Here is a 102180-nt window from a genome sequence, read left to right on the forward strand (position 1 = left end):
GTCCCGGACACTCTCTGGGGAGCTCATCAGAGCAGCTCCGGTGCCTTTGCAGCCCTCGTCTGCTGCTTTCCCCCAGGGAAAGACCAGAGGGAAGCCGAGGCTGGTGGTGGGGCTGCCCAGGTGACACCCCGGCCAGGAGCCCTCCGGGCAGATGTGCTGTGTCAACGTCCTATGAGCAGGGTGGCCCCGGTGCCTGTTTTTAAAGGGCACACGGCAGCAGAGCCTGGGCAACAGCCCAGCCTGCCCTGGTCAGACATCCACTTCAGCTGCACAACTGCACTGCTGGAAGCAAAACTGCCACTGAGTTAAAATGTTTAACATCCAATGGCTTTGGGACATGAAGTATCCTGAACAGCCATGTGGGGTGAACAGGTGAATTCTCCTTTCAAATGCAATTAGCTGTTGCTTTTAAAATAGTCACTTCTAGACAAGGAACTTCTCTCAGTGTTTTAAAAAAACTGTCAAAACTATCTGGGCCTTCTCAGGGAATGGAACAAAATAATATATTTCAAATCAATGTCTTTTCCCCTTTACTTATAGAGCAGCCTGAGTGGCACAAATCCCACTGCTTCTGCTGGGTGAGGGATAGGGCATTTCCGAAGGCACCTGTGAAAAGCAAAGCTCTGGGAAGGAGCATCCACCTGATCCTGGAGACTCATTCTGACTTTCCACTTCCCAGTCATCCCAGCACATGTGGTGTTGTTTGTATCTGCCCGTTCCCAGGCAGGCCGCCAGGGTTGGAAGCGGTGGCATGGCTAGGAAGGACAGGGCAGTCCTGCAGCCCGCTTTGATCCCTCGACTGTCACTCCGGCTTCCAGCAGTGCGGCATGCTTCTCCTTGCCACCAGCTGATGAAATGTGACACTTGCCCTGAATCCAAACCCAGCGCTAGGACAAGATGTTGCTTCTTATCCTACCTGGGAAAAGCAAAATCCACGCAACAAAAGGAAACTCGGAAGATTCAAACCGTACAAGAAGAATATCAGGGGACAAGCTGTGCAGGCTGCTGTGTTTGTCACCAGCTGCCCTCTGTGCTCATATGTTTTCACAAAGATATTCAAGGTTTTCCAGATAGTCCAGGGCAAGCAGTTCTCTGGGGGAGAGGAATGCTTCCTCCAGGAGGCTGAGTCTCCTGTCCAACTACTTCTTTTGCTCCTGCATCAGCTCTGCCTCCTCCTGATTTTACCTTGCCTGCCTGCCTTGGAGGAAGGCAGCTGCCTACCCCTCTGCAGCTGCACACCAGCAACCCTGCACCCTCTGGATGCAAAGTGGGAGCTGGGCCTTCTTCCCACTGCCCAAGAGGTGGAAGGCACAGAAAAGCCTGTGGAGCTGGACACAAGCATGAGTCCTCATAAAACTCCTCATTACTTGTCATTAGGAAAGAAGATTCTGCAAGGCCTGGACATGGGGATCAAGCACCCAAGCAACAAGCCTGTGGGTGGCTTTTTTGTCCATGGTTAACCAGAAAGAAAAAAAGAAGAAAAAAAAAAAGGAAAAGAGGGGGATGCTGAAGAATTCCAGTTTGGCCAAGCCCAACTTATCTGGCAGCTAAGCTCGAAGAAGCATGCTGAAATTTCAGTGTGGGCAGAAGGCAGCAGGCCTGGCATGGAGAGTGAGCTGTAAATCATCTGCAAGGAGACAGGCAAATGGAATTCTGCTTTTATCCAGAGGCAGGAGAACAGACAGGAAAAAAGAAGACCCGCAGGCCATGTAGGAGAGGTGAGAAGATGAGAACCCACCAAATGCAACCTGATAAAGCAAGGACATAATCAGGAGGGAGCCCAACAGTGGGCAGGAATAAACCAGGGAAGACTGGATAGCAGGGAGAGTTCAGCAGTGTCTGTGAAGCCTGATGGTCCAAGGGAGATAAGGCTGCCATATAATATGAGATAGAAGGCCTTTTTGTTTGCAAAAGTTTATCTTTAAAATAAATTTTAAAAAACAAACAAACAAACAGCTCTTCTAATTTTGAGCCACCCCTTCCAACTTCGATATCCTCAAATGATTGCCAAGGAATGCTGGCACATTCTCGCCCAGTTAGCTTTGGCATGCAGCGAGGCAGGCAGGAACTCCTCTGCATCTGGCCACTGTGGAACCGGTTTCTGACATGCAACTGGCAACTCTTTTCCAGAAATCCTAGCAATTCCTTCCTCCTGAGAAAATCTGGAGTTCCCATCCCCCCTCTCCTTCTTTCTGGGGTAAAATGGTACTTTTACAGGGAGAGCAGGCTGCTGGCCACGCCTCAGTTGAAACGTCAGGACTCGGTGCTTAACAGGACCTTCTTGAGAGTGAGGCTGGAAGTCAGCTGGGTCAAACACAACCCAGTGATGATGGCTGTGTCCTGCAGCCATGGGACAGTGGCTGAAGCTTTATGTCTCTTATAGAAGTGATCTTAACATGAACTTAGGCTTTTGCAAGCTTAAAGAAATGTTTATCTACATCAGGAGTGATAAAAGTAATATTTGTCAACATTTTTTTTCAAGATGGGTTGAGGCATCAAACCCTTGTTCATTTCTTATCTTCTGCAAAGGTGTTCTGGTTTGGTGGGGTTTTTAGTAGTGGGGGAAGGGCCCCAAGAGTGGCTCCGGCAAGAAGCTGAGAAGCTCCCCCTGCCCCAAAACCAGCCAAGGAACAACAGATGTGCCTCAGCGATTAACATAGGAAAGAACTGATCTAACACCTGAGCAGAGAAGCAGAGAGGGAGAAGAGCAGTGTTGGGGAAGGAGAGCAGTGCTGCTGGTTGGTGAGGAAGAAGGGGAAAAAGGTGCAGAAGTTTTCCTGCAACCCATGGTGAGATGGCAGCTGTCCCCCTGCACTCGTGGAGGAACGTGTTGGAACGTTCCCTGAAGGCTCCAGGAGGGGTGAACTTGGCCACTGGACTTGGATTTTGTGGCCAGAGGATTTGCTGCCTGTGGACTCTGATTATGCAGCTTTGGAAGACCCCGGTGCCAGGGGAGGTGACTGTTCCCAAAGCAGCCCGTGACTCTGTGGGAAGCCCAGGCTGGAGCAGCTCCGAACCTCGTGGGAAGGACTCATGAAAGAGAGGTTTGTGGAGGACTCTCTCCCATGGGAGGGACCCCGTGGGGAAGCAGGGCAGGACTGCAAGGAATCCTTCTTCCTGAGGAGGAAGGAGCAGCAGGAACCACCAGCCTGTGAACTGACTCTAAACCCCATCCCCTGTCCCCCTGTGCCGCTGGGGGGAAGGAGGGAGAGAAACCAGGAACAAAGTGATTTGGGTCTGAGAAGAAGAGGGGTGGGAGTAACATATGCAAGCCTTGCTCTGTGTGTTGTCTGTGTCCTGTGTGTGTTTGATTAGTGAGAAATTAAATTATTATTTTTTCCCCCAGTTGAGTCTGTTTTGCCCAGGACCTTAATCAGTGAAGAACTCTCCTTGTCCTTTGTCTCGACCCAGGAGCTTTGTCCTCCTCATCCCAGTGTGTGTGTGTGGGGGGGAGTTGAGTGAGCAGCCATGGGGCTGTTCCTTTGTTGTCGTGTTGGGCCCAAACCACGACAAAAGGTCTGAGCTTCAGACTTCTCTAACATTTGACCTCCAAGTTTCCCAGGCATCTCAGCACAAACCTCTCCATAGAGGAGCACCAACAAGACCCGTGTAGGTTCAGCCACTGCCCAAAGCAGCAATGCCCAAGTCCCAGAGGGACTCAGTTTGGAAAGTAAGAGACAGGCAATGGCAATCCACAAAGTGCAATAGTGGCCACTTGATTTTTTTCAAGAAAGACTTAGCAGGAAACTATGTTATCTCAAAGATTGTATGAGACCCTTGTGGTTAAGGTACTTCTCAGAAAAAAGGTCAGATGCTCTGCTGCCTCTCAGGGCTGAAATACACGTGATCTCCAAACAGAATACCTAAACCAGTTACTTAACATATTTTTCAAAGGGTCTCTGGAAAGGATGAAAATTCTCCATCCTGTTCACTGGACAGAGAACAAAACAGAAGAGACTTTTAAACCTCCATATAAATCTGGAGTGAAGTGACACCTTCATTTCTGTGCAGTGTTCTTCCTGCCGAATTTCAAAAAGCATAAAACAGAGTGAGAGATGGCCGAGGCCAAAGGAGATTCCCAGAAAAAATATAAGATCTTTCATAACAAGGGAGACAAAGTAATTAGAACTTGTTCTCTTGGAAAATAGGCATGTATGTGAGTGTGAGAGGGACAAAATAGGGTTACATAAAGTTAAATATTCTAAGTAAATTTTGGAACTGATCACTGCAAGATGTTATGGATGCCAAAATTAGGGTGGTTAGCCAAGTTAATGGAAAAGACGGAGCTATGGTAGTTAAGTAGTGGCATGAAGGTGCTGGGGTGTCTCATCTAAACTGTGTTCCTACTTAGAAAGGTTGGAACAGATAATCCTTGAGGTCTCTTCCAACCTGGCATTCTATGATTCTGTGGTTACTGTTATTGTTGTTACCTGGTTTAATATTCCATGTTCTGGTTGCCATGGACTCAGGGCTCACAGGGGTTCCCCTCTAACCACCTTGGCTAAGTGGGGCTGCAAGGAAAACCTCAGTGTTTCCTGTTGACTTTGCTATACAGCAGCATTTTCAACTGTTTTGCCCCTCAGTCATTCACACCCTTCTCCTTAACTGGTCAAGTAATGTATTAAACCACTCTGGTTGCTCTTTCTCATGCCCCAACTACCAGCTGACAGGAGACAAGCAGATCATCCTTTCTCTGAAGGCCTGAGATGGGCAGAATGGTGGAAAGGAGGAACAGAGAGAAAGGGAGGAGCACAGAAGGGAGGAGAAAGGGCAGAAGAGAAAGGAATTTTAATAGGAGTTCTCATAATTCCTCAAATTGGTACCAAGAAACCTGATTGTATCTATGAATGTTTTGCGGGGCCTTTACCCATGTCAGATGACAGATAGGTAGCCCCATCAACAATTGGGGTTTTGCTGATTCAGAACAGAGCATACAGATCTCTTTTATGCCTATTTTGCAATGAGTGATATCCTCATATCCTCAGTCCCTCCTCATGATTCCTTTCAACTTCCAGCTAGCTGCCCTTTTCCTAGGCCATTTGCTGTACTTGGAGAAAACCTCCTGATCTTCTAAGCACAAACACATGTCCTCTCTTCCTTCACATGTATCTCCAGTGCAAGGCATCTTTCCAATGCTACTGACTTCATGGTTCGCTCCTCAACTTCTACCCGTCATACCCATGGCATTTGTCTAAAAGAGATGGCACCTCAAAGCAGAGATGTATTACTGGTGCAGAGCCATGCAAACCTTGTCAGAGCATTTTATATTAAAATGAGGTAGGCAGCCAAATTTTGGCTCTCTCCTCCAAGCTGCTATAGCTGTGGAGTCACAGTGCTAAGGTTACCTCAGCCTTACACCGACAATAAGTGACAGCAGAAAGTCATCCAGCTGGAGGGTTTTGCCACTGGAATGGGTAAACAGATTCTCTTTTGTTGCTCTTATCTGCTTATCCATTCACTGGTAATGTTACATAACCCACACCTGCACTCAGGGTTTGTTTAAATGTATAAAGGCAACATCCTTGTAGTCCTTTGCAAATACACTAAACAGATGTGGGAAAACTCTTGTTTAATATTTTTACAAGAGGAAGGCAGACCAGGAGTACAGTGTGCTTGTCTGCTCAGTTCTTTCCACTGCAAAAGATATTAGCAACTAACAGGTAGAGAGAGAAAGCTCCTTCTGAGGAGCATTTTCCCCTTTTGAAAGTTGCATTTGAATCATACATTTTACAGGCACAGGGGAAGTAAAGCAATAGTCAGAATAAGCTTATTTTTTATAAAAGCTTCACCCTTTACAAAATCCAGAAGGTCCAGTAGGTGACTTTGCTGCATTTGGATCTTGTTCTTAAGTGTTCCTTTTGCAGAAGGTGTAAGACAATGGCATATAATTTCAAATTACTGCAACAGAAGACAGTGGTTATTGCACTACTGACACATGTACTTACTTACATCCTTCTGGCAAGGTAAAAGAGCCTGCAGAGTATCCACATTTTAAAGACTTTTCCCACTGCCAGAGGACACAAAAGTGTAATTAGGTTGCAAAGTATTTAAAGTGCTTTCTCTTTAATTACTCTCATATTCTGGCAGTTAAGATTAGCAAACAGTTTAAGATTTTGAGGTGAAAACTACCCACTTCTCTTGTTTTCATAGCAAAACCAAAATAATTGGTTGTTGCAAGCTAAATTTATTGTGGAACCTGGAAGAATGAGTAAGAAATCAAGTAAAGGAGTGTGCAGACATTAGAGCTCGTTCCTCTACTTTTAGTAAAGCCCTCCATGGGCCACCAAAATACATTTATAGCTATTATCATAAGTTTGGCTTCTGCAGTTGTGGCCTGGCAAGAAGTACTGTGCTACCATATGCTTGATAGAATTGTAAAAAAATAACAAAATCAGCTTGGGAATATTTCAGTGTTAATATCTTGTGTTTATCTGACAAGCTTATTCAGTGACCTTGGAGCAAACACTGATCTTGTCAGCTGAGAGGGGAGAGGAGGGGACACAGCTTTCGGGAGCAGTGAAGCACACCCAGGCCATGCAGTGGAGGGGCCCGGCTGTTTGCCAAGGCTGGGGAACGTTTCACTGACAAAGACAGGAAGTGCTGATGCCATTTTCCCCAGCAAGGCATTAAAACTGTTTCTCTCTGCTACTGATACCACCACTTTCAAATTAAACCAAAGGGTATTTATTCTTATGGGTTTAAAAACATACAGTTTGCTTTATAAACAGCAGAAATAAATCTGTTTTGTTTTTTTTTCTTCTTTGTCAGACATAGTTCTTTGGACCATTCATGTTCAAACCCTAATTGTTTTCTCTTGTGTTTCCAGAGGTGTGTTTTTTTTAAAGCTGTTGTTCCTCTAACTGAAACGTCAATCAGCTTCGACATGTTTAGAAACAAAGGAACAATAAAACATTAAGCTAAGCTTACCTCAACAGGTTGTTTTTTTCAGACTTCCAGGGCAATTTGCAACAGGAAAACTGCCCTAGAGCTCAGAGGATTTAGACGAGGAGCTTCAAGCAGCGACTGAGTCCCCTGGGAGATGAGGGGTCAGCTCCTCCCCTCCACATAAGCTCCTGAAGCTGTGCAACTGCCCGAACAGAACTAGGAGAAGAATACGATCCATTTTCTTGCAGCGGTGTGCTGAGGGTTAATTACCATGATTAATGAGTTACTGTTTGTCAGCTGAAGTGCGGCAGCTGGGCACGACAGCCAGCTCCAGGATCCTCTCAGCAGCCTCCGCAAAATGCAAGTGCACAGCCGCTCTGCGTATGGTCCTGGGAAGAGGTGGGAGAGTGAATGGGAGCAGGGTGGGCAGGTGCTGGGTTTTGGGAGCAAGTGCAGCTGCCACAAGCAGTCCACGGCTTCCCTAGCTTGCTCCCACTTGCAGCGTTGGCGAGTCCTGCCTTGTCTTCTCAGCCTGTGGCAGTTGCGAGAGAACACTTGTTATTCCAGGCCCTGCAGCTAACAGGTTTTAACAGCCCTGCAGGCTGGCAGCAAACAGGCAGGTAATGGAGGCCAGCTGTGGTCTGGGAAGCTGTCAAGGCACATATGTCCAATTGCCTGCACGCACACTTCCAGAAATCCTAAGCAGGGGTCGTATTTTGGACCTTGAGAGGCACTTCCAGTTATGTAACCTGAAACCGTTGCAAAATCAACTGCCTTGCTCTAAGATGTGAAAGAAATCACAAAGGCAGAGGGAGGATGGCATCTCCTACACCCTGTCAGTTGGGAGCTGAGGTCACAACCTGGCACAAACATGTCTCCCTGGAAGTTTAGGCCAGGATGTGCAGAAAGATACCGAATTTGGTTCAAACTGCTGAAGGTAATTATCTCAGCAGGCAGGATGCAATCATGTGGGGTGGAAAACACCCAAGCCACTGATTAGCACTCCACCAACGAGTTGCTGGAGATCAGTAATGATGAGGGTTATTTGAATAGTTGCTGTGGAGCTCTGACTGTGGGGTTTCGTGCTGCCTTCTGTGCTCAGTGTCTCTCTCACCATTAGCCCTTTGCACTGTGACCAGCCAGAGAGCTAAGCAGAAGTGGTGACAGGCTCCAGCATCTTTTCCTTCTGGCCTTTTGCCTTTCTTGAGGAGGAGGAGAATGTGGGTGCTTGGTGATGTTGGGGAGACAGTTTGCCTTCAGCTGGCTGGACTGCTGGTGCTAGCAAGTGTTTCCTGGAAAGCTAAGCTAACAGCTGCTGTTGCTGTTTTAAATAAGATATTTAAGCATCTGGGTTTTGCAACTGGTACTTCAAAAAGAGAAAGTTAAAACAGATTTTAAATGAATGGCTGTGTCCTTTATAGTTTTACAGTCTAGTAAGCCTCTTCAAGATATGATCTTCTTTTCCAGGCAGCACTTCTTTGTTGCCATCTCTTCAGACCTTACCTGATTTCTTTCTGCTTGTCACATTTGTCCTTCAGGTGAGTTCCCTTTTTTTTTGATTCTTCTTCTTTTTTTTTTTTTTCTTTCCAATGTCCTGCGTAATTTCCATCAGTTTTCAGTGTTAATTTCTGTACTTCTTTTTTAATCCTTTTTTGCAGCTAACTAAAATGAACAGCCAACACAATCAATATTTGTGATTTTAGTGGTACTATATAATGTAAAAAGGAGGAAGGAAGTGCATATTTTTAGAAGAAAAAGAGGATGTTCTGAAAGTACCTTCAGAGAGAGGCTAGCAATACTAGTAATCGTGTTGAAAAAATTGCCTATGCAATGGGTGAATGCTTTTATGACCTGGATTTATCTGAAGGATGAATCTAGGCCTGATGAAGGAACTTGGGCCCTGAGCACAGGGATCAGCTTGTTCTTAATTTAAGATGACAACACAACCACACAAATTTAGCATGAAGAAAAAGACTTCTGTGTTCTTTGGTGAGCAAGGCCCAAACACCCCTGTGCTGAGCTATAAGATTGCACTCAACAGCTGTGGTTAGGAAAACAGACTGACAACCTGGAAGAGATATTAGTCAGTGGGACAGTCAGTGGGGGCAGAAAATCCAGAATGGAAGTTCATGTTACTAACACAAAACTACTCTGCAAATGGTTGAGACCAACAGATTAGGTACTAGACAAGGATGGAGGCAATCTGTGTCCCACACTTCGGGGAGGGGTGGGCTCTAAATAATGTCAATTGAGTTTCTTCCTTAGTTCGCATTTGCAGCAGAAACCTCATAAGACATCTTTCCAGTCCTAATTTCCTTTCCAAAAGCCATGGTCTGGACCTTGCTCCTCCTGTTTATTCTGGAACCCTGTGCTTCCTCCCAGCATCCTGCCTCTGCTGTGCACCCCAGAGACATGTCTGGTACCTGGTACTGCTTGCCCTGAGGCAGGGCATGGCACATTTACACCCTAGATAAGGCTAAAGCTATGTAAAGAGGGCATGACACAAGTCATTAGTCCCTACAGATCTGCTGCAACCTCCACTTTGGATGTTTTCAGCAGCTTGAGCTGCCCCGCCCCCCCCGGGCACCTCCCCAGGTGCTCCCAAGAGAGCAGGGAGTTTGAACCACACCAAACCCAGCTTAGCCCCGGATCCAACTAATACCTCTTGGCCTCGATGGCAAAAAACGTGCCTTGAAGTACCTCAGGGAGTGGCCCACAACAGCACATCCTGAGGCAAGAGGCCAGGAGGCAGCGCTGACTAAGGCCGTGGAAAACAAAGCAGGAGGTTCCCGGCAAGGGCTGGGCCCAATGCCCACACCTGACACACCAACCTCCTTCCACGGGAGCAGCCCTCCCGGCGTTGGGATTTGGCTGGCAGGCACTGAGCCACAAAGCCAGGGCAACTCTGCTCTCCCGCTATCATTCCTGGTATCTGTAATTTCACTCCTCTACTTACGGTTTTCACAGAAAGCAGAAGTGTTGACTGGTAGATAAACTCCACCGACTGCAAAATTTGCTGTTTCTCCTTCACAGGAGATGTTTTTCAAATAAAACAGCATTTAAGGGGGGAACACGGTACATATAGAGCTTTTGATATTTTCCACCCAAAGTGATGCAATTAGTCATCAGTTTGCCACCTGAAACCCAGTTTTTAGTCTGAATCAATGTGAGGCTCATTCCTTCTGCTGTTAAAATCAATGGCAATTTGAGTTTAAGAAGAAGCTGGGCTGTGGTCCTGTGAATTGCAAACCAGATCCTTCCCCATTGTCTCTGCTCTTTTTTAAAAAGAAAATCAGCAAACCTACACCATAATAAGTTTCCCTGTCTTCTAAAGATACCTTTCTAAAGGGATTTTTAAAGATATTCCACTATTTTGACTGAAATTTTTCCTTTTTAGCATATTACCTGTGAAGCTGGATCTCTGGTGTTTCAGCAACTGTGTGTGAATGTCCCAAAGTACATAGGACTGGACAGGTTTTGTGTAGGTGATGGTTTTCCATAGCTGTGTGGCTTTGGGGGCTCTAACCTTGCACATCCTGACAAGCCTCAGGGATGTTCCTGAAACCCTGAGAAGCAGAGCCATCACTGCCACCACCTGTGGACATGCTGCAGTTTTCAGGGGCCAGTCATGGCACTAATTTTCTCTAAGGCTTCGGTGACAAATAAAAAAATTATTAAACTGAGAGAGGTCTAATTGATATCTGCTATTGTAGAGCTGCTTTCTTTCAGTTCTAGTTGTATGAGAACTGACTGTATGGTTTTCTTCCTCCCTGGAAATTCAGCCAATGGAAGAGGAGATAATGCAGGGAAATAAACCCTTGGAGGAAAAAATAATACAGAAGCACACATTAAGAAAAGGAATCAAGTGTCTGTTTTGGAGACATTGCCGGCAATTAAAGCAGAAAAAAAAGTCAATATTTTCAGAAGTCTGCTTGAAATGAAAGGAGCAAATGAGAGGTCTAATCCTAGGTATCTTCTAGACAAGGAGACCATCACCAAGACCTAAGCACAAAGCACCCATAACTGTGTCAGCAGACACAAGTGACACCATAGTTCCATAATCCCTTAATCCAACATAAGTGCTCAGTCAAGCAGAAAGGGGTGGCCCTACCTTCCCCCTGCTCCAGCCTCTCATTCCCATCCTGCCCCTTGCACCCACACCAATGCTCACACAATCTGTCTGAACAGATTCTTTCTGATATCCCATATGGGTAGGGTTTAATGTTTTAATATGAAATTACGTATTTGAAGATATTTGACACTACACAAGACTTAGATTTAGCAGAGTGATACAGCAATATACTGAAATAATAGCATAACCATGACACAGCAATTGGGATACACAGATTAATCCCAGTACAAGCACAATTCCCATTACCATTCTCTACACGCTCACCATCACAATGCTGACACCTCCAGCTGTCAGGAAAAAATAAGTGAATTTAAGCCAGCTGAAGGCCATTGTCCTCTTCACAGTAAATTTTGCTATTTCTTTGATTTTTATATTCCATGTTGTTCTGAAACATACATAGACATCCCCCAAATGGTCTGGCTAGCTCAGAAAAGTACTTTCTACTGATTATTCTAGGGCAGGCCACTTACTGGAAAAGTTAACCCACTTCACTGATACAGTGGTCTGTGTTCCACAAAGGTCGCCCTCTGGTCCCCTTGGTTCAGCTTCATTTAAGACAGCTGTGATCACTTCTTATGTTCTTCCCTGAGCTTCACAACCACACCATCTTTGCCTACCTCCTCTGACCTTTTTTCCACAGCAGGGGTTTGTTGATTGGTCACACAGCCATGTGGACCACACCTATTCATCTAGTTAAAGGTGACAATAAATGCATCCAGGGACTGGAGCTCAGGCATCCATGCTTAAATAAGAAGAGCAATGCCTCCTGGCCACCTCCCAGCTGAGTTCCCACACTCCCAGGCATGATCCAGAGGCTAGCACAAGGAAGCATCACTCTCAACCAAGAGACTGCGTGTGCACAGCCTACTGTGGGTGGTCACTCTGCAAGTGACTCAGGCAATGTGAGCACAGACACCTTCAGTGCTAGAGAACAGCCTGGGACAAGTTGGATTCCCTCATGTTGGCTTAGCTTTCTCAGATCTTCCTTGCTTGTGCTAGGTTAGATTCCAGCCAGGGTTCAACCCCAAGATCAGGTAAATGCCAACAAAGGAGACTTGGAACAAGCAGTGGCAAAAAATGATGGGTGAAGTAGCCAACCAGGCCTTTGATGGCATCCAGACTAAGCTGACTATGTCTTGAAAAAAGATTGTCACAGGCACTGTTGAGGGGAACAAGTGCCATCTGCAAGACTCTTCAAAGAAGACCCCATCTTCCTGGGGAGAAAGGGCCCATTAGGAAGTGAAAGAGAAATCAGATAGGCCAAGGTATTGCAGGGAGCCACTCCACAGCTCTTACCTTACAGTTGCTTATTCCAGCCCTTCCTTAGTCTTTCAATTACCAGGAGGTCTATGCAAGTCGTTACTTTTCAAGGGAAGGGACCCATCCTACTGACCTGTGGTCTGCTTGATGCATCCTGGGGTTTACCAGCAATGAAAACTGTACACATACAGCCCACTAGGCAAAAACTGAATTTAAATAGCCAAGCTTCATTTTCCTAGAAGCCTTTACCACCTTTTTAAGCTAAAATAGGATTTGGACAACAGAATAATGTCTTTACTGTGCTCTACCCAGTCAGGCTGCTCGGCACAGTCCTGCATGCATGCTATTAGGTGTGGGAAGTTGTGCTGTGATCATGAACTAGGGATGTACATTTTATACAGCTAACTTTATGCACATAGTTCACCCAGAAAGCATGAGCTTCCCTGCTGATTCATGGCAAAATAGACACTATGTATTGTAGAGTATAACAGTGCAGTACGAGATACTGACTAATGTACATATTAAACACAGGAACTAGTCCATGGTGCTAATATACACAGAATATTGGAATATACAAAGAGCTCAAAGCCTTTCAGTGCCTGTGTGGCCCATCCTGCCACCTCTGGGGACAGTCATCCTTTAAACTTCAGGCACTGGGAGCCATAGGTCTCCTTGTCAGAGCAATGTCCCAGATGAAATCCGACTATGGTGACTTTTGAGTTGGTCTGGCAGAGGATAAGTTTGAGAAAAAGGCAGGGGAAAGGCAAGGGATCCAAGTGTAACAAAGTTATCTATTTGAAGCAGGAGGAATGATTAATAATCCTGCCCAGGTGACGGCCCATGGGAGCTCCTTGCTGATGGAGCAGGACCTCACCGCAGCAGGCAAGGTGCAAACATGGCTGAGGAAGGGACATGCTGTGCCAGCCTGCCTTAGTGTCCAGACACTGGGAGGGCCAACACACATTGCTGCTTCAGTGCCAGAAACCAGCCAGCTAGCATTAACTGAAACCCACTTTCCCAGTTTCCTTTAAAGAAGGCAACTCTCCACTATCAAAAGGGTGAGTTAGGCTCAGAAAGTCTGCAGTTCTGATCTTAATGAGCTTCAAGCTGTTGCCATTATTAGACAAGACTTACCATGTGGGTGGAAGCAGAAAGCCTGCCAAGAACTAGGAGACAAATAAGAAACTATGTGAAGAATGGGGATTTCTGATGAAAGCCTCTGATGATGAATCCCCTGCTACTATGCTCATGAAAACGGGGCCAGAAGTCTCAGCTCAGAGCTGCCTTTCCTCTGCCGTCAGCGCTCGCGCTGCAGAGCTGGAGCAAAGAGGTGATGGTTATAAAAAGCGACACAACCAATGATCCATACAAGGGATGTAACAAGGCAACTACCTTGTCAAAATGATATGAGGAGGACCAGTTATAGAAAGAAGGAAATAGACCTTGGCAATGCTTTTTTTTTTTTTTTTTCTTTTTGTATCATAAAATTAGGTTGAAGAAACCAAGATACATCGAGGCTGACAGTTTATTGAAGTTGGCAGCAGTTCAAAGCTAGAACCTCTTGTCCATGCTGTGCAGAGCTTGCACCTGCTGTCTGCAAGAGGTGAGGGACATGGAACACAGATGCCTCACATGGAATAAAAGAGTGAACTTATTATCCTTCCCAAGTTTCAGAAGATGCTCTGTGCAGTCCCCAACATAGAAGATAAACACTGAGGAAAATAAATTAAAAAAAAAAAAAAGAAAAAAAAAAACAAACAAGTGAGAAACCCCTGTAATAAAATAATAAAACCTGAGACTTAAATCTGGCAGGCAGCAGCCTTTTGAATTATTTTCAAAAGTACACTCTATTGAGCCTCTAATGTTTCTCCTGGTATATAATAAAAAGACTAGAAGTGTTTACAAAGACCATCCGTGCATGTTAAGTCCTCACAAAAAGCTCCATTGAAGTGCAAGGTGAGGAGGGTATGAGGGTACCACCTATGCTGGAGCTAAAGCTTCAGAGTTCTTTCTCACCCACAACTGCATCCAGAATTTAGCACATTTCAGCAGTAAGCAGCAGCTCAGATAATTTTTAACTCATCTAACTACAGCATGTTGGTAGAGGTACTATAATTAGGAGAACAGAGGCACTGCCATGTATATGCCTAGAAGAGCTTCTGGTGCTAAGGAGGGATGTTAGCAACAATGTGTCCCAGGTATACACTGAGCTAATTTAATTCTTTTTAAAATATATGTAAGGGCTCAGACACCTAAGCAGGCCCAGCAGCTGAATAAGTCCCTTTTCAGCAGCAGTGGCTAAAAGCTCTCAGTTCACAGGAAAAGCTGATGTACTTCATTTCTCATTTCCCACAGGAAGCAAGAGCACAAACAACTTATTTCCGTGGTCAAAGTGATTTGGTAACTCGTTAAACAGCAGTAACTTGGTATTTCTGAGTTCCAGCGGTTTTGTCCAGCTGTTTTGACACAAAGAAGCCATCCTGGAGATGAAAGAGTCTGGGGACATCCCACAGCAGCCACACCCACACTGAGGCTGGAGGCAGCAGTGAATGAGTCACAGTGACTGCTCAGAAGTTTTTGGTCCTTACAGTTTTATAATGAAATATGTGATAACAAGAAGGCCTTAAGGCAGGAGTTTTACAAGGCTAACATGAGCTGAAGGTTCAGAAAGTCTGAGGTAACCCAGCTGAAGTGAAGTAGGCCTTTAAGATACCTAACATCCTTGTTACTTAATAGACAAACTTAAATGAGAGAGAGAGAAACTCCTGTGAGTCTTCAGCTTTGTCACATTGCAGGAGATCATGACACTAAATGCAAGATATTTGCCTTGCACTATGGTAAAATTAAAATAAACTGCCAATTTTGCTATATTTAGGGTTCTTCAGTCAATTTTTCAGAGTACAAAAAGCCCACTTCTGGTTTCTGTTTGAAAACACAAGAAGAATCTGAGGTTGGATATATGTTGCTACCTCTTTCAATTTTAGAAAAATTCAGAGCATAAAATGACTATGACAATAAAATAAAAACAGCTGATAGTCCAACCATACTAAATCTCTTCCTTTAAAATGAGAAAAAGACAATTACAAGAATGCATAATTTCTCTAAATTTGAATAGATAAAAACTTGGTATTTAAAGTTATCAAATAATAATAATGATACAGCTATTAGACATTGATCCGTCAAACCAGAAAATGACATCAAGTTCAGAAACAGATTTTTTTTATCACAGAAATCACTGAAAAAATTAACCTTAAATGCAAGAGTCAAAACTGTAAGAGAACTCAAAAAAATGAACTGACTTCATTCAAAATGGTGTTACATGAGAAAAATAAGGACAGGCAAAAATCCAAGGACTGGGTTTCATAATGTCAATATCTTCATCAAAGTGGCTGCTCACAGGTGCAGATATACTAGCCTTCCATTCAGAGAAGCAGTCAACACAACCCGCAAAATGTCATCAGTACACAGCAGCTAAGCAGGATGGATATGGATGTGAGAGGCTAGAACACAGTTTCTGGTAACAGTGTAATCGTGCCATCTTCCTACAGCCTTTGCTATAAACCAACAAATACAGAAACCCTAATAATTGTTAGTGAGAGTGTTCAAGTACTAAAGTGAAAATTTTTGTCAAAGACTGGAAATAAAGATTTCAGAAGGGAAATGAACAGGTTTTAGCAGCTTGGAAATGTTATAAATTAAAAAAAAAGTATGTAAGCAGGCAGTTGGAATTAAGATTATAGACCAAAGAAGAAATGGTAGGTGTCATCAAAATAAGCTTAAGGAAAAACCATAAAATTAAAAGACAGGACTGTAAACTCAAATGCATTTGTTCATAAAAGACTAGAGCCTTTGGAGAAAAGTCACCTCAGCAGCATGAGAAAAAACACTTTTGAAATAAGAAATTAGTATATTAAAATATTGCTTTTGTGCTGAAGTCATAAGCAATCGCTTGGAATTGTTTTATTCTTGTTATTATTGGTATTTCTTTAATTAAAAGAGTTCCAAGGGGGGCAGCGGTTTCAAGAAGAAGTTAATGAGACTGATTCAAGGTAGTGTTTTTAATGTAATTTCTTTTCAGAAGTGTGTATTATGCTTGTTTCTTTGAACAACAGCAGCACCATGCCCCCAGAGACAGCAGCCTCTGCTCAAAGCAAGAACTCTTCTTCTTTCCCAGGACCCCACCACGACCTCCTGTGGACTTTAACACAAGGCCTTGGTTTGCAGCCACAGTCTTAACCTATAAACTTGGGACACTGATCTGCATGGCTGGAGATGTTCACTTTGCCTGCTAACCTTGCACAGCAGGAACAGTTTAATGTCTTTGACTGTGCTCAGGAAAATCTCACTGTGTGTAAGGGTGAGGGAATGGATTCAATTACCTTTAAGACCTTTGCTTACATATGATCTCATGATGAGCCCAAGAGGACTCTGCCCAGTCTTCCCTTACATCTCCTTGGGTCATTATCAAAATACCTCCAGTGGGGTACATCTCTGTAACCTTCTCCTAGCTCCTAAATAATATTTGGGGTCCTTGCACATAGTAGGATGCACGCACATGGTAAGAAAGAGTCCTTGTTCTGAGAAGTTTACAGCAAAAGCAAAAAAGCACAGAGTAAGGAAGAAAGAGATGGATATTCACCTTTATTTATCTGAATGTCTACCTCTATCCAATATTGTACACAGCTGGGGGAAAAAAAAAAAAAAAGCTCATGTAAGTGAATAAAAGCCAAACCAGCCCTCCTCCCCAGGGAAAACCAAACTAATTTTCATCTAACTAGAAGCAAGCTTATGCTAAAATATCCCCTGCAAAAAAACTGACCTTGGTTGGTGGCTATATCCCTCACCAAAGATTATTCCCAAGAGCTGCCAGGGTACTGCTGTTAACTCACACCTGGGGAAGCCACCCAGGGTCCCCTCTCTCTTGTCTTGCGGCCAGCAGCAGGGCTGGAAACTCAACAGCAGCCACTGGTTTGGGTGGCTCACTCTTCAGCTGCACATCTTCAGAGGGCTCTCCAAAGATGGTTAGAGAGGACGTGAAAAACCCTAAAACACTGGAGCTTTTTAATGTTTAACCTTTAACTTGGCAATTTTTCCCCAACTGCCTGTAAACTGCTCCTGGTTTTCCCCCTTCCCAGGCTGTGCAAGCAGAGGTCCCAAGAAGGCTGCTGAGACCACAGAGCAAAGGCAGGTTCTGCCTTCCCAGGTAAAGAGCTGGAACAAACCTTAGAAGTGGGAAAGGTCACCTGAACACTTTGTATCAGTCAAAAAGGTTACTCTTGCTTTGGGATGTGGGCTGGGCAAGCAACAGAGACTGTCCACTGGATTCACGGTGAACTGACCTCCTGGGAAGACAGGCAGGAGAGGGCTCCGTGTTGTATAGATACTAAAGCCTCAGCTTTAGTATCCTGCAGCCAGGAAGGGAGACTTCGGGCTGGCCTGCACAGACACTGATGCCATAAGAAAACATACTATTAAAATCATACTCAATAGTTTTAACTCAGGACAAATGTCCAGGTATAATGGTTTTCTCAAAACGCAGAAGAGATCTTCTGTGAACACTTAAGACTGAAAGAGGAAAGGAGCTATAGCAGACCTGAGTGCTCTGCAGGGAAATCCTCCTTAAAAACATGACTGCAATAATGACTTAATAGCTATCCTGACTATTAGGTAAGAGTTGGTGCCATGAAGTTCGGCAAAAAGGCAATTTGAATTGATTTAATACTTGAAAAAACCCAACACAGAATTACAGCCATTTAGACTCTTGTACATGTTTTCAGATAAACCAGAGCATTTGCAAAAACACTTTCCCTCATGTCTTCTTTTGCATTAGGACAGCACAATTTAGGTCAGCTCTAAGCAGCAAGACAATGTTTTCTCTCAACAACAGGATTATCTCAAAGAGTTTACACCGGCTGTGATTAAAGAGAAAGGGATAGAGACCATGACACATGAAGAGGGATTGCAAATGCTGCCTTTAACTGCTCTTCCAAACCAGAACATCTAATAATCTTAATGGAACTACAGTGTTGTACTCCTATCAGCTCCATTATACTGAGTAACATGACAAGTCCGAATCCCAGTCCCTCCTGTTTTGAGATACAGCAGCAAATTGATGACAGGCTGCAGTGGACAATGATGGGTTCATGATGTTGTTGTGGAAGAATGAATGTTGTTCTGAAGGATTAGATGTTGTAGTTCGTTCAGTAAGTTAACAAAAAGGAACCATAATCAGAAAAGGAAAGGAGCTGGCATCCAATTATTAATGCAAAATAATGCAGTTTATTCACTCTACCGTGATTACCATTACACCTTGTAAAATCACTCTACAGCAGCAGAAGCTGCTTGCTGGACAAAGTGAAAATACACTTAGCCCCTTGTAGAGCTCAAACCAGGACAAGAGCTTCTACTCGTAACTGCAGATTTGCCCAAATTGTGAGGGGAATACCCAAAAGCAGGTAGGACATGAGAGAGCAAGGCTGAGCTCCCTGGGCTCTCTTGGGGTGACAGCAGAGCCAGCAGGACAGAGGAGTACCAGGGTGTGTTCCATCCAAGATCCTTGTCTCTGGGCTGAGACAATCCTTACATCCTGCTCTGTCCCTTGCACACTGCAACCATCAACAAAACCCCCGTATGGGCTAAGGTGGGTCATGCATTACCAGAGACTGGGTTCGCCCCAGAGACAGAGGTAAAGTTTGAGTACAGGGCTGTAAATGAGAAGCTCCTGAAGGAGACTCCTACTGTAGACAATAACCGAGAGAGATTGAGGAGGACACATGGGCACTCCCCACATGGCTTAGCTGACTATCATGCCTCTGGGTTAAAGTGACCACTTTCTTCATGCCCATTTTGAAACTAAGTGTTCCTTTATCACTTGCTCATCAGAAACACATTTTTTAATTCTCCGTGCGTTTCCTGTTAGCAGCTGCCAGTGGCAGCTGCCTGGCTGTGCCATAGGGGCAGACCAGCTTGTACACAGTGGCAAAATTCCTGGGGCTTGTTATTTTCTCAGCTCAGAGCAATCAAAGCTTTAGCAGCCAATTGATGACACCAAATAAAAAGGCACATATCCCAGGTAAATAAGGTAAGCATCATTGACAAGGGTGGATTTTAATCAAGTTTTCTCTCTGAGATGACATGCAGCATGGTGAGAGAGAAAAATGTGCAACACCAATGGCAGAGAAAACTTGCTAATTATTTGACCTGGATTCTATTTGGAAAGAAACTAAGCATTATGCTCTCATGGGACACCAATCTGTCCTGCCTCTGGGGTAAACCTGGCTCTTAAAATACATTGCAAGTTTGATGAATCATTGCAGGTCTGAAGTCTTAGAAGGTAATTCTTGCCTACAGCACTACACACAGCAGGGAGATGTAGGAAGAGGAAATGCAGAAAAGTAACTGTAAATGTAAAATGTGTGAAATTGGATTACATAGAGCCAAAAACCTGTCTCCACTCTAGCTTGTGAGAATGTTGCCATCAATGGCAGAGAGCAAAAGCACCCTCAAAAGTTAACAACAGTTTACAATGTGATCTTATCTCAGAACAGAGTGATTGTGTTCACACTAGTTGTGTGTTGGAATCTCAGAATAGCAGCTTCATCCAGTCACTTGCTTATGAGACCTGCCAAGTATGAATTTGGGAAGAAAACCTCAGATGGAAGCTACTTCTACAAAGATCAAGTAATTGAAGTTAGACAACAGCATGAAGCATTTGTGGTTCTCACAAGAGAAGAAAATGCCATATTCAGAAGAGATAGATGCTGAAATTTCAAGCCTGATACTTCAGTCCAGTGTTTGATTTAGAGAGACCAGTAATCACATCCCACTTATCTCACTGATAAAGAACATGGAGCTGCCTCAGTCAGCCTGGAAGAAAGCCAAGGCAAACCCAGTCAGAACTGAAAATTCCCATTAAGATGACAGAGTGGCAAATTATGGTTATTTATTCTAATCAATCTTTTAATTTATTCCTGGAAAAAAATGAATTAATTTGTTTCTAATCAAAACATGGACCTATTAATTACAGTGTGTATGATGAATCACTACCAAATACGCATAGCTAGAATTTTTAATAGATTTTTTAAAAAGAAGACAGAAAAAAATTGGTAGCTCAGTCCCCTCCCACTCCCCCTGGAAAAAAAAAAAATGCAGGCTTTCCCTGCGACACACACTTCTTTCACTTCATCTGGGCTGATTTCAAACACCACACTGATGGACCTTTTCCTCCAAACTGTCTCACCTCCCCAGTACTGAAGCCCCACTGACTTTTCACTCTATTTTCTCTTGTTCCAGCTGTTCTCCTCCTACCTGTACTCTCAAACACTAGCATGTATTTAACCTCTTCCCTTTGTTTACCATTGATTTAGTGAGGATAACAATACCTGCTGTGGCCTCTTGTGACCTATGCTGTTGCTACCTAGTCTGGGTCACTTAGAATTCATCTTTCTGTAATCCTCAGATCCTGCTTCTTCTCTCTTGACAATAAGACACAGGTAAAAATTAAATGCAAGATATAATTTATTTTAAATCTGTCCAAGCAACCTTTCTGTATAAATCCCTAAAAATATTTTATTGGCCCTTCTCTGAACTCCAGTATCCTTGATCCCACTCTGAAAATTAGGTTTCTGTGGCCTGTCCTGAGCAAATATACCAGCAGCAATTTCATCAGTGCTCACTGGAGAGGTCAATGGCAGCGTTTTCACTCAGGACAAACTTGCAGATACTCCAAGGGGAGTACACTGGCACTCTTTACATCTTCAGCCCAGAATGACACTGGCCAGCCTCTACCTCTTGTTAAATGCTAAAGGTTTAGCACCAAAACGTTTGGCATTGTTTGCTTAGTTCTCCAAAATGGGTAATTCTGAAATGACATTCCCCATGCTGTGACCTTGCTCTTGTTCTTTGACTGATAACAGCATGAACTCTTCAGAGAGGCCGGGAGAGGGAAGTTCCAGCAGGTCAGTGGGCAGTCAGGGAGTCACACACTGGAACCAGGCTGCCAAAGTCTCCCTCAGCTTCATCCTTTCCCACATCTGCAGCTGTGTGTCCCCTCTCCAGTGCCAGCTACTTGACATCCCGCACAGTGTCATTAAAACCCCACTGCCCACTGAGAAGAGCAAGCTCCTCGGTAGAGGCAGCAGAAGGGAGGGATGCCAGCCTGGCTGGGGACAGGCTCCCCTGCCTGCAGGCACTGTGTAGGGAGGTGGGACATGGCAGGGTACGAGGCGGCAGCACATCCAGCACATCTGCAGAGGCACACCTGCACAGGGTGCCACTGGCTTCCCAGCTACCACCCACCCCTCTGCCTACACCGCCTACGCTCCACTCCATCCCTTTTTGCATCTGAAGTTGCAAATGGCTCTTATTTTTTATTTTTAAACTGCCAGATTGAGTCTTAATTATTTAAGCACCTTCCAGATTTAGAAAGCTGTTTTGGCTGTGAAAGTAACACTTGGTGCAATCATCTCTCATCAATAAACCATGGAAACATATGTGTACACCCATTGGGAAGTAACAAAAAAGCTTCTTAAAAGTCAAGTTCAGATTTACAGATGTGGAAAGACCTGATGCTGGTCATGTTTACACGAGTACATGACATTTTAGCTCAAGTGAGAAAAAATGGGACTTCTGCGTTATTCCATTAATTTTACTAGGAGCAAGTTTGCTTTACTCCCCTTAAACAAGAAGGGATGCCTCAGAAATATCCAAAACACAAACCTGGGTGAAGGGCCTTCAGAAAGGCATGCTCTCATGACAGTTGTGCTGGCTTTCAGGTTTTTTTCCCCAAATCATTAAAAAAAAATTGCCAAGGACAGTTGTGAGTGCTCATAACTTACTGAAAACTGCTACAAAGCCTCAAAACACACAAATACAAATTACAAAGGTGTTTGCTCCTTCAAGAAGAAAGGGAAATGGAGACTTGGGCTTTAAAACAAACAACCCCCCCCCCCCCTTCAACCCAACCCAACAAGCATTCCTATTCACATCTTACTCTAACAAAGAAATAAGATTAGACAAAAGCTATGGCATAGCCTCAATGTCTACTTTGGAGAGAGTTGTTTCTTGTTGGTGGTGGTTGTTTTGTTGTTGTTGTTGTTGTTTTTTCCAGTAAGAGCTTACGGAAGACAGTTTCTGATCCCACTGGGCAAACACTGCCCTTTTACAACCCAGCATCACCTCTGGGGACTGCACGCTGAGCTTCAGCCAGGTGAGGTTGCAACAGACACTGCTTCAGCTAAATAACCATGGACTTGGGACCCGGAGAAGCTGCTGGACGTCAGGTTGGCATGGTTAGCCTTGACAGTTTCACCTCTACAGCCTTCTTCTAAAGCAACAGATGAAGCTCCAGAAAACGCTTTTCTTCCAACTTTCCAGAATTCCTAACTGCACAGGTACTGGTTTCCCACTGAGCATAGACACTTGATCTTGAATAAAACCCATGTAAATGGCTGCTCAAGCCCTCTCCTTTGCAAAGCAAAGCTGTTCTTTGTTTACATAACATTTTCATTTAAATAGCAAAGAGATGGAACAAAATCGTAGACCAAACATAAAGTTTAAAAATAAATAAATAAAATTAAAAGGCCATCTTCCAGCAAAAGGAAAAGAGGGAAAGAAGCTGCTTTCTTCATGTTGGCCATACTAACGCCAAGGCTCCCTCACTGTTGCCCCATGAGGACCTTGCAGAGGTAACGAAGCATCTGGAGGGCATAGAGGGGACTTTTCTTCCTCTGCTGAGTGTCCCAGCTACTGGAGAGGAGCCAAAGAAGGTGCTTGGAGATTTCTGCCTTGGACACCCGACACCGTGGGGATGGGCTCGGAATATGCATCTAAACCACACAACAAAACCAGGGGGTTATTATATGACTGAATTAAGTCCTGCATATCTGTTGCACCCAGAGCTTATGTTCAAAACTGTTACCACGTTGCAAAGTCCCATTATTCGAAAAACAGGAAAAAGAGCAACGATGTTGCCTCGTGACCTTTAATTTAGGCCTGCGGCTTATCTCATTATGATAGTCTTTGATTACATTATCACATATTGTTTTTCACAGGAGCCTCCTGCTTTCCACTGCTGGGGCTGGAAAACTCTCACGGCATGAAGAGCCGCTCGATGTTTCGTTTCGTTGTCACGCCGGGGCATGGGGGGCTCGACCTGCTGGGAGGCAGCTCAGACCCTCCGCCCCTGGCGCTCCCCCAGACCCGCCCTACCGAGCGCCCCCCACGCATCCCGCCCCGCTCCCCACGCCGCTCCCGAACCTTCCGCGGGCGGCGGATTGGCCGTGACGTCACAGCGCCCCCCGCCTCCCCGCCCGCGAGCCCCCCGCACCACTCTGACGTCACAGTCAGCCCACGGCCGCCCGGGGGGCGGGGTCCCCCGCCCGGGCCCGCCCCCGGGCCCGCCCCCCCCGCCGCAGCGTGACAGACCGGCCGGTGCCCCCACGCCAGCTGCCGGTGCCCTCCCGCCAGCTGCCGGTGCCCCCCGCGCCGCTGCCGCCCCCGCCAGGTAGGGCCGCGGCCCCTGGGCGGGAGGGTCGCGCCGGGGCTCCCCGCGGTGCGGGGCGGTGCGGGGCGGTGCGGGGCCCGGAGGAGGAGAGCGGCCAGTGCCGGGCAGGGCCCGCGGCGGGCGGGGGGCGCCGCTCCGCTGGGCGCGCAACAAGTGCGGGGCTAGAGGCGGGTTCGGCGCAGAGCGGCGGGGCTGGGGAGCGGCGGGGCCCGGGGCTGGGAGCGGCGGGGCCGGGCGGGCCGGGGAGGGAGGGGACGGGGCGGCGGAAGGGCCCGGGTTTTTGCCGGGAGATTCTTCCCCCGGTGCAGTTAGTCAAAAGCATGATGCAATCTCGCATTGCCATGGCTACTGCATCCCCGGGCGGCGGCGGCTCCTTCCGCCGTGGCGGGGCACGGTCGAGAGAAAGAATACGGGCAGGAAGGGGGGACCCCTCCCCCCATCCTCCCCTCCTCCCCCTTCCAGCCGGGCAGCGGCCGCGGCGAAGCAGCGGCCCTCGGCCGTGCTCGGGGAGCGGGGGGGGATGGGGGGGCTGAGCGCTTCCACGGCTCCAGACAAAAAGCCCCTGACCCGCTTTTCCCCCGCGCTGTGCGTGTGCGCGGCTGGAGCGCACCACGCCGGCTCCACGGGCGCCTGCTCCGCGCGCCGGGATGCGGGGCCGGGTGCCAGCGGGAGGTCGTGTCGGGCTGGGAAGGGAAGACGACTTCTTCCTCTTTTTCTTCCCCTCTGAGCCCATAATCTTGCTCGCCGCCCCGACCGCGTTCAGAAATGGAGCCGCCGGCACGGTAATTCCTGGGTTTGTCTGTGGGACGGGACGGGCGCCACATGAAACGAGCGCCATGGGGGTGGGCAGTGCTGTAAAACGTGCCCACCCGTTTGCAAAATCTAAATGTTTAAAGAGTACACGCACTTGGAAGTAAGTGGAAAAGGAAGGGCATGCGATAGAAATATGTCAGTATGTCAGCTGCGTATGCAGGGACTTTCTTAAAAGTTCATGAGTTTGCTTTTATCTCTGCCATCTTCTGGAAACCCTCAGGTATCAGCAGCATTAGAAGTTGGCAGCGCTCAGGGTTCTACGGAGTATCGCTCTGGGCAGTGTAAGTGTCGTCTCCTTCCTGCCTGCGCCGGCTGTCTCTGCCCTCCTCCCGCCCACACCTCCCAGGGTCGCAGCAGCGGAGGATGCGGCTCCGGAGAGCTTCCCGGCACCGATCAGTGCTCTGAATCCACAGACAAAAGGCCAGTTTTGCAGACCTGGGCGGGAACAGTAACACCTTGGCTTGCTGAGCGAGAAGGGCTCCTGGCAGATGACGAGAGGCGTTTCTCCCTCCGGCAGCTGGGCGTGCTGCCGGCTCGGTCCCAGCCGCAGCTGAGCGGCGGTGCCCCGACCGGCTCCGTGCTGTTCTCAGTGCCTCGGGTGATCTCTGCTGCTGTGGGATTTGGTACAGCAGCAGAACACTCCGGGTCATGGCGAAAAACGTGAGCGGAGAGCTCCGCCGGCTGCTAGCGATGGCGAGCGAAAACAAGGCAGGGAGGGAGGGACACAGCTGCAGTTGGGATGCTTCCGATCAGGAAGTCTCCGAAACCGCTCTGTGTAAATGGGAACACGCCCTGAGCTGAAACCAGAGGAAGGCAAGCGTGCAGGCGGCTCTGGCAGCGCAGCACAGCCTCTCGCGGGAGTTTTGGGCCAGGTTGCTTCCCGGGTGAGCTTATCTCTTCAAGAGCAGCCCTGTGCCAGGACCTGGCAGCAGCAGGAGGCCTGCCATAAGTGGTTGGCTTAAATTATCGTCCGTGACCCAGGCTGGATGGAGGCTTTGCAGCTGTGAAGTTTGTGTGGGTGCGGGCTAACGGTGTTGCTCCATCAGTGTGAAGCTGCTCTAGCACAGAAGAGGGGGGTTGTTTATTTTTAATATGTACTTGTGAGTAGCACTGAAGAGTTCTGTGACAGAACTCTGGAATTTCACTCTGAGCCTCCCTCGTTCTTTTGCTGCAGTTGCAGCCTGAGATTTTTGTCTGCTGCTAGAAAACTCCACAGCTAGAGATAAATACTGGTGTGTATCCTCATTGCTGCTAACAGAGGTGGAAGCTGGGTCAGGGTGAGTAAGCCTGTGGTATGCACGGTCATCTGATGCTGTTTAGCTGGGAAAGCTGGACTTTTTTATAAAAGTGTTAATGTATTTGGGGTGCACTAGACATAATCTGTTTTCAGAGCAGTGAGTAGCTAAGGCTTGTACTCTGCCTTGGGGGGAGCTGTACTTGTACAGAGCGAGGATTTCCCTTGAAAACTTGTGGTGCCTGGAGGTGGCAAGGGATCAGATGGGACGAGATCCCTTTCCAGCTTTGCACAAGCTGAGGAGCAGATGAGAGGGACTGCTGTGCTGGGTTTGCTGAAGTTAAGAGTGGATTTGCCCTCAAAGACAGTGTTGCCAGCTGACATGGGTCAAGGATGCTAAAAGATACACGAAAATCTTGCTGGATTTTACTCTATTTCTTACAAGGTACACGTTACATACATTAAGCATACTGGAAGCTGTAAGGACTTCTATGGGTTTGGTTTGTTTGTTTGTTTTAGTCCGTAAGTAGCTAAGTCCTCCAACTAAGTTTCCTGTATTTTAGCATTCAAATGCAAGCAGATAGAGTAGCAGTGAAATTAATATGCTGTGGAGCTTTGTGCTGCAAGCTGGGGAAGAGTCTGGCTCATGGTCTGTTTGCCTCAGTGTTGTTTTGAAAAGCAGTTGCACTTTGTGTCATTTAGTATCTTTTACATAACAGCAGCTGATCAAATGAAGTATCTTTGACTAAAACTCTTGCATATTTGGTACATAAATACAGCATAATTAAGGATACTTATTTCATATGCTGTCTGACTGGTCTCTGGGTATACTTATTGCAGTATTTTTAGTAAGTTGATGTTGTCTTTACATCTCTCAGCCAGAATTCCTTTTGCTGCATTCCGTGCCTTTAGTACAGCCACAGTTGAAATTAAATATTTTGAATTCTCTGCTCTAATCTCTTCTTTCCCTGCTGACCTTCACTTTGCATTTTTTGCAAGAGAAATTAACTTGGAGAAAGTACAATTAACAGAACAAAATGTAAATTTAAAATAATAGTGTAGATCTGTCAGGCTTTTTTTGATTGCTTGTTCTTTTGTGACTTGCTAGGAGCAGATTTTTGGAAATAAGTTTGAAGATTCAGATTTTTGGAATGATGGTGGAACTGACAATATTTTAGGATTTCAGGCTGCCCTTGGTGCTCAAGTCTGGCAGCTGCAGGTGGGAAGCTCAGCACTGAGAGAGATCAAGAGCTGCCTCTTGGGAAGCAAATTCCTTGGAAGTGACATGCAGTTGGTAATTGGTTAAACACTCTCAAGTACTGAGCTGCCCTCGCTCCTTCACCTTCCTCATTTTTTGGGGCAGCAAACATTGCAACATCAAACGCTTCTGTTTCTGCTGAGCTCAGAAAAAAACCCACGTGTGCAGGTTGAGGCGGTGGTGCTTGCAAGGTTAAAATGCTCATCTTCTGCCTGTCTTCTACTGGTCTCAGCAGTCCTTGTTCCGCCGTGGTTGAAGTGAGTCTCCCAGTCAACACCCTCGGTGTCCCACCTGAGGCAAATTTTGGGGAGAGAAACACCAATTGCGTACGATCCCATGTTAAAACAGTGTAGTGCCTCTGTGTCCTGTTGTCCCCTCAGTCCCTCTTGGACCCTTCATCCTTGCTCCTGCCTGCTGCTGCCAGGCTTGGTGGGAGCAGTGTGGTGGTTCAGGGCAGCAACTGGGCAGGAGAGTGGGCTCGGTGGCATTTTGGGTGTCACCTTGCCTCCAGCACAGGAGATGGCTGGGGCAGCACTCTGCCTGCTGCCTGGCCAGGGGTTCCTGCTGAAGCAGCAAGAAGCCAGAGCTGCCATGCCTGCACAGGGTCATTTCCTGGGACAAGTTGTGCTGGAGAGGTTTGTTTGGACTGGGAAAGCCTTTCAGAGAAAATTTACTCATGGTGGCAGTTTTTTTTTAATTCTGTACATTGAAAGTTTGTTCTCTGAGCAAACGGAGGCAGGGATGCTCTTTCACTGCTGAGGAGCAGAGCCACTGACACCTCTACCTATTATTTCCTGGCTGTGTTTTTAGTCCGGGAAGTGGCATGCTGCCTTGAGATGGGTCACAAGCAAGGTCTGTAGCCTGTTCAAAGCTACTAAAACTCTTCTTAATTTGGGAGCTCCTCACATAGGTCATGAAGTCATATATTAGGTAGGTGATACTGCTGTTTGTTCTAACCTTCCCTGCATAAGTGAACAACTTGCTTTTCTTGTCCTCTTAATCCTCTTTCGTTACCTGCCATGTCGGAAATTCGTTGTATAGGGATGAGTTCTATAAAACTGTTAAACAGAGGAATAGTTTTGGGGCAGTTGGCCTTCTCTCTGCAGTAATGCTTTTGTTTTCCTGTTTTTACAACATACAAACCAATCTTCCAGGATACAGCATATAGTTTTGAAAGCTGTATGAATTAAGAAATTGATGCTTACTACATGCCAATCGGAGCACACTTCTCTGTGCATCCAAACACAAAACTGACAATAAGCCTTGTAATCTGCAGCTGTTTTGTCATATGCAATATAATTGCTAATTTGTTTTGTGATTCTTAAATGTGTTACAAATGCAGAAGATTCCTGCAGTCAAACAGTTTATTTGAAACACTTTCCCTTAGATGTAAGTTCACACACAAGGACAAATGAAAAGAATGATCAATGAATTACATAGAAGTTAACCTGTTTAAAAATGTATTTCCAGTTCAAATTGCTTTGCTGTGACCTTTCCTAAGGCTGTTTAAATTTGGTATTGCAGCAATATGGTTAAGAGGGTGTCTCTTTGGCTGACATCCCTGGAGTTTCTAAGTGCTGATTGGTAAAAGTGGTTTATATCTGGGTTTCTGAGGGCACCAGAGCCCGTTCCCTGTGTCTGACAGAACAGCAGTTACATCTTTGTTTGATAAAGTTATTGCAAACAGTGCCCTGGATTGATTTTTTGATCGACAAATCAAATAACTGCTGTCTCCAATCTTACTGTGGAGATAACTCGTAGAGTTGCTGTGTACTGTGTATTCAGTGGCTTTCCCTAGATCTATTTAATGAAATTAATCTAAAATTTATTACCTTGGTTTCTCTGTTTGTGTTTTGGCATTTAGAACGTATTATCTTACAGGGTAAATAAGAGCACAAGAGCAAACTTGTCCAAAGTACGTGGTTGGTAAATGCTTTCCTGCTGTGTTCAACCTGTTGGAGAATTCTTTTATTTCCTTGATGAAATGGTTGACTCGTATGAAACACAAAGCATCAAGCACAATAGCAGCCTAATAAACTCCTTTACCAGGTGTAGAGATTTTACAGATGCATGCTGCTAAGAGCAAGTGTCTCTTTTCCAAGAATGAATCATGCTACTTCTGCTGAACTCGGGGCTGCAAATTAAGAGTTAGTCTCAGCACCCCATGGCATCTTGGTATTTTGCATGCACTTTTTAAAGCATTATTAGCTCTAGAGGTTGTGCTTCATTAATGATAGCTTTGTTGATGACCGATGGCATACTCAGCAGGTAGAAATATAAAAACCTTTCATGAACTAGCATTTATACTGAACTTGTCTTGATTTAATTGACCTCCACGTCAAAGCTTCATACCAAAACATTTGCTTGCCAAGTGAGATGCTTTGGGCGATGACTAAATACGCTGACTTGCACTAACATTTACAGAAGACAAAACTTGCTTGTGCAAAGCTACAATAAATGTGGAACAGACCTTTTTTTCCTGCGTTTTCAAATTCTGCTGTGCTCTTTGATCTCTACATGGCACTACCCTTTGAGGTGCTGGATCAGCGATTTGAACAAAGTGACTATTCCTCTCCTGTTATCGCTTGGAAGCGCTCCACTCCCTCTGTGACCTTGAGAAAACTGTTTCTCTTCTTGCTGACTGTCTTTGCTGTGACTGGAGGGTAGTTGCTTTTTTCCTATGCACAAGTTCAGGCTGTGCTGTAAAATGTAGACTTGATTTCAAAAAGGTTGTAGTCTTGATTTCAAGTAACACTTGAGCTTTTAAGGCATATGTGTGCTGATGGACACTTCTGTTGATAGATGTGCTCATGGATACTTACTTGGTGTCACTGTTCTTCAGGAAGTTACCTGTGTAACTAATTAAATTAATACTAACAAGTATTAATTTTCAGAATAATGTGGTTTAGCATATTAAACCAAATACACCTCAAAGTATCTTATGGTTTTAGGCCATCTGTTTAGCTAATTAATTCATAAGCATGCATGTTTGTATTGCTGTCTGGTTTGGGTATTTTTTAATCTTTTTTTAATTTTTTTTTTTCTTCCTCTGCCCTTACTCTGTGCTATTACAAACTTGGCTGGGAAGGTTTTTGGATTAAGGCAGTGTTTCCATTGTGCTCTTGTTGGCTAAGGAACCCCTATCAAGTTCTATTTGTGAGAAAATGCTTTCTTCCCTTAGGTGTCATACAGTTGTGGGTTTGGAGCAGACCTCAGCTTGGTGGAGGGACTTCTCTACCTCTGCTGAGTTAAAACCACAGCATCTGTTTTCAGATAGAAGCCTTGAAGATCAAGCCAGGTCTTGAAGCTTTTAGAAATGAGCAAAATAAATATACTTGTACATTTGCCTCCACACAGGGATCCAGACATAAAGATCTACCTCAGGTTTGTTTTCACTTGAAACTATAGGTCTTTATACTTTAATTTTTATAGACTCCTCCTTAGATGTGCTATTTCTATGCTTGTAACTCAATTAGAAGGCTTTTCTTAACATTTTCCTGAAGGATTATCTCCTTCTCCCTGGTGGCTTTTAAAACTGCTGATGTTTTGAGTCATCCTTTTGAGAATGAAATCCTAGCCAAACAGTAGGGAGAACCTTTGACTTAAATAACAATAATTAAACCTTTAACTGGTTAGGAGGATGACATTCTCTAATGTTTAACATCGTAGTGCCCTTTAGAAGAAGAAACCTGAGAAACCCTTTGACGTTCTGAAGTTCAAATGGCACCCTAGTTTGGGTGTATGGGACATGTGCTTGACAGGAAAGCATCTACATGTTCATGCCTGTGGCTGCTCGTGTGCTTTAGAGCAAGACCTCACGTGGTAGTTGCAGGACAGTGTTGGTAGAAGCACAGGAATCTAGATTTGGCTTTGAAAGACACAATGACATTTTGCATTTTTATGTATATGCTTATCGGGACTGCAGGGTGGCAGATGCTTATGGTGAGTGTGTGACTCCAGTTTGGTGGTTGACTTCTCTGCTGCAGTACTGGCATGGAGAGGTTCCTCTTAGCTGATCACAGACCCTGTGAACTGGTGCAAACTCTCAGCTGATTGTCCTAAATGAGGGTCATGCATTTAGCCCTTGCGTCATTTATTTGTCCCTCAGTTCACTAATGTTCATTGGCCTTTTGGCATGTTGTTAAGCTTTACATTAGTCTTGTGAGCTTGACTTACAGCATCCATGCAGCCTCAGTAATGGGAAAAATCCCTGCACTTGTAATATGGTTCAGAATTGTTTTTTTTCCTTGACATATGTGATATAGGGACAGAAAATAAGCTGCCAGTCCAGCAGGCCAGGTTACTTAATGGATTTTCTGTTCCACCTTAATAGGCTTAAGCAGAAAAAAAACTTTTGAGAAAGATTTGAGCCGTTTTTTTCATAGTTTATTGAGTTCTGATTTGTGGGCCACCCGGAAGGCACAGCTTACACCATGGTCACTTCTGCAGCCTCTTGTTTGCTCTGGCTACGGCAGAGGTATCTGGGCTTGCCTAGCCCTGGCTGCTGGACCAAACCATGGGCTTTGGAAATTTTGGGTGGGCATCCCCATCACCTTCTGTAGGAGGTCTAAATGTGGTGTTAGGCTAGGGAAAGAAAAGTCCAAGGGAACACCAGCAGTATATAGATAGAGTAGCACTTATAGGTAAAAATTGTGCATGGGCATAAGCCATTTTTAGAGCCAGTGATGGTTTGGCACCACTTGTCTTGAGAGTTTGAATGGCTGGAGCTCCATCCTCTGGTTTTGCAGCCTTCATCAGGTTCCTGAGTAATTCTCCAGAGGCCATACTCCCTTGACTACTTTTACTTTACAGGTTCCCAGAACCTCTAACTTCCCTACCCTTTTTTTCTGTCCTTTCAAAACCATATTCTTCTGCCTTTGAAGCCAGCAAAAGCAGGCTGTGAGTCTGGCCATGCATTGCAGAACAAAAATAACATCCTTTGGTACCTCTTTATATTGATTTCTTGTTCTATCACCACTGCTAAGTGGTTGCATTAAGGTAGAGGAAGAGACTGCTAATGTTGTTTTCAAAGGTTTTCTTTCATTTTTTGAAGTCCCTCTAATTGGCTTGTTCCTTCTACATTCAGTGGAGAGCTCATTTAGATAAGATACTCAAATCTAAAGTCTAGTTGAGCAATTGCAGTGCTGTCATGAATTTCCAGTTGTGCAGACTGAATACTTCTTGGTTTCACAAAACACGTCAGGCTCAAACAATGCACAAACATGGGTATCAGTTGCATATAGCACGGTTCAGTTTTCTACATGTTTGTGTAGATTTGAGTCTTTAAATACACACTTAAGAAGCTGTTAAAATACAGGTTTGAGTCCTGAAGGATGCACTTGATGAGAACGCAGGGGTGTCACCAGGTTTTGTCTACTGGTTACAGCATATGAAAAATTGTCTTGAAGTGAGTGCTTTACATCCTTTAGTGCTGTGTTGCCTCTGAAGGAGAGAGGTATGGCCATGGGAGGGGGTGACTGGCATTTTGCCTACAGTGACAGGGACTGTAAGTGAATTGCAAATTGCACACATGCAGGAACTTGGCAATTAAGAGGTTTTCTACCCTCCACTCCCCTTAAGTTTTCCTTGCTGCTCCTTCTCTCAGGTTCACATTTCACTCTGAAGCTGTTTTCTAAGCCGTTGCCTTTTAAAAGCTTATTCACCCTATGCTCTGGGAGGTTGTTTTGCAGAACAGAGGAGCAGGGCTGGGTTTTGAGCTGACTGTTTACCACATCCCTCCTTAAAGCAGCATCACTCCGCTGAGACCCCTACCAAATTCCCACCCAAACTGTCAGTCATTAACATGTCAGAATGTTGACCAAATTGGGTTTTTGGTTTGTTTGTTGTTTTTTGTCTTCCTCTGTTCCTCCACTACATAGTAGCTCCTGTGTGAGGCCATGAACATAAGTATTTAGCTTCGCTGGTCCAGATTAACAGGTCTATTTAAATGAAGAGTCCCTTTGCTGCTGTTTATTTTAGTGATGACACATCTGTGTGGAGGAGTTGTATTCCAGAGAGATGAAAACATTGTGGAAAAATAACCTCCAATCACTGGAATTGTCTTTTGATATTTGAAAAATTGGTTCATGAAAGAGTTTTTTGCACAAAAGCATGCTTTGCTTTTAGTGTGCATTAACAATAGAGCCATGGTGGTGGGAGAAACTCAGAGAGCTGCCAACATGAATAAGCAATTTCATTGCCTGAAGCATCATTCTGTATCCTACACAGCCTGTACAAAACATACACAAAAAAGATACGCACAGAATGTAAAGGTTTGGGTTTGTCTGCTAAGCAACTTTTAATATATTGCCATCTGTATAATAGATGTTACACTTGTTTAAAGTGCTGCTTTGCAAGTGTACCTGATGAAATGCAGCTTAATTCTTTCCTGTCTTTCATGTCTGGCAAAATATGACTGCTTATAAAAGACGCTGTAGGTTAGGTTTTCACTTTGCTGTCAGCAACATAGCAAAGGACTAAGGTGGTATTTTTCATGGGTAAATCACTTTCTGGTTATGTCGCAATGTGTTTTTTCTTCTATAATGAATTTAATTGTAATCTTTGGGCGTCAAGTAAAAAAAAATTTGGTATTATCAGAAAATCAAAGTTCCCATTGAAAATGTAGTCTTAGGCTACTGCACTCAAGGTGTGCCTCAAATCACTAGTAAGGCTGCATATGGATTATCGTTTCTTACAGTATGACGTGTAAAGGGGATACTTCCCTTTTTGTCTTCAAGGTCCTCAGCTGCAGGCTGACCAGTGTGTAGTGAAAGTTTCTGGTCATATTCACTGCCTGGTTTTTGTTTCAATATTTTTTTGTGTGTTTCTTTTCATTAGCTCTGTTTCTATCAATTATTTTGCTGTGTTTCGGTGGAACAAAACATTAAAGTTGCTTCTTTATTTTATTTTAATTTTTTTTTAAGAAATCTAGTCTATGTCTTATTTGGTCTCTCAGTGGTTAAATTTCTCATCCTTCCCCTTGAGCCCTGCCCCCTCACATCTGGCCTGCCTTGGTCCTGCAGTTTTCAAGACAGAAACATGATAATGCATCTTAAAATTTGTCATCTTCATATTATGAACATTGGGGGTAGGTAGCTTAATTTTTTTTAATTTTTTTTTTTTTACAGTGCAGTAATCTGTCAGTTCATGCCATTAGGAATATATTTAAAAGGAAAGAGTGAGTACGTTTTGTATAAAACAGATTTATTTTGCTGGAATTCCCTACATGACTTCTGCAAGTGCCTGAATATTTTTTTATTATGAGCTTGTAGAAAACAGCTTGGCAGTTGCCAGATGTGTGGACAGTGTGGTTTTTTTTCCTCCCGTAGTCTATTTAAAGTTCATAGAAGGAGCCAGTAATAAGATTGCACCAAGCTTTGCCACTACAATATTTTGTTTTAGTTGGTCTTTCTCCTCCTAAAACAAACAATAAATATAAGACACTGCAGTACTTACATCCTGGAGGAGGATATTCTGATGAAGTAGTAGTTACAAAAGTGCTGCCAACATCAAACCAAGGAAATGTACAGGTAGAAATGCTTTCTTTTCTAACTACTCTGGGAACCAGTCAGCTTTTTCAGTGGACTATGTTAACAGCAATGATTTGGTACCCTGAAGCTGTCTGATTCTCAGCAGTGGTTGGTTTGGCACAGGTCTGTTGCAGGTAAGGAAGTTCAGCTCCTCAGGACTTTCCTTCCAGGATTTTCAGCTCTGAGCTTTTGAAACAAGTGCCATCAGCTTGGCTGCATGGTTTTGACAGCACTTCATTTACAGATGTGCTAAGTGCCTGTGTTGAGAAAGGAGTGGAATGATCTGACTGCTGCATCTGTAAAGAATCTCCCATCTGCTCCTTTATGAGGACATGTAGTCTTCACTCCCAGTGCTGTTTGTCCCAGTGCTGCTTCCTAGGCAGGAAGAAAAGAAGGTCAAAATCTTGCCTTACATAGTGTTAACTCCTTTATCCTTTGGAAAGGAGATGAGGTCTTCAAAGGTGATTGCTTTTCTGAATGATGAGCCTATTATTTTTGCACTGTTTTGAAGGCAGGGCGTTTAACAGAGCAGCAGCAGAGTTTATCCCAGGCAGCATGATGTCATGTCATTACAGTTGTACTTGGGGTAATTTTTTTTCTTTTCTCTTAGTTCTCTCAGTGGTGGGAAAAGTAGTATTTTCTGGTACTTTCTTCTTTCTAAAGCTAGCAGTCATTCTTACTTGCCTTTTTTGACATTACAACTGTACACAGTGAACAGTACTGTCTGACATGATGTTTAGCATCTTAAAACGAAGGCACCAAGTCTTGGTGCAGCTGCAACCATACAGGATTAACTCATGCCTTACAGGGGTGCACTAGGAAAATAGAAAAGTTCTAAGGTTGACTTCTTGTAGGATGGCTGACCAGATGAAGAAACAGCAGCAAGGCAAGCTGTGGTGTGCATATACAGTGTCAGTATGTCTTTTTTTTTTCCTTTTGGTAGAAGTGCAGCAAATCACTTTTATTAGGAATGCAACTAATTCAGTGTATTATGTGGTTTTGTGAATTCTTGTGTGCATAGTATTTCAGGTACTACTCCATGCTCACTGGAAATAAAAGTAAGCACACATAAATAGTTAACATACTGTAACTTGCCTAAAGGTGGTTTGTGTGGGGGGCTTTTTCAGTGTGATCAGTTTCCCAAACTTGAATGGTGCTCCAAAAGGTATTGTTTACCCCTCTGAACACAGGGGTTGGAGCTACCTATCTTAGCAGGGCATCTCAGTCCAGGTTTTGTATACGCTGTTATCCCTGTACTAGTAGATCTGCATGGTGTAGCATTACCTTCATGACTGTCACCGTTAGCTTTCATAGTTTTCCTTAGATTTCTCAGCTTCTTTATTGGATTGCTGTATCTTGTTAGCATGTGAGCACCTGATAACCTTTTTATAGCTAAACTTTGTTTACTAGATAGCTTGCACAAAGCCGTTTCTTGCTTTGCATGGTGCTTCACTTGTGAAGGAGAACTGCAGATGCTTTTGTGTCAGAGAGCAAGCTTTCATATGTCAAGCTAATAAATGCAAAAGTTTAAAAAAAAAAAAAGTTTATGCTTACTGTCTTGAATCAATGGATTGTCAGAGTTGGAAGTGACCTCTAGAGATCATCTAGTCCAACTCCCCTGCCAAAGCAGGATCACCCAGAGCACATTACTCAGGACTGCATCCGGGCAGATCTTGAATATCTCCAGAGAAGGGGACTACACAACCTCCCTGGGAAGCCTGTTCCAGTGCTCTGCCACCCTCATATTTAAATGGAACTTCCTATGTTCCATCTTGTGCCTGTTGCCCCTCGTCCTGTTACTGGGAACTACTGCAAAGAGTCTGGCTCTATCCTCCTTGCACCCACTCTTTAGATACTTATAGGCATTAATAAGGTCTCCCCTCAGCCTTCTCTTCTCCACTCCAGGAAGCTACACAGTAGTCCTGAACTCTGCTGCTAGTAATGTTCATCAAGACTGGGCTTCTCTGTTCTTTGGACCTGTTGGCTGTGGTCTTACTGTCTCTGTAATCTGAGGAAAATCACAGGGAGAAAATAAATAAATCACAGAATCTGGGGAGATCTTAGAGCAGCCTTCCAGTACCTGAAGGGGCCTATGGGAAAGCTGGGGAGGGACTTTGTACAAGGGCATGTAGTGACAGGACAAGGGGGAATAGTTTCAAACTGGAAGAAGGTAGATTTACATTAGGAATTAGGAAGAAATTATTTTCTGTGAGGGTGTTGAGACACTGGAGCAAGTTGCCCAGGGTAGTTGTGGATGCCTCATCCATGGAAGTGTTCAAGGGCAAGTTAGATGAACAACCTGGTCTGGTGGGAGGTGTCATTGCCCCCACTGCATGGGGCTTGGAACTAGATCTTTAAGGTCCCTTCCAACCCAAACCATTCTATGATTCTATAAAATAAAAGCTGAAGTCATGACCCTCTGAATTTAGGTATTTACTCCTTCATCTTCTCAGCTCTATCTCTTTCGTCTCCCAGGATTCCTCTGGCTAATTTGCTGTTGTAAGCTACAGCTAGCAAAGATGTTTTTCCTATTAGAGTACCAGCATAGCTTTTTAAAAAGCTTCAGATTAGAACACTAGCTGTTCATAAGCACTCACATACTGTTTTGGGAGGAGGGTTTTGGAGCAAAGCTGTATAGCATGTGTTGTGCTTTCCTTCCAAAAAGGTCAACCTGTAGTTCTTGTGCCATGCACATAATTCTCCCTGTTTCCATCTAACCTAGTTTGCTACCAATCCTCTTTTTTGTTTCTTTCCCATTTAAAAAACAAACAAACAAAAAAAACCCAAACCAGTTCTTTACCCCCCAGCCAGGAATTGTCTGTGTAGTGTCCTTGCACATTTTATACTTGCATGCTATTACAAACACATCTGTGAAATAAACCTGCGGGCTTTTCCTTTTCTTTCTCAGTTTTATTTCTGTGAATAGTTCTGCAATCTGCACTTCATTACTCTACCAGCACCATGCTATAAGCTGGCAGCAGCAACAAAGTTTCTGGGCACAGTACACCCCTCCAACATTTTCTCCCAGGAAAATGCAGGTTAGCGCAAAAAGCATTTTACCAGTGTTGAGGGATGCCAAATCTGCTGCTGCTAATGGAAGCTTTGCAGCACAAGAGACCCTTATTTCTAGCTGGATGCATCCTTCTGGAATGGAAAGGCAGTGGCATAGCCGTTTCCACTGATTCTCGGCGCTTCTCAGGGTGCGTTTGTGTGATTGCTTCCAACTTGTTCTTCCCCTTTGGCTGTTTCCTATGTGTGCTCCCTCTGGCCAAAGTTAGCCCGTGGTGTGCAAGAGGATGTGCACGTGAGTCTCCTAATCCTGGGACGTTCAGATCTTAATTTCAGCTAGTTTAGATCTGCTGAAAATGCAAATAAAACTGCAAGGATTTAGGATTTGTCTTAAATCACCTATCTGAAGATTACTAGAGTCTGGATCAAGGAGGTGTTGGGTCTTAAGCACAATTAGTTATTCCGTTTTTCAGCATCCTTTCTTGTATTTGTTCTTTTAAATGCTTTAATTACCACAATTGTGTTTCTGTATGAAGGTAGCCATTACTGAAGGATTTGAGGGGGTTGAATGTTGGGAAAAACAATGGCATGAAATCACCCTTCTTGATAACTGACTGAAGTTGTCTTTAACCCCCTGTACTTTCAAATGTTTTTAAATACTGTTGAGGTTAAACTGTTTGAGACTAGCTTCTCTCCTTTGTCCTGCATTTTTTACTCTTCCCTGAGTTTTATGCAAGTAGTTTATTTCTAAACTTCCTTACACTGGTGCTGCTGGGGAGTAGGAAAGCTCAGCACTGTGGGTCCCCATGAGTCAGCAGCAGGCTGGAGGATTTGCCACTGATGCAAGGTGGGCCAAAAATCTGCATCGCTTTGCTAAAGATACAGTTGCAAAATAAGGTTTAAAAATAGTTTCTTGCATTTTAACAAAAGTGCAAAATCCACAGCAATTGTGCTTCTCTTGGTTTCCCATAAAATAAATGTGCTTCTAGATCAATATGTGCTATGACTTATTCTTAACTCCGTTTTATTTCTAACGTCAGGCGTGCTAGAGACCTAAGAGGGCATTGAAAATGGATGAAAGGGGAATCTGGGATTGGTGACAAGTTGAAAGGCAAAGGGAATGTATGCAAGAGGCAGCTAAGGCTTTGGGAACAGGAAGGAGAAACTGGGCAGCTTTGGAAAATGGACAGAAAATGCTTGACAGCTTTGATTATCAGCACTGTCAGAAAAGCAAACAGCAGCATGATTGTTGTGCTTTTGGAGGAGGGAAAAGAGTATTCACCTCTGCAGTGGCAGAGACTGGGAAACATCACTTCAATGAGAAAACACAATTCAAGATTTCCAAAATCAAGTGCCTAAAATTAGTCTTTGAAGCCCTAATTTAAGAACGGAGCAAGTGGCTTGTTTCCAAGAAGGCTGAGCAGCCAGGCCTGATGGCGCATTGCTCTCAGAAGCCAGTGCGATTATTTAGATGCCTATTTTGGGGATTTTTTTGGAACTCAAGTCTAGGCCTTTAAATGTGAAAACTGGGATCTGTTGTTTCAGGGAGTTCTTGGGCAGCAAGGTGAGAGCTGGAGGATCCTGCTGACAGAGAGCAGGCTCCCAGAGCTTTGGGTTTTTAGCCCAAAATGTTTTGTTGCTGCTACTTGGTTTACTTAAAAAGGGTGTAATGAGATGGGTGGGAAGCCTTTAGATTTTGATGCCTAGTCTTTGTATGTGGAAACTGAAGTTACTCCAAGAAGTAACTCAAGAAACAGCACTAAAAAGGGACTGAGAATTCTTAAAGCACTTTTTGGCATAAACCCCTCAGAATGTGTTTTTTGTGGAAAGTGTAGGAGAGAATTTCCTTTGAAGGGAAGGAGCTGGTAAAATACTTAAGGATTTAACAGCCCTTTCCTCAGATAGTAGTGATGTGTGTTGGAAGAGCAGGTTATCACTGCTGGTAACCTGTATGAAAAACTTTTAAAAAGTAAATTTAATAAACCAAAACAAACCCAAGAAATTACTGCAAGAAAAGTACATGTTTGTGTAGCCTTTGGTCTGTACTTTTGGTTGCCTCACTGGGGCCATCAATGCCTGGGTCAAATGTCAGGGCAGTGCTCACATCTCCTGAATGTGTAGTTGGGTGCTGGGGCATAGTACTTCCCAGCTCACAGCACCAGAAGTGGAACACCATGCAGAATGTTCTGTGGATGTCAAAAAACCTCTCCATTTATCTAAGTCCAGAGGATTTTTTTAAAAAGTAATATTTTAATGATGGGGCTTGATCTTGTTGGAGCAAGGTGAAGCTTTAGCCTTTGTTGTGTTTGTGTTGCAGAAATGGAAGTCCAGTAATTAAAAGGACTGTGAAATAGTTTTATGAAAATCAATGCTGCCCACAGATGCTTAATAGCTTTAAAATATGAAGAGAGCCAAGGATATGATCTATGTACTTCTTTGGAGTAGTATTTTATATTACATGAAGGCAAAGGTTATGCTTCAAATTTTCTGCTAATATCTTTAGGCCCAAAGAGGCAGCTTTGCATTCTTACCTCCTGTTCCAATTAAAAAATGAAGAAAGTTTTTTTTCCCTCTTGAGTTGTCATCCAAATAACCTGGATGTGTCCATGCTATCTACCACACAGGTGGCATTCATTTTCCTGCTTCTGCCTGATGGACTATCAGACCTCAGGAGGTCAATGTCACTGCAAGCAATCTCTGAAGAAGCTATATTTTAGTATCTTCTGTCCAAGCCCCCAGAGCCTCCAGCTTGGTTTGCTTTCCCCAGCACTGTTATCCCCATGGCAGAGGATGTTGTGCCAAGGCTGCAGCCCCTTGCCTCTTAGCCTGAGTCTTTAAACTTCATCCCACTTTGAGAAGTGAATGGTTGTCTGGGTTTTTGTTTGCTTTATGAAGTCTTTGTGTAACCTGTCATCCATAATGGGTATGTGCAGCCCAAAAGTACTGTATATCTGCCTATAGCATGGAAGTCGTAGATGATGAAGTTGGGTATAAACCCAAGGAAGCTGAGACAGCTGGTACTTTTAAAACATCAATCTGATAGAACAACACATCCCTGCCCAGTAAGAACAAATGAGCAATGACTATGGGTTTTTTCCTGCAGGCAGATGGTCTCTTGTTTCTTTCAACGGGAAGAAAGATTTTTCCTCCATCCTACAACCATGTAGCTTATTTCTCCAAGCTGATAAGACCTTTGCCCTTTCATCTCTTCCAGCTTGCAAGTAGCAGCTCCCTTCAGGGCTTCTCCTTGATATTTTGTGTCCTAACATGAACTGCTGTCTCACAGCCTTTTTTTGTGCCAGTGGCTTCCCAGCAATGCTGTCAGCTTCTGTTCAAGTTTTTGTGTCCCCCCTGAACTGTAGCTTTTGGTAGGTTGGCTCACTAAATTAAAATTTATGCATTTGGCTTTACTACAGCATGGCACTTGTTTTTCTGAGTGGGCACATCACAAACTTAATTTTGTTAGTACCCTTCATGCCTAATTTTTGTTGAATTTCCAAACTTTACTCACGATCTAAAAATGATAGGGGCAGAGAAAGCAGGAGCTGATTTCATGCTACTGAATGTAGTTGAAAAAGTCAGGCTTTTAAGATGGATCCTTTCTTACCTTCTTTTGATAAGAATGCAGTCCTTTTGACTTTCATGTGTCTTATTTGGGTGCACTACCATGATCTTTGTGCATACCTGGAGAGCATGAAAAGTATTTTTCAAAATGCTTTGGAGATCTAGTTTATGTGCATAAGTGCTACACATGCCTGTATGGAAGACTCTCCAGTATCTGTTTTCTCTCTTGAAAGCACCAGATATGCATTTTTCCTGGATTAAATATTTAGACTTGAAAGAGTAAAGTGTCTTTCAGGTTGTAAGCCTGAGCACTTCCAAACTCTGATCCAGCTTGTCCTGGTGTTCAGGGGCCTTACTGCATTGGTAGAACTTGGTAGCAGAGATGATAGTTTTGTTCCTGTCCGTTGTAGAAAGGCAGGTTAGGAAAAAAAATGCAGTATATAGAGAAGTACTTGTTTTAGAAAGCAATGTGTGATGTAGTTGGGTTGTTTTTTTTTCTGCCTGTAGATACTGGTTAGTGTGACTTGCTGTGGGATATCTTCTGGGTAAAAGAACATTGCTAGTGATCTGTTCCTGCATTGGCTGAGCTGCAAAATTTGCTGATTTTCAGTATTAGGAAAGATGCCTGTTACAGTTTTCTGGAAGATAATGTTCCTCTGAATTGGGAAACTATTCTATTTTAAAAAGAAGCCTTGTAGTTGCTGCTGTTGAAGCAGTGTTTAATGTTGTGTGGCTGTTGGCAGGAGACTTGATGCATTTTCACATGACCCCCTCTGAACAAAAGCAGATTGTTTCCCTCTGTTTTTCTGTTACACAAATGAGTTCCTTTTGAAACAATTTCTTTTTCTGCAAATTCTGGAAATCGACACCAGGAGTAGTTCTTTTCTCACTGTGCCTTTTACTATCTGCTCTCTGATAATGCTGCCAGATAAAACTGCTTTGGGGTAGCAGCCCAGAAAAGCTGAGATGTCTGCAGAAAGCCTCCCCCTCTTGGGGAATGTGTTCCATTTCTTGCTGATTTTGCAGTAGTTAGGCATAGTTTGTTTCTACTTTCTCAGTTGTTTCATATCTGTGTTTTCACAGTGCAAAAAAGAGTATATATCAAGTCAGTTCTGAATGAACAAACCTTTGGTTTTGAAACAAACTGTCCCCTGTGAAGCCTTCCCCTGCAAAGAGAAGAGGGGAGTAGAAGTCCAGTGCAGATGCTGGGTTATTGGACAATGCAATGCTGTGTAACTAAATCAGTCAGTACTGGATCAAAGGAGTGATGGACAAATTGAGTAAGTGGGGATTTCAAGCAACAAAATTAATTATCCACTGGGGAGTGCTTTTCCTGGTGATATTTAATAGCTGGCAGATTAAGAGGGGAAAAAAAAAAAAGAACCACCAGTTTACTCTGGATAATTTTATTTTTTTCTCTTCTAATTCTCTAGACTAATTTCTCACAGTCTTCCTGATGCTTCTGCTCTGGCAGCACAGCATATGCTTCTCAGTTAAGTTTCCTTATTCCTAGGACACCAGCATGCCAATGCCGGTGGCTGTGATCACACAATCACTCACAGTTTGTGTGTCATAGCTGGTGAGGTGATACAATTCCAAAAATGCTCCTTCTTGTGAAGTGTGTACTTATTTGGGCTGGGCTTCTTCAGTCAGAAAATAAAACTGGCATGAATCACAACTGCAAAAGACTCCTGGTTATTTTAATTAAGCTCTTTTGTTTGTGCCTGGTGACTGGATTCCAGGGAAGCTGCTCTGCCCTTATGGAGTCCAAGGTGGTAGAAAGACTTGATGCACATGAGGAAGTAGTCTTCTGCATATCCCTGAGAGCCCCATGGCAAACAATGGGCTGGTGGTGCAGCCAGAAACCCGCCTGCCTGGATCTGTAGGGTGGAAAGGCTGGGGATGAAAGGGTGGAAGGTGATGTGATATAAATGCCTGTATCCAAGCCCACTGTATTTTACTGTTCCCATGGGAAGTCAAAGCCCCTGCTTTGGACTGGGAAGTGAACGCTGTTTGCATCCTGCTTGGCTTTTCTTACTTGACTCAAAAGAAACAGAGGTGTCAGTCCCAGCTGATTAAAGCCAGAGGACCTACCATTCATTTTACTTGTGTAAATCAGAAATCCCATAGAGGCAGGGTTTTCACAGAAAAGAGGAAGAGAGGTGTTTCTTTAGCTAGAACTGAAAAAAACAGAGATGAACTTTTTTGTTGTTAGCAACTACATGTAAACTCATTTAAGTGTTTTGATTTGTGCTGTGGGTATATTGCCAGCTTATGTCTTGCTTAGCTTATTTCCCTGAAAGTAAAAACTGCTACTAATATTAGTACTTCAAGGAAGGGAAACATCAGGAAGCGAAATCTATCCTATTAAAAATAGATAAGCTTATTTTAGTGTAAGTTCAGTATGGTTCTGGATAGAAAAGAGGAATTTGGAAAGGGTGGGTTTGGATTATGTTTGTTTTTTCTTAATCAAGAACAAAATTACTTCCATTTTGCTTAAGAACAGCTTCAGGTATGATTGTGCTGGCTCATGGAAGGTGTTGCTACTTCTTTCCTGCTTTAACCTTAGGGGAGGTAGAGCAGTTCATGTGCCTCAGAATATATGCCAGGTGCTACTAGTAAGTACTGCCATGTAAGGAGCTGACAGAATACGTTTGAATCACTCTTCTGTATTCATGGACGAGTTTTGTCTGGCAATGTCTTACCAGAAAGCAGTTTCTGGAGCTGGAGATGCTCATGCCACGAACTGCAGCATTTTCCTCCCTTGCCTCTGCAGCCCTCTCTGTAATTCGGTAACTGTTGATCTGGTGGTTTCATGGGCTGTTAATCAGAGCTGTAATCAGTCACCTATCTGCAAAAACGATAACAGAGCCATTTTTCACTGTTTTCCTTCCCTTCCTCCTCCCCAGCTACTGTTGCCAGAAATTCATGACTTTCTGTTAAAAGAGCTTCATAGTATTTATTTGAGAATTTCACTGTTACTTGCTTTCTCAAGGTCCAGTCCTGCTTCTCCTCCTTCTCCTTGCAGCAGGATCTTGTAAGATGTCATCCTGCATTTGCTCTTAAGAATGCAGAATTTCAAAGAACTTCAGGTTAATCTGAACTCACTGTTTTAACCTTCTGTGTATCTAGATCCGTGATGATGTACTTCAGTGGAAATACTACTCTGACACCAGTGGGTCTCTGAGAATGGAATAAGCTTTATATGCTCTGTATATGCTGGTAACGTCCAGTATCTGTCTGCTGTGGTTTTTGTATATTAGTATTTCCTTTGTTAACTGTGGCAGTTCATATTCAGGTAATTAAACTGTTTCTGTGAGCTGCAGAGCTAACTTTCTCCTCCTTCTATTTCAACAGGTTGTAGAATGGAACTTCTGGATAAAACAATCAATAGCTACCTTGATGTTTGGCTTGGACCCAGAGGTAAGATTTTTCCAAAAATAAATACATAAATAAAACTGATATTAAAGTGCAGGTACTCAAGCACAAGCAATAGCTTCCCTTTAACATCCTGACTTTGACAGGTGACTGCATTCTTTAGTATCTGCAAAGCATCAAAATGTGTGATTCTGTAATAGATAGAAGAGTCTATTCAGCACTTCTGATCTTTTGACCTGAAGAGAAGAGCTGCTAATTTTTCAGCTATGACAATTGTAAGTGATAATTCTTCTTACTGTCAGTTAAGCTCTGGTGTTGTTAGTCTTAGTGACAAATTATTTCACTCAGATCTTTGCCAGATTTTTTCATAAGTTACTAATAACTTGTATATATTTTTAAATAAATCTTATTTTAATTTGCATTTCATGAAATGAAAGTACTCTTGCCTTCATAGCTAGAGCTGCTTGGGAATTTTTCACTGAAAAAAATCTGTAATTTTTGGAAAAGATTGCTTCTTTGAAACCATTGTTTTTAAAGAAAAAACTATTTTGGGAGGTGTTTCAGTGGGAAAAGGTTTGCAGGTGCAGAACAGCAATCCTGATCAGCACGTAAAAGGTGGAGACAGAGGGACTGGGACAGGTGGTAGCTTCATAGTGAGGGCTTCCACCTATGGTAGGGATGGCCCTGTTCCACCTGGTCCTGACCAGAGGGGATTAAATATCAGCATCCTATACAGAATGTGTGTAGTGATGCACATACTTTCTTTCTGATTGCTTCAGTAGTGTCTTTTTTGCCTCTTTCTTTGTCCCAGTGAGACTCCAGTGGTGGTGTCACTTCCTTACAAAGTCCCCAGGATGTGGAACAAGCCTCTGATCCTTCAAAGCATGCTTTGTGTTATCTTTCAGTAGCTCGGTGCCCTTGATGCCTTCTCTTCATACAAAGCCCGTTTAAAAAGTCTGGATGTTCTGTTGTAACTTACTGCATGTGCTGGCATATGGTCTATATTTGCTGTGTCTTAAAAATAATGAACCATAAAGGTGGCAAATCCAAACAATTCCTTGGCTTTCTTAACTACTTCTCATTTACATCTACATTTTAAGGCCTAATTTCTCGCATTCAGGAACCACGTATGACTCCTTTAAAATTAAGTCAAGGCTGTGAACACCAGCAATACTTGAATTGTTCATTTATGGTTTGGTAAACTTGGTTTCAATCCTTTGGGCAGGACTTCACCAAGAGGAGTGAAGTACTGTGCTGTTGCTGGGTACGGATAATGCAGTTGGGGTTCAAAAGGATCATGCACTTGTCCCAAGGATTCCCCTGAAATCCTCTCATTTGGGGTGGTTTATGTGCTCTTCCTGAGCAGTAGACATGTTGCCAGCTGGACTGGTTAGAGTGGACTGACTGCTTTGTGTTTCATTGCTCACACAAGGATTCCAAAATTTAATCCTCTTGAGTAGCACGTACGTAAGTCTGACTGGGTTAGTATTGATTAGAAAATAATTATCAGGATCATCCACTGATAACCACAGAGGTACCTGCTTCACTCTTGGCTTTGCAGGCTCTGCAAGGAAATAAGATGTGTACTACTGAGAGAGGTTGGTTTGAGACAATAAGGGAGAGAGGGTCGTTGGGGTTTTTCACTGTAATTTAAGCTCATCTGTGGTGTTCATGATGGAAGACTATTCTAAATGATAAAAATAATAGTAATAATTTAGGAATATCTTTGCTTTAGGAAGAGGATTAATTCTGTTTTCTTGACCACCTATGTAACTAAAACCTTATGGTTTGTGAAAGTTTTCTGTTTAAATGAGTAATGTGGTTTTTATTAAAAGAGCTTGCTGCTCTTTCTTCATCTGTCTCTGGATACCCCAGTGCTAGACACATTTTGGCTACAGCTTTTGCTGCATGCACTGAACTCTTCCCCTTACAAAATCTCAGTGTTTGTACGTTTTTGTTTGTTTCAGATCCCAGAGTAAAAGGATGGCTTCTTCTGGAGAACTATACACCTACCTTTATCTTCTCAGTATTGTACTTACTAATCGTATGGCTAGGACCAAAGTACATGCGGAATAAGCAACCATTCTCGTGCAGGGGTATTCTAGTGGTCTACAACCTTGGACTTACACTGCTTTCTCTGTATATGTTTTATGAGGTAGGAGAAAAGGGGTTGGGTTGGGGTTATTTTGCAGTATCTGCTTTAATTACATTGGCATATGTTGAAATGGATAAATTATGATAGTCCTCCTAAACCTGGGGAAGTGTCTGCAGAAATGTTGCAATGGTTCTTCAATGTCACTTCATGGAAAAGAAAACCCTAATTGTAAAGACTGTTACTTGTAAGGATGGTATAAAATAAACCTTCCCTTAAACAGCTATGCTGACCTTGATTAGCAGTGCTTCAAATGTACTTCTCTGGCTCAGTGCAAGTAAAAGCTTGGTCATTCAGCATGAGCTTGGCTACCACTTCAGTAATCTTCCTTGTCTAGAAATTAGGCTCAGGGTAATTGCCTTGGTGGATTGTACAAAGTACTCAGTAGCAAAATTGCAGCTTGTTTTGGCATGCAAAACTTGTTTTATTTAAATGTGTTTAATCATAGAATCATAGGGGTTGGAAGGGACCTCGAAAGATCATCTAGTCCAACCCCCCTACCAGAGCAGGGTCACCTAGAGCACATCACACAGGAAGGCGTCCAGGCAGGTTTTGAATGTCTCCAGAGAAGGAGACTCCACAACCTCCCTGGGCAGCCTGTTCCAGTGCTCTGTCACTCTCACAGTAAAAAAATTTTTTCTGATATTCACCTTAAACCTCCTATGCTCCAATTTGCATCCATTACCCCTTGTCCTATCACTGGTCATCACTGAGAAAAGCTTAACTCCATCTTCTTGACACTCACCCTTTATGTATTTGTAATCCTGCACACACTCTTAGCATCTACTTCTGTAAGCCTGCAGGAGGATCGTAGAATGATTTTGGTTGGAAAAGACCTTCAAGATCACCATGTCCAACCATTAACCTAGCATACTGCCAAGTCCATCACTAAACCATGTCCATAAACACCACATCTACACTTCTTTTAAGTACCTCCTGGGATGGTGACTCCACCACTTTGCTGGGCAGCCTGTTCCAAAGAGCTTGACAACCATTTTGGTGAAAATTTTTTCCTGACATCTAATCTAAACCTCCCCTGGCACAACTTGAGGCCATTTCCTCTTGTCCAATCGCTTGTTACTTGGGAGAAGAGACTAATATCCCTCTTGCTACAGCCTCCTTTCAGGTAGTTGTAGAGAGCAATAAGGTCTCCCCTCAGCCTCCTTTTCTCCAGGCTAAACAACCCCAGTTCCCTTAGCCACTCCTCATAAGACTTACACTCTTCACCAGCTTTGTTGCCCTTGTCTGGACACGCTCCAGCACCTCAGTGTCCCCCTTACAGTGAGGGCCCCAAAACTGAACACAGTACTCAAGGTGTGGCCTCATCAGGGCCAAGTACAGTGGGGACCATCAGTGCCCTAGTTCTACTGGCCACACTATTTCTGATACAAGCCAGGATACTGTTGGCCTTTTTGGCCACCTGGGCACACTGCTGGCGCACTGTTGTCCTTTTCTTGCCAGACAGCTTTCCAGCCACTCTTCCCCAAGTCTGTAGTGTTGCATGGAGTTTTTGTGACCCAAATGCAAGACCCAGCACTTGGTCTTTTTGAGTATGATACAATATATCTCAGCCCATCAGTCCAAGCTTTTCAGATCCCTCTGCAGAGCCTTCCTGTCCTCAAGCAGATCAACTCTTCTGCCTTACTTGGTGTTGTCTTCAAACTTTCCAAGGGTGCACTTGATCCCCTCATCCAGATCACTGATAAAGATATTAAAGAGAATTGGCCCCGGTACTGAGCCCTGGGGCCACTTGTGACCAGACACCAGCTGGATTTAACTCCATCCACCACAACTGTTTGGGTCTGGCCATCCAGCCAGATTTTTACCCAGTGGAAGAAAGTGTTAACTACCTCAGCCTTTTCCTCATAATTTGTCACTGTGTTTTCCCCTGCTTCCAATAAAGGATGGGCATTCTCCTTAGGCCTCCTTTTGTTGCTCAAGTATTTATAGAAACATTTTTTATTGTCTTTTACAGCAGTAGCCAAATTAATTTCTGGTTGGGCTTTGGCCCTTCTAGTTTTCTCCATGCATAGCCTAATGACACCTTTGTAGTCCTCCTGAGTTGCCTGTCCCTTCCTCCAAAGGCCATAAACTCCTTTTCTTCCTGAGTTCCAGCCAAAGCTCTCTGTTCAACCAGGCCATTGTTCTTCTCTACCAGCTTGTCTTTTGGCACAGGGGGATGTCCTGCTGCTGTGTCTTTAAGATTTATTTCTTGAGAGTGTCCAGCCTTCCTGGACTCGTTTGCCCTTCAGGACTGACTCGCAAGGGCCTCTCTCAACCAGCCTCCTAAACAGGCCAAACTCTACCTTCTGGAAGTCCAGTGTAGCAGTTCTGCTGACCCCCCCTCCTTACTTCTCTAAGAATCAAAAACTATCATTTCATCGTCACTAAGCCCAGGGCAGGCTCCAACCATCACATCACCCACAAGTTCTTCTCTGTTCTTAAGCAGCAGGTCCAGCAAGGTGCCTTCCCTAATCCGCTCCCTCACCAGCTGTGTCAGGAATTTATCTTCCTCACACTTCAGGAACCTCCAGGACTGTTTCTGCTGCACTGTATTGCCAGCAGACATCTGATAAGTTGAAGGCTCCCATGAGAACAAGGGCTAGTCATTGTGAAACTTCTCCCAGCTGCTTATAGAATATTTCATCTGCCTCTCCATCCTGGTTGGGTGGTCTAGTACAGAGTCCCACAACAATACCTGCCTTATTTGCCCTCACCCTGGTTATTACCTGTAAACACTCAACCCTGTCATCACCATCATTAAGCTCTAGGCAATCAAAACACTCCCTAACACACCGGGCTACTCTACTGCCCCTCCTTCCTTGCCTATCCGTTCTGAAGAGTTTGTAGCCATCCATTGCAGTGCTCTAGCTGTGTGAGTCATCCCACCTTGTTTCCATGATGGCACCTATACCATAGTTTTCCTGCTGCACAATGGCTTCCAACTTCTGTTTGTTGCCTATACTGTGTGCATTGGTGTAGATGCACTTCATTTGGGCTATTGATCCTGCCACCTTTTTTGGGGCAGAAGTCTTGATTCCTATATGACTTTTCTCAGGTGCTTTTGTGGTTTCTAGCCCATCAATAACCCTTGTGTCTGCTGTCTCATGGCTGGCTCTCCAAACACCACCTCCACTGACACAGCAGACTGGAGGACCTTACTAGCACACCCTCCCTCAAACACTGGTGTGCTTCCCCCAGGCCTAAAACCCCCAAATTTCTGCCAGTGACACCAGGCTTGGAGCCAGGTATTGATCTGTAGGCTCTTTCTGTTTCTTCCCTCGTCATTCCCTGCAACTGGGAGCATACAGGAGAAATAGCATCTTCTTTGTCCTCCTAGTTTTGCTGAAACAATTGTTTCAATGCTGTTGTGATTCATCAGTTTCATGAAAGTTAAAATCTCAACATATAAATATGTTTCAAACTGAATTGGACTTTCTGTGGGCTTACTTTCTTTCCTAACAAAACAAAAATTTAGTCTGTATAAAGTTTTCCCCTTCCCAGAGAGCACTTTAGCTCCTTTGACTCAGAATTTGTATGTTTGTGATTCAAATGAAAATTAAGAACTATGGCAGTGTAAATAGGAATGTGGTCAGAAACTGATTGAGTGTGTGGCTTTAATTTACACAATACTCAGGCTTGCTTTTAGCCAAAAGCCTTTCTTCTTTCTGTAAGGAGATGTTTCATTTTTAACATGTGATTACAAGCTAAAGTTAATATTACTGATCTGCAAATTTATTTATTTATTTATTTTTTTCATTTTCTCAGAAAGACATACAAGGTGTAATTCTCGTGTTTGTAGTTATAGCTATAGCGTTTTACAAGGTGAGTGTTTAGATAGGAAGTGATTTAAATTTAGAGTTACTTCTCTTGTGTAGTGAATTGTCAGGTAAAAAATTACTGTGTTGAGTTATTAAGAACTTTGATACTTAATTCGTCAAGGGGACCAAGTTTGGATCTAGCAGATACTTGGAACGATTTGTATTCTTGATGTGCTTACATTTTTTACCTCTCTGTCAGGATGTTATTATCCAGAAAAATTTGTGTTGATCTGTGTAATTTGTGTAACAGGAGTATCACTGAGACTTCAGGGACAATATCTGCATTATTTTATACAGATAGTACTTTAAATTATATAATCATATTTTGTTTTAACCTCCAGTTATGTCATCGGTGACTTACAAGTGCAGACTTTTCTTCAGTTGTACTAAGTATGGGTAAAACTCTCAGGATAGCAAATAATTTTTCCTTGAATACTTGAAATAATACTCCTAGTTTCCAAATGAAATTGCTGTAACATTCTGCCATGTTACAAAAACCTGCTGATAAACAATAGAAAATATCTGAAGTGTTGATGTTATGTCTTTTTCTTCCTAACAATTAACTGGTTACCAAGAAGGGACTATTTATCACATGTTGAAGAAGTCGTCATACTTGTAACCAGCTGAATAGCTTTTATATTGTGAAGGAATGAGAGAGCTAAACTGCAGTGAATATTAAGTCTTGTCCTTCTTATATAATGAAACACTTCACATCAAAGTGAATATTGCTTTTTATGTAAGGTTACCTATATGGAGGTGTTCATTGGTATTGGCAATGTACTTATCTTTATAAGTGGGAACACACGAAGCCACAGGGTTATGAGGGTGGTTAAATAAATAGTTGCAACAACGTGTTCTACAGCACTTATGAGCTAGATGCGAGGGCAAGAGATGTAATTCCCTGTTCTCTTCCTTGTCACTTTGCATCTCAGCTCAATTAAACTTTTTTAGTCCTAGTTTGAGGATAGTCATAAAATACCACCACCTACGGACTTATTTAGTAGCCTGTCTGAATATAAGCTGCTTTAATATCTTGCATACAATATACCTGCAACCCTGCTTTGGAGATTTTCCTGAGTTGGTGTGCTGGTTCAGGTCATGATTCATAGCATCATAGCTCAGTTTAAATATTATATGACCAAAACAAGATGTTAAGTGAGGCATCCTCCCAAATAGAATGAGAAAGATGACCTACTTGGTTTTCTGACCTTTACAACTAAATGTTTGTATGCAGTGATGTCAGGGAAAATAATTTTGCATTCTGGGATTTGTATAATTATAGTTATTGTGCACTTGTATCATTTGGTCTACTGAAGTAATATATAGCCTTATTTTAAAATCACTAGAGATCTTATTAATCTTACTTAGAATTCCTAAGATAGGACTTTCAGTGTATATTTACCCTAAATTAATTGTTTGGGTATTTAATGACTGGGCTGGCTTCTGGTACTAGCAGAACAGACTAATGGACTGTGTTTCTCCCAGACAATATAAAAGGCAAGACGGACCTAGGGGAGTGGGAAGAGTTTCTCCAGGTTGATCTGCCAGTGCTTCAGTGTCAGGTGTCATCACACCTGTGCCTTAGGAAGAGGGATGCATGTCAGGAAAAACAGCAATGTTTTTTTCTATATAAATACAAAGTGCTTGGACTTTGAGAGGAAATAACTTTCCTGTCTGGGCAGGGACAGCAAGGGTTGGCCTCCTGCATGGTGAAGAAGATGTGAAGCAGGGCAGCTGGCAGAGGGGTTGCAGGATACTGGTTAGTTGCCCACTGGCTGATGTGGCTGTACCTGAAAGAGCTGTGGGAGTAGTTAGAGCAGCAGAGGCAGCGCTGCTTCCACCCGAGTCACTGCTCTGCGCTAGGATCACAAATCAAGTTGTTTTGCAGAGTTTTGAGTAGGGCCAGTGCCTCCCTGCTCGAATCTCCGCTGGGTAGTTTGGCAAAGTAGGTACCTACTTATATGGCATGCAGACCTGGATAAATGGACCTGTAAATGGACCAAGTGATCTGGACCACCTGGGCTTATATTTGAGAGAACTGCTCAGTGATGGAGGCTCACTTGCTTGAAAGATCTTTTTTCTGTCTTCTTTCTTAATGTGAAAAATTAATTTCCTACTGAATTATCCTGAGAAAAGTCTCAGATTTTACTAATGAGGGAGATCTTGTATATGCTGTAGGAAAAGCTTCCTAGAAGCTACACTCTGTTTGAGGAAGAAGGGGACTTAGTGCAGAGGTGCCATGGCATGTGAGCTGTGGGTAACAGCTACTGCCAGGCTGCTCTTTTCTCTCCCCTTTCTTTCTCTACAGGTCCCAAAGCCCTTACCTCTGTCCTGAGGTGACTGTATTCATGTAAAGATAAAATTTCCTCTCTCTGCAGATGTTTGCTTTGTTTGATCAGACATGTGAACTTCTGGTTCTTTTCACTCTAATTTAGCTCTGTTTTGAAGCTCATAAACCCATCATGCCTTGACTCTGTGATTAAGTGCTGGATCCCCCATGTGTCCCTCTCCAGCGAGTCTTGGACTTTGGTTTTATCACAAGAAAACAAAATCCTCTTCTACACCTTGTCAGACTGGTGTTAGTGTGCTGGTTTATTCTGGTAGCAGAGCTGATAAAAATGCACATGCCACAGCATTTTAAGGAATTCAACAACGGAATTACAAAATGAAAGCGATATAAAAAGGAAATTTCCAATGCAAGGGAAGGAAGTACGAGCTGCTTGAGCACAAAAGCAAATTCGAGATGCAGGGTCTTCTCTGGAGCTGAAGGACTCAATATTGACTTTTAGTATGGTTTTAATTGGCTTATGAAGGAGCTGTCTCTTTTTGTGTCATTTAAAAATCACATACTCTGATGAAAATTATTATAGTCAGCCTTTTTCAGACAGGTTAATTTCTCGAGGGAAGGTGTGCCTGTGGTTGTGCATCCGCAGTACCTTTAGCAAGCCTGGGTTCCTGCCAGCCTCAAGATTAAGGACTTCCTAGGGACAGTGGGCAGGGGAGGTTGTCTCAAGCCCGAGGTGGCTGAGGAGCCACCAGCCCATTGCTGGGAGGATAAGGTGTGCCAGGCAAGTTGAGACCTGCTGTGCAGTAACTGTAAGGAGGAGTTAGAAACTCCGTCCTGAAAGCAGAGCACAAGCAGCATGAGCAATGACTTGAGTGCACTAGCTGGCAATTTATGGCACCTCCATTTATTGCTTTCTGGATGGCACATAAGCAGCTCCCCACTGCTCTGTGCCCAGTCCTGTGCTTAACAGAGCCATTTAGAAACCATTAGTGGTCATGTCTCAAGAGTGGCCCTTTGGTTTCATTTTCTGAAGCCTTCCAGCACACCCTGAATGTATTATAGGTGCAAGAAATAGTGGTGTCAGGCAAAGGAGCAGCTGGCTAACTTGCAAGAAGGATTAGCGCAGTGTGTTGTATGTTGCACCAAGTAAGGTTTGTGGGCAACAGCAGCAGTTTGTGTACAGCAACAGCAGCTTGTCTCTATTGAATTCCTTCTGGAAAGGGAGGGATGAAATTCTTTTTCTAACTGCTTCTATTATTTAAACCTTTGTGGCTGTGAGAGTATTACAACTAGCATATTAATACATGCTCTTCTGGAAACAAAGGAGTACTCTGGTTTACCTGAAGCCACACAGATGCCTTTGCCCTTCAGAAAGGTCCACCTGGGGTCACATTACACTTCAGGTAGTGACCTGTGTCTTTCAGGGGAAAACTCTTTGGGCTTTACTATGCTAGCCTTTAGTTGAGAGAAGTTTATGGACCACAGGGCTAGCGATGGCTGCTATTTGGATGGATAGATGGATGCTATTTGGATTAGTTGTAATATAAACATTGTGATTATCCCTCTATTTCTAACACTTCCTTGAACTATGAGAACTGTATGAAAACATCTGTAAGCTCTTAACAGCACGATCACAGCACAATGTGGTCTTCTGTCTGAGGGACTGGCAGGCATTCACAGAGCCTCAGAGCCGTAGGAGTAGTTTGGTGCAAGGCTTACTCCTGGATGTAGCTGGTACTTCAGCACAGTACCACTTGGAAATTGGTGTCCTTTGCACAGCTGTGCCTGCTGTGCTGCCTGGAGAGGAGTCCTCCTGAGGCTGCCTGCCCCTGGCCACTTGCATGGAGACATTGCCTGCGTCTGCATCTCACTGTGGCATTATCTCTAATATACTAGATAACTCCAGGTCTATATGTTATGACACAACTAGATCTTTTTTTTTTTTTTTTTTTTTTATAATACCGGCAATAATTCTGCCTCAGAAAGTCAAAAATAATTACCTAGGCTGACTGGGTGTTTTAAAAGCTAACTTAATGGGAAAATGAGCCATGAAAGAAATAACACTAGGAAAAGGTAGATCATTTAAGTGATAATCATTATTGTGCCTTTCAGAATTAGCTTCCTATTCACAGTTCTGAGCAGCATTTAACTGTACTATTATTTTTAGTACTGTACTATTTACTATAGTCTTTTAATCAAGTGATCATTTTAAATGTACAAAGTTTTTCGCCTTGGCTTTGCAAAGGTTTTTTTTGTTTGGTTGGTTGGTTTTTTTTATGCTGCATAGGCCAAAACCAGACAACTTGCTTGTGCAGGATATTTGTCTCTGCCTTTAAGATGTTTTTTTGGAATATCTAACAATTCTTTTTTTCTCTTGGGAATAATCTAAATTTGTTACTCTTTTCCTCATGCTATTCCCAAGAGGAAAAATGTCTTTATAAACAACATCCAGTGATCTCTTCTGTTGTGATATTAAAGGGAGGCTTGCTTCTGTCCTTGTACCCACTCCCTCCTCCCATCCCATCCTCCTCCTGCCCCTCCATCTGCCCTATCCTCAAGTCTCCTTCAGAGCCCATTTCACCCTCTCTCTCTGCTCTGTAGGAAGGGGTGGGACATTGACATCCAGATTTTGTCTTGCTTCTCAAGAGGTTTCAGCCACCCCCTCAACAACAGGCTCCCCATCATCCTCTCATGACTAATACCTGCTTATTAAAAGTGATTCTGTCATACTTGAGGTGTTATTTTTTTTATGCCAGGAAGCCAGGCAGACAACACCATATCCTATGGAGGAGGTCACTTGTACAGGGAAGGATATAATATACTTGGGATGAGTGAATTATTTAAAAAGAAGGATCACAGTATGGTAAAACATAATTTGTTAGCTGTTAAGGATAGCAAAGCTGAAGGTTTGCTCTGTTACATGGTTGAAAAAATTGTAGTCAGATCTCTGTGTATAAAATTTCTTAAAAATATAACTTTTCCTTTCTAAAAATAATCAGAAGAAAGATCTATTTACTTTCATTGATCACTTTCTCCAACAATGAGATCATCAGCCAAGAAGGAAAGATATTTCTTAAGGGAACAGGACTGTGCAAACCACACACACTGTGTGGGATAAGTGGGGATAAGATGCTGCCTCCTGTTTTTATTCTGGTATGCCCCAATTGGAAGGATTTGTTAATTCACCCTCCACTATGATTTGATCATTGCTTGGAGCTTGAATTCACACTGGGGTACCCATGAATCCCGTGACACCAGATGTCTCAGCAGAGCCGCTGTGGAGGTTTGCATGTGCTCTGGGGTGCAGCCTTTTCCCCAAATAACCCCCTCTTTTGATCTTCTCAGCTGGTGACGGGAGTATGGGAAGGAGGATACAATTTCTTCTGTCAGGATACACACAGTGGAGGAGAAGCTGATATGAAGGTAACATAATCAAGGCTTATAGCTAATACAGTTTCATATTGCCCACTTGTGTGTAAGGAGAGAGCAGAAGAGTACTGATGATGTGGATTGTGTTCAAACTATGTGCTTTTTTCCCTCCTCCCCCTCCAAGAAAATGTTCCTATTATCTGAACCACCCCTCGTGCAACTTGAGGCCATTTCCTCTTGTCCTATCACTTGTTAGCTGGAAGAAGAGACCAGCAGATTAAAATCCTCACGGATTTTAGTGACTTAGGTATCAAAAGGGTTGAAAGCCCAGAGAATGTGCAGTGCTTCTAAAACTTGTTGCCTTCTTTCTAGATCATACGTGTCCTCTGGTGGTACTATTTCTCCAAACTCATTGAGTTCATGGATACCTTCTTTTTTATTTTGCGGAAAAATAATCATCAGATCACTGTTCTGCATGTCTACCACCATGCAACTATGCTGAACATTTGGTGGTTTGTGATGAACTGGGTGCCTTGTGGTCACTGTAAGTATTGGGTTATGGTGGGGAACACTTGAAACAAGAGCCTCATTTTGGTTTTCTTTTGGTCAAACCAAATATCTCTGGTACCTCCAGTTGCAGGATTTATTCTGCCCCGTGCTTTGCTGAATGGCAACTGTTGCAGATAGTGGCAGGTATGAAGCTGCCTGCAGAGCCTTTAGAAAAGGCATGCTGATGAAATTTGCAGAATTTGCGTGGAGCTGCAATAGTCCAGACCTGATACCTGTCAACCTTGTTTTCTCTTTTTTTGTGGTAGTTGTAGACCCTCTAATGAAACAGTATTCTTCTGCAAGTCAGGACCAGAAGCCTGTTTCAGCTGCACAATGGCTAATAGCCACTTTCTCCTTGTATCTGACAAGTTCACTTGAGATGTTACTTTCTTAATCTCATTATACCAGTAGCCATAACAAATTGTTTCAATTAAAAACTTGTCCCTAAGTGATAAGTAACTTTACCAAATACATTTTAAGTAGAAGATTTCAGTGTCTCTCTCATCTAAACCCTGCTAACCTCTGGCTGTCTTGCTTTGATTTTTTAGTTTCATTGCCGTGAGCTGGCGTTTAGTTTCCTAATTGCATTAGTGTGGCTTAGTTGTGCAGTTTATTGATACTGGCTTTGCTGGACACTCATCCAAGAGAAACCTTTTCAAATCCAGTGGATGTGAACTACCGGCAGTGCAGACCAAGAGGCTGCATTGCTCAGGAGTCTGCTTTCTAAGCCAAGCAACATAGAAACTTGTATTTGTTTCGTGTTGTCAGCATAACAGTGAGTAATGTTGAACTTATGAAAAGTGTGCATCTGGAACCACATTCTTCTCCAAGGAAGTCAAACCCTGTTTATACAACAGTCAAAAGTGGACATACTTGGAGACTATCTCGTGTTTGTGTTGTCTTGAAAATACTTTAGTGCTATTTCTAGTGGTGTGTTTTGAGTCTTCCTTTCCAAGCTTTAGGTTCTGCTTGGTCATCACAACGATATGCAGTTTGGTGTCAAGCTAAAAGCTTCTTTTTTGACTAAAGGTGCTGTGAACAAGGACAAATAAAACAGCCAACTTGCAGTTTCTGCCTTTATCTGTTGATTTAGGTTCTAACTGACAAAACAGGCTCCTGCCTAGAAGGAGGCGAAATAAGCCTAAATTTAGATGGGTGAAGCCATCGATTGTTGGCTATGTTCCCTACTTTTTCTCAGCTTCCTCAGTTCCCTTGAGAAGCCAGAATGTAGATATGAAAAAGAGTAACTCAAGGAAACAAACCCAGAAGGCTGGTATGAACTGCACAGTTGCAAAGCAGCTCAGCCACTCCATTGAGTGAGCAGAAAAAAAAAAACAACAACAAGGTGGGGGGAGAAATATCTCTTGTCTTCTAAGAAAAAAATACTACTTTAAATAGTAACATTTTGAACTTGTTTTTGTAGAGTTTATGAAACAGCATGTTCCTGGTAATGCAGAGTGCTTTCTTCTTCCTTTGCCTTTTTTTTTTTTAGCTTATTTTGGTGCCACACTGAACAGCTTTATCCATGTCCTCATGTACTCCTACTATGGATTGTCTGCTATTCCAGCAATGCGTCCTTATCTGTGGTGGAAGAAGTACATCACTCAGGGGCAGCTGGTGAGTGATGAGCTCCTTGGTGCTTCAGCAGGCTCTTGTATTAGTGATGGGGTCCTCTCATCTTTACTGAGTTAGAAAATTTTGTCAAGGACGTTAGAAGAAGGGAGAATGAAGGCTAGTACCTTCTACATCTTTAAGTGCCTAAATCACCTTGGAAATCCAGCTTCTGCACCTCTGTTTGCACTGTTTTCAGAATGATGGGCACTTGGGGACTGATGGTATAGACAAATCGGTGCTGAGATCAGTGTGGGATATTTACCTCCCAATGTTGTGTGGCTGGATGTATTTGGGAGTTGCAGCACTGGATTTTCTGGGAATTGCCAGCCAGGGAGGAGAGAGAAGCTTTCCTTCCAAGCCTGGCTGAGCTAATGTGTGTCTTCTCTGTGCTTGGTTGCTCCAGCTAATGTTGAGATGACAGACCAGAAACCAAGTGCAACACAGTCCACAGCTAACAAGGCCCTTCATTCTAGTCCTGTGGGACAAAGGCTTTTTCTGTCTCACTTTTGCATGCAGTTGCAAATGGTTTTTAAAAAACTGTTCAATATTTCTGGTTTCTTTCTGCACTTTAACAGGGCAGATTTTTTTCTCTTGTCATTCTGTGTTGGACTCCTTGCACCCATTTGTATTGTTTCCTGTCTGTACAGTGATGAAGTCTGAATATTGTGTATTGGAGGTGAAAAGAGCAAGAAAATGAAGCAGTATGGCACATGCTGTAGTGATGCTGCACAAGGACCAGCTCTCAATGTGTATAATGTGTCAAAACACCACAAAGAAATGTGCATGGATGTTCTGTCTTTCCCATTTTGTAGGTGGGGAAACTGAAGCCCAGAAACAGACTTTTTGTTATCTTCCTCCTCCCCTCTTAGCACCTTCTCAGAACTGTGAATAGGTTTAATAACATTTGCTGGTGATTATTAACATTTGCTGCCAGCAGTTCATGGTGTTGATTCTCAAAATCTTTTATTTTTTAGCACTCTTCCTTCCTGAAGGATGGTGAAGTGTTGTGGCAGTGAGGATCATTGTTTTGGGCAGGGGATTGCTTTGTGGGTTTGTTGTTTTTTTTTTTCCCCTCCAGATTTAGGCTCTATTCTTCATCGTGGTTATTTGAGTGCTACAGAGTGCAAGTGTCTGGGTGCTGTGGTTGCTCTTCTGGCTATTGTCAGCTGTTTTCACGTCCCTGCCTGCTCTGCATGCATAGCTATTAGGGCAGCAAAACAGCAGAGCAGAACACAACAGACTTTTCCTTTTTAAATAAACATTCCCTAATCTGGTAGCCTTCATCTGAGGATGAATTTTGCCTAAAGCCCTCTGCAGCATTTCAGCTCAAACTCTTGTTTTTTTCCCAAAGAGATAATTAAGGATATTTAAACTCCCATCCTCCTCCCTGCTTCCCTAGCTTCCCTGAAGCTTTTACCCCTAAAATTTTAACACTGGAGCCATATGTCAGGCTGTTCCACTCAGTGGAAGAGGATCACAGGATCCGTGTGTGTACACCCAATTACCCCAGATCTTTTGCAACAGAAGCAGTGAGATACAGATTTACTCTGTTAGGATAGTAGAATCAAACCCTAATGAGCTCTCACTAGGAAGAGGATGGTCTTTGTTCCTTCATTTATTTATAAATAATGTATTTATTTAAATTTATTTATTTATTTATAAATAATTCTGCATGGTTACTCTAATGCTCTAAAATGGAACATTTATCAAATAAAAACACTGAAGCAACTGCAATGTCTGCTAACTTAGGTTTACACTGTTAGCAGTACAGAAAAGATAAACTTGCAGACTATTATATATATTTTTTACTTGTTTTGGAAATAACTGTTGAGATTTTGGTCACTAGTAGTTTTTTCCTCCTTGCCTTAATGTGCTCCATTTATCTTTTTTTCTCTCTCCCCAGACTCAGTTTGTCCTGACAATCTTCCAGACCAGCTGTGGTGTTGTTTGGCCATGTGCATTTCCTCAGGGATGGCTGTATTTCCAGATTTCTTATATGATTTCTTTGATTATCCTCTTCACAAATTTCTATATTCAGGTAAAAGTAATATTCATCAATTTTTTTGTAGCATTCTGCTGGCTGAATCTCACTGGAAACCTGTTTACAGAAAGATATGCTTGAAATATCCTTTTGCTATCTTCCAGTAACATGCATACATTCTTCAAGTACTATACGTGTTGGTCTGCCCTGCAATTTTAAATCTTCTCATGTTTTGTATCTGTAATTCAGAACAATTATTAGTCTCAGTAAGGAGAGTGGCACAAAAAGGTGTTTTACTAAAGTAATTTTAACTGCAGATAAGGGAGAGGAACAGCTTTATCTAAGAAACAGCTTTCCAGTCTGAAATAAAACAGCAGCCTATGAAGCACCCAAAGGAGTTGTTCATTAGTGCTCTTACAAGGGGAAATTCTTGTTTTGTATCCAAGGAAACTACCCAAACTCCCAACATACAGAAATCTAGTTTGGGCTCACCTTTACAGGCATTTGTTTGTATTCCCATATGGAAAATTAGTGGTTTGGTTTGTGTTTCTACAAAATTGACTTCATGTCTGAACAAGATCCAGACTTGGTATGTGGTGTTCTGAGTAGTTCTTCATCAGGCTCTGTGCAAAAATGTACCCATCTTCAGAAAATCAAACCAACACGGCCTACTACCCCCAAACAAGCAAACTCTGTTATGTATTTTAAATTTCTCTTGAAAGATACTAGCATTTCAGGTCTGGTAAGAGTTATTAATGGTGGGAAACAGCAGGCTTCCCTATCTGATACTCCAATATTGCTTAAAATCAGTGCTGTCATTCACATCACTTGCTGTATATGAACATGCTGATTAAATGTGATAGTATATTGTAAATTTCACTTTCTTCATCGATTTTACCTATATTTTAACTTTTAACGTTTTAATTTTCTTTCATATACAAATACTTTGGGAAACACGCTCTTGTCAGGCAACTGAACCTCTTTGACAAAGACTAATTAATGTATATTTTTTCACTGTCTAATTTTTGTGTGTGTGTCCCGAGCCTCCCTGCTTCTGTCAGTTTTTGCTTCCCATGTTGGCCAGTGCAAATTCCCTTCACATTTCTTCCTCTGAATTTCCCTCACTGTTCTTGTTTACCCACTTCTTCAGGCTTTGTTTGAGATAGACACCTGCGGAGTATCAAACATCCTTCCTCACTTGTCATTTTGAGTACATTCTTCTGCCACAGTCAGCTCATCAAATCCCTTCCCTTGTTTCTAACATGTTGTTAAGGTAACACTGCCAGTGCTACCATCATACTACCAAGGCTTTTTCTTTTCTGGTGAATTAATTCTCTTGCTGTGGTGAATGAAAGCATAGTACAGTCTCCTACACAGAAAACTGTGGAGCTTGTTAGACTCTGCCACCAGCATGAAGAGTTTTTAAAAATGATGGATGCAAGTTTACTTGCAAGTTTCTGGAGTTACTGTGAGGAAGCAGTTATTTAGATCTATTTAAGTAAAACCATGTGTCTTTCCCTATATTCTAGACTTACAACAAGAAGTCATCCTCGAGGAGGAAAGAGTATCAGAACGGCTCTGCGGCCACCGCAAACGGGTACACAAACAGCTTTTCTTCCCTTGAGAACAATGTGAAACAAAGGAAACAAAGGAAGGATTGAAGACCAAACTGAAAAACCATTTTGATAACCCCAACAACAAAATCATCTGATTGTAAGCACAATAAGAGTTGTGCACTAATACTCTTAACAGCTACTGTAACTATTCCTGCCTAGAATAGTGTGATTTATGTAGGACTTAACCAGTGCAAACACCCTAGAAACTGTATACAGAACATAAAAGTAGGTTAAAGTTTAAAAATAATTCTGGGCTGTCACTGACTCCGCTATAGACTGTGGAAGGGAGTATTTTCGTAGTATCCCACACTGCTGTTGCCTTACTAGTCAATATGATAGGTGCTGAATTATGATTCACAATTTGAAAACACTGTAATGTAAACCTCCATTTTTTTTACTGTAGATCATGCATGTGATTGTAGAGGTAATTTGTACGATGCTGGTTTCAGTAGATAAACACACATGCCTTAAATTAAAAAGCAGGGCCCAAAGCTTATTACTGATTTAAAAATTAGGGTATGTTTCAACTTTTCATTTGACTGACTTTTTATTAAAAAGTCACTTAGAAGAATCCATTGATCATTTTACTGTTCTGTATGTGATACATGATGATACGTATCTCTTATGCAATACAGTGAAATTGGAAATGGCACATTTAGTTTTGTATATTTGGCTTTAACTGATTAAACAGTCACGAACCAGATAGAAAAGGTATTTTACCTTTTTAATAGATCTTATTTTTTTATTTGAAGTATGTCACTAATGTAAAATGAATTGGCGCTTACACAGTCCAGTAAGACTTAAATATTGTCTCTAAGGTTTAGAGTATATACAGGGTGGACCCATCTTTTCTTTTCTCTTTCTTTCTTTTTTTTTTAATTATTTCTGAGAATTCCTAAATGCTAAATGAAGAGTGGTTTTTAATATGGAAGCAGGCAGAATTTCAAGTATTATTACCATAGCCATACCCACATTTTAAGAGCTACTGTTTAAGTCTGTGACATATCTGAAAGAGTATTTAATAATGAAGACAGAAAGATGCTTTTCTGATGGAATTGTCTGAATTTAAGTTGGTATCTGTACTATTCGTCATGCAGCATATGTTCATTTTTAAAATGTGCCTAACACAAATGTGGATTTTTCCCAAACAAGCAAAATCAAATAGTCTAAGTCATACCTAGTGTTTTTTAAATGTTACTGAAATGTGCTGGAAATGTCTGTTACTGTAATGTGAGTTGTGTGTATCACCGGGAATGTTTTGGCTTGTTTTATGAGGATTTGGTTTGAGTGCATGTTAAAGTTATTCCTCCTTGTAAAATCTTGCATTGCACATCTGAAGAGTCAGTTACAAAGCCAATATCTGTTGCTGGTATTCTGGTATCTGCAGTGGTGGAGTGTGGCTTATGAATATTTCATTCATTAAGCTCTGAAAAATTGAATTGCGCGAGACATTCTGCTGATCATTGCTCCATTTAATTCTTTGGTTTTTGATATTTATATAAATGCCAGTTTAAACATGTTTAATTTTTTTAAAAGAAAATTAAATCTTTTTAAAAATTTTTGCACATCTCTTAGGGAATTAATAAGTTGTCCTACTAGCCTCGTGGGTTTTCATTCCTTTTTTTGAAGGAGACAGTGTCTATTATGTTTACATTATCAAAGCTTGTGCGTGTGTCTTCATTTCTAGGTATTGGTTTGCAGAGTCTTTACATAGCTCAGTACAGCAGCTATAATGTTCAAATTAGGCTGTCTAAATGTGCTAGAAATAAACCCTTGGCTCATCTGAATATACCTATATCGTTAATGTTTGACATGGTTTAATCATTAAAACACTTTTGATGATCTCTGCCTGAATTCTGGTGGGTTTGTACAGATTTAATGCATTGTGCCATTTTGTGTCAGGCCAAGGAGGAGCTGTCACAATGGAAGGGCAGCTACAGACATTCAGATAAATTTAGTTACCAAAGATTTGATAACACGTTCCTTACAGAAGCCTCTGGCTGTTGCTAAATGCTGTTGCTTTGCCTGGGTGTAGAAGTACTTGGATTAAATCTCCCACTGGGATTACTGAGCAGAGCAGCTCAAATGGCTCCAAGATGATGAGTGCGAGGAGCAAAGCTTAATGTGGCTGAGAGGGACTCTGTGCCTCAGATATCCTGTCTATAAAATGGACATAATACCTCTCTTGAGAATGGGAGCATTTTTTCAATTTCCTTATAGCTCCCCTTGCCTTTAAGTTATCATTTCTGAGCCCTCTTAGATTTGTGGGTTTAATCTGTGTTGCAACAAGCCCAGGTAGGTTGGTGATGGACTTAGTGAAAACAGAACTACTTATGTAGCTGTCTGTCTTCTCACTTGCAGACTCTTAGAACAAGAAACCTAGACCAGGGAAATGGGTTTTGTACTTAATTGCAAGGCCTAGAGGTTTCATGCTATGCTGGTCTCCTCTAGGAGGGACCTGCTAAAGCCTGAGATGGTTGCTAAGACAATTTTATCTCCTGTACATGCAAATTAAACTTTGACATTGGGTGTTTTTCTAACCAGGGGTCAGTAAGGTGCAGTTCTTTGGATGATAAGCTAAATCTACAGGGAGCACCTAGAATGCAGAAGCCACCAACCTGGCCTTCACCGGTGAGTCAGAAGACTGGTCTGCTGCAGTCCAAGCCTTTCCTTCAAGGTCAGTGGCACAGTGACAAAATGTGGTGGCCATATCACCATTTGTCACCATGTAGACCCAGTGACTTTGTCCAAAACTGGCAGGAGATGTGGTCTTGGGAAGATGTATAGCATCAGTAGTGTTTTCACACCTGCAGGTAGATGATTGTGTTTCCTAGGTACTCTTCCTAGGTATAGTCTGAGCAGCAACTGAAAAGTGTCAGAGCTGTAGAGGTTAGATCAAACTCTGCCTCCCTGCCTCAGCTTCCAGTGCATTACCTGACTAGGGCAAGAAGCAGCCTTTGGATCTCCCCAATCCCCCAATCACTTGCAGTTTTCCTAATTAATATAACTGATTAGTGCTTGGGATTATAAGAGAGTCCTTCAAAAGGACTTTTTGAGTTGTAAAGGCTAGAGAGATGAAAGAAGGCCAACTGGTGCCAACACGATGGAGAGATTTCATGTCAAGTTGGCTGAGGAGAATGAAACACTTAAGTACCTATTTGCAAAGAGTGAATGACCAAGCTTCAAACTGTGATGTTAAGGTCTCGCACAGCTCATGAGCTGACCAAATCCCTTCCTATTCTCAGGTCCTTCAGCCCAAGTGATGGAGAGGGAGGTAGTTGCTTCTGTTAAGCTGTGAGTGGGAAAGATAAGCCCAAATGCCCAGAACAGCTTTTCTTACGGCGGTCCTGGTGTGAAGACCCCATGTGCTGTGTTACAGGTGTGCAGGTCACCCTCAGGCTGGAGTCACTCAGGCACTGGCACTCCTGAGTTGGCAGAGGGTAGTGGAAAATGAAGACAACAATTCTGGAAATCTAAGAAATCTCTGGTTGATTTTGTATTCTACTTAATGCAAGGCAGATATTAAGAAAGCTTCTGACAGGACTTCTGCCACCAAAATTAAGGCAAAGAAGCCTCCTAAGCCTCAGTCCTAACAGAGAGCTGTTCAGGGGGTTACCTCTACCTCTGGTATGTGGTAGGTGTCTTGAGGCCTAAGTTGACAGACCTGCATGTTGTACAGGACTGGAATGTATATTGTTAAAAGGTACGGATTAAAAATTGAGACGTGAAAGTAAGCTAGATGCTGAAGATAAGTGTAAATAAAATCAAAGGCCCAATTATTTTGAGAGTGGGTTCTGCTGGGAATCCCCTTGGGGCAGTACAGGGCTTTATTAAAATATAGATAAGAGATCTCGTGTTAGAGAAATGCTGCTGAGAGCTGTGTTGGTACGGAAGATTAACTTGCATTGTCATTGTCATCCTCTTGCCAAGAATTACTGAGCAAACAGAGGTGATCAGCTGTAGTTGTCAGGATCTTGCAAGAACGAGTTGAAAAATCAAACTTGAATTCAATGTTCAACTTTTAATCCATATAATTTAAATAGATGGATATTCAAAACAAAATCTGTATGTTTCTCAATTTCAGTGAAGCAAATTTGGATGAGCAGAGGAAGCTAGAGTCCCCAGGGGCTCCCATGACATGACAGCAGCAAAGGCATTATAGTTAAAGATGCGAAAACAATCTCAAACAGAAAGGGGGAAAATTAGTAACAAAGGTCCCGTTAAAAAAATGAGTGTTAAAGTCCAGCTGGAATTTGGAGAAGGAGGAAAAAGACTTACCTTGTGTTCCAAGATCTAGAATGTAGATCCTATATAGGAAGAATGTAGGAAGTGGTATTTGGTAACTGGTAGGCTTGACAGTCTTGATTTCAGTATGATGAGAGGCTTCAGAATAAATGGGAAGAATGGGTACAAGGAAGTACACAGAAAAAGGAAGAAAATGTAACACAGCTTTTCTGGAAATGATCACATCTGCCTTACCCATTGTTTTATTAAAAAAAATACCATGTAGACAAAGGAAATACATCTGCCTTCCATCTGGAATAGGTACTATTTTTAATCTTGGAAATTATCTACATTAGAGCATGTGGTGGCCAGCAACAGGATCTGTGGACAAGCAAGGGTCAAACTGATGAGAAGATGGTTTGTGTCAATGCTTTCAGCCTGAACCAAGTCCATTAATAACGTTTAAAGTAATGACCTTGGTATAAAAAGTAGGAATATTCACAGTGATATTCGCAGATGACAACATGAGGAAGCACTATCAGTGCCAAGGAAGATTACATATATACCTGCAGCAACAACCAGATGACCTTGATGCCTGGAGTACAGGAGGGGGGATTAGTGTAAATCCCCCTTAGTGACCATAACACAATTTCAACTGTTTTCATGGGAGTTTTAGTTGGAAATGACTGAAGACGAGAGAAGGAAAGATATTTGAGAATTTTTTGTTCAACAGTCTAGAGCTGCTACTATGAAAGGACAGCAGGTAAAAATCTTACTTACTAATCAGTCTGGTTTTAGTAGAAAGAGGAATGAGCTAGAGTAGGGAGGGGGGTGATGCTGAGGCTCTGGCGGGTCTTCTGTCTGATGAATACATGTTTTTTCCCCACTGTGGTCACCTGCTCTCAAGAAAATTGATTCTAAAACATCAGTCATACAGAAGAGTTACTGTGATGGTCACAGAAGCAGAGAAGTCTTGCAAAATGGGAGTGTAGCAAGACCAAGGTTGAGAAGGAATGTAATTGCAACCTACACAGACCTTGTAATGGTAGACAGCATGAAGCAAAACAAGCTGTTTTTATAGAATCATTAAGGTTGGAAAAGACCTCTGAGATGATCAAGTCCAACCATCAACCCAGAATCACTGTGTCCACTAAACCATGTCCCAAAGTGCCATATCTACACTTTTTTTTTTTTAACACCTCCAGGGATGGTGACTCCACCACTTCCCTGGGCAGCCTGATCCAGTTAGTGCTTGACTACTCTTTCAGTAAAGGTATTTTTCCAAATACCCAATCTAAACCTCTTGGCACAACTTCAGGCTGTTTCCTCTCATCATATCACTAGTTGCGTGGAAGAAGAGACAAACCCCCAACAACCCCCCACCGAACCCCCACCTCCTCTCAGCTCATAATATTGACAAGTGTTGACACAAAACAAATGGGTGTAAGGTAGCCAAGGGTAAACTTAAGGCTAAAAACTGGAAGAGCACCTTTGTTGGTTGAAGTATTTAATGTGAAACCAAGGGAAATTCTTCCACACACACTGAAGCCGGGTATCGTGGTGTTTGTGTAGGGGGTCAGACATATGGTCTCTCTTCTCCTTTAGCAAGAGGGAAGCGTGACTTCATGAGCTGTTCTATCTGCCACTAGAAGCCAAATGTTTACTAAATGTTACTAATCCAATTTTACCAGCTGTTGCAGGAAATCAGAATCTCAGCTTACATGGCAGAAATAGGAGCTTTTGGAAAAGAAAAAATATAAAACTGTAGCCTTTGTAGTTACCTAAGTACCTTGCTTCCTTTAAATCAATAGAGTCTCAGTGCTTCAGGGCCTTTCTAGGTCTAAGTTCCTAAGATGTTTCTGTACCTTTAGAAAAAATTGCTTCTCTGAAAGACCTTCTGTTAATTTATCAATTTGCTTTGCTTCCCACAGTGCTCAGGGTTGGAAGAGAGAGAGTAAGAGCAGCTCTTGGTGTGCTGAGCTACTTGAGACATCCTTGATGCAAATGCACTTTTGCTCAGTAGAATAGTGATGAGTTTGCTGAAAAGACCAGGAACTATCTCCCATGCATACAGATGGCATAACTATTCTTGGATAAGTATTATCAGCTTTTTTTCCTTTTTAAATTGTTTGTACAGATTTTTGCAAATCATCATGAAAAAGACCCTTATGTCCTCAGAAGTTTAAGTAAAGAGCTACGAAGTCATCTTTACATCTGAGTCTGGTTTCCACGCTAAGTAAATGGGAGGAATTGCTGCCCATTCCCACAGTTATAAAGCTGTACAAGCAGATTTTGAAACGAGTGGGAAGTCCTGAAACCAAACCAGGCAATTTGGTGATGGATGTTCTGCCTGTTTTGTTGACATTTTTTCAATATCAGTATTTACCTAAAGTTCCTTTGCAACACAAGGTAATCAGAATAATTAACAAGTAAGTCTGGTCAGAACGGAGTTAGAGACAAGGTTTTAAAAAATCTCCAAAAGTGTGGGGTCAACCAGCTGGCTCCAGCTGGTCAGAGCACTTAGAAAAAATTACAGTGTGAGATTTTACTTCATGAAGTAGAAGTAAAAAAACAGCCCCAAAACCAACCAGACAAATAACCACTACCACTCGCTGCCCCAAAACTTCTCTCAACCAAAACCCATACATACCACCCTGCCAAAACAACACCAGAGCAAACAAAAATATCCCAAACCACAACTATGTTAAATTTTGCATTCTAGCCTCAAAAGTGGAGAGGGCAGCGCCAAGCAGGATTTGTAGAGGAGTTTTGTCTATTTCCCAGACGATTTTGAGGTTTAAGAATGACACAAGTGAGCAGGCAGCACCAAGCAGGATTTGTAGAGTTTTGTTTCTTCCCTAGACGATTTTGAGGTTTAAGAATGACTCAAGTGAGCACAAGGATTTTAAACCAAGACCTGCAAAAGCCAGGTCTGGCTAAACGCAGGACTGATGTCAGCCTTGCTGGCTGAGAAGGAGAAGCGGAAGAGGTGGGTGTGAGACCCGGCAAAGGGGGCGAGCATCAGTCCGGCCGAGCGCCCAGAGGCGGGGAAGGGGAGGGTAAGTGGGGCTGTGCTCCCGAGGGATGCGCTGCAGAGCCGTGCCCTCTCCTGGTGGCACCTGCGGGGTGACGGCTGGGGACAGGCTGCTGCCTGCCTGCCTGCCTGCCTGCTCGGGGGGACCAGAGCGATTTCATAAAAAGCTGGAGCTGACACCAGCGACACAGATTTCACAGCCAGAGACTTGTTCCTTACAATTGCACTGAAGTATGTTCTTAAAAGACCACGTCTAAGCCCTTTTTTAAAAGAGGTGGACTAGACAGAAAGGGAAGTATTAAGTAAACAGAGCTCCTGTCCTATATTGGAAACGGCCACACAGTAGTTCCTAGTAGTACAGATGATCAGGGCATAATTAATTTTGCATAACAGAGACAAGAATAAAATAGCAGGTTGCCCTTTATTTCACCGCCACAAAGACTGTACAATCAAGAGCTCTTTCTAGAGCGGAAACGGGTTGTAAAGGAGGAGAAGAGTAAAAGCAACTGTATCCTACCTCATGGCTTTTACGGTGCATCTGACCTTGATTACACAAATAACCTTGGGAATGCTGGCTTTTGGGAATAAGTGGGAGCTGTTTTGATTAAAAGAATCGGAATGCAGCTCTGTGTACCCTGATACCCAGGACAATTTCTGAGCATTTTATATGTAGAAGTGAATTAATGCATTCAAGCAGGAAAGAAAAACAGAACAAAGTCATTAAACTCAGCCCAAATATCAAATAAAGTTTATTTTTATATTAAAAATTAACATGCAATGGTTATTAACATAATGCATCACCAGCTGTTTGGCACACACAAATGGCTGGTAATTATTTAATAGCACTCAGTATTTAGCATGCTTTATAATAGATAAAGTTGGATGAACAAAATCCAAAATGTCTGGCCTTGGAAGAGGACCAGGAAGGGTGGTGCTAGGAAAGCAGCTCCTCTGCATTTCAGAGCAGAACATCCTCTCTGCTCTGACACCTCCGCGTTTGTGCACACCTGGCTCACCTGTGAGCAAACGTGAAAATGTGAGGAGTTATGTGAGTATAGCAAGAGTGAGCTTCTAAAACAGCATGGTGAGTGAGGAATAGAGGGATTTGGTTTTGTTAACTAATCATTAATCATGTTAATTATCATTAAGAATTAGTTAGAATCAAGGTCCTACAGTTGTCCAGAGATCACAGCTGGAGCACTAGGGAAAGACGACTGTTGGCCCCTTCTGTTGAGCAAAGCAGGAGGCTTTTTAAGAGAAATGAGGAACACAGTTCAGTGGAGAACATTTGGAGCAAGGAGAAGACACATAAACTGCCAGAAGAAAAAGCAAATAAGGAGAGAGACTATAACAGGCAAGAAAGATGGATGCCTTGGAGGCAGTTTTGAGAAGAGGGACAGGAAGAGAAACTGTAGAGTATGAAGATAACTGTTCTCATTATCAACAAGGTGAAGGAGGTTCTGCAAACATGACACCAGATCAGTATTCTGCTCATCTGCATTTACTGGTTGCCTCAGCAGTGGGTGCGTAATGAACACCCAAAACCATCCCTGCTCTCTGCAGAGCAGCTGTAGCTCAGGCTTGATGTAAGGGTAGATTTCCTTTGAGCAGCACTAAGACGCGTTCTCTTTACTCCTTTCTTCCTTTGGCCTTATATCAAATGCTATGTTCACCTTCTAGGCGTGGTTTTGCTTGTCAGGGCTTTAATTGGGGTCAAATGATTACCAGGTCAGCTGGCAATGATGCTGCCTCTCCTTGTCTGTACAGAAACCTGTGGTGGACTTCAACCGCGTATACTGATGCTGCTGTTTTCTAGAGGCACTTTTTGAAGTAGGCTACCTGGTACTGTTTTGCCTACCAAAAGCTCTTCTGCATCTTACATCTCTTGTCTCCAGTCCCAATGGCTCTTGCTGAGCAGGATCATTTGAAATATCTATATAGAGAAAAATTGCTTGACATTCAGAGTAGCATGAATAGCATCTCAATACTGATATTCAAACAACTGCTGCAACTCTTGCTGGTCAGTCTAACCCTTCACATCTGTCAGATGGAGTTTGGACAGCTGTGGGTTGTTGGGAAACACCTCTGTCCTGACAACTGGTCTCTGTTTAGGGTAATGGGAGCTCAGCATGAGCAGCAATATGGTGTCTGTTACCTGAACACCAGGTGCCACTGAACTCCCAAGACATCATTTCCTTACTATTTATTTTAGCTGATATTTTTTGGTTATTTTGTTGAAAATAGGGGGTTTTCCCTGTGGAAAAAACACATCTTCATTTCTGTCAAAGTGGTCTATGGAGAAAAACAACACAAAAATACTTTCCTACAAGCAGTACTAAACCATAATTTGAAAGAGGACACACAGTTTTAGGTGTCTGGAAGTTTGCCACGCTGAAGCAGCCACCTGTAAATCAAGCCTTGTCCTGTCAGCTGCTGAAAGATCAAATCACTTCAGTGCAGTAACTTTCTCTGAAAATAATGATAATAAATATACTTGATGATTGGTCCAGAAGTGCACTTGTATAGCAGAACTGTAATAACTTTGCTGGCTGGTTTGAGATACAGATTCCTCCTGAGGGAAAGGTTATACGTTAATCATTCATGGTAAAATGTGAAGAAACCAGGTCATAAGGAGACTGAGCACATTCTAAAAATAATGTAATCTGGTGAGGAAATGAAGAGGTCTGCAAGATGGAAACTTAGAGGACACTCTGGCTAGACTCTTTTGTCCTTTGAAACTGTAGATCCCAGATCAAATCCTATCTGGGTCTTTAGCAGCATAAGAACTGAACAAATAAATGCAGCATCCCGTGTTTAACTTGTAATTGACTGAGGCTGGATACTCAGCCCACTAGTGTTCAGTGGGGATGACCTTTTTCCCTGACTCCACTGGGCTTTTAGGCAATTTGAGATATTTTGAATGGGTTTGTCTGTATTTCAGATGGCTGAAGTCTTAAAATTCTCTTCACATTTCAAAGATTCCTGTTGGCAAAGCAGCTATGTTTCCAGGTCCTTTGTCTACCAGAGAGCATCAAGGTTGAGAGAGCTGCAGAGTAAAGGCAGGGGGACACCTCATCACTGTCCTCAGCTGCTGCTACAGAGGAGGAAACACAGGCTCTTCTTGGAGGGACACAGCAGGAGATCAAGAGGTACAGTGAAAGGACAAAGGCACAAGTTGCAGCAAGGGAAATTCAGATTAAATATAAGGAAAAAATCCTTCACAGTGAGAGTGGTCACAGACTGGCAAAGGCTTCCCAGAGAGGCTGTGGGAGCTCCATCCTTGGAGATGTTCAGATTTCAACTGGTTAGGCCCTGAGCAGCCTGCTGCAACTTGGAAGTTAGCCTTGCTTTGGGCTGGGTGATCTCCAGAGGGCCCCTCTAACCCAAATTATTCTGATTGTGACAGTGCAGAGAGTGAGAGGAGACAGACATCTGAGATCTTGTTTACAGGGCGAAGAAACTGCAATAGCTTTGCTCCTCCAAAGAGTGAATTACCTTGGACTCAGCCCAGGCCAAGCATGCCTGCACAGGAGTTGCTGCAATGGAAAGCCAGTGACAGGTTTATAATGTGTGATCTTTTTTGCATAGATGAACTCTTAGAGTGACTAAGAGAAGGAAGTAAATGTCACTCTAAAACAAACAGTCCTTGTTTTCATCCTCACCTCATCCCCTGCTCCCCCAACTGAGCAGTGCTGAGACACAAAGGCTGGTACCTCCTTCTCCTTCCTCTGGAATTAATGCTTCATGGGCTGTCCAGCTCCAGGACCACCAACTATCTTCCTCCAGAGCTAGGCCTTTGCTTCCTGAACATTTCAGCTGAGTACAGCCCAGGAGGGATAAAATACAATTTTCAAAATATCTGAAACTTGCTTAACCACCACTCAGACTTCTTGCACAGTCATTGCTAAATTAACTTGATTTTCTTCTGTCTTATTAAACAGAAAGGAAACAAAACAATAAAACTCAGGTTATTGGACAAGCAGCTCTATATTAATTTTGACATATTCTGTGTTCCGTATTTGTTAATAACTGTTGTTAGAAAAATTCACCCTCACTTCCTAAGTCCTTCCTAGCTCTTCATCATGTCTCTGTTCAGCTGCCTTAACATTTTACCAAAGATTCAGCTTGTACTTAGTCCATTTGCTCCTTTGATTCTTTATTCTGCACTCTGCTTCCTACAAGTAAGAAAACACCCTTTAAAAGTCATTTAGCCTCACCTGTGCTATAATGCATAGAAGAAAAAAGTGAGAATAGCCTGGTTTGTAAGCAGTGCTACTGAACTACCCTATTAGTAACAAAATGCTGCTTTCTTGTACCTGTCTTCTACAAGGATTGAGTCAAACAGGGGACTGAGCTTCAAAGGAATGAAGCTTCAAAAATGAAATGGAAAACAAACCTGGAAGAGAAATGTCTCACGCTTTGGGGTAAAGAGAGAAAATGTTACTGAGAACTTGCAGATCATGTTTTATTTCACCAAGGGGAACAGCCTGCTATCTTCTGTCAAGGGAAATAAGGGCACTTATCAAAGATACATTGCTCCTTTTTGACCATGGTCTGTGGGATTGCAGCTTGGAGATGCTGCCGCCCTCTGTGATGGAGTCGTGGTTGATGGGACCTGCCACTCCTTCTGTTACTGATTACACGTGTGCCAAACCGTGCGTGTCATCTACTCTTAATCTGGCACACCTTTCAAGGTCCTGACTGTCAATACTTGCTGTCTGCAAGCCTCAAGTGGTGCGCAAGACAGCTTTGTTCCTGCCCCAGGACACTTTGTCCTCCTGCTCTGTCAGGGCCCTGCAGGAACACTGCTGACTCCTTCCTCTAATTGCCTACAAGTGGCAAAAGCCAAAGACTCTTAGGAGTAGGGAGGCTGAACCATGCTCCGTGGGGTTCTGATTTTCTTTTTCTAATCTCTATTCCCATTCTGTCCACAGACTGTAAAATACACAGATCTCTATCAGTTTCATGCTGTTATGAAAGTAAAAGAACACAAAGGAGGACAAAGAAAACAAAGGGGGGGCAGCAGGCAGGTTGGGCGGGGTGTGTTCTCACCCATGAGCACAGGGATTGAAGTGTCTCATACATCAGCGCTGAGGCATGGGCAGCCTTTCCAGCATTTCCAGCTAGCGAGATCATTTATTGTAGTGAAATGACTCAGTGACCTTAAGAAGAAGCCAGAGCCTCTCTCTGGAGACTGCTGGAGAGGCAGAGTAATCTAATAGATGGGAAATTGCACTGAATACATCTTTTCTTGGTCTTGTTAATGATCTCCGCATGCACAGCTCATTTCTGAAAATAGTTGGAAAGTTGTTCTTGAGATTTTCAAATCATTTTGGGGTTGAAACCAGGTCACCACGGGGAAGTATAAAGCAGACTTTAACTGTGTGGTTACTTTACTTTCCAATGTAAATTTTGAGATCTTTTGAAACACAGGTGTCCATTTCTTATTTATTAAGGTCACCACAGAGCGATTTTCCCTAAACAATAATTTAAAAAAAACTACCCCAAGGCAAAACTGGAAAAACATTAGGCATTGGAGCACAAACTGCATACAGCTTGGGACAGAAAGAAGCGATTCAGCCAAGCAGTGAGTTTAGATGACTTTCAAAATTTTTTACTCCCCACTTTGAAATTCTGGAACATTTTTAGATTTCCTGTATCTACGCTAGATATGAAGACACATCACATGAAATGGGAGCTAGCAATACTCAGAGCAAGATGATAATGTCTGCTCCTAGAACAACCTGAGCACCTTATAATCATCCCTTTCAAACATGCTTAGGAATTGCTGCTGGCAGCTCCCACTTGGTTCAAATAAGGAATGTGCCCTTCTCACAGCTCAGGTGATTCCTGAAGTTATGCTGGAGCATCTGCAGCACTGTGAGGCCCTCCATGCCATCTCTGTGGAAACTGCTGTTTCCTCAAGAATCTGAGTCAGGCCAAGTCTTCTGCTGTCTGTAAACTGCTTTGCATACTAACAAAAACCCAGTATCAAGGAAGAAAGGGAAGTAGGAAAACTGAAACAGGCACGTGACTGCCCCATGGTATTTTAACTGGAGATAATTACCAGCCATTTTTCCTTGTGAATTTTCTCCATAGGTTTCCAAAGGCAGTGACAGAAAACAGACCAGAACAATGAGAAAGGGCATATCATGCATCCTGCACCTACACAAAGCCATATTGTCCTGTTGCTCATCTTAGCTTCTGTTTTCTTTCCATGTTGCATAATTTGGTGGTTAGAATCTTAGCGGTAGATGGTTATCCCAAAGGCAGCCATTTATTTTATGATTTCCCCTAAAATGGTTGTTCTGAAAGAGATCACTGACTCAACCTTTTATTTTCCTTTTGAAGAGTTTGCTGAATGTGAGTTAAAGAGGCATCCTTCCCTGGATGAGTAACCACTTAAACTTTGCATTCCAAGCAGTTTAATGTTTCTGCTTTTCTTTTCACTGTTACGTGACTAATGTTGCAGCGGTCTCTAGAGTCATGGCTGAATATTCCCTTTGCACATGTCCTCTACATACAAATATGTGAGGTTTTTGGCTTAAAAAACAAGCCTTGGTGAGCTCAGCTGTTGCCTGACAGCAGCAAACTCCTCCGCCTCTAGGATAGCTACTCACTAAAGGCCTGATAAACAATCCCAATCACCACTTTTCACATGTCCCTCAGAAAAGCTGCAGGACCAGGTTTTAATGCCAGTGTCCAGTATCGCACCTTTCCTTGATGTTGCTTTTCTGTTCAAAAACTTCTAGGCATTAATTTCAGCTATTTGACTGCCTTATGGGACAATATGTATTAGAAATCTCGTGTGCCCCAAATATGCAAAGTAGCAGCAAGATTAGAAGACATCTTTCAGTGCAAGGGAATTTATTAGAGCATCTCTTGCTTACACCTATTTAAAACTTAGATATGAGGAGGAGGATCAGCAAAATGAAGCGGGTGAAAAGCAGCTGAGAATGGAAATCATCACTTGCAAAGCCAGAGGACTGGACTGTAGCCAATCCATGTGGAAAGGAGAGAAGGCTCAGCTGGTGAGGAGGGGACACTGGGACTTTGTGTCTGACCTGGGTGCAGGCAGCATGCTATTGAAGAAGGTACGAAAACTGCTGCTACTTAGAGGCAGAAAGACCAATATTTCAGCAGCACTCCTGAAGATGCAATTCCTCATATGGAGCTTTCCAGATCAATTTGCTGCCTTTGTCAAGGTGATCTGGAGTCATGCGGATACTGTGGAAGGAATAGACAAGAACACCCTGACTTCCTCTGTCTTTCTCATTTTGCAAGATCTTCAGCTTAGCAGCCTTGAAGTTATTGGGAAAGGGAGGGAGTGGGTGTTAAAAGCAATTTTTTCACAACAACAATAAAAAAGGTGTTTTTGCGACAAAATTAGACTCTCTTTAAAGAAGCACTTAGCTAACACGTAACTAGAAGAAAGGTAATCCAGAAAGCAACAGTAAATTACTTTGGTCTCAGTTCTTTGGAGTGAGCTGTACAGCACCACAGGTATGGTGTTTCTATCAAGTCAAGACATATAGATACCACCACACGGTCAGCAGGAGTTCCTGTCAAACACAGGCTGTGGGCTACGGGTGTCCCTGCAGGCTTCTGCCAAAACACACAGGTCCTATCTGCAGCTGCTTCTCGTTCCTTGTCTTCCTGCTCCTGGTGGCCCCACAAAAGGAAGCCGGTGTCAAGGTCTGGGGTCTCAGGACAGTCAATGACAACTCACATTTGTTCAATGCACCTTCTATCCTTGGTCTCTGCTTTTCTGTGTCAACACCAACAGCAAGATCTCTGGATCTTTGGTGCCAGGACCATGCCACATGATGCCCTCATTGCTGTCACAGCTACAAGTCCAGAGGCTGTAGTTCAGTAAGAGCATGTGCAGAGAAGGCTGTTGGGATTCATCTTCGTGAAGGACAAATAGGCAAGTGAAATGCAGAGAAAATGAAAGGCTTGTCCTGTGCTGATAGGAGCACGAGGTGTAAGGAAACCCAGTGACACTTACTAAATTCCCACTGCAGTTTGTGCTGCAGCATGATAGTGGATGCGTAGGCAATCACTGGGGCATGTCATCAGATTACCAGAAACTTGCTGCACCATGTTATTAGATATGCTGAAAACTGGGCTGTATTTTGTTTCAAACACAGAGTCCATCTTCTGAGAGAGCAGTTTGGAGCAGACTCAGAACAACCTGCAATACCATGCTGATCATGTGGATGGATTTTTATAGCAAGGCTGGTCTGACACCCATCAAACTGAGTGGAAAGGCAGAAAGAAGTTCCCCCTGTCATGATGTACTGCAAGATAGAAAAACTACAGCCAGCACAGCTAAGTAATCCTGCCAGAGCAGCATGGTAACACAGCTGTACAGCTTCCAGTACCTAACCAACTACATTGCTTTATAGAGACATACTCACCTTTCAGTGAGCTTGGGGTTCAGGTTACATGAGTGCTTGACACAGTAGTCAGTCTTTCTGCAAACACAGCCCAATCAAGGTAAAATAGGAAAGGTCAGACTCAAAGCTAAAGAACAAACCAGGCATCCTGGGCTACCAGTTTTGCTGCTTATTACTCTGTAAGAGAAAACTATTTGGAAAAGCTGCAGTTATTGCAGATGCTGTATTTTGCAGTGTCACGTTATCTGAGGGACAGGCGAGTGTGAGTGAGGGCAGCAAGTGGGGCAGGAGATGGGACATAGGAAACAATGCTGCTGTTAGCATGTGAAGACTTCAGCTGCAGTAGAGTCCATTGGATTTTTAGAGAACAAGGTGTTGTCTTGCACCATTTTTTTATTATTACTATTAATTAAAGCTGTCCTAATATGAATCCTTGTTGCCAGTGAAACAAGGTCTGCAAAGTGGCTACCACAGCTAGGATTAGGAAGGGCCAGGAGAGAATATAGGGAGGGTGCACATGCCTTTTGCAGAGGTAAGCAAACCTGTGAGTGTCCTGCTGCCCTGGGGATATCACAGGCATCAGACACCAGCTCAGAAGCCTGAGATACTCAGCTCTGCACCCTGCTCCTGTGTGAGATATAATAGCAAGGACAGGCAAAATTCATAAGGTAGATTTTTTCAAGCCAGTCTTGATAAGCTTAGAAATGCGCAAATGTAGACAGACAGACATTGAATGAGAAAAGAGAATGTTGGTCATAATTTTATCAAAGAAAGAGACAATAATGACTGCCCATGCAGGTAGGCATATCTGTCTGGGTTTGGCTTGTTTCCAGTTCCCATAAGGCAGAAGTACAGCTGGCCTTCACCAAGTTTTGCTGTGGCTGTACAGAAATAGATGCTGGGAACCTGCTATGAAGTCCAAGGAGAAAATGTTTGAACAGAGGATATTGGAGCAGCTTTTGTTGGGTTGGATCAGATGAGGCCAGTAACACGGACAGAGGTGAGGGATTCCAAGGGGTGACAGAAACTATCTCAAGAGACTACACCAGACTGCCAAGCCTAGGCTTATAGCTGGGATTCCTTTATTCTAAGAGCAACAGAGACAGAACCTGAAATCAAAGAGATAATCAGGTGTAATCTGGCACTCCCAAAACTGAAAAATACCTGATCTTATGTCACTATTGTATTTTCCACTGATCCCTTGGATTCCAAGCTCAGCCCAACTGGAAGATTAGCTATGCTTCTCAGGAGTACAGCAAGCTACACCCTGTTGCAAAGCAAGCAACCAGAATTAAACTCACTTTGTCCCAGAAGGTGCTCCTTTCAGTTGCCCAAGCTGTGGAAAAGTCTCTCTCATTCTTGAATGTATAGAAGACCAAATTAGTTAAAGCTTTATAATCCTACCTGAACATGGTGTCTGCAAGACAGTGTAGTCTGTAGAAAGGGGAAAACAGCATGCAGGCAGGATCACCACACCAATTAGTTACACCAGAAACTGTGGCTGTTCTGAAGTCAGGGCATGATTAATTGATAGGAATTTATTTTGGAATTACCTGCAGCTGAGAATGAATTGAATAGATAGGATACTCCACCTGACCCTGGAGAATAGCAGAGAGTGCTGTCAGAGATACCAGAAATGAGTCAGTTCCTAAACCATGAAAATTAGAATGCATATTGCAACCACAGAGAGGTAACAAGGAAAACAATAATCATAGCATCATACAGACTTTCTGTTCTGAAGCAGATGGAACATGAAAGGAAACTCTTTCAGCAATTAAACAGTCTTTAAATCACAAAAGGTAAAATTACAGAATTGCAAGGAAGAGAAAAGCACCACGTTCAATAAGCAAGTGTCAGTCCACAAGATGAGATTTTGCATGCATGTGATGTTCATGCCGGGCAGAGCAACAGAATTAAATGTATTTGCACCAGATGCAAAGGCAAGATGAGAAATCAGATGTCTGATCAAGAGATGACATGAGTGAATGCACTAGGCTTTGAAAACTAGCAAAATAAGAAAGCAGAATGACCATAAAGTTATTTATATATTATTTTATAATATTCCCCCTAAGATACTGTAATTTTTAGGCATAAGACCCAGAAAAAGCAGTCCAATTAAAATCTTAGGTAATCCACAGAAGCCAATAGTTTCAGCTAAAGCATGTGAATTTATGATCTTAATGGAAAAACCCAGGAAAGATAGTTTATACAGTCAGCAAGATGCAGAAATTAAATCACAATTTTATCCAGACCTGAGTCCAGCACAGCATCCCAATACTAATGTTGTTCTGATATTACCATAATGGTTTTGCATCTGTGGAATAGCTGCCATGATTTTTACCCCAGGAAGTAAATAGAATGTCTAGAACTTGACATAGTTTACAGAGTGTCTGGTATGTTAAGAGAAAAAATTGAAGAGATTAATAAAGGGAATGGAAAGTTTCACTGCCAAAGCATTAGAGCTCACAACTTTATAATAAAGAGCTACCATGAAATAAAGTGAAACATCTATTTGCATACACTTGAGCATCTCAAACAGGTGATTAAAAAGAGCTCAGGCCCCAAACTACTCAGTTGGAGCTATGTTCATGGGGCAGAAAAAGATGTATTCCTAGCATTTGATGCTAAAACTCTGCCCAAGGGCCAAAAAAACCCAAAACAAAACAAAACAAATCTTCATAGATTATTTATGCTATTCTCTGAATTAGTAAGTCACACAACTACCAGACTATCAGCTGAGAATACTGCTTGGGAGCTAATCCACAAGTGGCCAAATACCAGTTTCCACATGAAGAAGGACTAAGAGGCCTGGCAGAGATATTTGCTGTATGGGATACAGCTTTGTGGACATGAAGCTCAAGTGGCAGAGCCTCTGGCAAATCACACCCACAATCACATCTCTCTGCTGGAAACAGCCAGGCAAGTAAACAAAATGAAAAATGAGAATATTGCAGCTGACTGAAGTATTATTGTTCAATTGGCACAAAGGAAAAATGGAGATGATTGCAAGCTGTTCAGTTAGAGCAGTTCAAGAAATTGTCATCTCATCAACAGGATTTTAATAACCACTTATTAAGGTGGTTATTAGGAAGGTGCTACAATGGTCTGCATGTGCATCCCTGTTCTGTGCAACACAGGCAGGCAATGCACAGTACCTCCCAAGCAGTCTGCCAAAGCCACCCTGAGAGTCTGTACTGGGTAGTGACCTAACCCCATGAGGGCAAAAGTGATGCAAACTATACATTTGTAGTCTGACCAAAAAAAAAAAGAGTCCAAGACATTAATCAGTGTTTGAACTCTGAGGTGAATTCTAGGCTAATGTGTCTGATTTATAATCTACAGCGTAGACACGCCTGTGTTATATGATGTGATCATCAGAGATCCCTGCAAAATGTGTAATTTCAGACAGCACTTCTAGAAAGAGGATGTCTGGACAGGGGTGGGAAATTAAATTTTCAAAGAAAAAGAACAGTTTTTAAAAAGTGTTCAATGAATGTAGCTGAAGCAGCAAAGCTAGAAGAACTACACTACCTACAACTGATTTCTTATTCAGAGCAGTTCAGAATTCAGAAATATGAGAAGTGGACAAAATACAAGATCATTCGCTGGTTCTGTTATCAAGGGCATTAACAAGACCAGTTACAAAAAAAGAATTAAAGAGAAACAAAGGACAAACAAAATGAACCAATGATTTAAAAATACTTCCATCTCAAAATGCACCCATCTTTCTTACAAAGTGCCAGACCACAGGGGAGAAGCTTTCACTTTTGGGTATTGAATGGTGAAGACAGCATAAGCATTTCAAATGGTGTTAAATACAGAGGCAGCAAACTTGAGGATACATCAGGGCCATCTGGGAACAAAAGCTTGTCTCCAGAAAATGAGCAGCATCCCTGGTGCACTTTTGCACAGGCTGAAACTGTCTTCTCATTACAGATGACATGTCTTTGCAGTGAGTTTATGCTCTGCATCTGAGAATTTAATCATAGTACTTCATCCTGCTGCCACAGTTGATCGAATAGAAAGGCTGACTGGAAGATAAAGTTCTTATTTTTAAGTCTGTGGAATGTACTTGAAAAAAAGAAGAAAAAAAAAAATTGTCAGGCCAATCCAGAGAAATATTCTACAAGAAGTATCAGTAGCATCTTTATACAATAGGGTTGTCCAAACATGCATATTCCTTGGTTCCTGTGGTACAGCATCATGAAACACTGCAGTAATAAAAAGAGGGTCGAAGAAGGACAAGTGGCATGCAAAGGCCAATAATTTTAGTGGAAGAGAGGCAGGAGAGCTCCCATCAGCAAGGAGAACCTTTCAGTGTCTGGGAAAATCATGCACTTGAATACAAGGCACAAAGGCAGGCATGGAAGATAGTGAAACCCACACTGTTGGCAGGGCAGGTAACTCAGCCACCGGCTGCACCTGAGATCAGTTAAAGGTTGTCATCACTGAAAGATGACACCAAAGAGAGAAAAAGAAAGACTGATGGGAGCACTGACAAAAGCACCTTCTTCATGTGGTGGTAAAACAATACAAGGAAAGGGCCTGATCTTGTGACCGCTCTGTAATTGCTTACATCCACGTGTTCCTGCCGCCAGCAGGAACGTCATCCTTCAGCAGGGCCTGGCAGCCAAAGGCAGCAGTGGGAAACCTCTGCAGCCACAGCTGCTCTCCCCGGGTGCTGCTCTGCAGGGTTGCACAGTCCTCTCCAGAGCCTGAGCCTGAACTCAAGAAGGTTTACAGGGCTCCAGGGCTTTTTCCAGTCCTTGATCTCCTGTTGCAGATGACTGCTAAAGAACCCCTGTCATCTGTCTGTGGTTACATTCTGCAAGACTGTCCTTCCAAATAAGATTTTGCAGATTATATTCAATTAATTTAACCTGTGGGCTCATGTAAATTGGTAATACACATACTCTATTTTAAAAATTCATAATCCTTTTCCTGGGTGGTCAACACCAAGTACTTCTAAAGAAAACAGAAGAAACCTTCCTAACCCTTGCTAGGTAAAAACTTCCATAAGTCATAAAATCTGAGGCTTACTAGCTCTTTTTATATACATTATAACATATTTCAGATGTTACACAGATATAAACATTAAATAGCAGATCTTCAAATATAATTTCTTGCCTCTTTCTGATCTTCAGTCTTGCCTGTTGTTCAACCTTCATGACATACCACACCAACACCAGTAGTAAATATGTAGTACAAGAGTCTAAAGAAAAAAGTGGAGCAAGACTTGTAGGGAGAGGAGGGAGCTTTCATTAGACAAACTGATACTAATTATATAGTGAATGAAAAATGCATTTCTTTGCCTTGCTTCTGAATATGACAGTTGTTTTCACTCTGTGCCCCTGGGCCCTTGGGCAGTTAAATGAGAAACACCCCCTGCTTCTTCTACACTCTTTTCCATTTTAGGTAATTTTTATAGTGCCCTTGCTTATATGTCTCTTTTCTAGAGTGAACAACCCCAGCTTTTGTGGATTTCCTATGCCCTGAGCCCTTTCTGGGAGGACTGGTCTTTTTATGCAGTATCATAAATGCAAAATCAGTGATGGTCTGTGAAGTGGTAGTACCATGGTTAATTCTATGGCTCTTCACTGCAGTCTTTTTGTATTCCAACAGCCTGGTTGCTTTTACTGTGGACCTGCCCATATGGATCCCTTGGGAGATGAGGAAAGATGAGGAGAGGAGAGAGCATAAAGAAAGCAAAAATATTTCAGAATTCACAATTTTTAAAGCTGCTACACCTTATTAATAATTAAAGCTACACAAATAACAATCAGAAATTTAATATGCCACAAAATCCTGTAATTATTGCTCAAAGTTTTTGCTACTTTTTCAGCCTTTGCCTGCAATTAGCTAAATATGTATGATTCTCTGTAACTCCATTTTTTGTGCACATTATTATGAAATTATGTGTATTTAATGACATTGTAGGGTAATATTTAATTATTGTTTTCTCTATCAATATAACATAAGAAATATCCCATTTTCTCTAGTAAGAAGGAAATTAAAAATCTTTTTCTAAGCCATCTCATTTTGAAAAGTAATTTTAAAAGCAATGAGACTGTAATTTTTTAAAATTATATAACAAATCATTCCTTGTTTTAGAGCACATGATAGTCAAGGGGCATTTATTCAGTACATTCAACTCTTTTCCAAGGCAGCTCATGTTTTGTTTGTCCTGACTTTACTATTTTCACCTTTGTTGCAGTGCAATATGAAAATATATGAAGCCCTGATTCTTACAGCTACTTGTATTTCTGAGCAGTGATGTTCCCTTCTCCTCTGATCTAACATATTATTTGAGCAGGTGATGGGTTAGTTGCCCTCCAAGAATGAGCTTCAGTTCAAATCCCTGCGCACACTGGAGCTGACTTCCAGGCATCCTTCTGTGAGGTGTTTTTCCATAGGGGATACTCTGCCATAGCCTTCTTTCTCCCCCACAGCCACAGCCTGAGCCATGAAGTTGGGGCAATGGGGCTTTGATCAAGCTGCCAGAGCACCATACAGCCAAATGTCTCAAGTGCTCTGCAGATATCTGCCAACTCTTGCTGTAGAGGTGATAATGTAATATGAGAAATTAAGATCACAGGTATTTTATAAATGGGTAAACTAAAGGCATGAAGGCTAAGTCACTTTCCAAGAGTCATGCATCTGCAGAGCCAGAAATAAAATAAATTATGCATAGTAAAGTTTATGAAATATAAATCGCATCAAGTAGATTTTACGTCTCCCACTACTCAGTAGTCTTTAACAAATCCTTAATTGGCAGAAATTACAGTGACCTTCCTGAAATAATTGGAGCTTTTCCAGTTTCCAGAAAGAGAAAAATGGCCTTTTCTGATTCATTTTTTCTCTCCTTGCTAAAGTAAACAAACCTCAGAAATTATTCATGAATGGGGTCCCTGATGATATGGTATTAAGCTTGGCTGGTACTGAAATTCAGAGTAGGGCAACCACCTGCTTTGAAAGATTTCAGGAAAAAAATGATGGTTTCAACAAACATACCTAGGTGGGTTTTTTCACTTCAGTCTGCTGTTAAGGTAGGAAAATGCAGGTAGCCTAGCCTCTTTTTCTACACTTCCCTCATGCCGTTGGCAAGCTGTCAGAGATGTCAACAAGACTGGAGACGGTGGAGCACCATTTCGTTTGAAGTGATGTAGCCATCCCTCCTAGTTGCTCACCTTTGTCATGTGAAGCATGTGAAATATCTAATGGGTAAGCAGCAACTCAAAGAGCCTTTAGCAGCCACTGAGCTGTTCAATCAGTTTGGCTCTGGAAATACTGAGCCAGAGTTGGATCAGATGTACAAAGAGCCTGCGAGCAGAGTTACATGTATCTAAACTTGGTGTGAGAGGAGACTGAGCAAAACAAAACAGATGACAAAGGCACAATTTGCTTGCTGTTAGTGATGCCTCTGTAACATCACAAGCTATCTCTAAGCTATATTTTCCACTGCATTGCTGGCTTGCAAAACTTTTAATGAAACAAGTTTTTCTGGCAGAAGAACACTGATTTTTATCTTCAATGAGCAGCCTCTCTACCATTTAGCTTCAGGAAACAGCTTCCTGGTTGTAAACTGCTTTAGAGTGCTGACAGCCAGTCAACTTCAAAAGCAGCCAGGAGAAACTTTCTGGCTAACTTTGGGAAGGAATTAAAAAATTCTTAAAGGTGCAGATGATATTGTTCTGGAGCGGGAGGACTCTGCTTCCCAACCTGGAGAAATGACAAGTTGGGATATAAATGACATCAAACTTCCCCAGGTATGTGTTTGTTCTTAGAAATTTATCCAGTTCTGACCAGTTGTCTCCATTTCATGGCTGATCTTAAATGCTTTCTAAGTCATTGCCTTTATTCTCTTTGCCCTGTCAAGGTATGGGACAGTGTTTTACTGAAAACCTAGAAAATATTGAGCAAATATTGACGTTTCCATGCAATTTTCCTTAAATGTATTATTGAAAGAGCTGCTGATACATGAAAAATAGCAATGCTGCAGATGCACTGCCATTCTAGTCTGCTGGTGGATGAGGAGCAGAGAAACCAGGGTGGGGAAATACTTTCTGCTGTGGGTGCTCAATTGGAGATGCCCAGGACTTGCTTTTTTGCCTTGAGTAGTGCTTTATGGAAGTGAGCTCAGCACCCACAATTGTCTTGCAACTCTGGGTGCTCAGCCTTGCTGCAGACAGGGCTCCAGGGAGGCAGGCTGGCTCTCAATACAGAGGCAATGCTCATCTCATGAGCACCTAGGAAAAGCTTGCATCGTGTTTGCAGAGATTTGCTGAGAGGCAGAATAGAGATCTTTCCATCTCTCAGCCCTTTTCTAGTCCTCCTATCTAAAAATTTCAACCATGCTCTCCAATGAAAGTCCACAGCACCCTGCATGCCAGTGTCATCTACCTGTTCCTCACCTTGACATATTTGTGCCAGATTCCTTCTGCTGGGGTCCTTCAACATCCAGCTCTTTCTCCTCCCTACCCTGTCTTCTTTAACTGATCCCAGCCTGCTCCTTACTATGTCACTGCTGTTTGCCCAAAGCCTCCATGTCCCAGGCTGCCTCCTTCCCAGCTCTCCACCCCAAGGTCACCTTCACCTGCATTTCAGCCTGGAGGCTTTCTCCACACCCTTCCCTACATTATCTGATGGCTCCTGGGGGAGTGCAGGTGTTTTCTCAGTTGATATTTTTGCTGCTGTAATAGCTCTCAGTGGTTGGGATCACCAGTTTCAAAGAAATGCCTAGTTTTGTTGTACCCCTGCAAGACCTTTACACTTAAAACTGTCAGTGAGTATGTTAGGTGCTTTACAGCTTAATTCATTTTACTGTGTTGACTGTACCCACCGAGATGATGTATGGTTGGTTCTTTGTTGTTGTTGTTGTTTTTTTTCCATTGAGTTTTATTTCTATTGTTCCTTTAAGTGTTGTCCTTGTTGTTGTTTTTTTTATTTTTTGGCTTAGACCATAGCACTAAAAATAAAACCTGATCAGGACATCAAGATTCTTTGTTTCGATCTTCAAAAAATCATCATGCAAGTCTTTCACAGCAATTGGGCCAAAATGAGCAAAAGTTCAGAACTAAAGACCTACAAATGTGGCCACAGTCTCAGTCTGATTCAGTATTTGCCCCTTTTTCCACAAGTTGAGCCAACTCAAGCCACGTGATTCGGTGCAATGCTGCAGTGAGTGGCCTGAAGGCTGAAGCAGGATCTCTGCCATGAAAGCTAACAGAAGTTGGTCAGGTGGTGACTGCTGCCTGCAAGGAAAGGATCTGCTATTTTACATCAGGCATGCCACCCTTCCCTCCTGGGGAGGTCCTGCACAGAGCTGGACCTGTGGATTAGTGAGAGAGCTTCCTGGCCAGCCTTTCCTGGAGCTTGTGGGATGCTGTGGGTTTTTTCTTCCTTCACTCCACCACTCCCTCCTGCCAACCAGCATCACCTGCCAGGGTGCTCGAGTCACCCAGGCTAGAGGACACCCCACAGAGAGGAGCTGGGCTCCTGTTTGAGCTCTTCTCTTCCCCACCCTAATACATCTTGCTTTGGTCTCTCCACAGGATGTACAACAAACAGATTGGTTTCAAGAATGGCCAGATTCCTACGTAAAACATATCTACAGCTCAGACGATAAAAATGCTCAGAGGCACCACAGTAGCTGGGCAATGAGAAACACCAACAACCACAACTCTCGCATCTTAAAAAAGTCCTGCCTTGGAGTGGTGGTCTGTGGAAATGACTGCTCGACCTGGGATGGGAGGAAGATCTACCTAAGACCAGCCATTTGTGACAAAGCCAGGCAAAAACAACAGCGTGAGTATGAACAAGGCTGTTCATTACATGGCAGTTTGTAAGTGAACACAACATAAGTGTACAGGGTACCTGTTGGATTATCCAACCTCCCCACTGTCATTCCTTATATTAAAATGTAACTCTTGATTTTGGAACAATGCATTTTACATTTCTTACTCATGTGGAAGGAGTTGTTTGGTTGGGTTTTTTTGTTTGTTTTGTCTTTTTATTTCCTTTTTAAATCTCTGTTTTGATGGTTAGAGATTGGTTCCCAGCCTTCTCAGGCCCATAAGTGAGGTTATTGAGAAAGCTGTGCAGTGCAGGCAGCTTCCTGCTGTGCTGTTCCTGGTGACCTGAGTGTTGGCTTCATTATTGGAGAGGCCCACAGGTAACTGGGAGGCAAGTCTTGCAGGAAAGAAGTTGCTCATAAACTATGATGACAGTCTCATAGTCATGTCACCGGAGCAAGATGATGCAAATAGCGAACATGAGCTGCATGAACTAAATGAGCTACATTTTTAACAAGACCATTCCAAACAAAAGTTGATAGCACAGTAAGACTAGCATATACTGATTTCTGGATCTGATTAACATTTTGGCTGAAGAAAGGTATTGCTCAAGCATTCACTGTGGTCAGAGTGATGTTCTAGAAAAATCAGGCAGGAACACACACAGCATTCCAGACACTGCCAAGCTAAAAACAACTAAAATTGACCACTATAAGAAATTATAAAATTATAATAAAGCTATAATAGAATTTTTTTCCCCCCAGTTACGTTGAACAATGGAACAGAATAAAGGCAATTATTAGATTGTTTATATTGATTTTTGCTTACATTTGGAAGTTTTTTGCATAGTTTTTCTCAGTGTAGCTTCTGAGCCCAAAGCCAGAAGTGGCAATCCACCACCAGTGAACCACTGTAGCACACAGGATTCATCTAATCAGTGTTGTATAGAAAATATTTCCACCATCTTTGCCCCAGGAAAATGCTGCCCAAACTGCAATGGACCCCTGCGGCTCCTTTCCTGCCGAGGCCATGGTGGTTACCCAGTTACCAACTTCTGGAGGCATGAAGGCCAATTCATATTTTTTCAGGTTGGTATAAAATTATCTTACATTGTGCAAGTTCATTTCAAAGACTGTTTTTTAAGACTGATGACAGACATTTTTTGTTCCAACAAATAAGGGTCATCATTGAATATTACAAGGTCAAATGACTGTAAGGAGAAAAATGTTTGCAATGAGTGGGCAAGCTTCTAAGCAACTTGATCTAACTGTGAAGTTTGTCTTGCCTGTGAGAGGTTGAGCTAGTCCTCCAGAGGTCACTTCCAACATAAATTAACCTATGCTGTTATGATGTTACAGCATATTATATTTTTATTTAGGGTCCCATGAAAACCTTTAGCTTTTGAAGCACTTTGCTTCAGGTACATAAGAACCAATGGATCCTCAAAATGTCAGACATGCCATGGTAGCCTCTTCTCCAAGGCACCATGAATAAGCATGAGGCTATCCTAGAGCAGGAAACAGTTGTATCCAAGGGACTGTCTATGGAAAATAGACATCATCTGTGCTTTATATGTAACTTGTACCTGGAAAATAGTGTAAGCAAGTGTTTAAATATTGGGCAATATTTCTGGAAGCTGCAGTAGTACCATAATGCAGCAGCGTAGTACCATAACCACTGAACTGTCTCCTGTTTTCAGTCTTTCACTTAAGTGGAGGTTAAATATAGTTCATTATCTGTGGAAGCTAATGGAAATTAATGTTCTGATAAATATGCCTGAGGTGTGAGAAGAATGGAAATTATTGCAGGGACAGTGTTGCCAGCCTGCACATAAATGTGGTGCACTGGTTTTATGATTTCAAGATACGAGATAGGTTTGTTACTTGAGCTCAGATTAAGTAAGTCTTATTAAATACAAATAGCTAAGTCAGGCCAAATGTGTGGGTTTGGCCTGTACTACAAATTCTGCTAGATAAATAATGAGGATGTTTCTAACTTTAACATACGCTAATTACTTTCTAAAGTCCAAAGGAGCTCATGACCATCCACGTCCAGAAACAAAACTAGAAGCAGAAGCAAGAAGATCAATCCAAAAAGCACAGACAGCTTTTTCTTCATCTTCTCCAGGATTAAAAAGAATTCGCAAGATTGAGGTAACTCTTATTATTGATCAATGAAATTGCGGGGTCAGTGATCCATGGTTCAAGGCACAGTGGAGGCTTTCTGGGTTTTGCGTCTGGGTCGGAGCAGGCTTTACACCTCTACATTCTACCTCCCCATACCTGCCAAGAAGGAGCAGGGCTGTCCTGAGTATCCTGCTCTGCTCAGCACTGTTATCCACTACCAGCATCCCCTGCCAGGGGCCTGTTTGGGCCTGGGGGCAGCAGAGGATTACATCTCTACTGGTGAACAAAGTAGGGCTGGAGGGCACGCTCAGACATGTCACTATTCACATTGTCCCTGCCGTGGGTTTGGCCAGTGCTAACTCGTGCTCACAGTCAAAATGCCCTGGCTCTGGTCAAGAGGACAGCATGTGCCAGGGAACATTCCTTGGCAGGGTTTTGGACAAGACTGCATCAGGTTTGGGTCCCTTCACTGTACGCAGCTGGCTTTGAACCTGCCTGTGCCAGTACAGGCCATCATGCTAAAAGCCACAGGCAATAAGAATCTCAAACTGATGCTGTGAAAAACAGCCCTTGGTGACCTGCAACACAGCCCTTGTATCATTTCAGTTCAGGTCCAGTGGCTGCCCAAGGCCAGGATGTAACTTCCAGGGCATGTCTTTCCTTCCCTGCTACCAACAGTCCTTGGCCTCATTTTATACAGCAGCATTGGCATAGCTTCAGAGCCCCAGCTCTTTCCTTTTTTAAATGCAAGAGTTGCTTCTAGAAAAAATTCCTACAAGCTCTTTGCTAGGGCTGCTCAGGACTTACATTCTTTACAAAGAAATCTGGACATAAAGTAATTATATGTTTAGCATAATCAGTATTGACATTGAAGGAGAACATTAGAAGGTTTTAATTGGATTTTACTTATAGTATTGATTGCCCCACCCCATGAGAAAATTGTAACAAATGCTGGAAAACAGGGAAATACTTTTGGCAACAACGGAACTCAGGAGGAAGGTCTGTGCATGTGTGTACACATACACACACACAGACTATTTTAGTAGAGAACACTATATATAACATTATCTGTATGATAAAGCGCATTATGTACTCTGTGTGGTATCTTGACAAAACAAATTGTCAGTAACAAAGAAAATCCAGAAATCCTTAGTTCCTTTTCCTCCAGTCCCCCAAACTTTACTTTAGAAAATGCAGTTACTTCAGTAGCAGGCCTGGATCATTTGATTTACAGACTTAGGTCCATCAGGGAAAGAGATGCTCTCCTGCAGGGCAAGTTCTCCTGAGCAGGATCTGGCCACCTGCAGACCCTCAAGGGCTGTGAGGACATCCTTAAGTGCACAAAGCACTGCTTTACCCTTGGAGAGACAGCATGGAGAGAGACATATGCCCCAAGGTACTCCACTGACATGGAGAAGGTGCCACATAAAAGCAAATGCACCTTCCTCTGTTTGCTCCCCCTGGGTTTTGCCAGGCTTCATAAGAGGAAGGTACATCACCTCTGCCTGGTGTGTCTTGCTTGCTCCCTGGATCTCCAGGAGGGCTCTGAAGGCAGAAGTGTGCTTCAAAGGACTTACAAAAGCACTGGCATGAAAACATCAGCTCTATTCTGTGTGGAAGCACTTGTGAAAGCATCTACAGAAATCCAGTGGACTGCTGTGTGCCCGATGGAGGGAACCGGGTAGAGCAGTGAGGCTGTCTCCAGTGACCTTCCTTGCAGAGGCTGTGTAACACACAAGCTGTATGCCACCAGTCTTCACATGCAGTTTATCTTTCATGTGCTAGAGATGGTGCATCCTGCCCAGCCTCATGATCAGGAAAGCAAACGGTGCCCCTTCAGGTACAGGCAAAAGGGATAACTGGGCTGGGTGGGGGCAGACTTCTTAAGTGGAAGACATGGGGAAGTAGGGGGATCGTGGAGCCCAAGAAGTAGATAAAAAGAGTGAACAATGGAAGTTAAACTCATTTGAATGCAATATGAATTTAGGAGCTGCAGATATTTCTACTAGAAATACTCAAAAGGACATTAAAAACCAGGGCTCAGGAGTGATTCTCATGGAGACACACTGACTTGGGATGGGATAGTCAGAGAGTACAGGATAGGCTGGTGGTTGTCTGTTGACACAAGCGCCTGGGAACGTGAGCCTAAGAAAAAGCAGCTGAGCCACCGTGTAAGTCTCTAACAAATACAGAAACAATTATTTTCATATCACTGGTTAAATTCTGCCCCCATGAGCACTCAAACAGTCCTCACCTAGGAAATGTTACTGAGACACGTGGCTTGCTTGCTTTATACCTGAGCCTACTGGTCTTACTAAGGTCAGGTTCTCTCAAGACATGTCTTTGTCTTTCCCTGCCTACAACATCTTCCTGGTGTTTTTACTTTGAATTGTGTGAGAGTAGGAACAGACCACAGGTGCAATAAAAACCTAATCTGGGGCTGCTTTTCAGCAGTTCTGACTCTTGTGTAGTCAGAGTGGTACCATTTACCCTCATCCGGCTTTACAGTTCATGGCTTTCTGCCAGGTTTTTCTTGATTAAACCATCATATTTGTGTTCTGCCAAGACAGGCTGCGACCAACTAATTCAGGAGTGATTTGACATGCGGAACCTGTGTTGCTGAATCTGCAAAAAGTCTTCTGAAAAGTTTCAATTTTAGTGTGATCACAACAGACCAAGGAGGAGAACTTTAGAAAAATGTATGAGCTTGAAAGAAAGCAAGTGATAGGATGTTTTTCCCTATGGTGTCAGTGGGTCTTTAGCTGAAGGTGGGCTGGGTCCTACATCAGGCTGTTGGAATTTCTTTTCATGGAGGAAAGCAGCTGAAATGAGCTTTGCTGCTCTGGCAGTCAGCAAAATCACTGTAATTAAATGAGTGCAAAAGCAGAATTATAAAGAAGCGAGACCTGTAAGTACTCATCAGAAAGGATAGCATAGAAGGAGTGTTCTGAAAGGAATTCAAGTCTGCAAAATTATAAACCAATAATAAGGGCAATTAGAGAAGTTGTGAAATAGCTAGAACAAAAGACCCAGAGAATAATTATTGTGTGCTTCTCCCTCCCCCAATGAAATTTGTTTTGTGGGGTAAAAAAAAAAAGAAAGTAAACATAGTTAGAAAGTCTTGAAAAGATGAAGCATAATAATATTGTAGTGAAAACATAACTTGAAAACAATCAGTTTAAAAAAATCTCTTAGCTTTTCCAAAGTCCACTGTGGTGTCAAGTATATTAGCATAATTTCATTTTCAGATGCTTCTTCAGAATACAGTGGCAGCAGATCCCACGGGCTGTGAAAGCGAGGTCTAACAATTCTTTCAGTGTAAAACAGGCTTTGGGCAAAAGCTAGTGAAACAAACCCATACCTGTGATCCGGCACCCATTTGGTTTGCCCCTAAAACTCACTGTCTCTACCCTAAAAAGGGGCTCCTGCTACAGCACCTGCTTCATTATCCGTATTAAGTGAATGCATTTGGGAGGGTCTGGAAAGGGACATTGTTTATTTCATGCTGCTGAGCTACACTTCATCTTACTAAACCACGCCATGCTTTCCCAAGTCTCTGACAGGTGCAACGCGAACGCAGGAGGCTTTGCCTTTCCTCCTTTCCAAACCGGACACTCACATCCTACCTGCTAATTTTGGGGGACATTTCAGGAGAAGCTGCCGGGAGCCGGCGCTGGGCAGCTGCTCTGGGCAGCCGCCATCCCCCGGGGCGGCTGGGGAGGCCGCGGTCCCCGGAGAAGCGCTGACCTGGAGCAGGAGCCCGGCCCTGGGCAGGGCCCCCGGCACCCGCAGGCCTTGCAGCGGCCCCGCCGCGCCCCAGCCTGGCCCCCAGCACGCCCTGCCTGTGGCCGGGGGTGCCCGTCACCCCTTCGTGCCCAGCGCTGGCCCCGCCGGGGACCAGCCCTGCGCGGGGGCAGCTGCAGGGCCGGCTCCTGGCACCGCCCGGGGCGAGGCGGGGGCCCGCGTGGGGCTCGACTTCTGCAACGACAACATGTTTCTTGACCTGTACCTGTTGCGGTGACCGGGTTTAAGTGTCCTCCCTCTGCCCTGCGTCCATTTGTGAAAGTGCTCCCGCGGCAGTTTCCACTTCAGCTCCTCATGCAGGCCTCAGGAGGGGCTTCATACGTGAAGACTTGTCTCTTTTATTGCTTGTTTTAGCTGTTCCATTTCCTCCGCTGTTTCATTGATCCAATAAAGGGCATCAGCTCTTCTTACAGACTGTTTCACTGCTGTTCTGGTTTGGAAGCATTTCAATCCGTTTTGAACGTCAGATTTTTCCAAGCCTGTGGGACTATGGAAGGTGCAGATGGATGACCTCAAGGACCACAGCTGTCATGTGTGACCCTCTGCACTCTTCCAGTTTCTTTGGGAAGTGATCTGAGTCCCTCCACCCTATGAGCCTTGCCAACATATTATATAGAATCGGCACAGAACTGTTTGGGTTGGAGGGGACCTTCAAAAACCATCTAGTCCAACACATCTGCCATGGGCAGAGACATCGTTCTCTAGATCAGGTTGCTAAAAGTCTCATCCAACCTTACCTTGAACAGCTCCAGGGATGGGGCATCCACAGCTGCTCTGGGCAATCTGTTCTAGTGTCTCACCACCCTGGTAAAAAAATTTCCTCCTTAAGCCCAATTTAAACTTACCCTCTTCCAGTTTAAAACCATCATCCCTTGTCCTGTCACTACGGGCACTGGTAAAAAGTCTTTCTTATATTCTTCAGATATCGAAAGGCTGCAATGAGGTCTCCCTGGAGCCTTCTCCAGGATGAGCAACCCCAAATCTCTCAGCCTTTTTTTACAGAAGGGGTGTTCCAGCCCTCTGATCATCTTCATGGCCTTCCTCTGGACTTAGTCCAACAGTTCTATGACTTTCTTGTGTTGGGGACCTCAGACCTAGACCTAGTACTGCAGGTGGGGTCTCACCAGAGCAGCGTAGAGGGGCAGCACGACCTCACTCAACCTGCTGGTCGTGCTTCTTTTGATGCAGCCCAGGATTCAATGGACTTTCTGGGCTGCAAGTGCACACTGCCAGGTCCCGTCCAATTTTTCATCCACCAGTATCCCCAAGACCTTCTCTGTAGGGCTGAACCCAGTTTCATACATGTATATATTCAAGGGGCCTTGCTGATGTTTCCAGACACTTTAATGTCTTTCATTGCAGACTATAATGAATCCTTCAGCATCCTTCCCATACACCACCACCTTTTCTGACCGCTACCATAAGCTGTATTTCTGCAAGAGCTCTCAGTTCCCCACATTTTTTTTAAAAAGTAAGGTGCAAAATATTAATTTTCATGCCTGAATTTAGTGCCCAGCTCAGAGACCTTTGGCAAATATTCCCACAATACACATTTGCATGACTTCCTCTGCTGCTCTCTAGGACTGGGTTTCAGGGGCCCTCACTCTGCAGAGGAAGGCACTGACACATATTCCTGCTGTCACCTCTCCAAGAAGAGCTGTCATGTGTGGAGCCATGTTTCATGGCTGGTTCCTTTAACCATTGTGAAGGCAGAGAGCCATGGCCCCACAGACTGCCCAGCTGGTGGCCCTAACCATGTCCTGCCCTGCCTGAGAAGCAAGCCAGGCCTCATGGTCCGAGGCAAAATAAACCTTTTATTGGGATGAGTCTGGGAGGACAGTATTACGAAACAAGTGGCAATAAAAATGTAGTAGTCCTTCAGACTGTGGTATATCTTGTGTCCATCAAACAGATTTAGTCTTATAATTTGTCTTTTTTTTTCTTGTTTTTTGTCTTTTTAGATTGCATCTTTTTTGAAGAGACTTTAGAATATATAAGTTACTGGGGAAACCGCTCTCGTTGCGAAAGGGTGGAGTTCAGAGACATTTAAGAGACAAGAACAATTTAGGTTTATAGAGTGTTTAAAAATGTTTCTTACAGTTTATGAAACTGGGGATGTGTAATGATTTGTTTTATGTGAAAAAAAAATCTAAATGTAGATCACAAAATGACAGTCTGTTGTTGTATATGGAGGTAAGTTCCCCAAACTTTTGTTTAGTCTGTTTTGTGATGATTCTTCAGTAATTCAGAGAAGGAAGCTTTGATCAAGGGCAATAATAACCTGCACCTCTAAGACTGAAAAAGGAAGATCAGTAGGAACTGTAAGTGTTTGTGTTTCAGGAATTGAGCTGTGGCATGAGGGACAGACAGGTCCTCCGGGCCTGCATGTGCCATATATGAGATTCCTTTGCAACTGTCAAATCGTTTCCATCAGTGAGGAACCACGCAGGGCATGGGCCCTGCCTGCTGCCATCCTGCTCTGTCTCATCACTCCTCTCCTCTGATCTCATTACCTCTCTGCTGCACCACCGTCAGCCTTGCCTTTCAGCAGTGGTGCCATACAGAGGGGTGGCTGGGGGGCTCCTCAGATATTGTTCCTGCACCAACAGGAACAGTTGCTTTTTACACCCACTAACCCCTTCCTCTGTTTTTAAAAACTGCCAGCAAAGGGATTTGATCGCTGATCCCATAACTGAAGCTGTTCCACAGCTTCACTGAACCAATCCCACCTGTTCTGATTTTCTTTCCTGCACATCAGCCATTTCTTCAGATCTTTGAAGGTGGGTAACACCCAGTTACTGAGTGTCACAGGCTTCCTAAAGGACTGTTACTACCAAACCTCCCTAAAAGACAATTACTACTAAACCTGTCTTCCTGCCTGAGGAGGAGGAAGCTTCTGTTGGTTAGATTTTAAGTCTGAACCAAAAGGTTTCCGAAACAAACCCTATTCCTGTGAGCACAGCTCCACTCAGAAGCTACCTGCCATAGCAGGGCTGTGCCTTCTTGCAGCTCATGCACCCAGGATTGTCCCGCAGTTTGGGGGGTGGAGGGGGCACCAGCCTCCGTTCGTGCAGCATTTATTCTACCCAGTATGTTTCCAAGAGGAAAACGTTTCAGGCTCAAGGAGGATGGGTGTTATTCATTTTTAAAAAGTAGGGAAAGGCTTTTATTTAAGGTTGAATGCAGAAAGGCTTTCCAGATTTACAAGCTGCCAGGGTCAGTTTGACCTTTCCGTGTTCTTGCAGCAATTTCTGTGCTGGCAGCAGCTCCTTCCACTTTTGGTACAATCAGCATGGTGGGTCAATGTAGCGCCACATTTCTATCTGTTTGGCTCAAAATATGAAGATACCAACCCCAGCTCTGACCTTTGCAAATACTACTTTTTGCAACGTATTTGGGATATGTTAAAAGAAATATGTCTGTCGCACTGCTTGAAGCCTCTTTAGACCAGCTGCAACGTATTGTGCCCAACTGGGCAGTAAAAAGAATTGGAGGTGAAAGACGGCACGAGATGGACTATCTGCAGTTTTAAGAAAATACACTGAACACAGAAGTTATTCACAGTAGCTTCAACACCAATTGATATGTGAGGATCCACCCATAGGTAACTCTGTAACCTTACTCTCTGCCACAGAAAATGGTTTTCTGCAAGGCACAACTGCAGTAACGTATCAGGAAGGCAGCAGAGATGCAAGGAGATCAAGACGTGGATGATTACACAGGCAAAATGTTTTGTTCTGGTTTAGCAGTGTTTCAGATAGCTGAAGCTGGTGCCAAAGCTCACGCAGACATGCCTACGTGGCATGGATGGTCTACCTTCACTGCTTTCCCAAGGTCTTAGCTCTGAAAGCACTGGCCTCACTGTTCAAGGGGTAACTCTTTGGGAGTAATCCCTGCACTTCACCAAAATTATTCACCAAAGTGAATAATTTTTTATATAAGGGCTCTTGTAAGGCCACCAGAGAACTGCAACAACTTTGCTCAGAATGATACATTAGCCAGACTGCATCTTACAGAAACACAGGTTCGGGGTTGGAGGGTGTTTTGACTTGTGCAGTATTTAAAGATGAAATCTAGACATATAATCAAAAAGACCAATCTTAATAATGCAAGGCAACAGCTGGACACCTCTTTTTTTAGTGTATTTATCCACAGAATATCATTGTGAGAAAGGAAATTCTTCTGTATCAGCCACACCAATGGGGAGATGAGAAGGCAGAACAGAGATTTGACCCACATCTCTCCAGCCCTGTGCACACATCCTGCTCTATTTCTTCTGGCCTTCCTTTCCCTGGGGCTTCTAACTTTGCATGTGAGCAGGTCAGCCTGAGCACAGCCAGATGTTTTCATTTTCAACCCCTTGTGCAAAGCCCCTGCCCTTTGGCAGACTGAGGCTATAAACTGTTTTATATAAACTGCAAGGTTATGGACTGTTTTTTGTGGTCCTAAGTGCATTTTCTATATTTTTAAATGAAGCAAGTGTGTCAGACTGTTGGTGGTAGAAAGGACTCCAGCTGAGGAAGCTTTAGGGGATACATTCTGAGTAATTGTATAAAGCTTTTCTTTCCTTGTGGCCTTTGGAATATTTACTAATCTGTATGTCTGGATCTCCTGGAAGTTCTGCTAGCTTCCTTCAATGTAGTAATTCTTGTCTTGTTAAGTAATTAAGGTCAAGGAGTTAGAATTGGACCATCTAATGTGTTTTACTTTATTGCAAACAAAATGTAGAAGTGGCCCCTGTGGAGGATCTGAGAGAGGATATGGTCTGTCTGTGCCAGGAACTGGCTTTACATGGCAGAATAGTGATTGGTGAGAGGACTTAGAGGAGGCAGACGGGGACAGAAGGTGGAGCAGTTTATTTAAGAAGAAAAAACAAAGGAAATCTGCTGGTGTCAGAGTAAAAATAGATGCAATCAGCAATCAAAGCAGAGCATGAATAAGATATTAACATTGCACTTCTGAACACCTTGAGCAGTTTAGACCTGGCTTCTGTGCAAGCTAAGCAGACTGGCCCAGTCTCAATACAGGGCCCCTTTCTCCCTGAGCCGCTGTGGTCCCCAAGCACTACGGGGTTTTTGTCTTTCACAAGATAAACTTCACCAACATCACTCTCCTTCTGGAGCAAGGAGGACTCACCATTGATGCAGGAGAACCAGGTTAGGGAGCACTAGCCCTGATGGGATGCACCCCTGAGTGATGAGGGAGGTGTCACAGTGGGGCCATCTTGATAATCTTTGAAAGGTCATGGTAATAGAGAAAGTTACCTGAAGACTGGAAAAATGCAGTGTCACACCTGTGTTCAAGCAGAACAAGAAGGAAGATCTGGGGAACTACAGGCTAGCCATCCCCACCTCAAAATCTGCAAAGGTGATGGAGAAAATCCTCCTGCAAACTGCTTCCAAACACATGAGAGACTAAATGTGACTGGGTGCAGTCAGCATAGGTTTATGAAGGGGAAACTGTGTTTAGCCAACCTGACAGCTGCCTGTGATGAGATGAATGGCTTGGTGGATGAGCAGAGAGCAGTAGATGGTTTTTATCTTGACTTTAGCCAGGCTTTCAGCCCTGTCTTCTGGAATGTCCTCACAGAGAAGCTGATGAAGTATGGGCTTGCTAAGTGAGCAGAGAGGTGGACTGAAACCTCAGCTATTCTGTGATTCTGGGAACATTTAGAATCAGCTGTAGGTGTTCTCATAGCAGACAGCTGCAGTCTCCAGATGCTTCTGCTTGAATTAGCTGTGAACCGTGAGACACATCCAGAAATTCATCCAAAGGCCTGACTTACTATGAATGCCCTGGGGCATCTGGGGACGGCATTTGTGGCCCTGCAGACAGCAGCATCAGCAATCTGAATGCCACAACAATCCTTTGCTCCCTTTGTTGGTTTGTTTGATTTCTGGGAACAACACAAGACGATCTCATGTATGGCAAATGGTTCCTGAGGCACAGATAGTCTCTTTGGAGGACAGGGCAAGCCAGAAAGGTCTTTGGCCAGCTCTTGACTCTGAGCTCATTCCCTCTGCTTCTAGTTAGTAGCTAAGGAAGCAAAACTGCCTCGGAGGGCTTGTCTCAGATGAGTGGTTTTCATTGCCCAAAGCCAGTTATGTTAAGATTCAAACTCCAGAACATTTGGTGATTGTATCAGGAGTGACATGGTTTAAGTCTTCTGTTACCAAGGGTTGCCCTATCTATTTGCTCATCTAAAGACAGATAGTCATAAATAATACAAATCACATAATGAGAGTGTCCTCTTTTCTTGTTGCTTTCTGAACTTGGTGGAAACCAAAGCAAAGGCCAAAGCCATATGGCAACTCCTTTTTCCTGCTAGAGGAGATAGGAAATGTCTGTGGCAGGACAATGTCTCTTCTCACCCCTTTGCCCCCAGCAGAATGTTCTCACCAGGACACGGCAGGGACTGACTGATGGAACCTTCTCCTGCCCCAAAGGCCAGGTGAGGAGTGGACAGATAGTGAAGTGCTGCTATCCCCATGTCTGCAGCCCCTACCCTGGCACTCGGGGTTGGCAAGGTCAGCTAGTGGCATCCCAACCTTACACTGGACTCTACCACCTACAGCAATGAGTAACAGGTGCCACATGAACAGCTGTGACCAACCTAACATCTGTGGATAGTGTCAACACTGGCTGTCATGAAAAGCCATTTGCCCAACATCCAGAATTCCTCTGCTCAAGTCACAGCAAAGACAGGAGGAAACCACGACCTTCAGCCCAGACAGCAATGGTCCTGGGCACAGTAGGGTCCCTGGAGGAGACAAAGCTGACAGCCAAAGCAGCAATACATTTCAGAGGGAAGAAGGGGTGGTTCATGTTCATTCCCTGATTCTCTGCAAAGAGGCATGGTATTCCCTACCTGAGATGCTGGGGCTGGTAGGACAAGGTGGTACACATGTCACTGGTGTGACTGGAGACCCACAGACCCCTGCACTCAGAGTGAACTCTGGGGGCAGGAGGAGAGCAGGAGAAAAAAAGAATGAGTGTTTGGCCTTGGGGTGGGTGAAATACTAGATGAATGGACAGACCTGGGCACAGTGAGTTAAAAAGTAAATCAATGTTGTGTTGCTAGTTTACTCCATTGGAGTCATTGATCCTTACTGGTCTATGTATATGCTAGGGAGAAAATTTCAGGCCAGACTGCAATCCTACCCTGACCTACTGCACTTTCATGCACTAAATCACCCCATTGAGAAGGACTGAACTTCCCAGAGACCCCTCTTACCTGCCAAGAACCACTCCTGGAGAAATGAAAACCCTTATATATTCCTCTTCATCCAGATGGGTTATGGGAAGTACCAGCCCTCTCCAGGCAGGGGGATGTTGTCTGCATCAGGAGGCTGCTTCTTGCTGTTCCTCTCCCTTGTGTGCAGCCTGGGGATGGGCCAGGAGTCCTTTTGCCATGGGGTGCTTAGTGCTCGAAGGAAGTGACCCAGAGGAAAGCCTCAGCCAGAGCAGCAGGTGTGGATGCTTCCTGCTGCTGGTGGATTCATGGCAGAGAGCAGGATCACCTGTGCAGACCACCATTGTGCCACCAAAATTATGGGGAGTGATAGAGCAGTGCAGTGAAACACACAAAGCTCAGCTGAAGAGCATCACCCAGCAGGCTGTTCTGCTTGTCCAACAGGATAACCCACCACTAGAAACAGGCAGAGGGAGGTCTTTCCCTCCTGTTCAAGTGAGGCATTTTCTGGTTTTATTTTTCGTTTATAACTCATTAGTTAATAAAAGTTGTACAGCTAATTTAACAGGGAGTTCTGGTGTGATTTGACAAGATCTAATTTAAGTACTCTGACAAGGCACTCACTGAGTACTTCACTGCAATGATACTAAAGTTCTTGCCATGCACCAGCCTCTTCTAGCAAACTTCCAGAAAATGCTTCTTCAGAGATATTATCTCATATACAGCTTAACCCTGTTCCCTCCCAGTGCCTTGTGGAGCTCTTCCTTTGGGAGTGGAGGAGGTTTACCTGAGTGTTCACTGTTAACTTCTTTACACACAGCAGTGCTGCCAAATGTAAGGAGGAAAGGTTTATCTTCAGCCACATGAAACTATTCTCCATAACCATGATTTGCATGAGCAGCCTGTACAAAAACATGTCTGTGGCCTTCCTGCAGCGTGGCTGTGAGCTCCAGCACCCACAGTGCCAGCTTGTGGCCCCAGCTGCAGGAGGGAGGGAGCGCTGCTCAGCAGCGTGCAGCAGCTGGGCTGCGATGGCTTTGGCTGCTCGGTGAGGTTGCAGACTCTCAAGACAGCAGAGATGAGACAATTTGCTGTCAATAGGCAGCACTCGGCCTCCTCACCAGGTTGGCTTTCTGCATTCCATTCTTGTGGCCAAGAAGGCCAATGGTATCTTGGGGTGCATGAAGAGGAGTGTCTCCAGCAGATCAAGGGAGGTTCTCCTCCCCCTCTACTCGGCCCTAGTGAGATTTCACTTGGAGTATTGTGTCCAGTCCTGGGCTCCCCAGTTCCACTGTCAAGAGGGACAGGGATCTACTTGAGAGAGGACTATGAGGATGATTAAGGGACTGGAACATCTGCCTTATAAGGAAAGGCTGAGAGACTTGGGGCTTTTCAGTCTAGAGATGAGAAGACTGAGAGGGGATCTAATTAATGTCTATAAATACATGAGGGCTGGGCATCAAGAAGGCAGTGACAGGACAAGGGACAATGGACTCAAACTCAGTCATATGAAGTTCCACATCAACATCAGGAAGAACTTATTTACTGTGACGTTTACAGAGCACTGGAACAGGCTGCCCAGAGAGGTTGTGGAGTCTCCTTCTCTGGAGACTTTCAAGACCTGTCTGGATGCCTTTCTGAGTGATCTGCCCTAGT

The 102180-nt window shown here is 43.3% G+C and overlaps 2 protein-coding genes and 1 long non-coding RNA gene across 10 annotated transcripts; all 3 read left to right on the plus strand.

Annotated features, from left to right (window-relative positions):
* The first annotated feature begins 23683 nt into the window (after positions 1–23683).
* Positions 23684–63796, plus strand: ELOVL5 (ELOVL fatty acid elongase 5). 8 transcript variants are annotated; one of them, XM_051613693.1, is made up of 8 exons: positions 23684–23780; positions 44545–44610; positions 46533–46720; positions 56171–56248; positions 56567–56738; positions 58236–58360; positions 60261–60395; positions 61868–63796. In XM_051613693.1, exons 2-8 carry the CDS (start codon positions 44553–44555, stop codon positions 61997–61999), a joined length of 888 nt encoding a protein of 295 aa, XP_051469653.1. In that variant the 5' UTR covers positions 23684–23780; positions 44545–44552; the 3' UTR covers positions 62000–63796. The 8 variants fall into 8 exon arrangements, with proteins under 8 accessions (XP_051469653.1, XP_051469649.1, XP_051469648.1 ...); XM_051613688.1 differs by lacking the exon at positions 23684–23780 and adding an exon at positions 24504–24562; XM_051613692.1 differs by lacking the exon at positions 23684–23780 and adding an exon at positions 24929–25013.
* A 708-nt stretch (positions 63797–64504) lies between these two features.
* LOC127383402 (uncharacterized) lies at positions 64505–74205 on the plus strand. The gene is made up of 3 exons (XR_007889183.1): positions 64505–64631; positions 68110–72361; positions 72663–74205. It is a non-coding gene; the product is annotated as an uncharacterized LOC127383402 (long non-coding RNA).
* Positions 74206–85281: 11076 nt separating this feature from the next.
* GCM1 (glial cells missing transcription factor 1) lies at positions 85282–93742 on the plus strand (the record flags this gene model as incomplete). Its single annotated transcript, XM_051616297.1, has 5 exons — positions 85282–85377; positions 87163–87415; positions 88378–88490; positions 89427–89555; positions 93082–93742. Coding segments are annotated over 5 exons (1059 nt in total), but the record flags the coding sequence as incomplete, so codon positions are not given.
* Between the last annotated feature and the right edge of the window lie 8438 nt (positions 93743–102180).

Source organism: Apus apus, chromosome 3 (genome assembly GCF_020740795.1).
Source record: "Apus apus isolate bApuApu2 chromosome 3, bApuApu2.pri.cur, whole genome shotgun sequence".
Classification (NCBI taxonomy): domain Eukaryota; kingdom Metazoa; phylum Chordata; class Aves; order Apodiformes; family Apodidae; genus Apus; species Apus apus.

Coding starts and splice junctions, on each gene's coding strand:
- ELOVL5 (XM_051613685.1), top strand. Junction 44,611..46,532: donor TGTTTGGCTTGGACCCAGAG/GTAAGATTTTTC, acceptor TGTTTGTTTCAG/ATCCCAGAGTAAAAGGATGG. Junction 56,249..56,566: donor GAGGAGAAGCTGATATGAAG/GTAACATAATCA, acceptor CCTTCTTTCTAG/ATCATACGTGTCCTCTGGTG.